The 124059-nt window shown below is 49.7% G+C and overlaps 3 protein-coding genes across 12 annotated transcripts; 1 reads left to right on the forward strand and 2 right to left on the reverse strand.

Annotated features, from left to right (window-relative positions):
- Positions 1-6287: 6287 nt before the first annotated feature.
- Positions 6288-51252, reverse strand: RPRD1B (regulation of nuclear pre-mRNA domain containing 1B). Of its 4 annotated transcripts, XM_039497839.1 has the most exons (9): positions 50826-51252; positions 46840-46969; positions 44821-44954; positions 35249-35361; positions 34333-34407; positions 31308-31434; positions 27830-28005; positions 10712-10773; positions 6288-9041 (listed from the first exon to the last, which is right to left on the reverse strand). In XM_039497839.1, exons 1-9 carry the CDS (start codon positions 50974-50976, stop codon positions 9014-9016), a joined length of 996 nt encoding a protein of 331 aa, XP_039353773.1. In that variant the 5' UTR covers positions 50977-51252; the 3' UTR covers positions 6288-9013. The 4 variants fall into 4 exon arrangements, with proteins under 4 accessions (XP_039353773.1, XP_039353772.1, XP_039353774.1 ...); XM_039497838.1 differs by lacking the exon at positions 10712-10773 and having other exon boundaries at positions 50826-51247; XM_039497842.1 differs by lacking the exons at positions 6288-9041; positions 10712-10773 and adding an exon at positions 22876-23001 and having other exon boundaries at positions 50826-51251.
- On the forward strand, positions 51193-71611 carry TTI1 (TELO2 interacting protein 1). Of its 6 annotated transcripts, XR_005587695.1 has the most exons (9): positions 51194-51506; positions 53974-56318; positions 57878-58081; positions 58769-58917; positions 59397-59537; positions 61116-61320; positions 62071-62158; positions 66628-66787; positions 69220-69304. XR_005587695.1 is itself a non-coding variant. In XM_039497835.1 (8 exons), exons 2-8 carry the CDS (start codon positions 54014-54016, stop codon positions 69482-69484), a joined length of 3132 nt encoding a protein of 1043 aa, XP_039353769.1. In that variant the 5' UTR covers positions 51194-51506; positions 53974-54013; the 3' UTR covers positions 69485-71611. The 6 variants fall into 6 exon arrangements, 5 of the variants coding, with proteins under 5 accessions (XP_039353768.1, XP_039353769.1, XP_039353771.1 ...); XM_039497835.1 differs by lacking the exon at positions 66628-66787 and having other exon boundaries at positions 53974-56093; positions 69220-71611; XM_039497836.1 differs by lacking the exon at positions 69220-69304 and having other exon boundaries at positions 51195-51506; positions 66529-66644.
- A 7837-nt stretch (positions 71612-79448) lies between these two features.
- On the reverse strand, positions 79449-120263 carry VSTM2L (V-set and transmembrane domain containing 2 like). Of its 2 annotated transcripts, XM_039497200.1 has the most exons (5): positions 120050-120177; positions 115693-115795; positions 92095-92264; positions 89507-89557; positions 79449-81205 (listed from the first exon to the last, which is right to left on the reverse strand). In XM_039497200.1, the coding sequence occupies exons 3-5, from the start codon at positions 92236-92238 to the stop codon at positions 80867-80869; spliced, it is 534 nt and encodes a 177-aa protein (XP_039353134.1). In that variant the 5' UTR covers positions 92239-92264; positions 115693-115795; positions 120050-120177; the 3' UTR covers positions 79449-80866. The 2 variants fall into 2 exon arrangements, with proteins under 2 accessions (XP_039353134.1, XP_039353133.1); XM_039497199.1 differs by lacking the exon at positions 115693-115795 and having other exon boundaries at positions 120050-120263.
- Positions 120264-124059: the final 3796 nt, after the last annotated feature.

Raw genomic sequence — 124059 nt, forward strand, 5'->3', positions numbered from 1 at the left:
CTGGAGGATTCGCTGCCGCTTGAGGTCTTCAAACCCCAATTTGAGGACTTCAATAACTCAGACATAGGTTAGGGGTTTGTTACAATCATGGGTGGGTGAGATTCTGTGGCCTGCATTGTGCAGGTGGTCAGAGAGATGATCATAATGGTCCCTTCTGACCTTAAAGTCTAATGAGGAGTCTCTCACAGGATAGCAGAGATGTTCACTCAGAAGCTGGAGTGGGGCAGCCAAAGTCTGGCTACATCTCTAGGTCCCAGAATGCTCTGGTACAGGGGAAGTCAGTCATTCATGACATCCATGTACGTGGAAAACACAGATAAATACATCTTGGCCAACTGCGGTGTCAGACACTGGTACCCAGGGAATGACTGTCTGCTCATTCTAGCCTTAAGGACCTCGATTTGCCTTGATCAAGCGAGCGGAGACTGGCAGTAATACAAACACAATGCTTTGCAGCTTGGTAGGATTTTTCCCTTGCACCCTCTCCAAGACCCTGGCAAACATCAGCCTTCCACCATGTGGCCATGGCAGGAAAGTATTTTATATTGATCAAACAAAGGAGGAAACCGAGGCATGGACATGTAGCATAAGCAACAGCAGAGCAAGGAACAGAACCGAGGAGTCCCAATTCCCTCCCCCAACTTCTTCCATGAAAACAGTATTCCACAGGACGCATGGTCAGCTCACAGGTTGCAGTCTGGCCATGAGAGTCACTTTGAGAGAACGGGATTTCCATGCCCACCAGAAAGGGTCTCTTCATACAGTGCCAGGAAGGAGAAAATAGTGAACAGGATTTTGGTGCTGGCTTTAATTCGATAGTGGGTGCAGCATGTAACAGACGAGCATTGTTTCTGGGCCTTGCACCGTATTTGCTGTGGCTAGACTCATGTGCATAAGACAATGAGGAGATATACATCTCTCTCTCTATATATATATCTATCTCTATAGATATCTATCTATCCACCAGACCCACGAAAGCAGGTGCCTTGCTTACCGCCATGAGCCTTCTCATTTTCAAACCGTATCACGCATCTGTCTGCTAGATCCCTACAAATGAAAAAGGTCCGTTTCCAAGCAATATCCACACGGGCTCTTCTTTCTGCTGCCAGCACTGAGTTGAAACCAGTATAATGGAATTGACCATAAAACACTCAAGTTTCTAGATACCCATTAAATCCCTGGAGTAGAGGAGAATGCTGGGAAAAGACACGTACTTACAACCAGATTTTTAAAGGCTGATGGTGTAGTTGTACCCACAAAACGTGTCCCCCCAAATCTGGCATTTACTTGTGCAGTGGATATATGTGTGCGTGAGTCAGCCATTTACCTCTGAGCAACCATCACTTTATGCATGCAAATACAGACTAGAAACAGCATATGCCCAAATCGTGTAGGTATGTTTTAATGCTAGTCTTTTTCTTGGTGTTTTAAGAAATGTACACACACACACACACACAGAGCTTGCTCCTCTCTCTTCCTTTCACCTTATCTGTTGGGTCTACAAATGAGAACTGGGAGATGCGATGGTGATGGTATCTGGGCACCAAACAAGGCCAGCCCATGGTGCAGTAGAGAGAAGAGAATGGAGATAATGGACAGGAACTACTCAAGGGGCCACGAGAAAGACAAGCGAGCAGAACAAGGCGTAGCAGTCACCCAGCAGTTTCTACAAACTTGGATACAGAGACAAAGTGCCCATAGGCCTTGGAAAATCTTTGTACCCTGGAAGTTACTATTTTAGCACTTGTTTGTAGTGGCCATGTTGGTCCCAGGATATTAGAGACAAAGTGGGTGAGGCCATAGCTCCTAGTGCTCGGTGGAGCTCGAAAGGGTCTCTTTCACCAACAGAAGTTGGCCCAATAGGAGATATTCCCTCCTCCACCTCATCTATTTTAGCACTGGTGAACTGATATTTTCACCGCTTTGAAGTTAGACTTTGTAAGCCCCAACCAAAGCATTTGTTCCTTACAATGCTTGTTATTTTATTGAAGTAGCACCTATGAGCCATGATCATGGACCACTGTGGTAGGTGCTATACTAACAAAAACAAAAAGATGGTCCCTGCCCTCAACTGCTTACAGTCAAAGTAGAACACAAGAGACAACAGCTGGATACAGACAGATGGGGAAGCACAAGGAAACAATAAGATTGTCTCAGCTCACCAGGCGTCTCATTGTCAAAATTGTGTCAGCATCACAGCTCAGGACATTTTGAAGTGGGGATCTCAAGGATGATGATTTGACTTTGGCTCTCTGCTTTCTCAAAAATGAAAGAGAAATGCACTTAATTGCAGGTGGCACAGCTGGCCAGTGTTGTTTGCAGCTCCTTAATGCCAGGGACCTTCATAAAAATCCTGGAGTAGCCACAACAATGCAAACAGATGAAAGCCAACCAGGAGTTTGTTTTTTGAACAATTGCTGCTACTAGTGTAGATAATCAAAAGGAAACAGAAGACCCATATGAAGCCATTGATTCTTCTGGAGGTAGACACCTCTCCGGCACCACTGGCAACAGGGATGCATCAAATGGCTGCTTATGCAGGTTCCATTGAAGCAAGCCCCTCTGCAGCTGAACTTAGCTACTAGACACAGGAATGAGATGCAAGGAGAATACAGTATAAGGTTCTACATCAATGCACATTGTACCCTAAAAATCCATAGACAAAAAACCCCAAATGCCTCAAACCATCTTTAACTTTATTCCAGAGGTCTGGATAATCATCATTCACCACCACCACCACCACCACCACCAGGTGTCCCATAGTCCTATTGAAACAGCTGCTTCACAGCAGCATCTGATAGAGTTGTGTGGCTCAGCTGTGAAGACAAAGGGAACACAAACAATGAGACCCAGGTCGTAGTCCCAGCTCTGCCCTGCACTTGTTGGGAAAGCTTGGCCTGTCTCTCGGCTTCCCATCTGTAAAATGAAAGTATTTAATTCCATAATTACACATGGTATTTTACAGATAATAAAGTACTATCCCCTCTATGAAATCCCTGGAGAAAATCACTATTCACATTTTGCACTTACATAATAACTACACCTGAAAGAACTGAAACCTGTTGTAAGGAGAGGCTAGTACTTATTAAATGCTGTGGTGTTAAACCCAGTACTGAAAATGTGGCTAAATATAAGCCCCTCATGTTTTCATTAACAGGCAGAGTTTGATAGTAAAGGTTAGTAGAAGCAATTGACATGTATGGCAGGGAAAACTGCAAGGAAGGCTGGACCAATAACCAAAACAGCAAACACTGGGTCTGGTGCCACTTGCCTTTATGGAATCTCTTTAGGTCCTCCACAAGGGAGCCAGCTTTGATTTTAAACATTAGAACAGGACTTTCTCTCTTCTAAAGAAAAAAAAATTGAATGACGAATCTCTGATTAAGTGAAATCTGCAGTCTTGGAGACCACAGCACCCCCCCAAAAAAGGCAGTTTATCAATTAGAAATCCTCCAACCATTGCACTATTTTGAAGGAGATACTTACGGAGCTTGTGGGGCAAAGTTTGCCTTATTTAATAATTAGTTTGTCATACAAGGGAAAACGTGCTCTCTGAAAACTGACTTGATAAAGTTAGATCCACCACTATTTCTTGAGGTACCTAAAACATGCAGTTCTACTCCACAAATGTGCCTAAAGATGTCACTGTGGAGCTCCATGCTTAGTGCATCTCTGATTTCCACATCAAATCTGCTCTATTTAAGAAATAGAAAGGTTTTTCTAAGCATCTCATTTCTGAAAGTCTAGTTGTATTTTTTTGGGTTTCCCATCAAAAGGAGAGAGATCAGGCAGACAAAATTCTGCCTTTCAAGGTAGACAAATACTGAAAACAAGTTGTTAATGTTATTTGAAAAATATCACAACACACATTGGATCAATTAGATGAATAGTATTCAGGCAACTCCAGCTGTCAGTTACACTAGCGCTAGGAATATCTGGTGGGGTTTAAATGGTACACAAATTGGCCTGGAATTTAGTAAACAGTTCTGTTACTACCCAGAGCAGACCTCCCCACCCACGCTGCTACAGGGCTGGCAGAGAAAGCACTAGTAACTTATATTTGTCACTAAAATAAGCAAATGTGACTGAATACACAGATTGATTGAAGATGACAGTTTTACAAAGTCAGTTTTCAGAGAATTGTACTTTCATTAAACCTCCCTGTTTATCCTTCCATGGCAGTGGCAATAGGCTACACAAAACAACAAGGAGTCCTCAGAAGAAGTGGGTTTTAGCCCATGAAAGCTTATGCCCAAATAAATCTGTTAGTCTTTAAGGTGGCACCAGACTCCTTGTTGTTTTTGTGGATACAGACTACACAGGTACCCTCTGATAATAGGCTACACAGTTCCTCGTGGAGCTGCAGCAATACTGGCACACAAATTAGGGAAATACATTTTGCTCCCATACAGAAGAGGTCACATATTTGTCAAAACTGATAAAACATATTTAGGCTTTTAAGGGGCATTAAAAACACAAGATTTTAGGACTACACAAAAGTCTTAACTATCTCCTTTCAAAAATCACTCGAGATGTCTGGCATACTGGGGCTATGTTTTTAAAAAGGTTACAACATGTATTTTTTCCCCCAGCTTGAAAGGAGATTGGGTCCTAAGATCCGAAGTCTTATTCTTGACTTCAAAACCAGATGGAGGTTCCTACTCTACAATGCTGCACTTCCAAGGTTTGCTATTGGCAGGAATAGTGATGACACTAGTTGGTGATCATTTTAACATGCTAAATAGCTAGGCTTTCATTCAACTGTAAAAAACAGAATCGGTGTGATCCTCAAAATAATAGCAAGATTTCAGAGCTTGTGTGGCAGCAGCCTAGTGCACTTATAAATGTATCTGGCTCTTGCAGAAAAGTCAGATTTAATGGAGCATCTTAAGCAGATGATTGCAAGTTGCAAGCTGAACTGTATATACCATGCTACAATGAAGGAGTAGAGAATAGACGTATGGAGCACCTGCTCATAGGACACAAGGACACCATATATTGACTCCTGGACAGTAGACTGGGTAAAGTACTGAGGTTATTCATTTCTCCTAGCATCAGAATACTTTTTAAACATATTAATGCTCTCATGTAGCATAAGGGACAAAACACAAAGCCTCCAGAGTCTACTTCCTCTAACTCCTCTGTGGAAGCTAAAAAGTTGTTTTAATTTTATTGACACCATGATCACATGGTATCTGAGCACTTCACAAAATTACATAAATCCTTGTGCTCTTAACACCCAAGTTTCTTTTCCCCCTCCACTGTTTCAGAGAAGGTGTGAAATATTGGTATTAGCCTTTTAACTAGCATTATCTGATGGTTATGTTTTTGGTGAAGGGTACACAGTGTGCTGAAGTAGAGAACAGTATGAAAGAAGTTGTGAACAAGCCAAGTCTTTTTTGGAGAACTGTAAGATGAAAATCTCCAGAGGCGTGTCTGGCAGGTGGCACCTACCTACAATCTGTGCCTTTGAAAAATCTTCCTTCTAGTTCCTAGGATCACCAGAAGATGAAGAATTTTCAAGTGAGCAGGAAAATGAAACAGGTCTCCTCTTATTCACAGGAAGGATGTCCACCTTGAATGCCTTTCACGGTAATGAAAGTAGCATTGAATTTTAAATATGTCACAGACTACAGGACTTCAAGCTGGTATAAAATCTGAGAGGCAGGAGAATATTTATGGCTACTCTCCAACCTCTAAGCCTTATCTGCAATGTAGATGCACCCCTTGCTAATTAAATTTGTCTGAAGGCATCCTTAAACTCAGAAGTCATCTAGGCTGAAGAACCTTGCCATAAGCATCTCTCACACACTCTGGTCAACATTATGCAAGAACTAATATCACAACTTCTACGTTTTCTCTTTCATACCACCCTCTCTAAAGCTAAAGTGCCTCAACTACCCAGTATCAAAAACTCTTATAACCACAGTTCTTGATGTAGCATTCTAATTACAGTGTAGTTAGTTACACGTTTCCTGGTGCAACCGGGATTACTTGTTGATTGAATTTGTCTCCCAAACTTTCTGCCCCTCTAAGCAGGAGTTAGTCCATTGGAGTAGAGGGTCTTTGGTGTGGTGATGATCTAAGATAATCATACAAAAGTGTGGCCTGTAAGCAGTTAAAGGGCGACTGTCAATTTGCCAAGTTCAAATGATACTTCACAGCTGCAGAACTCCTCAAAGTGGGAATTCTCCAGTAGCCACTACACATGGATCTCACTGCTTTAAACAAAGCAACGCCTGGGGTGTGCCAGTGCAAAATGCAAGCTCTGAATAAAATAAACCCAGTACCATTCAACAACACCCTCTTTATTCAAAAATAGATATCTGAGACATTTCAGAATATACTGCTGCCAAAATGGCAGCCTATACTTCTAAATGAATTCCTAGATCAATTCATATACAGATTTAAGCCTTTTTTTTTTTTTTTTAAGAGACACTTTGGGGAAACTGTTTGATGAAGTTGCACCCAGTTCACCAGGCATCCTTTCCCCCTCCCCCCCCCCCCAATAAAAACCACAAGACTATTTAAATTAAGCAAAATAAAGTAAAACACACACATTTTTTGGAAAAATCAAAGCATTTCAATTTAAAAAACAAACATACAACTTTCTCACACAAAATCCATCCAAAATAGCAGTTTGAGATGCCAACACTCATTTGTCTACATAATTTCTATGACAGTTTTGCTTCATTTTTGTCCTGTAATGGTTATGCAGCCAAATTACAGGTCAAGAATAGTTACTGTTTAAATAAAATACAGCCTGGGATTAACTAAACTGAGCTGGGGCACAACAGAAACGCATCTTTTGGTTTGTGTTTAAGAGTTTGGGGTTTTCTTTTGTTTTGTTTTTTTTGGCAAAAGCAGAGAGTGTAGAACACTTTATGGTCCAAACATTTAGCTAAAGGGCTCTCCAATCACATCAATTCATGGAAGAATGTACTGCTGCCCCCAGGAATTCTCCTCTACAACAAGGGGAAAACAGATTCCACAGGTGGGCAGTAAGGAGGCAAGAATAAAAGGGCCAAAATGAAGTGCAGGAACTTTTCACAAACTAAATGACCAGACATGCTAGTTTATTCGGTTTCACTGAATGCTGAATTAGCCATTATATTCCCTGTAAAATAAGTTAATGAGCACACAGAACAAGCTTCATATTTCTATAGGCTTCCTCTCATGTCTTTGAAAAGAGCAGCTTAAGACCACAGTGAGGCACCAACAAAGCACATCACTCTGCCTTACTGGTTTCAGCCTTTGTAATACAGAACCTATATTATCTAATCAAGTGTTTCCAGCAGCTTGTAAGTCTTAGGCCTTGTCTACAATGGCACTTTACAGCGCTGCAACGCTCTCGCTCAGGGGTGTGAAAACACACACCCCGAGCGCTGCAAGTTTCAGCGCTTCAAAGTGGAAGTGTAGACCGTGCCCCAGCGCTGGGAGTTACTCCACTTGTGGAGGTGGGTTTTTTATAGCGCTTGGACAGACAGTGCACCAGCACTGGTGCCACGACTACACAGCCAGGTTAAAGCACTGCCGCATTGCTAGTGAAGACGTGCCCTTAGCAAGAAGTGTTTACATTAAAACAAAATTGCCAGATTGGAATGGTTTGCAATGAGCAGGCAGGCCTGCTTGCTAAAACTAATACACAAAAATTTAAACCTAACTACATCCATGGTAGTTATACCATTAGCTAGCACGATCATGGAATTAGAATTAGTACTTTTTAAATTCATTTTTCGATTTTTACTGGGAAAAATCGACTCAATGTGCAATACGAAATTACATACATCCTCCCAATGTATACATGCACATGTATATTGATGTATGGCATACATATACATACAGGTCTGTATATGTTGATACGTTGTATAAATAAAATATTTATACCACATTTAACTTCAGTCCATCAAATAAAATTCACTTATTTAAACTAAGGAGACAAAATTCATAGAACAAAATTTTCAATATAGCCATTCTCAAGGTCACAAAGCAAGTTACAGTACCTATCTGAGATATCACTAGCTTTATTCCACCACTCCAACCTCTTGGCTAGTTAAATGTCTGTAGCATTTACATTTATATAATACAGAGGGAAAATGTGGTATAAATATAATACAAGGGAGTCGGAATAAAATTCACTTCTACTCATGTCTAGTAACCAGTTCTGCATTGCTCAGCTGAGTGTAAGTTATGAAGTTATCCCTAATTCACAACAACAAGCTGTTCATTTCTATTGCCCATAGCGCGTGTCTCAAAGTATATACATATGCACCACACCAGATAGGAACCACCTTGAGGTCATTCCTACAACAGTAACAGCAACTATAAATTTAACAAAAGGTTAACTGTACTGTTGCTCTATGGACATGTCCCCCCGATCCCAGTATGGTACAGTACACACATGCATACACCCCCATAAAGCACGCTAGCCACTCTACTGCTTATAGATTTGAACATCAGAAACCCAACTAACACAGACAAAACAGATTCAGAAATAATCAGACACTTTTAGAGAGAAAAACACAACATTTCTTTGAAAAAACTTTCAAGGTATATGTACATGATTCTTATGACTTCTGCGGGAGTAACAAGTGCTAAGAGCAAACAGAAACTAATCTGAGTAGAGAAAAGGTGAGAAAAGTTTCTTTTCAAAATATATATGGACTCTATACCCACTCCCTTCAGAACATGGACATACATACTCTCCATCTTCCCCTCAACGTGAGACACTGTACACAGAGAGCACGCATGTGCAGCTGGTAAGTTGAAAGTAGGGTCTGTATGTTCATTCCTATGGTAGATCATTGGAAGACTGGATTTCCAGTCAACATGAGAGTTTTCTTATTTCTGCTGGTACTAAGGGGAAGTAGTAAATGCGGGCACCATTAGTTCTAGTCAGTTGAAAACAGATCACCAGCAGATGGCAAAGGTGCCAGGCCTCCTGTTACATTGGGCAGCAGCGACAGATCTGGAAGGCTCTGGATGTGAGATTTCAACTCCTTGCGGACCTGGGTTACCCGAGCAAGCTTCTGTTTATACTCCTGAGGGGAAGAGATAAGGGAATAAGATTAGAAACAGATTTTTACACGTGATCAGTGGGTACTGAGAGAGTTTTCTAGGACCTGTTTCCTGGAGAAGACTGATTGCTAACTCTGAGAACAATAATTACAGTGTTGTTGTAACCATGGTCAGTCTTAGAATATTAGGAAGACAAGGTTGGTGAGGTAATCACTAGATTTATGGGTTATTACAAAAATCTGTAACTGATTAACCCCATTTTTGTCCTATGACTGCAGAGGTGTTAACAGGCCACTCTACCTTGAATACCTGCTAGCTACTTATGCTAAACAATCTGTTCCACCTTGTATTTAGCTGTGATGCTCAGAGTACTTTTCCCAGACCCAAAGAGCTGTGTGGGGCTCAAAAGCTGGTCTCTCTCTCACCAACAGAAGTTGCCCCGATAAGGGATATTACCTCACCCACCTGGTCTCAACAATAATTACAGACAGTCTCGTAGCTCCCCATCACCTGGGTCCACGTTCACAGCACGTGACTGACAGGAATGCCACAAGCTTTAGTATTCCAGAGCCATTAATTCTCCTCCTCCTGTTGAGGTAGGGTAGAGTCCCCTAGTGCCTCTGTCAATTATGTCACAGAGTTAGAGCTTACGGCCAGAAGAGACCATTATATCTTCTAGTCTGACCTCCTGCATATCAGAGGCCAGCACCAGGGGCGGCTCTACAAATTTGGCCGCCCCAAGCAGTCATGCCCAGGAGGCGCCCCCGAGCCGCGGGAGCAGCGGACCTCCCGCAGGCATGACTGCAGAGGGTCCGCTGGTCGCGCGGCTCCAGTGGACCTCCCGCAGCTGCGGACGGTTCGCAGGTCCGGCGGCTCCGCTTGAGCTGCCGCAGTCATGCCTGCGGGAGGTCCAGCCGAGCCGCGGGACCAGCGAACCGTCCGCAGTCATGCCTGCGGGAGGTCCGCTGCTCCCGGGGCTCCGATGGACCTCCCGCAGGCATGACTGCAGCAGGCCCGCCGGCCCCGCCTGCCGCCCCCCCCCCCCCCGGGAAAGGGCCGCCCCAGGCGGGTGCTTGCCCTGCTGGGCTCTGGAGCCGGCCCTGCCCAGCACACAGCACCCTAAACCCAACCACCGAAATGAGACCCACAGGAGACTAGCCTATTGCGTGTCACAGGCAGAGAACGGGAGAAACGGAGGCGAACCAGTGCTCGAGGCCCTGCAATGGCAGGGAAATTCTCTCTCACTGGCAACTAGTAGGGCTCATCAGTTGCAACAGATGTCACTACAGGGGACACTTTCTTCAAACATCATCTAAAAGGTCAAACTGAGAATCTGGATTTCCCTTCAGATTGTTGTTGTTATCCTTTCCCCACGTTCAGTCAAACACGGACAGACCCATGTCGGTTTTGTGGCTTACACAGGGCTCAAGGCCTTATGAACATTTTCTACATTTGCCTCCTATACTGACATACAAGAGTTCCTGCTCCATCTAGACTCATAGGTGCGTTTGCCATCTTTCTGGGAGACAGACGCAGCACAGGGGTTCGGCCACACGTGGAGTGCCATCACGGAGTCACAGACCCCCTAGGCCTGTGGCTGTTATTACTGGTAAGAAGCTGCCAAATAGAAATTATGGCTCTGAAATTTTACCATCTCCTGCATGATTTTTATGTTGAAGTCTGGTCCAGTTACCTTTTTAACATGCTGTAGTATGATGGTAGGTTTACAGAAAGCATGTCCCTCCTCAGGTACAACTGAAGGGATTGAAATTAACAACTAGTTAATTTGCTGAAGGTCAATAGAGTGTCCTCCTAGAGAAAAATGAGATCAATCCCTACAAAGCATATATGTATGTGAGAGGCAAGCCCGTCACTTCCCAGCGCACAGTACTACAATAGTCTTTACTCCACGTACATTTGAAGAATGACATTATGAACAATCTATGTAGATACTCCCTTGTGTAACTATAAAAGTAGCCAAGGATAAAGATAAATCATTACTATTAGCCAGTCAATTTGTGTTATTAGCACTTATCCATAACATATTAGACAACCAATTATTAACCGTAACAGCTGTAGCATTATATGGACTCATTAGCAGTGACTCAGAATTATGCACATAATCACTAAATGTGAGTGAAAATCAGAGGGTCAGAGACTGAAACCACCAACATAGTCTCTGCTAACTTCAGAAATGTGCAACAGCAACAGAAGAAAGGCAGTATGTAGAAGGAAGAGATACTGCAGAAAGAATTCCTTCCAAGAGCTAGGCAGCCAGGACTGTTCATTCAGAAGTCCAGTAAGTGAATATTTTAAGAGTTCCAGGGAAGTCACCCCTGAATTCCACAGCCTGAAGATGACCTGAAATAAAGCTGATTCTTCACTGTGGGAAGACGGGAGGGGAAGGGAGGGGAGAAAGGGGGTTGATCAGAAGCCCAAAAGCCCAGGAAACCAACTATCATCATGCATCACATTATCCTGTCTAGTAATGACTTTTAGAGACTGTCAAAAGCAGACTAACACATTCACACCCAAATACTATCCAATTCAAAAGCTCAGTTAAGTTTTAACACATTAACTTTGTAACACGATTCCCATCAGAGCACTTTGCCTACATACCATAGGTTAATAGCATTAAGATGTAACAGTCCAGTATAATAAATATTAAACCATTACATTGAGCTCCATCCCCATATAATGTCGTAATTTTAAACAGTATTCAAGTGTCTCTCTACCCAATTGCTTATCCTGTATTTTTCAAGTCATCTCTGAAATGTGATATAAATCTATGAGAAACAATGTGACAGTTAAAAAAACCTCAGAGAGGTTTCCATATAGTCAATTGCAATACTAATTTACTTCTGATTTCTTGTTTAATTAGTAGTAAGAGAAGAACAGTTTACTATGGAATCCTCTCTTTGAAGAGCAAAGAAAAACTGGGCCTTTAATAGTGAATCAGCCTTCTGAAGAGTTTACAACTTTAATTTGAATCCAATTCCCCATTTAGTCCTTACAATGATGGAAATTCTCCCCACCTTCCCCAAATCTCAAAGCAAAGCAAAATATTCCCCACATGATCATGAATGATGAGTTTACATTCTTATCGGTTTATTGCTTTGTACTGGAATAGTGAGAACAGAACTGACTGCAATAATGCAAAATATCCCTACACTTGAAGTGGGTGTATGGATGTCCACTGTAAATTTCCAGTAGACACACAAATATGGATTTCCTTTAACATCCTATTTCATATCTATACGGATTCACCAGGCTAAGGCAGTAACAGATCATTACATCATAAACATCTACATGTACACACACAGAGAGGATGGAATTCAAATGAGGCTCTGGTGGTTTCATTAACTGTTAGTGTGCTGCTTAAGATGCTACAGAATGGCAGAGGCTCAGGAGGAAATGCACTCTTCAATTTACGGGGGGTGGAGGAGTTGGTGAGAGGCAAAGGACAGAAATAAGAATGCGTCCAACATCCCCAACTGTTAGTTTTTGAGAAATGCTTCTGCAATCCCAGGACTCCTTAGACCATCCAGATGTACTGGTGAACACCAATGACCTTTCAGTTACCTCCTGAGCTACTTGTCTCTCTAAGGGTATGTCCAAACAGCCCACAGAAGTGACCGCTCCAGCCCAGGTCAAAAGATCCGGGCTAGCGGGGCTCACGCTAGAACTCTAAAAAATAGCTTTGAAGATGGTGCTTTGGAGTTGTGGCTCAGGCTCTGAAGACCACCCTTCTCCCTAGGCTTCAGAGCCCAAACTGCAACTTCAAAGTCCTGTCTACACAGACATCTCTGATTAGCGGGGCTCGCACTCTACAGGCTATCGATTCGGACTGGGAGGCTCACTGCTGCTGGTGTGTGCACAGTCTAAGTGCACATTCATGTGAAAACAAGAGCAGTTCACAGGGAAAACAAGAGACCCTGCAAGAGTGCCAAGTGGGAAGGGCGCTGAAGGACATTAGAACCATGGCCTAGGAGTCCACATGGGATCATAAGCAGACAAGGAAGCTGAGAAATTGATCCACTGAAGACCCTGTACTAGGCCAGCATGTGAGCAGCTACTGCATGCCAAGGCTGTTAGAAAGAGCAGAGAGACTGGCGAGGAAGGAGGGTGAAAAGAAGTAGACAATGTGGGGAAGAGACTTCATATGGGGAAAACGAGACAAGAGAGCGGGAGGACGGACGGACACTGAATGCGTAACAGTGGAAGAGAAAAAATGCAAACATGGTATGAAGTTAAAGGCATAAAAAAAAAAAAAAACCAAGAGACGGGACCAAAAATTGAAATAGAGGCAATAAAAGTTCCCTAAGGATAGATTTATCAATATATTCATGGTTCTAGATGTTATTGCATTTCTCTGGTAGAATATGGGAACCAACACAGGAGAAAGGGAGACTGTAGGGCAACCAAAGCAGTTCTCCTCCCTTCTCTCCCTTAAGTGTCAGCAATTACAATCCCAAAAGAAATGCCAAGGCTTACTGCAGGTTTACTCCTGGGGGAATTCTGCACCAAAAAAATTAAAAATTCTGCACAATATTTTAAAATTATGCAAATTGTGTCAAAACAACACTATAGAATCATGCCAGTTTCAATTATTTTGGTAACTTATTTCAAAATACCTGTCAGCAAGTATTTCTGTAATAATACAAACAAAAATTCCCCCAGGAGTAGAGTATATGACAACCCAGTTCCTGTTTCTATGCCCAGGGCCCTGCTGGTGGGTCAGACACTCACACCTGCTGTACCCCGCGACCCTCTTCCCCTTAGAGTCCAGCCACAGCCCTGACACTCACGTCCCCTACCCCACAGAGACCAGGGATACAGAGTGAGACACAGCCTGATGCTGGGGGCCAGGCTTGCACAGAGTTTCTTACGTGCCTCCACCTCCTTCCTTCAGGCGTGCTGGGAACTCTCCAATTCCCTCCCTCCTCACCTTCCCCCCCCCCCCCAAGCCTTATCTTCTATTTGTGAGCTGGGCTCTACTGGGTCCAGCGGCCCCTCGTGTCAGCCAACATCTCTGCAGCCCATTTCTGTGGGGGGGGGGGGAGGAAATTCTGTGTGCACAACATTAATTTCTGCAAAATTCTGCATTGCGCAGTGGTGCAGAATTCCCCCAGAAGTATATGTTGCACCATCCACCCAGAGTTATGGCAAATTGAGTGCTCTGCTTAAGCATGACAAGTTAATCGTTAACATGCAGTAAAAAGAGGGCAGAGCATGAGTGCTCATGTACCTAGAATACAGACAGCAAAGGGGCTTATTGAATTGTATCTGCTCACAGATAGGAGGTGGATACTGCTGCATCTACAGATAACTTTCTGCAAAGAAGCTGCAGTCTGAAAGTTGTTGCACATGAATCTGCCAGACAATGATATATCCAAGCTAGAAAAGGAGGGAGGAAAAGGCTGCACTCTCTCAAGAATGCGGACGTCCACCAACACAGACAGGGGAGGGCAACAAGAAAGCTTGCTACACTCTCTCTCTCTCTACAGGCAGGAGAGAAATAAAAAAGGGCAAGCGACTAGTAAAACCAAACGGTATGGTTATCCAGAGGGGTGGCAAATTCCATGTGAAGACCAAGGGATGAAGTTAACTACTCTTAAGAAATGAAGAGGTGTGCTTGCAAGATAGAACTAAATCCAAACTTGCAAACTGTTTCTGCCTAGTTGGGAAGAGCAGAGCCCCTCCCCGATCTTTCAGATGCAGGACTAAGCAGGAGGGAACAGGACGAGCATGCCTTAATATTAATGAAAGAAAGAAAAATGTTTTTATTCCAATTAACTGAAAAACCAAAACAATCTCATTCCTCCCGTCCCAGAAAGATTCTCAGGCCTGTAAATCTTTGGAATGCCTCACTCAGTCAAATCTTATGAGAACATACCCACAAAAATGTTTGCAAAATGTGCTGTTAATGTGGAAGTATGTGCATCTGTCCTGAATGTTGGTGCTGCAGATAAGTATGCACATTGAGATAGAGTTTCTTCTAAGGGCTGACATGGCTATTTGTTCCCAAATATATGGTGCACAGCTTCAAACAAACTTAACTACATGATGGGGAACATTATTCTTAAGTTTATCCTTATTTGTAGGTGTGCACTATTTTGAGATATCCCTCCAGCACTCAGGAACACTTGCCCCATGTGACTATCTGAAAAGTAACTGGATTTTGAACACGTATCAATGGCAAAGTAATTCAGGTCACCCCAACCACCACATCTGTACATTCCTTAGAACATTCTTTGTCTGGGGGCTAAAGGGAGTGATCTACCCCAAACCAATATCATTGCACCTCAGAGCGCCAGCCATGGAGCAGAACCCCGCCGTGTGGGGCACGGGACAGACATAAGACAACTGGTCCTACCCTAAAGAGCTTAGAAAGAGGGCTCAGAAAAAGATCACAGCCATGAGAAAGACGCTGCGCCACAGCAGGTTGAGAAAGAGACCCAGGTATCTGAACGCTTTGCTAGATGATTGAAAGCAAAAGAAGGACTTTCAGGATGCCAGGCAGAACACTGTGCTGTAGATCAAACCCCCCCAGTTAAAGAGCTACCACCCAATTTGGTTGCTGATTGCACTACAGATACTGTATTACCTACATTCTACTTAACAGCCACGGTCTGCTCTGGTGCCAAGGAGACAGTGTGCTGATGCAGAAAATGGCAACAAGGGAGAAGAAAGATTGGAAACCACTGTTGGAGCAGGAACAGCTGGCAGAGTTGAAGCTGAAGCTGAAGCAACTGACAGGCACAACAAAAGAACAGATCCCTCCAGCCCAGAAGCTATGGTCTCAAGAGAGTATGTAAATCCTTCACGGCGAGGATGGTGCTCAGTCAGGGCAGGGTGAACCCTTTAAGCCTAGTTAAAAGCCCTAAGTGTATGTCTACACTGCAGGTGGGAACATGCCTCCGAGCACAGAGAGATGCTAGCTCTGCTCGAGCTAGTACACTACAAATAGCAGGGTGAATGTTGCAGCAAGGGCAGCGGCTCTGGCTAGCCACCCAAGTTCAGACAGAGGGAGGTGCACAGGCTTGCATTGCAACACCCACACTGCTATTTTTAGCACACTGCCTTGAGAAGAGGTAGCATGAGTCCGTTTACCCAGGATGGGAGGCACGGTCCCAGCTGCAGCGTAAACATACCCTTAATGTCTACCCCTAAGCACAATACCCCTCTACCCCGACAGAACGCTGCCAAAAAATCTTACTGTGTTATAGGTGAAACTTATTTCGAACTTGCTTTGATCCACCGGAGCGTGAGCCCGGCCCCACCCCGCCCCTCTGGAGCGCTGCTTTGCCGCATTATATCCCAATTTGTGTTATATTGGGTCGCATTATATCGGGGTAGAGGTGTATTAAAGTTAAGATCTCCTGTCCTTTTAAGGTTCCCTGTGGCTAGCTTCAGGAGCCTACATTGCCTGCTTCAGTCAGTGACTGGAGTGCTCAGTCCTACTTCAAACAGGACATCATGTAGGAGAATGTCACTCCAAGTTACATTAGGCGTGGACTGCCGGGCAGCGTGTGGGTGTATTGACAGACCTCTGAACCCGGTCCTTGGCAATACGGTGTCATTGACAAGCCTTAAAAATAAAAATTTATTAGTCACTGTTTTTAACTTCAGATAAAATGTCCAAACTGCACTTGAAAAAAGTTAGATAAACAAAAAGGAAAATGTTCCATTTGGAGAGACAGAGATTCAGAGACCTCAACGTGCAGAAGAGAAAGAGGAGCAGAAGAGGGACTGTTTTCTCCATTCAGAGATGAGCATGAGCAGTGGCACACAAACCCTCCTAAGGAGAGCCTTATTCTCTGATGACGTCCATGCAGTGTGCAGCGGTAGTCAAAAAAGCAAACGGGATGTTAGGAATCATTAAAAAAGGGATAGAGAATAAGACTGAGAATATAGTATTGCCCTTATATAAGGTACGCCCACATCCTGAATACTGTGTACAGATGGGGTCTCCTCATCTCAAAAAAGATATCCTGGCATTACAAAAAAATTCAGAAAAGGGCAACTAAAATGATTAGGAGTTTGCAATGGGTCCCAGATGAGGTGAGATTAAAGAGACTAGGACTTTTCATCTTGGAAAAGAGGAGACTAAGGGGGGATATGATAGAGGTATATTAAAATCATGAGTGGTGTGGAGAAAGTGAATAAGGAAAAGTTACTTACTTGTTCCCATAATCTAAGAACTAGGGGCCACCAAATGAAATTAATGGGCAGCAGGTTTAAAACAAATAAAAGGAAGTTCTTCTTCACACAGCGCACAGTCAACCTGTGGAACTCCTTGCCTGAGGAGGTTGTGAAGGCTAGGACTATAACAGGGTTTAAAAGAGAACTGGATACATTCATGGAGGTTAAGTCCATTAATGGCTATTAGCCAGGATGGGTAAGGAATGGTGTCCCTAGCCTCTGTTTGTCAGAGGGTGGAGATGGATGGCAGGAGAGAGATCACTTGATCATTACCTGTTAAGTTCTCTTCCTCTGGGGCACCTGGCATTGGCCGCTGTTGGTAGACAGGTTACTGGGCTGGATGGACCTTTGGTCTGACCCAGTCTGGCCGTTCTTATGTTTCTATGAAATGTGCCTAAAAGAAACTGCTGCCTTCTATGGTCCTGGTCTGCACTCTGTGCACTCAGCTGACTGCCATGGTGCATAGGAGGGGTTCATTAAGACTGACAGCATTTGGATGTTATTTGCCTTTTATGGTCAGAGTAATGAGAACTGACTCAATATTTGCTGTAGCTAGGCCTTGAGGATGATGTTGGAAAAAACTGGCACTGTGCATCGCGAGTGCCCTTCCTAATCTATGTTCACTTTCAGAATAAAAGTTAAAATTCTAACTCCTCTGTGGCAAAACAACTCCAGAATCAAAACTTAACACCATTAAACAGTGTGATCTGACAGGAAAGTACTCTTACGAGAAAATGTTTGACCACTAAACTGACAAGACAGGAAATTCAGAGTGAAAGCTATTCCTGAGCTTAACTCATTCTTTGTGCTATAGCATAGGAAATTGCAAACTTTTTCATAGCTTGAACTTCATTTTAGTATAGAGATTACACTGGCAACTTCTGACCCAATTTATAGTTATATAAGATCCCTGTATGCAATTACAACAGTTGCTTAGCTGTTACCACTAAAGAAAGATCTTGAAGTCATTGTGGATAGTTCCCTGAAAACATCCATTCAATGTGCAGCGGCAGTCAAAAAAAGCGAACAGAATGTTGGGAATCATTAAGAAAGGGATAGATCATAAGAGAAAATATATCATTGCCTCTATATAAATCCATGGTATGCCCACATCTTGAATACTGCGTGCAGATGTGGTTGCCCCATCTCGAAAAAGAGATAATGGAATTGGAAAAGGTTCAGAAAAGGGCAACAAAAATTAGTGGTATGGAACAGCTGTCATATGAGGAGAGATTAATAAGACTGGGAATTTTCAGCTTGGAAAAGAGATGACTAAAGGGGGATATAGAGGTCTATAAAGTCATGACTAAAGTGTTATTTACTCCTCCTCATAACACAAGAACTAGGGGCCACCAATTGAAATAGGCAGCAGATTTACAACAAACAAAAGAAAGTATATCTTCACACAACACACAGTCAACCTGTGGAAATCTTTGCCAGAGGACATTGTGAAGGCCAAGACGATAACGAGGTTCAAAAGAGAATTAGATACATTCATGGAGGATAGGTCCATCAATGGCTATTAGCCGGGATGGACAGGGATGGTGCCCCATGCCTCTGTTTGCCAGAAGCTGGGAATGGATCACATGATGATTTCCTGTTCTGTTCATTCCCTCTGGGACACCTGGCATTGGCCACTGTCAGAAGACAGGATACTGGGCTAGATAGACCTTTGGTCTGACCCAGAATGGCCGTTCTTATGCTTACACTACAAAGTGTGTTTATTTTAGCTTTAACATAATTTAGTAGGTGAATTGGAGGAGCTAAATCTCCCCAGATACTCATTTCAAGCACCTCAGTTGTAGCAGGTCATATGTACAAACACCCTTTGCTTGACATTGTTGATTAAAAGGATACATCTTCCATCACTATGCATAATATAAGGTGGAAAGTTTCAGCATTAAAGAGAGATCTGCAGGTTTAAATGGCACTGACCCTTCAGTTTGTGTTGAATGCCTGAAATAAGAGGGATAATTTAAAAAAAAAAAAGTTCCAACATTCCCCCCCTCCCACCACCAATTTGTTTAGCTCCTCCAAAGTCACACCAGACAGCCCAGAATTCAATGTTCTGCAACATCACTGCTCCCACTAACCCACACCAGGATTAATTCTCTCTTAAAATAAACCTTTGAAAGACCCTTTTTAATTTGCCCTGTTGTGCATAACTTAACTAGGCTTTCATGTGCAGGAAATCAGAATAGCGGGTAATTTTTATCTACATTATGTGTGCTACAGTAGAAAAATGAACTAAAGACAGTTGCAGTCTGAGCTGTGAATATCATCTATTTTGTTAGTTAAATCAGATCCTTGGAAATTAACATTAAAAATGACATTTTTATTACTGTATAAAGGAAGGTAGACGGCCTCACTCCGAATTTTTAAAACATGCACCACTGGCTTAAGAGTAATTATTTGAAAACTGCTAAAGTTGTATAAATAGTTTGGCATAAGCTTGTTATGTTTCCATTTTAACAGGCTGATTAAAATTATGTAAATATGCATCAGGGCTACCCAAAATGTGCAGTATTTACAAAGAAGTCCAATCATTCCTTGGCTATTCTAGTTTGCCACTCAAGTTTGTGTTTAACAAGCTTTTAGAAAGTGGACTCATTAAAATATGTAAGTCACAATGTGACAGTCGCAGAGACACTGTTCCTACAGAAAAAAGCCAATGTGGAGTTTTGTTGAAAAACAGTTACTGCAACTGATCAATAGCTATTTAAACAGCATATGTTTATTAGCTAAACCCTCCCTTAATGTTTCTACAGCTTTTCAAAAAGACAAAATACATTGAAGTATATGACCATAAGATTTTCCGCTAGCAGCCTGTTATTCATTATTAATAGGTACAGCTACTAGCTGGGTAACTAGCTGGACTCAACATTTTTCGCACAGACTCTTACTACTATTTGTATTACAAAGAACACCTCCTAGAGCTTAATCCTGGCTATTCTGTGCTCAACATCAACCTCTTTCAGGATAACTTCACTGCCACTTAACCAGCTGAGGATCATCCCTTTGGATACAGCATTCACTCCCCTTTGAAATCCAGCCATTTAACTATTCCCTGCTTTTAAAACAGCTGACGATTTTCCAATTTTGAGGTGTTTGGTATTATCACTGCCTTCCCTTTCCTCTGCCCACAATCCTACCTACCCCCACATCCTTTCAGTTGTCTTGTCTGTAGTTTTTAAACTTGTATTTACTCCCATTCTGTACAGCACCCCTATTGTTTTATAAACAAGTCATTTCCCCCACACATTGATCAAGAGTGAGCATATCAGCATGCCAAATAAAACTATGAACAGTTAAACAAGGGAGGGGGAAGAGTTCCCCACATCAGTTATAACACCCAGCTTACTATACAGCAGACTGCGAGAGCCTGGCTGCATACAAAAGAGACAAGTTAACCTAATAAGGAAATATCTCAACCCCGATAATAAAAAAAGTTACTTGGTCCCAATAAAGGAGGCCGGCACACGTGTACAAATCAAGCAGGAAAAGAACAAGAAACTAAATATTTAGTGTGCATAATTTATATTTAATTTTCATCCAAACTCAGCTGTGAAGTAGGTGAGAAGTTAGATACACTTAGGGCCTGATCCAGAGACCAACAGAGTAACTTGAAAGACTCCCATTAACTTCAGGGGGCTTTGAATCAAGCCCTAAAAGTTTTCTCCCTTGAAAAGCAGCTCCTCTGGATTTGCTACAAACAAAAAAGTTTAGATATGACCTTCCCCACCTCGGGGTCCTGCTTCTGATCTCAAGGCTCCAAAAAAATCACATGGAGCAGAGGGGGCATGCAGACCCAGTATAAAGATGTAAGGAACAGCGCACTCTCAGATACGTTGTGGTGAGGTCTGACACCAAGTTAACATTTGAATAGATAGGTTATTTTGAGGATTTCTTTAAAAAGGCCATGCAATTTCCTCCCTGCGGAAAGGTAGATAATATAGCAGAGAGGGAATCAGCTTACACCTGTCAGATTCTGTGCTCTTCAGTGCAAACAGGTGAATTCATCTTAATTATATAAATACTAAAAACAAAACAACCCCCCCCCCCCCCCAAAAAAAAACAACGAAGCAAAGCTGTGTCTCAAGTGGGTTCGCTCACTTCCCATTGTTTTCTGGGCAGAACAAGCATCTCTGAATAGATATTCTCTACAGTCTAACCTGGGGAGAACAGACAGAACCAAGGAACCAATTTCCCTCTCTCATTTCACAGCAGCAAGGGAGCAACAAACTTGACTTTGCAAACAAGTTTCTCTCAAAGAAACACACCATTCAGAAGCTGAAGGCAATCATAGCTCCTTTCAGAGCTAAAGCTTACATTTGGGAGATCAGGTTTGCTGGCAGATTGTACTTCCTTATTTAAAGAGTGGGAGAGGGAAAAAAAAAACAGCTTCTTCTTTCCCTCACAGCACCAGTCACTTCAATTTACTAAGCATGTTGTTGCTGCTTTTGGCAGCATTTCATGCTCCACAAACTCCTCCTCTTGCTCACCTTTTAAGGGTGCCAGGTTAAGAAGCTGTCCAGTATAGCACATAGCACCACTTACAGCCCTGAACGTATCGTTCCTACACCCTGGGGCATTCCCTGCTCCATGCAAAGATAGATACCGATGCCATATGGAGTCTAAGCCCACACAGTACTATTGGCCCAGAATGTTATTCAATTTGACTTCTAGCAGAAATGGGGCACGGTGTTATGTGCAGAGTTCCCCTCCGCATGCTAACCACACCTCCTCCAGAGCATAAAGTTCACAACACAAGCACACTTCCAGTCATACATTCACCTTTGTTCAAATATTTTATTGATTTTCATCGCTAGGTGGAAGTGTAGCAATGCATGCATCTCTCTGAAAAAGACAGCAACCTTACATGGAAATAATTTCATGATCTCTAGATAATTTGGGTTTTTTAATATCACTATTTCACATAACATTTATATTGCAGGAGTGCCTAGAAGTGCTAATCAGGCCAGGGTCCCATTGTGCTGAACACTGTATAAGCAACACATAGTCATGGCTCACGTGTGCTCTATGGCACAACAGACAAATTCCTCTGCAAACATTACTTTGTTGTATTCCCCGCCACCTCCAATAGCTCACAGTTGGAAATACTCCCTGATACACAGTTAGTCAATGATTGATTTCTTCACTGCATTCTCCAGACAGCCCAGTTCTATGGCAGCAATTACTAGATTATCTCAGTAGTCCAGCTTAGAGACTTCTTACTTCACTCAACGTGTGCCAGAGACGGAGAGAACTTGTAGTCTGCTTCAGTGGACCCCTAGGACTCAACTAGTGCTCTATTCACTAGGCAGCCTAGCTATCTGTGCCTATATGCTTCTTGGATGCAAACAGGACTCCAGTTCTTCTCTACAAAACGGTGAAGAGAGCATGCACTGTAACCCAAATAATTCCCCATTGTGGAGAAAGCGGCAGCTATAGGCAAGTTCATGCAGGGCATGAGTAGCTTGGGAAAATGACAAATTTCATGGCCACACAATCATGGAGTCCATGGAACATTAAGTAAGATGACGGCAGCAGTTCACACCTCTGAACTATTCTTTGAGGCTCTTGGCAGACTCAGACAGCCATTGGTTTACACTCAGGTCACATCATCAGAAGTTATCTTTGCAACTATAAGGTCACAAAACTTAATTGAAAGTGGAGATAATGGATCTCCATGTTCAGCAACAGGTGAATTCTATGGAAAATTTCTTGATTGCAGAATCATGGAATATACCGGGGCCTGGATATAATAAGCAACATACCCTATCCCAAAGAGAATACCAAAAAAAATAAAAGCATATGGAGATGACAAATGAGGAGGAAAGAAAAGAGGGAACAGTGCATAGTATCGACTTTATAAACCAAAGCTACAGCCATAAACACAATTTCCCCTCCCCCAGGTTAGGCTGACACTTCTGCAAGCAGAGTCATTCTGCTGTTTTGTTCCACCTAATCCTGATCTACTGCAGATATTACATATACTTTAGGCATCCATCCTTCCATACAGTCAGGAGAGGTTCTGGTAGTACTTTCACTTATGTGGCTCCATCTATTCAGCTACCTTCATTTTACAATCATCTGGCAACTTGAACATGGAGGCTGTCTCCTCCATTGAATATCTTTCCTATAGTCCTCAGTTTCCAGTTTTATACAGTATAACTGATTTGCTGTTTTTTCTTAGATACTAGTCATTTATTTCAACAGGCACAGCATGCACTTGGCTTCACAGTAGCTAGCCTGTTACCTTAATGGTCAGACACAAAATTTAACTTTGCAGGTTTTGGCACAGTTTTTATTCTCAATATGCTTCTTTTTTTTTTTAAATCAGCATTTCAGTGGGCTCTTAGGTGATCAAAAAAATGTCAGTACCAAAGATAAGGAACTTAGATTTGAGTCATCTATTCATCAGCAATAGGGAGCCACCGTCTCCAGTAAGAATGTTTATACATGCTAAGGTATTAAAATACTGACTGTGGTGTCCATTACTTTATGTAATAGATTTTAGTGCCTGAAGGGACCATTACAATACAGTAGCCTGACCTGCATAAAACAGACCACAGAATTTTACCCTCTAATTCCTGTATCAAGACCACAAGTTCCAGTTGAGCTAGAGCATCTCTTTTCAGAAAGGAATCCAAAACTCCAGGTGATGGCGAACCGACCCCATCCCGTGATAAAGTGTTCCAATGTAACCCTCAAATATTTGCACTTAATTTCCAGTCCGCATTTGTACAGCTTCAGCTTCTAGCCAATGGATCTTGTTAAATCTTTCCTAAATTAAAGAGTCTTCTACTATCAGAAATCTTCTCCCCATGTACATATAGACTGATCAAGTCACCTTTTATTCTTTGGTAAACTACACAGATTTAAGAAACTCACTGTAAGGCCAAGTGGGTGAGGTAATAGCTTTTATTGGACCAATTTCTGTTGGCAGGTTTTTCAGACCATGAATCTTTTGTAGCTCTATGAACCATTTCCAATTTTTCATCAGCCTTTTGGGAGCACTGACAACAGAACTGGACACAGTGTTCTATTAATGGTCTCACCAATGCTGAATACCACCTCCCTACTCCTACTTGATATTCCCATTTACACCCCCAAGGATCTCACTAACTCTCTTCACCGAAGCACTGCACTGGGAGCTACTCTTTCGCTGGTTATCCAACCATGACCCCCAATTCCTTTTCAGAATTACTGTTTAAGACACAGTTCCACAGCATGTGGGGCCTACATTCTTTCCCCCTAGATGTCTGATGTCTTTTCTCTCAGACTGAACACCCAGTACTACCTTCCCCCTCAAACCATCAGTTCGTGGGTTTCTTAGTAGTATAGCAGCCTTTGAATTCACTCATGCAAATCTTTGCCACTGCTCACTCATGAATTGTAGTCCCCTTGTCCAACCTCATCTTTTCTAATATACACCTCTACCCCGATATAACGCGGTCCTTGGGAGCCAAAAAATCTTACCGCGTTATAGGTGAAACCGCATTATAGTGAACTTGCTTTGATCTGCCAAAGTGTGCAGCCCGGCCCCCCGGAGCATTGCTTTACCACGTAATAGCCGAATTCATGTTATATCGGGTCATGGTGTATCATGTCTTGAAAGTATTTTATGTGACTGAGGACAGTAAGAGCTTTTGGCACCCTGGACTTATTTCAAAATCTCTTGAGTAATAGCCTACTATGAGTAAATACTCCCATTCAGTGTAAATAACATTTGTTAGTAGAATTTGCCATGGTTGATGAAAGGCAGTAGTATTGGATTATTTAGATTAAATAAGAACTCCAGTGTTTAGACAGCAAAAGTTCCCTTCCCAGACACAGGGCTTAGCTATTTTTATTACTAGCTCAAAAAAGGTTATTTGTGTGTGCAACCCCAGTACCTTGACCATCCACAATGATTTACAATTTTTGATCAGACAGATATTGGCACTTCTCATGACTCAACAGAACAAAATCCTGGTTCATATTACCAACAAGGAGCCTACTTTCTCTCCTCTCAGTCACTTTCAACAGAAAAGCTAATGAAGTAAACAGTCCACCCTGAAACAGAATTTTGCTTTTAAACGCATCTCAGCTGAAAGCAAGGTTTGATTTTGTAAACACATACAGCTAGCAATTCAAGATGTTTGGAAAAAGGTCATGATGGAGCACAACAACATGTCATCGAGAAGCATTAGGAACAGGGTTTTTTAATTTAAATCTGAGTATTTACATGTTGCTAGTTCTTTACTTTCTTCTTATTTTATAGACTTAAATTGAGTGGATGTTTTGTACTTGTTTCTTTAGCATCCTGTTAGAATTTCAATTTTTTCTATTAAGAGATTACACACTGAAAACACCCATCTATGCTGAACGAGATAAACCCAGAGTCTCATTAACATAGAGTTTCTGGTGTTCTCACAGTAACAAACACAAAACTGATAAGTAAATAGCCTGGGCTACACATTTGCAACCAACAAAATTCTCCGATATATTAAAATTCCACAAGTCAGGAAAGCTGAAATGCTTGTCAACTATACCCCAAAGGGTTTGCAGTACAACCTCAACATGACTTGTGTTTCTGTGTCACTTAACTGCTTAATTTAAGACTCCTAGGGTTTAAGTTTTGGCCTGACGGTATACTGTGAGAGTATGCTGGACGTCTAATTTTTCGTTGTTAATGAGGCAACTGTGTTCTGAACTGACAAAGATTTCATGCCATTAAGAGACATTTTTAATAGAATACAGGTTTAGTCCTTAATGTGTCAAACGCTTTTGCACATGCTCAAGTCAAGCATATGACTAGTTCCACTGAAGTCAATGGGACTATTTATGTGATTTAAATTACATATCTGCTTAACTGTTTGAAGGATCAGTGCCTGAATTTTCGTTATTTTGGCCTATAGCAGTTTGCTAACTTTCACATAAGAGACCTTACCAGAAGTGTCATTTCAAAACAAAAACAAACCCACCGCATTCATAACTTAGTTTATAATAAACTTTAAAGTTGCTATAGCACAAGTTTCCAAATTAGTTTTACGATACCTCAAGCTGATTCAAATCGAAGATTTTTAAAAGGCATGCTGAAGCATTCTGCTTTTTATTGTAGGTGCCATTAAAGCAGTTAAGAGATGTATGAGGGGCTCACAATCCCCTTCCTGCAGAAATGAACTGGCGTTTTATCACTGACTTCAGTGAAAGATGAATCTGACCCAAGGTTTCTATTGGCATTTTCAGTAAATAAAGTAACCGATGCCAGAAAGCAGTTTTTATGGCTTCTTTTGTACTCATGAGAACTAAAGTGCTTTATAATGAACCAACTATGGGAAAACCACAATAAACTCAACTCTCAAATCAGCTTCTGGAGATCAAATAAATTTGCTAGATGGATAGTTAAAGCCTAACAATCTTTAGATTTTTGAATGCAACAGTCCTAAATCTTCTGGTTGATTTTAACTCTGGATCGATAATGTACAGTATGTACTCAAGTTACTATGTATAGACATAGGATGAAAACCTATGGCCAAGACGGAGTACAAGTTAAATAGTACTGCCTAACATTCCAGGAGAGAAGACAAGTTGTGATGGACAGAGGGCACACAAAGGGTTGAACTGCTCTACAATCCAGTCTCTTTCTAGAAGACTATGTCCTCTGTAACTCTCGTCCCACCCAACAGCAGCTGCTCATAATAATCAGCATCTGACAGTATAGAGGAAGCCCATAATGTGTCGCCCAGGGGCAGTTCAACAGATGGCAGAGTGACATACAACCAGAATCATTAATTAAACTGCCACATTAGTCCCACAACACGGTGCTTAACACACTTCCTCAGTGAAAGAAGAACATTTCAGATAAATGACTGTCTGCTGTTGCTCTTGTTCTCGCTCTAGGGCTTCTGGTCATTACTGAGTTTCAGTCAGAAGAGAGTTGGGTTTTTTTGGGGGTTTTTTTTTTGTTTTTTTTTTTAACAGCAGTTTCTTGCCCTCCAAGTTCACGCTGGCTACAGCATGAAGTTTGAGTTGTCATCTTTCTACATCACCACTACCTGTTCCTTCATATAAGCACTACACGTAAAGGCAGTTAAGGGCACCACCATTTTTTGGTTAAGCAGGGTTGGCAATACTAAAAAACGCATTTGACAAGTGATCTCAGCAAACAGGACCTTCAAGCCAGACAAGCAGCAACCAACTATACACAAAATATACAAAAAGCATCAGATACCTGCAGGAAGGGGTAACATTGATTTCTTTTTGGGATAGGGATTTCATTCAAGAGCAAACCCTGAAATGAACCAGGACTGAACATCCAAAAAATGTTGGATGATAAAACAATCTCTCGAAAAAAATAGATTTAAGTTCTAGAGCTTCCTTCTCCATCTACTGTTGTGCTGGACATCTGAGTTCAGCAGTTCACAGTTTTTATTTATTTATTTACAGGAAAAAAAATTCCTCAGGTCTGTTTTCTTCCAACAGCAAAGTGCTCCAGGGAGAACTAAATTGCTACATTACCTCATATTCTCATTCAAAAGAAAAAATGTTTCAGTTTGAAGGCACGTATGTGTGTTTGGTAGGAGGATAAGGTTTCAGCATTGTTCTGAGCAGTACTCACTTCTAACTTTTTTTCTTTCTCTGTCAATACATCCTTCTGGTTCTGGGTGTACTCAATCAGCATGCGCGCCAGCTGGCGTCGGTCTTCCAACTCTGCTGCCAGCCGCCCATTATACTCTGCTAGTAACAAACATGCTTCATCCACCGTTTTCGAAAGACGTTCTGCTGCCTCTTTGTCTACATGCAAAGGTGGTAAAAAAAATGTACACGGACTCAGTTAAAAACCTTTTATGCTTTGAAAAAAGGCTCTAATCCAACAACCACATGCACAATAACATTTTATTCACAAGAGTTATCCAGGGTTTATAAGAAAATGAGTTGTAATCAAGAGATTTAAGGGGCACCCAAAAATTGCTAGGACTAACAATCTGAAAACGGAAGAAGATTTTAAAACAGAACCAGTTGGTCACATTTTTAGTCTTGCAGTTCTAACAGTGAGGTCTGATCTAAACTTAAAAACTAGCTCAACCTAGCTACGTCACTCAGGGCTGCGAAATAATTCATATCCTGAGTGCCATAGTTAGGTTGACCTAACCCCCAGTGTAGATGCTGCTAGGTTGAGAGAAGATTTTTTCTGTCAACTACACTACCGCCTCAGAGGGAGGGGAGGATTAACTACACTAATGGGAAAAACCTCTTCCGTTGCTGAAGGAAGAGTCTACACTACAGAGCCATACTGGTACAGCAGCAGCGCCAGAGCTGTGCCACTGTTGCAATTGTGCTAACACTCCCTCAGAAACTGTTTTTGTGGATCTTTTTTTATGAGCTGTTAATTATACCAGAATATTAGCTTGCATTAACAGAATGTCTTCTGTCACATCATGGGGCCCTAGCATTTATGCAAGATATGCACTGTATGATGGATCTTATGCCTGTGAATATTTATCAACCCACAGAACACAAGCTTGCACATAAATACACACTTGTCCTTCTCACAGCTGGACATGATGAGCACACATTACAAAGAGCTGAATAAGTGGTAGTCTTCATAGAATTCTAAAACTAAAAGTTCGGAATGCTTGTAAAAACAGAATTGATTTTGCCTCCTATTTGCATGTGCTCCCAGGTTCTTAAGCAAACATTTTTCAAACATGGATGCATAAATTTATATGCACCCAAATATAATTGGTCAGCACATCTGAGCACCCACTTCCTATTGCAGTCAAAGGGAACAGCAGGTACTCAGCTCTGAGGGGTGGGGGCTGGGGCGAAGAGAGAAATCAGGCCACTTAATATACATAAATATATATTTAATGCTTAACTTTCAGCACCTGAATTTGAAAATTCTGGCTCTAGTTTCTTTTCAGAACTAGAGAATGAAGCCGTCAAAAGTTGGTTGAGGAAAGGACAGTGAATACAGGCTCTTCAAGTATAAAAATCCTTGTAAACACATTTTGGTTTTATAGACTTAAGGTCAGAAGGGACCATTATAGTCATCTAGTCTGACCTCCTGCACAATGCAGGCCACAGAATCTCACCCACCCACTCCTGTAACAAACTCCTAACCTATGTCTGAGTTATTGAAGTCCTCAAATTGTGGTTTAAATACCTCAACGTGCAGAGAATCCTCCAGCAAGTGACCCGTGCCCCATGCTGCAGAGGAAGGGGAAAAACCTCCAGGGCCTCTGCCAATCTGCCCTGGAGGAAAATTCCTTCCCAACCCCAAATATGGCGATCAGCTAAACCCTGAGCATGTGGGCAAGACTCACCAGGCAGACACCCAGGAAAGAATTCTCTGTAGTAACTCAGATCCCACCCATCTAACATCCCATCACAGACCATTGGGCATACTTACCTGCTAATAATCAAAGATCAATTAATTGCCAAAATTAGGCTATCCCATCATACCACCCCCTCCATAAACTTATCAAGCTTAGTCTTGAAGCCAGATATGTTTTTTGCCTCCACTACTCCCCTTGGAAGGCTGTTCCAGAACTTCACTCCTCTAATGGTTAGAAACCTTCGTCTAATTTCAAGTCTAAACTTCCTAGAGTCCAGTTTATATCCATTCATTCTTGTGTCCACATTGGTACTAAGCTTAAATAATTCCTCTCCCTCCCTGATATTTATCCCTCTGATATGATTGCTCTTTATAAATATATCTCCCCTCAGCCTTCTTTTGGTTAGGCTAAACAAGCCAAGCTCTTTGAGTCTCCTTTCATAAGACAGGTTTTCCATTCCATGGATCATCCTAGTAGCCCTTCTCTGTACCTGTTCCAGTTTGAATTCATCCTTCTTAAACATGGGAGACCAGAACTGCACACAGTATTTCAGATGAGGTCTCACCAGTGCCTCGTATAACCAGTGCCTTATCTTTGCTGGAAATACCTCGCCTGATGCATCATAAAACCGCATTAGCTTTTTTCACGGCCATATCACATTGGTGGCTCATAGTCATCCTGTGATCAACCAATACTACAAAGGTCCTTCTCCTCATCTGTTACTTCCAACTCATGTGTCCCCAATTTATAACCAAAATTCTTGTTATTAATCCCTAAATGCATGACCTTGCACTTTTCACTATTAAATTTCATCCTATTACTATTACTCCAGTTTACAAGGTCATCCAGATCTTCCTGTATTATATCCCGGTCCTTCTCTGTGTTAGCAATATCTCCCAGCTTTGTGTCATCTGCAAACTTTATTAGCACATTCCCACTTTTTGTGACAAGGTCAGTAATAAAAAGATTAAGAAGACTGGTCCCAAAAGCGATCACTGAGGAACTCCACTAGTAACCTCCTTCCAGCCTGACAATTCACCTTTCAGTATGACCCGTTGTAGTCTCCCCTTTAACCAGTTCCTTATCCACCTTTCAGTTTTCATACTGATCCCCATCTTTTCCAATTTAGCTAATAATTCCCCATGTGGAACCATATCAAATGCCCTACTGAAATCGAGGTAAATTAGATCCATTGCGTTCCCTTTGTCTAAAAAAATCTGTTACCTTCTCAAAGAAGGAGATCAGGTTGGTTTGGCACAATCTACCTTTTGTAAAGCCATGTTGTATTTTGTCCCAGTTACCATTGACCTCAATCTTCTTAACTACTTTCTCCTTCAACATTTTTTCCATGACCTTGCATACTGCAGATGTCAAACTAACAGGCCTATAGTTACTCGGATCACTTTTTTTCCCCTTTTTTAAAAATAGAAACTATGTTAGTAATTCTCCAGTCGTACGGTACAACCCCTGAGTTTACTGATTCGTTAAAAATTCTTGCTAACGGGCTTGCAATTTCATGTGCCAGTTCCTTTAATATTCTTGGATGAAGATTATTTGGTTTTGGCCCAAGGAATGGAAAGAGAGATGTAAATCTTACCTCCAACCACATGCCAGAAGATTTTTACCTGCTAACTGTTAGGGAGCTATACAGCTGGCATGCATAAAGGGCATGAGGTGCATCCATCCTACTCATTATAGTTACTTGAAAGTCAAATCCCTCTATACTCACTCATTTTCATTTGTCTTCTAGCTTCTTACCTGTAATTTTCTCCAGCAGAGACACATCTTGAACTTCCTGTGGCAGTGAGGCAATTTTCTGCCGCACTGTGGCATCTCCTGATGCTGCATTTTCCAGGTCCTGCAAGGCTTTGATCAAGTCCTCAGTCTGCAGGATGGAAAGACGAAAAAAAACCAGACAGTTTTCAAATGGAGTAGCAGGTAACTGCAGCACTGCCAAGTTCTAAACAGGACTACTGCTAAGCCATTTTCTCTAGCTATTGTCATTGCACCACAGGCTGAGAGGACTTACCTTTTAAAGTGCTTTTTAGTGTCCTACTTTCTCCTTACACTCAGTACTGCAGCAAGTACCTGTACATACTAGCCACTAAACTCTAAAATATGCAAAAGTCCAGGTTTTTGGCTAAGTACAATACACTTATCTTAACAGGGACATTGCAGTGGAAATTCATCCCAATTAAGAGAAGAGGACATTTAAAAATAAGGCTGAAAAGATGAAGGACAACACTGCGCAGATTAGAGAAATAAAAATATTCTTTACATTTCATTTCTGCATTTGGTTGATTTCTTTTCATCTCAATATTTTGCCTCTGGAGGATTGTTTTTATTTTGCCTTGACCAAGAAGCGAGTTTACATGCAAATTTATTCAACTGCATACATACACCGTGGGATAATGTGGAGAGGGTCCATTTTGTAAATCCAAAAGATTAAATAAACCAGACTTTCTGAATAACACCTAGTTAAGCTGGGAGGAGTGGCAGATACGCTGGAGGGTAGGGATAGGATACAGAAGGACCTAGACAAATTAGAGGACTGGGCCAAAAGAAACCTGATGAGGTTCAACAAGGACAAGTAAAAAGTTCCGCACTTGGGACGGAAGAATCCCATGCACTGCTACAGACTAGGGACCGAGTGGCTAGGCAGCAGTTCTGCAGAAAAGGACCTAGAGGTTACAGTGGACGAGAAGCTGGATATGAGTCAACAGCATGCCTTGTTGCCAAGAAGGCTAACGGCATTTTGGGCTGTATAAGTACGAGCATTGCCAGCAGATCGAGGACCATGATCATTCCCCTCTATTCGGCATTGGTGAGGCCTCATCTGGAGTAGTGTGTCCAGTTTTGGGCCCCACACGACAAGAATGATGTGGAAAAATTGGAGTGTCCAGTGGAGGGCAACAAAAATGATGAGGGGGCTGGAGCACATGACTTACCAGGAGAGGCTGAGGGAACTGGGGTTGTTTAGTCTTCAGAAGAGAAGAATGAGGGGGGGATTTGATAGCTGCTTTCAACTACCTGAAAGGGGGTTCCAAAGAGGATGGATCTAGACTGTTCTCAGTGGTAGCAGATGACAGAACAAGGAGTAATGGTCTCAAGTTGCAGTGGGGGAGGTTTAGGCTGGATATTAAGAGACACTTTTTCACTAGGAGGGTGGTGAAGCACTGGAATGGGTTCCCTAGGGAGGTGGTGGAATCTCCTTCCTTAGAGGTTTTTCAAGGCCCAGCTTGACAAAGCCCTGGCTGGGATGATTTAGCTGGGGATTGGCCCTGCTTTGAGCAAGAGGTTGGACTAGATGACCTCCCGTGGTTCCTTCCAACCCTGATATTTTATGATTCTAAGCACCGCATACTCACTTGGCCCCAGCTAAAAATCATTCTTTTTAAAGCAGACTTTAAAGCTATTGCCATTCCTTCACTAGCTCAACTGATTCTTTGGGAATATAATTGCAATATAATTGATTGATATTGTACTCCATTAATCCCATTCTGCCGGTTTTATTTAGTTCTTACAATAAAAGTGCGAGACTGGGCAACAAAATGGCAGATTAAATTCAATGTTGATAAATGCAAAGTAATGCACATTGGAAAACATAATCCCAAATATACATATAAAATGATGGGGGTCTAAATTAGCTGTTACCACTCAAGGAAGATCTTGGAGTCACTGTGGATAGCGCTCTGAAAACATCCAATACATGTGCAGCGGCAGTCAAAAAAGCGAACAGAACGTTGACAATCATTAAGAAGGGGATAGATAATAGGACAGAAAATATATTGCCTCTATATAAATCCATGATACACCCACATCTTGAATGCTGCATCCAGATGCAAGTCGCCCCATCTCAAAAAAGAGATATTGGACTTGGAAAGGGCAACAAAAATGATTAGGGATATGGAATAGCTTCTGTATGAGGAGAGATTAATAAGCCTGGGACTTTTCAGCTTGGAAAAAGAGAGGACTCGGGGGATATGCTAGAGATCTATAAAATCATGACTGAGGTGGAGAAAGTAAATAAGGAAGTGTTATTTACTCCTCAAGAGCTAGGGGGTCACCAAATGAAATTAATAGACAGCAGGTTTAAAAAAAACAAACAAAAAGAAGTATTTCTTTACACAACACACAGTCAACCTGTGGAACTCTTTGCTAGAGGATGTTGTGAAGGCCACGATGATAACAGGGTTCAAAAGAGAATTAGATAAGTTCCTGGGGGATAGGTCCATCAATGGCTGTTAGCCAGGATGGCAGGGATCGTGTCCCTAGCCTCTGTTTGCCAGAAGCTAGGAATGGGCAACAGGGGATGGATCACTTGGTGATTACCTGTTCTGTTCATTGCCTCTGGGGCACTGGCATTGGCCACAGTCGGCAGACAGGCTACTGGGCTAGATCAACCTTTGGTCTGACCCAGAATGGCCATTCTGATGTTAACAATCAGCAAATGGAATGGCCACTGAGAAAGATCCACCAGTGCAACTGAACACACCCACATTGCTTTTACTAACCTAGTCAAAAGGAGAATCTGGGTGATGGGAGCATTAATAGGAGCCCAAAGAAAGGGAGAAGGGGAGAGAGACACATTAAGCAGGAAAACCACAAACATTCAGCTTTATTTTGTTTTAAAAAGCATTCAAGGATTTCATGAGTTTGCTGGCGTTAGCTAGGCTAATTTTGTAGTGCTGATTTTTATCCTCCAGTTTCAATCATTAATTTTTTAGGTACACATTCAAAACTTTCATTACAAAAAATACACAAATTTCTTAAGAACACACACCTTTTCAATGTTTATGCTGGCTTGAAGAACCAAAGGATGTTCACTGTCTGCTTGACATACATACTTCCTTGTAAGCTACATAATGATTTCCAATAAGTGACAAATTAAACGCGTGTTAAAACAAGCCAAAAGCTGTAATCTAGCTGCAGTAAAAGCTCTCATTTCCTCGGCTCATGTAATCTTTTAGTATTTACACCACACATCTGGCAGATTGTTTAACTCTTTACCTTCCTTCAAATAGCCACAGATTTAACATAAGGCCAATTGTAGCCTTAAGGAGGAGAGTTTTGATTATACTGTCTATTTCATTTCTGTTATCTCCAGGTCATTAACACTACACTCCTGCCAGTCCCAAACTAAGGTTCAAATCTTCTCAACAGACTTTAGTTTCCAACTCCATACAAATCCATTTAATGCTCATCTTTTGTGGCTACAGGGTATTCAAAACTTGCTGTTAGTTTCTTTGTCAGGCTGTATTCTACTTGAAACCCAAATGAAATTTCCTGAGTCAATGTTCGTGCACTGGATTTGAGAGTTCATAAGTCGATATATAAAAAGATTTTTATATACACCTTTTGTTTTTGTTTTGTTTCAAAGGAAAAAACAGAAGACACTGGCAGTAATGCAGGGGCCTTGGTTCAGCCTAGATTAAATCAGACCACCAAGGTTTTTATTGTTAAGGATAACTTTTGGAACAGCATTCACACCAAAATGCATCTATGATCCCTTCCTCTTGCCCATCACAAAACAGACAACCCAGTGGTTTAATAAAACTGTTCTTACATGTTGGTTTCCAAGCGTAAGTTGTATTTCTCCATTAATTACATTTTACTTGTTAATGGCTCCACCTTGTGGCTGTATCTTTATAAGAGGTCGCCTTTTACAATTTCTGAGATCCTCAGCCCTCCAAACATACCAGTAATGGCCCAGTGCTGGGGTCCTGAGGCGAGTAGCTCCCAGGGTAATCCTCATCTTCTTCCTCCTGTATCTGCTGAAATGTCCGCTTCAAGGACTTTTTCTCCTCTGTAACTGTAGACACACACAGTCTCAATACAAGCCATTCAAGCCTGATGCCATATGTGCATTCTTCAACAGAATCTTAACTATCTACATTTTCAAAAAGTTGTACCAGATGCTTTCATGATCTCTACAGAGGGTCAATCTACAATTTAAATTTCCTTTACAGAAGGCTAATTCATGTATCACTTTCAGAATGATCAGCAGCATAAGGGCAAAAGAACCATCAAAGTAACCAGAGTTCTTGGAGATTATAGTGAGATCGATGAACAAAAGCAGATGAACACACAAGCAGGGAATATTCTGGACAGCAGTGTCCCTTGGGGCTGTGCATTCACCTGTACGCTCTTATGCCCCCTATAAAAGGGCAAAGCATCCCAACCACCACTTAGGATCTGTGTGGACAAAGGCATCTCAGAGAATTCCAGTTACTGAAGGTTAAGTAACCTCTTTCTTCGAGCATTTGTATACGCAGATCCCGCTGTAGATCAGTGACTAGCAGTTAGCACGTCTACTGCCTACCTTGAGGAGTATCTAAATAATGACAGCAGGACAGCCCTTCCAAACCTTGAATCTGAGCTAGAAGCTGTCACAATGGAGCAGTAATAGATAAACACAGCTAACAAACCCCACATAGTTGCCCTACAAGTCTCCAATAGGCGGGTCACCTAAAACAAGCTATTGATGCTGACTGAGCCGAGCAGAGCGTGCCCTAACTCGAGAAGGAAGTAGTAGTTTATTTAATGGAGTAGGAAATCTTACTGCAGTCTGTAACCCATTTAGAGATCTTTAAGAGAAACAGCCTGCCCTTGAGACTTATCACAAAAGCACAAAGAGCCTGGATGCTTTATGAAATGGCTTTGTACTGGAAAGATAAAGAGAACAGCCCTAAGAATGTCTAGTTTGTGGAGTTTAGCCTCAGCAGAAGAATCATGTGGTTTAGGGAAAATGTGTAAATTGGTTTATATGAAAATCCAAAACCACTTTCCAAAAATGTTGGATATAGCCTGAGTCTAACTAACTGTCTTTATGAAAAGGAACTAATGGAGGACTTGATATCAAAGTCTGAAATTTCACTCGCCTTCTGAGCCAAGTTGATGCCATTTTAACAGAGAGAGGCTATAGTAAATATTACAACCTGGGTTCAAAGGGCAGGTACATCAAAGACAGGAGCACCACATTCAAGTCCCAGACAGGTAACTATGCCTCACTGATAGAAATGTATGAATTGGCCCCTCTTTAAAAAAAAAACAAAAAACACCAATCCAGATACCACTGGGAAGGGACGGGGAGAGAAGATATAGCTCTCGATCTGTTGAGGGTTATTAGCCAGATGAACTCTATTAGAACTAAGCAATCATGTGTTTCAAAACACAATTAGTCCAAGATAGATGGAATAGAAGATTCCACAGGCTGAAGAGGTCTCTGAATGGGACCACAGTGAGACATGTTTCCACTTAACTTGGCATGTCCCTCCCATACAGCTGCTAAGCAGCTTCTGTCCACAGAAATTTGGCCAGGAAGTCTGTCAAATGCATGGATGCAGCATCAGGCCTTGGTTCTGATAAAAAAAAAAAAGAGAGGAGTTTTGTTGAGAAGAGGAGGTGATTGATAGATGATTCATAGAACTGACATGTCCTTCTGAGGACTGAGAACTAGCACAATGGGAAGACGACAGAAGCAAGTTATTTTCCCACTGAACCAGAAATACATCTGCGATAGATGTTGGTCTTATGTCTCATCCAGTGTGGTTCCTGGATGAGACTGAATGCATGACCTAGGCAATTTATTCTTTTTTATGGAAAAATTGAAGGTACACTCAAAGTGCAAGTGAAGTGGAGCACATAAATATATAAATTCTATGGAGAGAGGAGGGTGAGAGAACTGAACTGTGAGGCCCAGCCCAGGCCCAGTCTAAAACTGTAACGAGAACTGAACATGAGAGCTGATCTGCTGGCTGGAAATCAGCCAAAATGCCAATCGAAATATATATAGACAGAAATATATATGGAGGACTTCTCTGCCTGCTGCATGCATCACAGCCCCAATTCTTAAATGAAGCTGCTGCTGTGGCTGAACTGAAACTGCTGAACTTGAACTGGAGGTGGAGACCACTGATCATGAACATTTGGTGAGCAGGATACTTTTTGTAGATGCACAGAGAGATTGCAGTAGAGATGAGAACCAAAATTCAAACAAACACAACAACAAACAAACAAAAAAAACAAAAACAAAAAAAAAAAAAGTAGAAAAAGTGAGAGAGAGATGAGAGAGATGGAGACTGACGATGATCTAAAACTCTCACCACACATCCACTCTTTTTTTTCTCTTTTCCTTCTGGAGAAGAACTCTTGTTGAAATGAAACTCCCTACTCCCTACCTTCTACAGCCCCCCTTCTCTAAGATAGTAGCCAGCCAGTGTAAAGAGAGTATCGCTGAAAAGTCCTTGATGTTGTGAAGGAAAAGATAGAAAAGGGGGAGACTGGGGAGAACTAAGAGACTGGCTTCTAGAGAAATCATATTACCTACTCTAGGCAACATCCTAGTACACTATAGTAGGTAGAAGCATAACAATTCACTGAAGCATTACACTGAATTTGAAAGGAAGGTCTTCAATTGCGGTCTGAACCTCCTTCAGTATGTCTAAGAACACGATGTTCGGTGCTTATTGATTGTTGTGAGGTCAGTGAGCACTGCAATGTCAGAAGCACCCATAGACCTGGCAAAGCTATCTTCCCCACCAGCTGGCCCTCCACAGTCACAGCCTTCAACTTCTCTGGTGCCTTGAGGAAGTTTGACTCTTAGCTGTAACACTTTCTCCCACTGCAGAAAATTGAACTGCACCAACAAAGCCTGATAGTTGGCTGTACAGATCTGCAAGCCCGCAGAGGAATAAACCTTATTTCCCTACGAAGATCCATCTGTTGGGGCTCATCTCTGTACATAGATTTAGGGGTACAAGACAAGATATTTGTCATTTGTTGTTGCCAAAAAAAAAAAAAAAAAGGGATAAAAAAAAAAAAAATAAAATAATGTCTTTAAAGGTTGTGCCTGTGCCCCTGCTCTCTGCCCTCTTAAAAAAAAAAAAATAGATGCCAGGATACGCCACAGATCCTTGGTTAATAGACATGACCAAGCAAACCTGGAATACTGGGCGCAAAATATCAAATAATTCACAAGACCTCTCCAGGATGACCTCTAGGAAAATCTCTACATGTCCACCATTCTTTTAAGGAGGTCTTTGAGTGTCTTGAAATAGTCTATTGTGCACATGGTAGATGGAGTCACAGCTTCAGGTGATAATGACAATATGGCTAGGGAAACCGATAGCTCCTCATACTCAACAAGGTATTCTTCCTCATTATGGGGTTCTTGTTCATAACTTTGAAAGAAGTCTTGATGAGATAACAGAGCCTCCTTAGATGAATCATTAGGAGCAAACAACCTTACTCTAAATCTCAATGTAGCTGAATAAAAAGGGGGTAAAGCTGAGGGTTTCATACAGATCAACAGGGCCAAAACTTCACCCTGTATTGTGCCACAGAAATGTGTAATACGGAACCTGAAACCTCTCTAAAGGGGAGATGAATGACAAAAGAGATTCCTTTCAAGGCTTCTCTCAAGAACTATTTTAGGCAAAGGAGGAGATCTACTACTACAGGGTTTCTCAAACTGGGGGTTGGGACCCCTCAGGGTGTCACGAGGTTATTACATGGGGGGGGGGTCGCAAGCTGTCAGCCTCCATCCCAAACCCTGTTTTGCCTCCAGCATTTATAATGGTGTTAAATATATTTTAAAATGTTTTTAATTTATATGGGGGCGGGGGAGGGGGGGAGATCCACACTCAGAGGCTTGCTATGTGAAAGGGGTCACCAGTACAAAAGTTTGAGAACCACTGTGCTAGTAGAAGGGTTTCTGCTGCTATATGAAAATTACAATGCAGAGGAGTATAATTCTGCTAAAGACGACACACTCCCCTCAGGAGTAGAAACAGGAACAGATTCAGACATCACACTATGAGAAGTAAGCAATGATACCAGAGATTTTCACTATCAATACCCTGGTTTCCAGGATCAGCAGGGACTTGGGTACCACAGATAAAGGAGAGACATCTAGCAAAGAGTACTCCAGTTTTAGGAGAGGGAAGGCAGTATTAAAGGCAGCCTGGGCAATACTGATGTCAACAATATTGTGACTGACCATACCAAAGCAAGAGTCTCAGTAAATGAGGTCTTATCATCAGGATGTGGTAGTGATGAATCTGTGGCATACACAGTATCAATGCCAACAGTAGCAAGAAAGCACTGTCAATCACTGAAGACAGAGGACATGGTATAGCAGCTGAAAAATGACATCCCCCAGTCTTTGAAAACACGAAGTACAGATGCAGCTTCAAAGGAGCATGCTTGGGTAAGTCAGAGGCATGATGAATTTGAGCCTTCCTCTTGGCTGGGACCAGGGACAGCTATTGGTGCCAATGCCCATCCAGAGATTTTTTTGCCCCTTCCTATCTTGGGCAGGGGTAGACACTGACTGAGCTGAAGAGGACTGATGAAAAGGCTCAGAGTGTTTCAAGGAAGCATGACATCTTTTAGAGCCAGAAGACCTCTTAGCACCCCAAGTAGTGTCTCTTGTAGCCAGAGCATTATCTGAACCCAGCTTTGAGGCAGGAGCAGACTGCTTTTGAGGAGGATCCTTGGAGTCAGAGACTCTCTTTACCATCAGAACAGCTTCAAGCAGGCATCATGAGCCTTTGAGTGCACTTCAAAAAAGTTACAAAACAGAGTGTTTAAGATAGGAGATGCCCAGAAACGAGAGAGGCATTTCATAGGCATAGCTGTCTCACAGGCAGGCAGATTTTAAAAGCCAGGAGACCTATTCTCAGCCACCACACCTACTCCTTGGTACCAAGGTGGGACTCAGAAGAAACAAGTTTTTTTTTTTTAAAAGCCAAATGTACTTGAATTAAACTTAACAAGACTCACCAACTATAAAATCTTAATCCTATCCAAAAGTAAGAGGACAGACAGGCTCTGACTAGCTACCCCGGGTGGCAGGAAATGGTTGGGGCTGCTTTCATGAGACCATCCATCCTTCAGCTTTCATGATAAAGAGATTGCACTACAGTACTTGTATTAGGTGAACTGTAAAATACTATTTATTTTGTTTTTTGCAGTGCAAATATTTGTACTAAAATAAATAGAAAGTGAGCACTGTGTATTCTGTGTTGTAACTGAAATCAATATATTTGAAAATGTAGAACAACCAAAAATATTTAAATAAATGGTATTCTATTCATTTTTTTTTTTAATCGCACAACAGCCCTAATCTTCAAGTATTTTTACCAATGGAAAGGGAAGGATTTACAAGTAGCCAGAGGAGGAGAAGCTTCCCTCAACCCTAACCCAATGGAATTATGGTTCTCACCTGAGATATGGGAGACTGAGGTTCAACTCCTCTCTCTGGTGTGCAGAAAGGACTTCTCCCCCACATGGCAGGAGAGAGCCTCATACCAAAATATCCCAGTGTCTCGGGCATTCTCAATCCCTCCTCTTGAAGTGGTTCCACTTTTATAAATAGCCATTGGAGCAGGGGTTGAACTTGGGTTGCCTGCATTCTAAGCAAAGGCTCTAACTACCAAGCTGTAGAATCACTCACACTTTCCTTAGCCCAATGACTATCCACTGCCATCACGACTAGGAGTTGTAACAGTAACAATGACGGACCTGAAACTGCATTTTCCCACAAAAAAAACTTCTCCACAAATTTTTTGCTCAGCCTGTAATTGTGACAGAACTAGCTCAAGCACTTCTCCCCTAGTTCACTTGCAAACCAGTCACATGGAAATAATCTATAAAGCTGGTATGTTTAGTAGTTAGACAAAAGATTTTGCAACTAAAGTCCGTCCAGACCTAGTTTTTCTGACTTTTTAAGTAGTTAAAAATATAAGTTAGCTGAAACTAGGTAGGCTATATAACATTCATTTCTTGCTAAAGGAATGGGCTATTCAAATTCGACTAAAACAGGAGATTAATTAGAAACTAGCTACAAGAATATCTTATTGATACATTTAAGTTTGAAAGACATACAAACAAAATATAGATGTCCACATATGTTTGCATGTATATGTGAGAGAAATACTCCACATATTTTCTTGAGGAAATTGCAAGGCCTCCAGTGTGTAAATAGCTTAGAACTCATAAGAAGTGAAAGCTAAATAACAAATCTGTTTGCAAGATTTCTCTTCCTCCCCTCATAGATTCCAAGGCCAGAAAGTACCATTGTGATCACCTAGTCTGACCTCCTGTGTAACACCGGCCAGAGAACTTCCCCAAAATAATTCTGAAAGCAGATCTTAAATATAAAAAAGAATCTAATCTTGATTTAAAAAATTGCCATTGATGAAGAATCAACCACAGCACTTAGTAAACTGTTCCAATGGTTAATTCCCCTCACTGTTAAAAATTGACACCTTGTTTCCAGTCTGAATTTGGCTAGTGTCAACTACTTTCAGCATTAGATTGCGTTATACCTTTTTCTGCTAGACTGAAAAGCATATTAAATAGTTGTTCTCTATGTAGATACTTTACAGACCATGATCAAGTCAACCCTTAACCTTCCCTTTATTAAACTAAACAGATTGATCCCTGAAGTTAACACCATAAGGCAGGTTTTCTAATCCTTTAATCATTCTCATGGCTCTTCTCTGAGCCCTTTCCAAGATAAATTGCGGACACCATATTACAGCCTTGGTGGCACCAGGGCCAAATAGAGAGGTGATATAACCTCTCTACTCCTACTTGAAGTTCCCATTTATGCCTCCACGGATTGCATTAGCCCTTGTGGCCACAGCATCACACTGGGAGCTCATGTTCAGCTGATTATCCACCATGGCCACCAAATCTTTCTCAGAGTCACTGCTTCCCAAGATAAGAGCCCCCCGATCCCCTTCTGTAAGTATAGCCTACATTCTTTGTTCCTGGATGTATATATTTAACCATATATCAAAGTGCGTATTTTCTTGCACCCAACTTACCAAGTGATCCAGATAACTATGCGGGACTTGTCCTCTTCCCACTCCCCAATGTGTGTTATCTGCACACTTTCAGTGATGATTTTATGTTTTTTCCTTAAATCATGCAATCCATTTTCTAGCATAAGAATATGCTCCCATAGGATACATAGCCAGTATACATTTCAAATTGATTAGAAATTAATTGCAATGATTTCAGTTACACGAGAAGAAGAGCAGAGGGGCTACATCAAGCAAGCAGCAGTGAATAATCAATATTAATATTTCTGCAATATGAAGTGTTCAGCTTTGATACTTTCCTACTCCGTCTTCTATCGTGTCACCACATTTGGGCAAGTATCACAGGTTCCTAAGCATATTGAAAGATCTGGAATTTATTCCGAGCCATCCTGTTAACAAATCACATATATTCAAGCATACTTATCAAACACTATGGCTTTGTACAACAATGTACATAGACTCATAGACTTTAAGGTCAGAAGGGACCAATGTGATTGTCTACTCTGACCTCCTGCACAATGCAGGCCACAGAATCTCAGCCACCCACCCACTCCCGCAACAGACCCCTAACCAATGTTTGAGCCACTGAAGTCCTCAAATCATGGTTTAAAGACTTCAAGGTGCAGAAATACCTCCAGCAAGTGACCTGGGCCCCACGCTGCAGAGGAAGGGGAAAAACCCCCAGGGCCTCTGCCAATCTGCCCTGGAGGAAAATTCCTTTCCGACCTCAAATATGGTGATCAGTGAAACCCTGAGCATGTGGGCAAGACTCACCAGCCAGACACCCAGGAAAGAATTCTCTGTAGTAACTCAGATCCCACCCCATCTAACATCCCATCACAGACCATTGGGCATATTTACATACTAATAGCCTAATTTTGGCAATTAATTGATCTTTGATTATCTCATCATACCATCCCCTCCATAAACTTATCAAGCTTAGTCTTGAAGCCAGATATGTCTTTTGCCCCCACTGCTCCCCTTGGAAGGCTGTTCCAGAACTTCACTCCTCTGATGATTAGAAACCTTCATCTAATTTCAAGTCTAAACTTCCTGATGGCTAGTTTATACACTGACATAACCACGCAGAATTTTCTGCTTTGAGTTACCACATAGTCTTAGAACTAAAAAGAAAATAAAAGTATATTCATTATCACAGTATCAAATATTCTCAGGAGTTCCAAGAATTTTGTTTTAACGGAGCCACTTTTTGCCAACCTAAAGATATTTATACTACAGATTTCTAACCTACTGTTTCCATGGTAGTTTGTAAATTCAGAAGCTACTGAAGTCAGTTTTTTCTGAAGGCTAATATCACACCTGCTTTTGTTACATACTGCAATCTTACTTGTGTTTGAAAAGCCACAAGGAAAACAAGCAAGAAGCTCAGTGTTTTTACTTTAGGATCCACTCAACCTTTGATCTGACTACCAGCTATAATGGTGGCTTTTGTGATATAGATGCCCACCAGGAATTGGACTGAAGTCAATTTATGTCAGAAGGCCACTGAAAGTCTGTCACACAAAAGTCAGTTTCAGTTGTTACCAACCCAAGTTAAAAAGAAGCCAAACCAACTGCAATGTCATTTTCTAGCCTTCCACTTCCATTTGCCAAAAACTCAAGGTTAAATCACGGTGATCGATAAGGATGATAAAGACTGAAGAAGGGCATCCAAGGACCAAAGTGTGCAGAACAGACTGTTGCAATGACCCACCTAACCATCCACACTCGTGTCTGGAGGCAGGACAATTTTAACTGTCAGAGTGCTCTGGAAACCAACAAGTTACATTGTCTTCTTGGTTGGACCATCACTGCAGTTGCCTATTTCTACGGGTGAGCAGAAGAGTCCTAATCTCACCCTGAAGGTGGTGAACATGGTCACCATCAGGATTGTCCCTTTTATCCCCAAAATCCACACTCATGTCTATAAAGATAGATTCAGAGTGTATCCACTTGCATGTGTAGAGTCAAATGACCTGGCACAGGCCCATGGTAACAGGGCCATGAGGTCTCAGGCTAACAAACCAGATCTGTCATCTCTACAAATACAAAATCTCTTTGAGACAATTAGTCTAGAGGTATGCCTAAATGACAAGCAGAAACCCAGAGCAGCAAATCTCAGAGCATGGCTCTACAGAGTCTGGCTCGAAAGCCTATGGAGAGGGGTGGGCTTCAGAGGCCAAGCTCAGACATCTACACAGCTGTTTTAGCACCATAGTGTCAGCCAAGTCTTTAGACCCAGGTGTTTTAAAATGCAGTGTAAACTTACCCTTGGTGACTCCAGTATCAGTTCGACAGCAATTCTCCTAACCTTAGATGTGCATGATGCCAGGAATTGGCCTGTTTACCACCAGAGTTCTAATGTCAGTTAGTGACAGATTAACTTTTCAATATGGTATTTGTTACTGTTTAAAAAAAAAAAAAAGCTATGCTTTTACCTTTTGGTGGAGGACTACTGGTGTCCTCCATAGAAAGTTTCAGCTGTTGTATGAACTCGCTGCCATACACGCTCCTTTCTTGCCAGATATTAAGCAATCGCTCCAAGGGCTTTTTGCAGCCTTCATCTGCCTCTCTGTTCAAATATTAACCAAAAAAAGTTAAAACTTTGGTTAAACAATATGAGTATGTTTTTTAAAAATGCCATCATACAAATTAGGAGCTGTACCCATCAGAGGAAGATGCAAGCTTGGGGACAGGCTTTCTTGTACTGTCTGGACTACACTGTGCAAAATACTTAGGTAACATTTTCCCCTTAAGCTGGAACCCAGTGTGTAGAAGTACTCGCAGTCTTTCCTGCTGCCCCCACATTGCAGAAGAACTTTTGCAGGGAGGGAAAAAATAGTATCTTTCTGCTGTTGTAGAAAGAACTATGAAAATCCTACAAAGTTACCAGGTTTATAGTTTAAAATGTTCACGTCTAATGATTGTTTCAGTCAATGACATTCTAATTAAAAAGGAAATTGTTTGGGTCATTAGGCGTTCAAATGAGAATTTACTTATTAAAACATCAGCCAAATTAGCAAGACTTCTAAGGAATAAGAAACAGTGCCAAGAGTTGTGTAGTTATCCAGAACACACTGTCATTAGATGCTCTTTAATTCCCCTGTGCACTATAACTGTTTGGTTCAGGGACTAAGCTCGTCTCTAAATACTATAACAATCCCTAACTAGCTATAGACCAGCCTATGACAGGAATAATATGCAGCTGTTCCCCTTCACACCTCCTGTCTCCTCCTCTGGATTATATAAATCACCCTTTCCGACCAGTGAGGAGACCTATCATTTGATAACAGTTGCTATGAGCCAGTAAAGCTCACACAATTTGGAACTACCAGATATATAGATTCTGAGACATGATTTAACTCTATAATCAGATCTCACCTAGTAGCATATTAAAATGATGTCTACACAAAAGACATAAAAAAACTGTACCCTAAAGCCCACTGATGAGATGGTACAGAAGAAGGAAGTTTAAATTAAGTTTTCTATAGGGAATATTCTAGCCAGTAACATGTTTCAGATCTATCTATAACTTTTTAGGTAGGTAACTGAGATCAAGAAATAGATTTTAGTTTAAATATGAAGATAATTTTTAAACTGCACATCTTTTGGAAAAACCAAATATAGCAGCTAATTTGCAGCACAGCAGCAGAAAACAAAAGCAGAATCATAGACTATCAGGGTTGGAAGGGACCTCAGGAGGTCATCTAGTCCAACCCTGTGCTCAAAGCAGGACCAATCCCCAGACAGATTTTTGCCCCAGGTCCCTAAATGGCCCCCTCAAGGATTGAACTCACAACCCTGGGTTTAGCAGGCCAATGCTCAAGCCACTGAGCTATCCCTCCCCCCTAAAGTGGTGTGTGTGTGTGTTCATATTAATAAAGCACTTTGAAATAACACAATTTCAAAGCTCATTATAGGAAAAACTGATCTAGTGGACTGACCAGATAGCTAGTAGTCAGGAAACCTGAGTTCTGTTTCAAACTCTCCCACTAAGGGAAAAGAGTTACTCGTTATGTGACTCTCTCTCCTCTAGAGACAAATTATGTGACTTTCGACAAATCATTTAACCGCTCGGTTTCACCATCTTTAGACCAGAGATAATTTCCAACTTTGTACAGAGCTTTGAGATTTATGGATAAGTGTGAAGTATTTAACCTGCATAGGAGTTACACACAAAAAAACCTCACAAACCAATTGACATTGCACAGAACCAAAATCAGGACCAGCCTCCCATAACTGTACTTCTGTTTCTCAAGAGCAAGGAATAACTGACAATTTCTTAAAGGAAAGGAGTTAGAGTTCAGTTTCTAGTAAAGACAATTTAACCTTCCTGAGCAAACATATTCCTATAACTGAAAAGCACTTGAATTTAAACTTGTGGAATATTTAAACACAAAAGCTATGGAGAACGAAATTGGAGAGGGAATGTGGAATGGATGAATGTTCAAACTTACCTGGCAACATGAGAAAAAGCATCCACAAGAACAGATTCAAACTCCCTTGTGAATTCAGGACCCTTCCTTTTACTGTTCTGGATGACATCGTTCGCCAAATATAGAAATGTAAGCTTCCTACTTGATTTTGCTGGGAAAGAAGAGAAGACAACTTAACTTGCATTCTTTATTTCTCATTTCATGTTTTATTCTGAGGCTACTTGTTATACATTCAAAAAGTGGTCACAGTTTCTCAGCTTAAAATATGGTTGAGTTTCCTGCATCTCAATTTTACCAAAGTAGCGAAAGCAGATAGCTGCTTTTGAATCAACCAGTCTTTGCTTTAGCTAGAATTTGGTTTGTAATTAATTTATAAAACAAAAAGGGAAATAATCTTAATATTACTGTATCTTTCATCTGATGAACTCATAGTGCTGCATAACATTAAACCTTACCACAAGTGCAGGTTAAAATGAAAAGAACTGTTGCAACTTAATGCCAAATTAGTGTGACAATAGACTTATTTTTCATTAATCAAATATATTGAAATAATATTATTTTAGCCTTATACTTAAGCTGTTTAATTACTGAACATCCCTGGATGGAAGAGCTTGAACCTAGGACCTTTTATTTATCAAAATCAATTTTTCTAATCCATGCTACATGGAAATAGCTATTAGCAATGTGTTTCTTCTCAATCCCACAAAAGCTAGCTATTTCCATTCATCACAATTAGTCAATGCCAACAGACCCTACATTCTGAAGAGCAGAATCTGCAGGAGACAAACTCTCTAGTATAATATAGTTTTGCATATATTCAACATGACAATTGAGAATTTACATACACAAGAGTCAGGAAATTCAGCTATGGTTCCCACAGCAAGCCTAACTCAGCTCTTTCAAATACATAGTCTTTTCTATTACCATATATGGCGACACCTAATACCTTATATAAGTGCAGGACTAACAAAATCTTGCCAAGTAAAGGGCATGCAGCTAAACTATCAATTTCTGCAGATTCTAAGCTTTCATGTTTAAAAACTTCCAAATGTGACTCCATACAGCTCCAGCTACCTCAATTGGCAAAAAAAAAACCCTACCATATCTGCAACAAGCAGCAAAAATGAAATTAACAAAATGCTGGTCAGTTTCACACCTATTCATACGAACGGCCAGACCAAAGGTCCATCCAGCCCAGTAACCTGTCTACCAACAGCGGCCAATGCCAGGTGTCCCAGAGGAAGAGAACTTAACAGGTAATGATCAAGTGATCTCTCTCCTGCCACCCATCTCCACCCTCTGACAAACAGAGGCTAGGGACACCATTCCTTACCCATCCTGGCTAATAGCCATTAATGGACTTAACCTCCATGAATGTATCCAGTTCTCTTTTAAACCCTGTTATAGTCCTAGCCTTCACAACCTCCTCAGGCAAGGAGTTCCACAGGTTGACTGTGCGCTGTGTGAAGAAGAACTTCCTTTTATTTGTTTTAAACCTGCTGCCCATTAATTTCATTTGGTGGCCCCTAGTTCTTAGATTATGGGAACAAGTAAGTAACTTTTCCTTATTCACTTTCTCCACACCACTCATGATTTTAATATACCTCTATCATATCCCCCCTTAGTCTCCTCTTTTCCAAGATGAAAAGTCCTAGTCTCTTTAATCTCACCTCATCTGGGACCCATTGCAAACTCCTAATCATTTTAGTTGCCCTTTTCTGAATTTTTTTGTAATGCCAGGATATCTTTTTTGAAATGAGGAGACCCCATCTGTACACAGTATTCAGGATGTGGGCGTACCTTATATAAGGGCAATAATATATTCTCAGTCTTATTCTCTATCCCTTTTTTAATGATTCCTAACATCCCGTTTGCTTTTTTGACTACCGCTGCACACTGCATGGACGTCATCAGAGAACTATCCACAATGACTCCAAGATCTTTTTCCTGATTAGTTGTAGCTAAATTAGCCCCCCATCTTATTGTATGTGTAGTTGGGTTTATTTTTTCCAATGTGCATTACTTTACATTTATCCACATTAAATTTCGTTTGCCATTTTGTTGCCCAATCATTTAGGTTTGAGATCTTTTTGAAGTTCTTCAAAGTCTGCTTTGGTCTTAACTATTTTGAGCAGTTTAGTATTCACAGGGTTGTGAACTGCAAGAGTGAAACTGAGTCTTGTTAACTTCACTTTGATTCTCTTTGAGGAAATTATAAGCATATGGGATTTGTCTACACAGCATTTTGGAACAGGCAAAAGCAAACCTCCCAGATTGGACTGAAACTGGCTAGCAGGGTTTGTGCTAGCTCTCCAAAAATTGCTATATAGAAAGCACTTTGAAGTTACATCTGGGGCTGGAGCTCTGAGTCTGAAGCCTAGGGAGTAGAACAGGCTTCAGAACCTGAGCTCCAACCCCAGATGCAACTTCAAAGTGCTGTCTATACAGCAATTTTTGGAGCATTTGCACAAGTCCCACCAGCACAAGTCTGTGGATCCAGACAGGGAGGCTCATTGCAAAATGCAGTGTAGACATTGGAAAGGTAGACACTGGATGAATTCCCAGGAAAAGAAAGCCCCAAAAAAATGTCTGTGTAAGGCCACCACACACTTCTACCATATAGCAATCCCCAAAGAATAGGTATATTGGAAAAATACTATGAGTTCAAGACAAAACAGCTGATAGACTACTTTGACAATGTTATTTCTGATTTTAAAGAAAATGTATTCATAGGTATTATGATCTGGGTATCTGATTCTGCAAAATGCTGAGGACTTCAACAGATTAAGAGAGCCATCTACATCAATTTTTTTTTCCAGCAAATAAGCCAGTTATTTCTTAACAACAGTTCTGGGCTCTACACATCAAGGAACCAGTATTAATAGTAATCTGTGTGTAGATAGGGACAGACACACACACACACACACACTATATATATATATATATATATATATATATAAAAACACACACACTCTAATGTAGTATACTCCAGAAACATATTTTACAATTATTAAACAAATCAATTTCCCCCCCAGTCATTTATCAGTAATTCCTTTTCCATTTGGCATTCCATTCAAGTTTAATTGAAATGCCTTTTGCAAGTACCAATGAGATATTTGAGTGAATAAAAGGATCTAAGAGCACAAACAAACTAACAGTCACAAGCTCTCTAAAACCTAGAAAAAACTATTCCCACCCAACGCAATACACTGAAGTCAATGGGGTTCCACAGGTATCATTTTAAGACAACAGGACTACACAGGTGTAACTGAGCCTGATGCTCAAAATGGAAACACAGTAAATCCTGCCTTAGAGACAACCTCTGAAGACAGACCACCTGTCACGAGCAACTACTTGCCGAGGTCATGAGAGACAGCACCTCGTACAAGTGACCGCTTTTGCTAACTCCCATGAGTGGTCGCTCTTGGCAGGTTTTACTGGAGCACAGCTGACTCTCAGGGCTTGCCCACATAAAGTTTTTGCACAAAGCTAAGTCAGTCAGTGCAGCCCTCTAGTATGGATGCAGTTACACTGGTTTTAAAGCGTTCACATCAACGATATATATACAAACTTTTAAAATCTAGGTATACTTCATCCCACCTCAGCACGTGCGGAGGGGGGGATGGAGTATATGACTTCTTGAGGTCCCTTACAGCCGCACACGCCTCTGAGTCTACGTGAAAGCGACATCCATACTAGGGGCTTGCCCCAATTTAGTAAGTAAACGAGGTTCTCTAAAGCCCCTTTTCAGGCGGGAAGCGCACGGGAAAGGAAAGAGGGAGCCAGGAGGAATGAGACACGAGCGCCCAGCCAAGGGGCAGCCCGCAGGGAGGAGGGGAAACTCCAGCCCCGCCACCTGCGAGCGCGATGGGGCGGGAGGAGCCGAGCGGCTCCGGAGCAGGACAGAGCCCGGGCGTGCAGGACGCTAGGTACCGAGCCAGGCTGGCCTGGGGCTCCGGCGCGGTGCCCCGTGGGGACCCCCCAGCCTCCCGCCCGGCCCCCGGTACCTTTGCGGAGCTCCCGGTGCCACACGGAGACGATGGGCCCTGCGTGCTTGCGGTGGTGGATGAGCCACAGCGACAGGGTCTGGACGCTCTGCTGGGAGTTGCTCAGCTCCGAGAGCTTCTTCTCCAGGGCCGACTCCGAGAAGGAGGACATGGCGCCGCCCGGCCCGGCCCGGCCCCGGGGCCTGCTCAGCCCGGGGGAGGGGGAGGGGGCGCGGCGGGGCCTCACCAGCAACAAACCGCCACCGCTGCCACAAGATGGCCACCCGACCTCTCACCCCGCCTCGGCGGGTCAAAGGGCCACATGCTACGGGTCGCCAGCGGGGAAGAGAGACCACCCGTGTGTCCAGTTATAGCTCACACATCACACCGGGCCGGAGGCAGGCGCGGGCGCGGGAAAGCGGCGCATGCGCAGTGACTCCAGCTGAGACTTTTCTAACCTTTACCCGGCGCCAGCCGAGGACGCATGCGCTGTATGCCTAACTGAGCCCTATTTCAAAACTCCGGCACGGGCCAGCTCCGCATGCGCACTGCGCTCAACTGAGACTTTTCTGGCTTCTCCTTCCTGCCTAGACAAGCTGGGGAGTTTTTTCACTTTACTCCTGAGTTGGATGGTCGGGGGTTGTTCACGTTACTTCCGGCATGTGCCGCCCACCCCCTATGGTGTGAGTGTGACTGGAACAGGTAGGAGATGGGGGTCTTGGAGGGTCCTCTGCGGCTCTGACGTCAAGCTGGGGCTCCTGGGGCCCCCCCAGCTCCGTGCCAGGGGAAGGGATTCACGGGGGGGCTCCTGGGGGCCCCCCAGCTCCGTGCAGGAGGCAGGGATTCACGGGGGGGGGGGCAGGGGCTCCTGCGGCCCCCCAGCTCCATGCAGGGGGCAGGGATTCACTTGGGGGGGCAGGGACTCCCCCAAGGCAGGACAGTCCTGGGGCTCTTGAATTGCTGGGCTCGGCAGAGGCTTCAGGGCTGCTGTAAGTGCCACAGGGGTCGGGGGAGAGCAGAGGGGGTGGGGGGATTCTTCCATGTTTATTACCCTGCTCAGCATCCTGGAGCTGCCTGGTTGGGTGCCCCCCACCCACCCCTACAAGCTTACAGACAGATGGTGTAAGCAGAGAGATTCAGCCCGAGGCTGTAGTTACCAGGTCGGGCACTTGTGTAGAGACAGCCTGAGGCATGGCCTTCACCTCCTGGGCCATGCACCTGTGAATGTAATGAGTTCCTCAGGAGCATCTGTCAGTGCCACTGAGTGATCCCACCCACTCGGGCTTTTTGGAGGGGTCGGGGTCAGAGGTTTACCTCTCAAGTTCTCATTAGGGAGACAAGGTGGGTGCAGTAATATATTGCACCAACTTCTGTTGGTGAAAAAGACAAGCTGTTAAGCTTACACAGAGCTCTTCTTCTGGTCTGGGGAAGGTACACAGGGCGTCACAGTGAAATACAAGGTGGAACAGATTGTTTTGCATAAGTAGTCAGCACATATTTTAAGGGCTTCTTCAAGGTGAAGTGGCTGGTTGACATAGGGAGTTTGACGGAAGCTGGAGAGGGGTTAGTGGGTTATAAAATGATGTAATAAGCCATAAATCCCATATTTTTATTCAGCCTATTATTTTAAGAGTCTAACAAAGTTACAAATTTAAGCTCCCAGGCTCATCTTTAGAAGGTGTTGCACAGGTTTTCTTTGGGAATGAGGAGTAAGAGATCATATACAGAGCGATCGCTTTACAAAGAGCATTCACCCCTGGGTGATGTGGTAGTGGTATCTTTTACCATTTTCCAGTGTGACTTCATTTGAATGCATAGTGATTGTCTGTTTTCCCCCACATACAGTAGTTGTTGTTGGGGCATTTAGTGCACTGGATGAGGTACACCACATGTTGTGACAGGTATGTGTAGGTCATGAAAGGGGGGTCGTGAGGGGTATTGATCAGTGGAGATAGGTCTACAGGTTTTGTATCAGTTGTTCTGGCAAGGTCTGGTTCTGCTTTGAGATGCTGGGTCTTGATCTATGGGGAGCTTGCTTCTGATGATGAGCTTGGAGAAGTTGGGGGTTGTTTGAAGGCTAGAAGAGACGCGGTCCCCAAGACGTATGGGTTGTAACTGTTTGATGATGCCCTGTATGGGTTCCAGCATGGAACAGCCTACATACTAATGCTCAGACACCAGAGCACACTAATCAATCAGCAGAGTCCTACCACTACCCTATCATGTGCATATCCAGTATATCAACCCACCTTTGTTCTGCACTTTAGCTCAGCAGACTCAAGCTGGGGCCTACAAGCATATGCACTGCCCTATCCCTACAATGCTAGAATATGGCTTTGTTCTAAGAGTTTGCCTTCATGGCCCCTGACAAAAGACCAGATTTTTAAAGGTACTTAAGCAGCTGCAGATAAATACCTAATAGGATTTTAAGAAGTGCCTAGGTCCCTCTGATGCTTTTGAAAATCCCACTAGACTGCTGTCTGCATCTGGAAGTATCTGGGTACCTTTAAAAATCTGTCCTCACAATTACAATCCTATTTGGTTACACTCATGCTTAAAGTGTTTTTGAAAACCAAAGTTAAACACTGCTGTAGATCTGGTTGAGATGGAGCCAAACACTGGAGAAACAGGGCTCAACCCATCCTGCCAGAAACTAAAGAGAAATGTTGAACAAAACAAACATTCACTGTACTTCAGCTAAGAAACTGCCCTCGTCCCCTGGGTCTATAGCTGCTGCGTTATACCTGCTGTGTTAAATAAATCATTAGTGATGATTGGTTTTCCTTCGAGTCAGACCTGACTAACATAGAGTAGACCATTTTCACGCAAACACATTAAGTTATAGATTTCTATAGGTAAAAGTATCTACTCCCCTCCCATCCACCCTTAATTCTAATAATAATAAATAACTCCAAGATCTTATATAATGCTTTTCATCCATAGGTCTCAAAGCACTTCTAGGGTGGAAGCCTAAAGGGCTCCTGTATAATAATCGGAATGCTTATTATACCACTTAGAGAGAAATGAATGGAATTACCTTTTGCTTTGCAATAGATACTGTCACACTTTTCTGAGCACAGTAGGTCTGGCTAATCAGTAAGGAACAGATTGCAATTGTTTTAATGCTGCTTTCATTGAAGCAAGTATTGCTTTTCTTTCCTTCCTGCAGGATGATAACTACAGACACGTAAGAAGAGGGTTGCTGGACAATGGCAGTTTTTGATACCCCACAAGAAGCGTTCGGGATCTTGCGCCCAGTTTGTGTACAGCTAACAAAGGTGCAGACTACTGAGAATGTGGAACGCTTGCAGGCTCAGCTGCAGACAGTCAGTGACTCTGCCCTGCAGGAACTGCAGGAGTATGTCCTTTTCCCATTGAGGTTCACCCTGAAGACCCCAGGACCCAAACGGGAGAGACTTGTCCAGAGTGTGGTGCAGTGCATCACGTCCATTCTTTCAACAACGTGTGTGAAGAAGCAGGACCTCCTTCAGGAGCTTTTTTCTGAGCTCTGCCTGTGTCTATCTTCTCCATCTGGTTTGCAGCCACCAGCTCCGCTATCAGAGGAATTAAAACTGACTGTAATCCAAGCACTCCAGGTCCTGATGCATTCAGCTTATGGGGACATTATCCTCACTTTGTATCAGCCTTCTACCCTTCCTCACTTAGGATTTGCTGTATCTTTGCTTTTGGCCTTGGCAGAACAAGAAAAAGCAAAGCAAATTAAGCTGGCTGCCTTAAAGTGTTTACAGGTCCTAATTCTGCAGTGTGACTGCCAGGAGCATCATAGACTCCTAGACACGGTTGAAACAAGACAATGTGGGAATTTGTTTGCTTCTTTTCTACCTGGGATCTCTACTGCCCTGTCCCGGGTTATTACTGGAGACATCAAACAAGGTCATATGGTCACTGTTTCTGCCATCAGGCTCTTTTATCAAACTGTCTGCTTGGTGATGGCAGATGAACAACTAGCCACAATCACACAGGATGAAGAGAAGCCTTCAGTGGAACAAAGCAGAGTAGCTGAGCTGGTGGTCCATAGAGGACCGGACTGGGTAAAAAGCACTGCAGACAAATTGTCTCTCCTTATCCACAAGATAGTTGAATTTGCTTCTCTTCACCCTCACTGGAAGGTCAGGATGGAATTGGTGGAGCTGGTCCATCACCTTATGTTGAAGTGCAGTCAGTCACTGGTAGAATCAGTTGGTCACCTGTTAAAAGCCTTGGTTGGGCTTGTTAATGATGAAAGCAATGAGGTCCAAAGCAAGTGTCATGAGATTCTCAGGAGCATTGCTGAGCTGAGAACAGTAGCTGAGAACAGGGCTCTTGCTGATATTCTGTCAGAGAATCTGCATTCCCTGGCCACAGCCCTTCCACGTCTGATGAATTCCCAGGATGATCAAGGCAAGTTCTCTACCCTGAGCTTATTACTCGGCTCCCTGAAGTTGCTGGGCCCCAAGGTGAACATTGTGCTCAACTCTGCTGCCCACCTCCAGCGTCTCTCCAAAGCTCTGATGCAAGTTCTGGAGCTGGATGTGGCTGATGTGAAGATTATTGAAGAAAGACGTTGGGGCCCTGAAGACTCTCTAGGTGAGCCCTCGGGTTCCTTGCAGCATGGCAAAGGTCAGAAGAAATACTTCCGGTTCTTCTTTGATGAGCGGATTTTCTTGCTCATTCAGCAGGTTTGCCGGGTACTTGGCTACTACGGAAACCTCTACTTGCTAGTGGATCATTTCATGGGGCTATACAACGAATCTGTGGTGTATCGGAAGCAGGCTGCCATGGTCCTCAATGAGTTGATCACAGGAGCTGCTGGACTGGGGGTTGATGTTCTTCATGAAAGGGAAACTGCAGTGAGCACGGAAGACCTTAAAGGGACCATAACATCCATCCTCGAAGAATATACTGACCAGGCAAACTGGTATCTGACCACCAGCATTGACACTGAGGGAACCAGCGATGAGTTAACTGTGAAACATTCAGGAGTATGTGCTATCCCAAGAGGTGCACACAGCAGTTCTTTGATTTCATCCTCCTCCCCTTCTTCAGACCCAAGCCCAACCATCCGCTCCATGAACAGCAATATCTGGCAGATCTGCATCCAGCTGGAGGGGGTTGGCTGCTTTGCGTATGTGCTGGGGAAAGAGTTCCGCTTGCTTCTAGCATCAGTCCTCTACCCTGTGCTTGAAAAGGCCGGGGACAGTAGTCTGCTCATTAGTCAGACGGCGACTGGAACCATGGTGGATGTCTGCCATGCCTGTGGCTATGACTCCGTGCAAAATCTGATTAATGGTAACTCGGACTATCTGGTGAATGGGATTTCCCTAAACCTGCGTCGGGTGGCACATCAGCCTCACGCCTCGCAGGTCCTGGAGGCCATGCTCAGGCATTCGGATGCCAGCTTGCTCCCACTGGTGGAGGATGTGATCCGAGATGTCCTGTCTGCCCTTGATCAGTTTTATGACGACCGAGCTTCCTCTTTCCTTGGGGTCCTGTCCACATTAGTGGCAGCTTTAGGTATCTAAATAACCTGCCTTTTGAATCATTTTGTCTTACTGTCACTTAAAGAATTTCCCTCTTTAACCCCTTGAGCGCTGATGGAATGTTCCCATAATTCCAGAAAGCACAACCATTACCATACGTTGAGCGTTGGGCTGGTGAGCCAGTGGTGCTGGAACTGTGCTCGGCCCAAAGACATTCCGGACAGATTCAGCACAGAGCTGCAGGATCATGTCCCACATGCCAGCGGGTTTAGTATCGCTGAGAGTAGCTGACCCAGGGAGGGATAGCTGGGGGAATAAAGTTACCCAGGAGCCAGGCATGAGAAGTCCAGTCACCAGTGGCAAGTAGGAAGCCTTTCCTGGCAAGTTTGAGGGAGGAGAAGAACAGGAGGACTAAACCATCAGATTCTGCAATTTGTTTTTGTTTAAATAAAACAAACTTTTCCTGCTCTTGCTGCAGAGAAAATGGGAGCTGTGGAGGCCCACAGTGAAACAGTGTCTGGGGCCTTCCATTGTGGCAGTCACAGGAGGGTCTAGAATCTCAGACCTGGATAACTAGAATATCCAGAGTTACAACACGTAATGCCAGAAAACCAATATTGGGGAGAGAGGCGCCTCCCATGTCACGTTTAGGCCAGTCTCTAATTATGGGGGATCATTGAGACCTTCCTAGGGTGGCATGAGGGGGGGCAGTTTTCCCCCAGGGTTCTTGCCCCTTCCGCTGAAGCAGAGAGACAGGACTCTAAGCTAGACAGACCTCAGAACTGCCAGACTGGCTCAGACCATGTGTACCATCTTTTTGCTTTCTTGCCTGGTCAAAGAAGTGTATTTTCAAATGACTCCTCTGAGTTTCAGTATTTAATCCTCCATTTGGAGAGGCCTGTGTGGTGCTGGAGAATAGTCTGAAGGTCAGTTTTAGAACAGATTTGAGGGTATGTTTCCGTTACACGCTTCCTGCCAAACTTCTCTCGCTGTACTACACCTCTCGTCTTTCAGTTCACATCTGCACTATGGATTTCAACCAAACAGGAGCCCTCCCCACAACCCAGCTGGAGCAGAGGGGGCCACACCATTCTCGACACCCATTGCAGCGAGCATGGAACAGACGGTCCCAAGCTCACTGTCTGTGATGGGTGTTGAAAAAGGCTTGGCGCTCTCTACATAAGCCACAAAACTGTTTTCAGCCCCACTTGAGGGATTGGAAGGACCCAACTGTTGCTATCAAGAGGACATTTTCCTAGTGTAGATGGACTCTTTGGGGTTGCAGCAGCAGAACCTGACACCCTTTTTGGAAGAGGAGGGATAGAGGGTCAGATTTACTTCTTGCATTAACATTCTGTTGAAGCTAATGGGGATTTGCCCTCTATTATGCCAGGGCTGGATTTGAGCCAGTTGCTCTCTGTAGTCCGGTTGTCTGATTGCAAGGACCTAGTTCCAAGACTCACCTCTTTCAGGTAGCTTTTGCGTCTCTGCCTCACACTTTGCAGACAGTCTCTGTCTGTTCACAACGCCCAGGCTGCTGTGGTACATAGCTGACATGGGTTCTCAGTGACATTTCGTGCCTCTCTTCTGCAGTGCAGTGGTTCGTGGTGGGGAAGGGGAAGGAGCACCCACAAGAGCAGAATCTAGAGCAGCAGAGCAGCACTTCATCCCAGAAGCAGGGGGAGGGGTCTGTAATTACCCCCATGGTGCAAGAAGTGGAACAGTTCTTCCTGGACTACATCAAACAGAGGCAGATTGCAGAGGGCAACCTTCCAGCCATGGAGGAGGAGGAAGAGGGTCAGTAATGATTGTGAGCTTGGTAAAGCCACTGATCTCTGGGGGGATGTGGGGGCTCAAAGCCAGGCTGGGACTCAGAATCATGAGTTCTGTGGGCTCAGCTCCATTTTGAATGTAATTAAATCCACAGAGGACGCTGCTGGGACCATACAGTGTATTGTCTGGTGATCTGTGCTCAGTGAGGCCCAGGGAAAACCTGCCACGTAGTTGTAGATCGAATGTTGATCTAGTAGCAGATAACCAGGGGCCAGATTCCAGTGGTCAGAGCCACAAGCCAGTCGTGCCATAGTCGGCAAGTGACTCCAGCCAAGGCCCTTTAGAAACTTTCCAGGAGGGAACATTTGCCTTCTCATTACTCTACCATGCTGGAATTCTGACCTTTAAATACCCAGGTCCTTCATTTTTAATCAAAACCAATTGGAAATAAAGGGGTCTGTGGGGGAGGACAGACTGCAAATGTCAGTCCGATAAAGGAAACTAAATCTTCCTTTCTCCTATAACAAACACACTGCTCCTGCTGCTGGATTTCACAAACAGGCATTTAGCCCCAGAGAGCACAGACTTTGCCATCACAAATGCCCCAGGTCTCCTTTGGGACGCTGGATAAGAGCCTTGCAGTGGGGGTGAGGCACATGCCTATGGCTCCTAGTTCATTCCCACAGCTGCGAACTGTGCCCTGTCTTCCAGAGGTGCAGGCCCCCCCTCCTGAGCCTGAGATGAACGACAGCGGTGCGGAGGGAGAGACTCCATTGCCAGCCCATGCCCAGATAGCAAAGGATGTGATGGAGAGATGTATCCATTTACTGTCCGACAAGAGTCTGCGGGTGCGGCTGAAGGTTAGCAGAGCACATGCACTACACCATACCGACAGGGAGCACCACAGGGCCCAGCCTTGCAGAGGCTCAGGGTGCCCATTATGGGGACTGTTACCTTGTGCTGGGGGGCGGGGAGGGTCACAGGACATGCCAGACATGCCTCGAGGATGAGGCCAGTGCCACCTTGACGTCTCACCGCTGCCGGGGCAGAGGCTCCAAGTGCTGGCAAGCCTTAGCCTAGATAGAGAGAGGGAAAGAGGAGGCTGCCTTGCACCAAGGAGACTGATTCAGCCTCGCCAACAGCTTCGTGTCAGGCATCAGAACCTGATAGCTTGTCCCGTGACAGGTAGAGCCCACCCATTCCTGCCCCCGTGGCTTTCCTCCCCAGGTCAGGGAGAGGCAGAGGTGGATCCCATTGCTTTAGACTTCCATCCTCTGCTCTCCGGAGAGACAGGGGGGACTGTAGCAGCCTGTCAGAGCTGTGCCTTCTCCTTGTGCAGGTCCTGGACGTGCTGGAGTTCTGCGTGATTGTGCTGCATCTTCATGAAAACCATCTGCTTCCCATGGCTCATCGCGCCTGGCCGGCTCTCGTCACCCGGCTGATTAACGACGACCCGCTGGCGGTGCTCAGAGCCTTCAAGGTACGACGATGAATCCTGGCCAACGGCCTTCAAGCTGGAGCACAGAGAGCAAGCCACAGAGCTGGCGCCCTGCCACATGCAGGGCTTGGGGGATGTAGAAACGCTCACTGGACAGAGTGAATTTTAAACACACGGTGCAGAGCAAAGGTGCTTCCCTGCCCAGTGTATCTGCAGGTACACTCTCAGTGCCCTTTGCCCACGAACGAGCTACTGACGCCCTCCCCAGGGGGAAGAGTTTATTAATGATTATTTATTGGGTGCAGTGTGTTTGGCTGTGCAGGAACGGAAAGGAAGACCCATCCTTTTACAGCCTAAGGGGCTGACTGGCAGAGGCACGGTATACCCTCCTGCGAGCTGTGGGTTCTGGCACCCCTGGGGGATCACCCCCGGAGACAAGAGGGTAATTCAACAGGCCCTATTCCTGGAGGGGAGGGGTTTCCTTGGGGCTGAGGCATTTGGGAGGTGGTTTTGCAGTTGCACTTAACCTTTTTATTAACCTGAGCGTTTGCGTTAAAAACTGTTCCCACCCTCATCAGTCCTGCAGCGCATTCTGCCACGTTCCAGCAGCACCCTGCTCCCAGGAAGCCTGGCAATAAAACATCCATTTATGAGGATATCCGCAAGGTCACCAGCTCCCCACGCTGACTTACCTTTCTTCTCCACCCAGGCTGAGGAGGAGTATAAAGCGTTTGCAGTGACAAATGTTAAAATGCCTCCAAAAAACCAACAGAGCCAGCACCCTAGAATTTCAGAGCTGCCCCATGATAAACTCCCCGAGTGTGCCTGGGGTAAAGGAAGAGACAAATCACCGCACAGAACAGATTTCCTTTTCAGATATTCAAGGGAAGATTATAAGCAGCAGGGAGGGCTTTTAAAAAAAAAAAACACATGAAAAATCCTTTGAAAGTGTCCGTTTAAATTACAGAAGAAGATAGAAAATGCTGCAGTGTGGCATAACTGGACCATGCCCAATGCAGGACCCCAGTTCTACAAGCTGAGCCCAGGCCGAGGACCCCAGCACGGATACTTTTCCACCCCATTTTCTAGGGATGAGTTAGCATAAGTTACGTCATCTTCCTGTTCGTAACCCACAAACTAGCCCGTTCTCTGCCTGTGTGCAGTTGCCTTAGCTCCCCTTTGCTTGCTGGCAATGCGGGCTGTTTTCGTGATGATGGCAGTTTGGCATCTTTTATCTGATCTCCGAGGTCCTTGCAGTTTTGAATGAAGCCTCACGACCCACTTTGTGTGCTAAGGCAGTGATCACCCAGCTGCAGATGAGGAAACTGAGGGATGGAGAAGGTTACATGACTTGCCCAAAGTATCAGGGACTCCAGGGGTGGGACCCAGCTCTCCCAGCCCCACATTTGAAGCACAAATCCCTCCTTTCTCCTCGCTCGGTTCTACGCTGGGAATACAGCCAGCAGGTTGCTGTAACAACAACAGGCCGCGGTCCAGGGTTGAACTCCCCTTTCCCCTGCTTGCTGAGGGTGTTGCTGAGTTGTGCGTTCCCACTCTGCCCCTGCGCACCACTGAGCTCCCCTCCCAGTAACCATGGGCTCAGTGGGGTTTCTTTGCTAGGTGCTCTGTACCCTGGCTGAGAAGTGTGGCGATTTCCTGAAGCGACGATTCTCCAAAGACGTCCTGCCCAAGCTGGCCAGTTCCCTTGTCGCCCAGGCTCCAGTCAGTGCCAGAGCCGGACCCGTGTACAGCCATTCTCTTGCCTTCAAGTTACAGCTGGCCGTGCTGCAGGGGCTGGGTTTGCTGTGTGAGAAGCTGGACTTGGGTGAGTACCAGGGGAGGACGAGGTTGGCTGTCTGAGATCTGTGCCCAGCCTTGCCCTCCCGTCTCTGATCTTTGTCCCTCTGCTCAGCAGGCCTCATCCATCACTCTTCACAGCAGCTATGAAAGCCCATGCTCTGTCCCTGTCACATGGGATTTATTTTCTGCCCCTTCTCCAGCTCCACCTATTCCAGTCGTGTCTCAGCATTCACCTCTCCCCATCAGAGCCCAACATGGAGGGGCTGGTGCCCTCGACTCCCTATGAGACAAAGGGGTGAGGAGGGCTCCTAGGACCTGGCGCAGGATCTGACTGCTGACCCTTCTCCCCCCGTGTCAGGCTGTCTGTCTCTGACCTGGCGAGAAGGTGTCACAAGGGGATTAGAACCCCAGAGCCCTGGCAGCCAGGCTGCTCTCTGAACGAACCAAAATGAAGAGCGGGAATCCAGACATCCTTCCCAAACTCAACGGGCCGGTCTCCTTTTGGGACGACTCCATGGAGCACCCTTCTATTCTGGCAGATTTCTGGAGCATGCTGCAGTACACTGGGCGTCCCCTGGCCTTGTGGGGGAGGAGAGGCGAGTTTGCCGGGCTGAGAGCTCCTTTGCTGTCTTGATGCCCTTGATGTTCTCCTCGCTATACAGCAGGGGATGGGTAGGAAGAGCTCTGGCTTAGACTGCGAGAGGTGCAGAAGCCCCGAATCCCATTAGCCGGTGTCAGTTATCTCCTGCCATTCCTTTCTGTCCCATTTCTGCAGGCGAGAGTGACCTGAATAAAGTAGCAGATGCCTGTCTGATGTACCTCAGTGCCAAACAACCTGTGAAACTGCAAGAGGCCGCCCGGAGGTAACGCGACACACACAGGGTGTATTCTGAATGAGGGGAGGGAGTTAGGTGTCCCCTTCTCTTCTCCCCCTGCCCAGCGTATTCACACTGACCATGAGAGGTACCTGCTACCACTGGTGAAATATGAGTCACCACCCAAAGGGGGAAGCTGAAGAGCCAGCCCATCTGCAGTGAGGAATTTCTTTTCTAAGTTTCCCCCCACTTGCAGGGAGGAGAATGTGCCTCATTTGCTTTACCCCAGCCCTGCACAGGGCTGTTCGCACGCTGGGGGTCTGGATTTAGACATTGGAATGTGCTTGTGGAGTGGCTGCTTGTTTACCTGACTTCTCTTACTGGAGGGCTGCACTTTTCCTTGCTTTTGTCGGCCAAGCTGATTGCACATGCCAGGGGCTCCTTGCATCCGTCCATTCCCCCACAAGCTCCTTCCCCATCTTCGGGGGCTCCTGTCCCCCAGTGCCCCTGTGAGCTGTCTAGTGGCTCAGATGCACATATACCAACATCTACAAAATGTTCACAGATGTTATACTTCAGGATAGACCAGATCCTGCCCTCCGGTGAGTCACAAGCTTGTTGCTGCAGTGAAAAATCACTGCTGCTCTATTGTGCCACCTGGAGAGCAGACAAAAGATCAGTCAATGAGATCTGCCCAGCTACAGAATACACAGGGTGAATAAGAACAGGGGTTCATTTTTCTGCCAGAGGAAAGGGCCAGAGGCTTCTCCCCCACAGGGTTAGCCTGGGTCTCACACAACAGGCAGAAAGCAGCTGGCATTGTGAGAGCGTAGGGTGGAATATTCCTAAAAGGGAAAAAAACTCGCAGGCACCTTTCCCCTGAGCACAGGGCTCCTGGAGAGCAGGCAGAACATGAAAAGCTTTCGTGCAGTTGGCCAGCATCTCTGCCAGAGAGGAAAGCTGTGCAGATTTAAGCTCTCGCAGGAACTGCAGCCTTCCCCTCTTAATCTGTACTGGGGAGCTGGGGGGGTATTTTTTACCTTGGCGGCTGTTGTCCTTTTCAGCAGGCTCCAGTCCCTGTCTCCAATTGTGGGCCCAATCCCCTGAGCTAGCGGGAGCCACTTTCCTCTCTGTACGCGGCGCTGGGGTGGAGAGCTTAGCTCCAGGTTTGAGCAGCACGTTTGGCGCTTTAAACCCTTGAATCGTTCCGCTGTGGAATAAAACAGGGGTATGTTGAATTAGGGACCTAAGCTGTGATCAGGTCATTGGAGCCTGCTGTACGGCCTGCACAGAGGGGGTGGAATTAAGGGCACGTATAGCCTTTAACTCCAGCAGTGCCTGACTTGGCCTTTGGGTTCCCCTCGTACTGAAGCTAAAGGTACCCAGGAGCGGCACTGTCCGGTCTGGCCTGCCCCCCCAAGGGGCTCCATCATTCCGTACAGCTTTATTGGACAAGGCAAGGCCCGCAGCGGACGGCCAGCTCCCTGAGCGCCCACCTAGCTCTGGAGGTTAGCGTCATGCCCGGGCATGTGAAGATTTGATCTGTGAACATCTCAGCCCTTGAAGGTTTCATGAGTCTCGTTCAATGCACAAACCTTGGCAGGCTTTTTATAAGGAAATGTAGTTCAGTCGGGTGTAGCACTGCCTCCCCTGCTTGGGGACGCGGCGTTCACAGCTACCTGTACCACTAGCCGTAGAAACCTGTTTTCAAAGAGGCATAACCTGGGTAACTCAAAACCGGTTTCCCCCAGAACAACGGGAGGCACTGTTCCCTCGGCAGAAAGGCTCAGCCAGACTTCAGCTTCCTGTCCCCAGACGTTTCAGCACTAGAGCCCTTTTAAAATTACAAATAGAGATATATATTTGTAAGTAACGAGGAAAGTATTGTCCTTTATTCCCGAGTGCTTGAAAATAGCCCCAGCAGCCGTCCAGCTCAGCCTTTCACAGCAGATCCCTTCACGTTTAGGCAGGGAGCAAGTCTGAAAATTACCAGCTGATTGGATCAAAAATTCAAAATGTTACAGTGCCGTTGAAAAGCAGGGTTATAACTAGATCGCCCAGGCAGCCGTAGCCCTGGCGTGCTGACTAGAACCAGCTGGGGCAGTGGCACGTTACAGCTCCAAGTATAACTACTGATTGGGTTACTGGATTCTTACTTGTGATTTATGACCTGCCAAGACCGAGGGTTGGATTTATAGTATCACAGGGTTACGAGGGACTGCAGGAGTCCTGGTGCCATCAGGTGCAATGCCACCGACGTCCTGCATGCCAGCTGGGAGTGCTTCCACCCACCCAAGAGGAGTCGGTGGGGTGGGAGAGGGAAGGGTTAAGTGGAGCCATGGCCAAGCTGCTGCAGCTGCACAAAGCAAGTGCAGGACTATCCATCAGGAACATCACCCTGCCATAGGGAGGCTGTTTGATCCTATGGTGGGAGCTGGTAGTGAACTAGTGGGATAAAGTGAGTTTGGTGACTGTGTTTTCGCACAGTGCCCAGCAGGCAGAAATAGCATCTGGAAAAAAGTGAGTCGCAGCACGGCTGAGCGGGGGATACGGGCCAGCCAACAGTATGACGCGGTGGCTGTCAGCTGGTGACTGCCCAGGCAGGGGTTATTGTCCCTGTAATACCCATGGGGACAGAGGAGGGGAAGGCTGGGGGAAGCTGGATCCACCTTGGCCTGCTCCCACTGTGGGTAAGGTGGCAGGAGACCCCTGGAAGGCCTCCTTTCCCTGTTCCTTCTTCGGTAGGGCCCTTGCGGCTGGGCAGGGCTCTTTTTAATTGGACATTCAACAGAGGCAAGCAAGGAGCCACAGAGGAGTCCTCTGCTTTGCCAGCCTTGATCACATTGGCCCTGGTGCTTGGCAGGGCTCAGCTCAGCACATGGGGAAAGGCAAAGCAGCAGACTAGCCTAGCTCTGCTCTGCACCAACACCAGAAATTGTTCAGTGCCACTGGAACAAGCAGAAGCTATTTCTGGCCCTTTTCGCTCCCCAAGTTGATTACTGAGCAGTAAAGCCCCTCCCTCGCCTGGGTTTGATGGCTGTAGTTTATTGGACACATATTGACAGCTGTCAATCGCAGGCTGGGCTGAAGTGCAGTAAAACAGCCACCTGCGCCAGGCACAATTCAATACAATCACATTTAAGTTTACAAAAAATCCAACCCCCTGGATTAACCTCAGGATTCTTTGCCATGGAAACAGAGGCTGTTTCTAAGCAACCTAAGAGTAAATTTTAAAATGTAAAAGTCAAGTTGTTATTTAAGCTGCACAGCACTCCAGGTTATCCGGAGATAATCACTGGCCTTGGGCCATTATGGGCACACAGGGAGCTGAGTGCCTCCAGTCCTCTGGGAACCAGATAACGGTCTTGAGAGTTGCTCTCTCTAGAGCTGCTGATTGGGAAGTGGGGAGGCGAGAGGCACGTCTTTGTTGTGAACATAAGAGGTAAGAGGTGTGTGCGCGGGGGGCGGAAAAGCTGACACTGGCTGGGTAATATTCCAGATAGCAGCTTCTGTGCTAGTCCCTGTTACCCGCTGTATTACTGCTCCATCCTGTCAGCACAGGCCGTGCGTAACGGGGCTGTTTGGATACAGCTTCAGCCCATCGGTAAGCTAAGGGCAAGGCCCAATGGACCCGGCAGTGCACCCCAGGGATTGGTGGACTCTAGTCACTGATGGGCCTGGCTAGGGCCGCACGTAGAGAGGAGAGACGGCTGAATCCCATCAGAGAGCAGAGACTGCTCAAGCGTCTGCCCTAGAAAGCTGCTGCATCCTTACTATCTAACTCTTGGCTGTGTGATTTGTCCAGAAGGCTAGTGCCAGCTTCTGCCCTTGCCCTAGTGTAAAGCAGGAGCAATTTAGTTTAAGCCAGTGGGGTTGCACCAATCTAAAGCTGGGGTGACTGAGATCAGCACCAGGTGGCCAGTATCTGGCTGTCCCCAATGCGTTTTCCCAGAGCACCATGCACTGGTGCTGACACAGTTGGTCCCAGACCATCTGCAGTTTGGAAGTCAAGGTCACGTTGCATTCTGGAAGTACCACGCTGAGGTGAGGGAGCGGTGTTGGGTGTTCAGTGTAGGAATAGTGATGTTATAGCTTTTGGAGTCCCCGATGGGTTATAAGTTAATGATGCAGATCGATTCTTTGGCCGTTTGTAGGGTAACGGGGGGTTATGCAGCAACAAGAGGATTACTTTGAAGTCTTCCTAGCATCTCCAGCTTATTCCTACACTTGTTCTAGGTACCCAGGAAACCCCTACCCCTTCAGAGCACAGGAGGTGTCAGAAAATGGAGCTTTTCCCAAGCACTTTTGTCTAATTGCATAGGAAGTGCGCTGACTTCAGGCATAAAAGCCTCTCTGATAGACGTGGGGCTCATGTTTGTGTGAATCACTTAGCAGAGGATCTTTGGTTTGCATTTCAGATGAGAGGAACAGTGACTACTGCTTCACAATGAAACAGAAACCTACTTACCTCTCTCTGTGCTCTCTCCCAATTTCATTCTCCATTCCAATTATCACAGATACTGCTCTCCTCCCACACAACCCAGCTTCTTTCTGCACCTTCCCACGGCGAGGTGGAAATGATGAATTTGGGCATGCCAGTCTTTTCCTTGGCTATATCGTAAATACACGATGCTCCCCCGCAAAACAGCTATGTTAAATCCAGCTCAGGCTAGGAAGGTTTTACGCTGTGTTTATTTTTTATTTAATATTTATCTAGGGCAGGGATGGGCAAACTTTGGCCCAAGGGCCACATTGGGGTTGCAAAACTGTATGGAGGGTTGGGTAGGGAAGGCTGTGCCTCCCCAAACAGCCTGGCCCCCACCCCCATCTGACCCCTCCCACTCCCCACTCCCTGACCCATCCAATCCCCCCTGCTCCTTGTCCCCTGACCACCCCCTTTTGGGACACCCCCTGCCCTTAACTGCCCCCCAGGGACCCCACCCCCTTTCCAACCTCCCTGCTCCCAATACCCTGACCCCCTATCCACACCCCCAACCCTGAAAGGTCTCCCAGGATTCTCATGCCTATCCAATCCCCCCCTTTTCCCATCCCCTAACCCCTATCCACACCTCCATCCCCTGACAGGCCCCACGGGACTCCCACACTTAACCAACCCCTCCCCCCCGAACCTCCACCCCATCCAATGCCCCCGCTCTCTGCCCCCTGGGATCCCCCACCCCTTATCCAATCCTCCAGCCCACTTACCAGGCCACTCAGAGCAGCATGTCTGGCAGCCGCGCTGCCCTGGCTGGAGCCAGACACACTGCCATGCCACACAGAGCGCTGCAAGGGATGGGGAGCAGCAGGGGAGGGGCCGGGGGCTAGCCTCCCCGGTCGGGAGATCAAGGGCTGGGCAGGACAGGCCCACGGACCATAGTTTGCCCACCTCTGATCTAGTGTGTGCACAGGGTGCTTCACAGAAAGCAAAGACGAGAGTCCCTAAAGAGCTTATGATCAAAGGCCCTGATCCTGCAGTCAGATCCTCACGGGAGGAGGGGGCCATGTCTGCAGCTCTCATTACAGGATCAGAGCCTAAGGGCTGAGGGCCAGATTTTTAAGGTATTGGAGGGGCCTAAGGAAGCATGTAGTCACCTAGTGTGATTTTCAGAAGTGTCTAACTCCCTTTGGTTTCAATGGGAATTGGGCACAGAGGCACTTTGGAAATTCCCCATTAGGTGTCTCTCTGCATCTTTAGGCACTAAAACCTTGGCCTTAATCCCTCAACTGCCATGGACTCTCCTAGGAATAGATCATGCTCAGCCCCTCGCAGGAGGGGGGGCCTTAGACAATGATGCCTACGTGGCATGTCAATTCCTGTTTCCCTTAGCCTAGCCTTTGGCCCAGGTATGGAGATTAGTGCCAATTAAACCCAATCTGCCTCCCAGGCATCAAAATCCTGACACAAACCAAGTCAAACCCAAGGTGTTTGACAGCAGGAGAATTAACAGAAGAAATAAATAAATACAAGGACTCATGCAAATTAACCCTTAGCCTCTTCACGCCCCAGCAGCTCCTGCTCTCCACCAAGATCACGCTCAGCATCTCCTTCCCATGTCAGAGGCTCTGACATTGAACCCACAAGAAATTCTCCTGCAAGGTTCCCACACCAAACTTAACTCCCCCGCCTCCCCTTTCATATTAAAAATCAAGATGGAAGCCAGGCACACAGCAGCAAGAGCCATACAAAAAATTGCCACTTTTCTATAAAACGAAGTTTGTTACCTTTTCTGCCCCATGAAATGTGGGAGGTAGCTGGAAAAATTCAGAGGCAGCCAGCAAGGTCTCTGCCTTGGGGGAGAATGTTTGTAGCAAATAGTGTTCAGCTCCTAGAACCCAACCCAGCCCAGCAGTCAGACCTGGCCTCTAGGGCAGACTCTGCAGCTCTCCCTTCCCAAGCAGCCATCTTGTTACCTTGCTCCTAAGCACCTGTGCAAGGGGAGGGGGCAGCTGAACTGGGGTTAACCCCTTGCTGTCCAGGGACCAGGTAATACCTTTGCACCTTATCTCACATTTATTTGTTGGTAGAGACCAGGTCCGGGACGTACCAAACACATAAGCCATGTCCAGGATTCTAGACTAAACTCAGCAGCGTTTCTGCCCCATCTGGGTGGGCTTATTTCTAAAGTCTCTCTCCAGGAGCAGCAAGAAATTAGCACATTTCCTCTTGGAAACTCAAAGTGCTGTTTGGCTTAATCCACGGTGCCCTCTGTGTTACCATGTGCTACTTGTATCAGTTCAGCAACCTCCCTCCACTGGTGCCTGCTTACACCGGGGCTGGGATTGGCCTTCCCATGGGGGCAGGTGCTCAGCTGGTGTAAGTGGCCATCACTCCATTGACTTCAATTGAACTGCAACAATTCACGCCAGCCGAGTTAGCACCTCCCCTTGTAATGCTGGGAGCTCTCCGGCCCCGAGACCCATTAATCACCGACCGCTTGTTCGTTAATATTGTTTTGCTGAGAATAGTGACTAGGTTTCCCGCCACTTGCCAATAAACATGAAACTGTTGACCTCTGTTTCTGTCGGGCTTAGCAGCCATCTTATGGCCCTGCTTATTGCTGACCCCTCCTCTGACGCTGCTTTCCTTTCTTCCCATGTCCCCCCTGAAGCGTTTTCCTCCATTTGATGGGTGTGGACCCTGATGCCACCTGGCTCTTTCTGAACAAGATCTGCTGCCCCCTCCCGTATGAGCCCCCCCATCCAAGCCTCCAGCCGGTGAAGCTAGGCGGGATGGGGAGGCAACGGACCGAATTCACCGACAACGTGCTGGACCTGCTGGGTGAGCTGCAGCGACAGGAGACAGCAGCGTTTCAAGCTGGGCCCCAAGAGTCACCTGAGCCACAACCCCCCTCGCTGACCGAGGCACTGGGCTAGCAGCTGGGGGAAGCGAGAAACGGCTGGTGTAATGCAATGCTGTCTAGGAACGTCCCATCGCCTCAGACTGACTCGCGGCGGAGGAAGATGAGAGCTGCTCCTGGACTGAGACCCGGCTCCCTGAGGGCAGAGTTTACAAAGGCATTTGAGGGCGAGTTAGGTGTAGCACACGGCCGGGCCTGCACTCCCCTGCACACGTGGGGCTGAAGGGGCACGTGCATCTCAGGCTCTTTTGTTGCTAAAAAAGGAGATTGTCAAGATGCTCCCGTCCCTATTATCAAACCGCTGGGCTGCTGCCTGGGGTCCCTGGCAGAACGCCCCTGCCAGTGCTGCCCCAAGCCAAGAATGCAGCTGCATCACCCCCCTGCTTCCCTCCCCCACCTCCCCCCACCGTACACTCACATCCCCTTCTTCACTGATTATAAACGATGGCCTGAAAACCTGAATTGAAATTTCTTCCCCTCGCTGACCATAACTTCTCCAGTATGGCAGAAACTCTCTTCGGGGTTAGAACTCTGTCTCGAGCAGTGCTTCGTATTAAAGAAACAATGTAAACAAAAACCATGTTTCAAAGGAAATCCCTCCCCTGCACGTCCGATAGGAGCGGAGATGATCAAACCAGCAGGGATTTAGCAACGTTGGGGCAGTTGATATTCTGCAGTTCACTCACTTTGGGCAATAAAACGAGACTGGCAGGTTTTACTTCCCAGATCTCTTCCTAGATTTTTCAGGGCAGAAGGGACCATTCTGAGCCTTTTGTCCTGTGGTTTTCAACCTGTGGGCTGCAGAACCCTGGGGGCCACAGACTAGGTCTAAGATTTCCAGAGGGCTCCACATCTCCAGTCGAAATTGTTTTTGAGTCCACAAATGTAAAAAGGTTTAAAACCACTGATCTAATCTGGCCTGCATCGCAGGCCAGAGAACATCACCCAGTAATTTCTGCATCAAGCCCATAACTTGTGGTTGAGCTAGAGCAGATGTGTTAGAAAAATAGCCAGTCTCAACTTAACGACGGCAAGTGTTTAAGGATCCCCCACGGCCCTAGGTGAGTTGTTCTGATGGTTAATCACCCTGCCCTTTAAAACACTGGGGGATATTTCTAGTCTCAATTTGTCTAGGGCCAGCTTCCAGCCTTGAATGTTGTTAGGCCGTTTTTTGCTAAATAGCCATCGCCTAGTAGCAGTCTCTTCTCCAAGTAGGCTACGTGTAGACTGATCAAGTCACTATTTAGCCTTCCCTTGGATAAACTAAAGTGAGCATCTTAAGGCGCTCACCATAAGGCCTGTTTTCAGACCTCAAATCATTCTTGTAATTCTTTTGTGCATCCTGTTAAATATTTCAGCACCCTAAGTCTATGGGTCCTGGGTAGGCTCTTTGTAGTTCAAGTATAGCATAGTGGCACTCACTATTTTATGGCACCTGGAAGTGCTGTTTATGCACCGAGGGTTGTACTATTTCTGCACTGCATCACCAAGTGTTGTTTTGTTTGTTTGCATGGGTATTGCCTGTAGGCAGCAGCTAGACTGCAGAAATGATTCTTATTCAGAAAGACTCAGACCTTTCAAAGAAAAAAATTGAACATTACTGATGATACAAACTGCATCACAGCTGACACTGAGCATTCAGTAACAGCATGCGGATTCCCTGCAAGCACTGAACTACATCCCACATTCTGTTACCATGAGAGGAGGAGATGGAGGAGAGAAGTAAGATTCAGAGAAGCAAAAAGAGATGATGTTTAAGCAGGGAAAGAAACATGGCTAAGGCCTTGTTACGTTTCCCCTTGGGCCTACACTACTGCACTAGCCCAGTGGTGCAGTGTTTAGGTTCACAGCATTGCAGGCAGATGTTAAAATCAGAGGAAAGACCCTGTTGCATTAATGAAAACTGAACCAAACCTTTTGGGTTCATGTTGGGTTTTGTTCACTATTTTTTCTTAAACCTAAATTTGGCAGCTAGAGTAGTGAGTGGCAATTAACCCAGTGATATGGCTGAATATCACTCGCAGGCAGGTTTTAACCTCATTTTTTTGCTGATGATCTTGCTTGGGGTCTGGCTTCAAACATCAAAACTACACCCAGCATTAGCTGGTTTTTCTGCACCATTAATTTGTTAGGAAATAAAATATTTGTGCCTTTTATTTCTTTTCTTTTTTTATCCATGTCCCAGCCCTTGGTTTTGTTCAATGTCTCAAGGACAGTCTACTGCCTTTTTTTATATCCAGCTGTTTAGAATTCCTACCAGCTGTTTCTGTTCTAAATAGGTCACATTCTGAAGCTATGCAACTTGACCATGCTGTAGGTTACATTCAGGTAGTGACATCTCAGAGCGGACTCTAAATCCCATCTGGAGGTGTTGGGCACTGTTGGCCCTACCCCTTTGCATGTGTTAGACTGGGGCCGTGAGGACTGATTCTCCACTGCTTTGCAGCTTGTGCAGTAACTTAGCGCCTGGGCAAAGAGGCTGGAAACACGCGTGAATTCAACACTCACTCACTCTAGAGGTAGCAGCAGCATTGGTGGTGGCTACACTACGTAAACAGCACCACAAGGTGCAAGGACTCATTTCCGCCGCCAAGTCTCATGACCGAGTTGGTGCACACATCTAAAACAGAAAACACAAGTTTAAGCCCAGAAGTGACTGACTGACTGTACATACAGTACAGATAAAGTGCAGTCAGATCCTGCCTCCTGAGAGGTATGTAGCCCTGCAAATGATTAGTATGGCTCCTGCTGAGACCTGTCGGCACTCCAGACAATACCTGGCATGCTTTCCAATTCTGTACCTTTCTAAAGCCCTCTGGGCCATGTGATTGGATTGGAAGCAGAGTGTCAGCACCGCCATTCCTGAGGAATGCAGAAAAGAGGCTGCATTGCAAGCGATCATGCAGAGAGGTGTTGGAGTCCAGCGGCAGGCTGATTACTTTATAAATCACACTCTTTCCTTCCCCATTTGGTGACAGGGTTCTGGAAGGTCCTATGGGGAGCGTTCATTGGCTCCCAAGTCCTGCCAGGGGGACTTTACAAAAACAAAGGCCGGGCGTTGCATTTGTAGCGATCATTTCCCTTTCCAGTGGCCAGTTCTCTTGATTAGCAACCTATCTCCTGCCACAAAGTACCCTCAGCATGTCTTTGAATCTTCCCAGTGCCACTCAGCTGTCGCATGCCAGGCTGTTGTGGGCAGAGCGTGGGAAGAGGGGGTTTCTGAGCGCTCCCTGTGGGCGGAGTGGGTACACAGCCCTCACCAGGACGCAGTGCCCAAGCTGCTCACTTGGAAACCAGAAACAACAAACCAGCAATTGGGAGAGGAGGGAATGAGGCCTGGCCAGGCACAGCGTGGGGGGCACTGGGCAACTGCAGCCTGACTTTGTTCTGCATTTGTACAGCTCCTAGCACAGTGGGGTCCTGGCCCATGATGGTCCCCTAGGCGCTGTGATAATTCAAATAATTCCCTTGCACACTGCTAGGGGCTTCATTCCAGCAGCGTGTGTGTGTGGAATGGCCCACGAGCCTCATTCGCACCCAGCTGTGCTGGTTTTGCACAGAAGAAACACGAACCTCACAACCAGATGGGATCTTCTGCCTACAGAGCCGAGCTCGCAGCACCATCCTGATCAGCTGGCTCTCTGCTCTGTCTGCGGGGTGGAATTCACCCCTGAGTCGAGGAAGGGACAAGGCCCAGAGGCCGGAAGTGGAGTGAGTTTCAGCTTGCAGGAAGGGTAGAGGAGCCAAGCTCACGCACACTGTGGTGCCCACTCCCCCGTGGCCGCAGCAGATGGTGCCTCGAATCATGTCAGCTCAAAGGCAGGGCCGAGGGAGCTGGCTGGAGGGTGAGCGGTTACTGCCACTGGCTGGCCCGGAGAAACTGCAGTGCTTTGCCCGGCTGCAGAGCCTTTGGAAAGCCAGGGCATGCGCTAAACACACCAGGCCCAAGTGTCCTCTCGCAGGGGGAGAGTCAGGCACTGGTCTGCAGGGCCGGCCTCACCATGAGGCGAACTGAGGCAGCCACCTCGGGTGCCAGACTGTGTGGGGGCGCCACTGGGACCCAGAGTGTAGAAAATTGTGTCTACAAGGGGGTATGGGGGCATCATTTGAGCTCCCCGCCTCAGGTGCCAAAATGGCGTGGGCCGGCCCTGCTGGTGTGAGTGAGAATGGGGCCCCCCTGGCCAGCGCTGTGCCAAACGCCAGGCTCTGGGCAGAGCCAGTGCAGAGTCTAGCCAGGGCTCCTGTAGATGGTGCTGCAAGCAAAGGAGTCTCCTGAGGTAAAGCGCCTGCGGGCCTTCGCCACTCGCTAGTTGTCAGAAGCGGCAGGAGCCAGGCACCAGGGTCAGTGGTCTGGGCAGACCCGGCTGCTGCAGGGGAAGCCTGCCCCAGACCACCGGGCGGGGCTGGGGGAAGGAGGAAGGTGCGGCATTGTCGCACTGGGGCTGACGTGAGACAAAAGGAACTGGAAGAGTTCTCGTCATTACCATCTGCCTTCCCTAGGGGCTAACGCTGGTGGCAGAGGAACAGCTAAAACCCAAACCCGCTGTAAGTGTAGTGAGCTAATGAAACAGCCTTCTGGGTTGTAGGTGAACCGACCATTTACCACTGGAAACCCGCCAAGGCACAGAGACCACGTGACGCGCCTTTGACACAGAAAAGCTGCTGCTGGTTCAGAGCGGCGCCTTTCCTCTGCATCCGCCGCCATCGGGAGAGCATCGCTCCCAGGAACCAAACTCAGCAGTGACGTAGCAACATGCGTGGCGCAAAGTCAGAGCCATGTCCCACACGTGCTGCTCACGGGCAGAGCGGCTAGAGGCCAAAGCAGCCCCCAGACACTGGAATGCAGCCGGACCCGGCTGTTACGTCAGTCTAACGGAGACACACCACAGCAGGCCCTTTGTTGGCACAGGTGTTCATGGCCAGGCCTGGCCTGGTTGGGGAAGAGCAGGAATTTGGTTTTGCCAGCTCATCAACCCACCTCTTTGCTCTGCTCCTGTCCCTGAACTGCTCCCCAGCCGCTCGCCTTGTGAAGGATTCGGCAGACAGCAAATGGGCTGCAGTCGCCTCTACACCCAGCAGCAATGGCCCAGCCAGCGCGGGGCCACGAGCAGTCAAGAGGCTTTAAACACAGCTGCAACCACAGCAATCAAATTAGACTCTTGCCCCACGTTGGCAATACTGACTACAGCTAAACCCCCTCGGAGGAGCGGCTGCTGCAACCCCCAGGCCCCGGGGTGGGGCCAGGGCAGAGGCTCATTAGTAAAGTAGCGGGTGGGGTGTAACGAACTCTTGCTATATCAGCGTAAGCACCAATACCAGCGGGCAGGACCCCCGGCTCTAGGGCCCTGACAGCCTCTCGCTAGCTGAATACAAGTGCTGTCTCCTTCACGGTCTGTGGAACCGAGCCACCGAGCGTCATTCCCTGGCCCCTCGCCCAGCCACACCGCTTATCCGGAGATGCATGCAGGCCGTCTGTCCCCAGATTGCCCTGTCAAAGCCCCGTGCACCTTTCACTGCATTAAAGCCCTGGAGTGGCAAGCAGTTAAACTTCAAAAGGTTACAAATAATTCCGGGCATTAGAACCGGCTCTGTCCCACCTCTGCTAGGCAAGGCCCTGTGCTTACCTGGCCACTGTAAGGTCTCCCCAAGGCTTCCAGTACAATTTTCTTTGACCTTTAGTTAAAGACCAGCTTCACCAGGCAAGTGGTTCTTGCTGGTCCTCAGGTGGCCACTTACGAAAGGTTTAACTTTATATTGCCGTTAACGATAATTCCTCGGGCCCCCATGGGGGAAGAGAAGCAGCATGAGCAGTGTCAGGCTCAGAGGAGTTCTCTGGATCACAGGCCTTACGCTGCTCTGACACTTCAATAGAAACCAAAAAGGGTTTTGAATAATCCCTAATATCCGCCCGCTGTGGGTAGACGCAGCTAGTTGCAGAGATGGGGGACAGACCAGCACCTGAGCGCTCACAGGACTGCAAAAGCTGCTGTGGTTTAAAACTACTAGAGCCATGGGGGCAGAAAACGGGACCACCACGGAACTGCGTTGGAGTCAATGGGGAAATGGTCTTTATAAAGCCGACAGCAAACAGCAACTGCCAAACCTGAACGGGGCTGTTAACGTCCACCCCGCCTTGATTTGATCACCCATATACACATTCATACACACATCTGCACACACAGGTGATTCCACAGGTAAACAGGCAGTTGCATAGAGGCCCAAGCAGTTAGGTGCTTCCAAAGCGTCACACACAGATGCCAGTGCTGTGCGCCCAGGTTCACTGCATGCGCAGAATTGGTGGTTGGCTCCAGGCAGTTTGGGTCGCAGTCACCGAGTGCCTGGGCTAATGGAGCAGCGCCCTTAGTTGATGGCAGCAGGGCTGTTTTTACACATCCTCTCCAATGCCTCTGTGGATCTATGTTCCGCAGACGTGTCTCCTGACAGGGGATTGATTTTTCATAGACAGCTTCTCCATCCAGGTGGTTGGTGTATGTGACGCAATGGGGTTTCTCTGGGCTTTATGGATCTATTGGAAATTCTTAGTGGCCGCAGTCTCTTTCCAGCATCCTGTGTTTCTTTTGAAGTGGCTGCCGGGGCAGGGAGGCCGGCCTTTCTCAGGAGCAAGCTGTGCAGCTCCTCTCAGGTTCGTTATCACCCCTGCTTTATTACAGGCAGAGTAAATTGCTTTTGTTTGCAGCGGGATAATGGTCAGAAAAGTGACTGTAGAAATGACATTTTCATGGTGCCTATTTATTCCCCACCAGTGACTTGCATATTAAGTTTGTTCAGTTTACAAACCAAACGAAGGGTGGGGGAGGTTATCTAACTGCCGGCACTTAAGCTCAGCCCTTTTTCTAGTACCTGAAATGAGCTCTTTCTGCTGCATACACCCAGAGCCAGTGATGATAACTCTGCAGCCAGACCTCAGCTGGTAGCTTTGATGCTAATGCACAAGGCAGAATAGCAAAGAGCAGACGGAAGGGGGGAGGCTAGTGGGGCTGGCTCACAGGATGGGGACTCAGGAGACTGGGATTTCATTCCTGATAGTGTGCAAGTTACTTAACCCCTCTGCTGCAGCCTCCCCTGCTGTGAAATGGATTTATCGCCTCCTAGCGCCCAGGGCTGTTGTGACCTTAGCACAGGGCCCGCTGGGGCAGGCGCTATGTACGGGCAGGCTGGTGGGGGCTCAGCAGTGCTGGCCCTTGGGGGGGAGAGGAGGGAGAAAGCGACTCCTGAGGCGCAGAGGGGGGCATGCTTTAGAGCCCCTTCCCTGAGCATGTCCTGTGCAGCTCCTGAGCTTGCTGGCCCGTGGGCCGCCCAGGAGAATAAGTCTAGAAACAGCACCTGTCCCTGGTCCCTGAGCGGCAGCACCGGCTCCAGGCGGGCTGATTTCACTGGAAGTCCAGCTGCAGACAGGCACCTCGCCCCAGCCGCCTTTGTTGGTGGAGCCCGGTGCAGATACACCATTTGGATCCGCGAGCAGGCGGGTGTGGATGCCCACGGATATGTTGCGGAGCTGGGGCATCTCTCTGCTCTGGGACCTCTGCGATGCGTGTGGCAGGCACGCCAGGGTTACCAGTTGGTGGTAGAGCTGGCCAGCCACTGCCCAATAGGAGTTTGGTCCTGTGTTCTAGGGGTTGTACAGTGCTCTCCTGCTTCAGCGACCTGGGGGGCAGCGGGCCAGGAGCTGCACAGTTAAACCCAGGGAAATGAATCTCTCCGAACACAACCAGTTGCTGGTTTTACTAACTCACCTCCAGGTTCTCAGGCTATTACTCCAGACACCACCATTTATTTACTCACATCTGTTCTGCAGGGATTCGCAGCCCTGGGTCGCTCTTGAGGCTGCTCTGATTCGCTTTCTTTGCCAGCCTTTGTCGATTAGTATCACTATTTTTTTTGTGGGGGGCAGGGATGCTTTTTCCCTCTCTCTCACAGGAGAGATGCCTGCCTCTGACCAGAGGTATCAGAGCAACACAAACACACCAGTGGCTGCTCAGCGATTCTTATTGCTAGTGGGAGAGCTGGATTTCCTGCTAAAACTACCAGTCCCGGGAGCTGGTAAATATTTCTTTCCTGGCAAAGTATCCTATGTATTTGTAGGGTTCTGCACAGTTTCCTCCTGTGTTCTTGTGGACAATGCCATACTTGATAGGTGGTGGGAGGAAGGGGGAGGGAAGAGGTAGCTTTTATTACTGTCCTTGACTGCGAGCCGTGTGCTCTGCCTCTCTGTCTGGTTTTAACTGCCTGGCAGTGGCCCTGGGGGATTTTTTAATGTATTATATACTTTGCTAAGCCATGGCCCTAGAGCACTGGAGAGGTGCAGTTATGTGACCCTGTTAGCAGAGCCATCAGGAAACCGGGGGCCCTGCACTTTGCCTTTCAGGTTGTTGTGAGGGCACCATCAGGCTTTGAAGTTCACCAACACCTGCTGCTGCAATGGCTTGTTCTCAGGCGGCTGCTTCAGCCCCAGCAGGGCTCAGAGCTTCTCTTTAGTCATTACGAAAAGCTGAGTCTGGAGAACACCCTGAAATCTACAGAGCCTGCCCTGGTGCCACAGGGAAAGCCGGCCCCTCCAGGCAGTTACGTTTCATGCAACTGGATTTCTGTAGCCCCCTGGCACAGACCAGGGCCAACACCTGATCTGAGCTCCCCACCCTCCCCCACCCACAGCCACGGGGCCGTGAAGAGTTGCTCCACTTTGCACTGTGCATGGAGGATGCTCCCAAAGCCCAGGGTCTGGCTGCAGGACACAGCAGGGTGAGGCTGAGGCTTCCCATCAGCAGGGCACGAAGAGAGGAAGGGACCCAATGGAAACCTCTCCAGGCGCAGCAGAAAATTAAGCGGAGAGAATTAATCTGAGCCTCTTACTTTGTCCTGTAAGTAGCTGCACGGCTCTGTACACCAGCTGGTACCAGGAACTGGTCAGGTTTTCAGGGTAGCGGCTGGGTCTCCCCACAAAGGGTCCAAATTCTGCCCGCTGCTGTGTTCCTGTTACCCAGCACTGGCACGGCAATGCCCTTAGCGGAAAGCCAGGGCCTCTCTGCACAGGGGACTGAAGAGCCCATGGGGCGCGGCTAGACGCGCAGGAGAGAACCCTGGTGTCCTGGCCTCACCTCCCTCCCTTCGCTCTAAAGCAAGTGCTCCCAGCACATGGAAGGCGGTGGCAGGCCAGAGCCCTGGTATGGGAATGCAGAGCTCCACGGCTGGGTCGCGGGGGGCTCAGGTGCTCAAAGATCGTGGGTAATTACCCACCATGGCAGGCTGGCAGGCAGGCGGGTGGGGCAGTTCGCGCTGGCTAGGAGCATGTTTTGGCAGAGCAGGATCTGGAGGAGTTTGCTGTTACCAATAGGGCCAAGCCCTGACATGGGGGCAAGGCAGGCGTTCGGGCTCGAGGCGCTAGCTGCCCATTTCACCATGCGCACGTGATGGGGGAGCTCCCAGCGCTGCTGTCTCAGTCTGAGCTCCGCATTGCACCCCCAGCAGGCAGTCCAGGCGCAGGGTTAGGCTCTGCACAGCTCAGGAGACATTTCCCAGCAGGCCAAGCTGAGCAACCCCCCCCCCCCCCCATGGGCTCTGGTGACGTCAGAACAAACCCCCGACTCACCCTGTGCAGAGCTTACAGCCAAACGCCCCAAGCCAGCCCCGAGAGGGCAGGTCCTGTCTCCCCACATGCGCTGCAGGATCATGGCCTCCTGGTGAGGCTCTGAGCCGAAGAACTGGCAGCTGCAGCTGATCCTCCAGCTGGGGGGAATCTAAACCCTCAGCTGGGATTAAAGTGCTGCTCTGCAGCGTGGCAGGGCCTGCAGCTGGGACCAGCACCAGGCCAGGGTGCGTCATGGCTGCGGGGCACCTCCAGAGGGCACTGTCATGGGGGGGGGGATGCTGTCTCACATGGTACCCTGCTCAATTATAGTGCCCAGGGTTTATGAAAGGGCCCCCTGTAAAAGGCTGCTGTGAACAGAGAGGCGGAGGCTGCGTCCATTTAAAGAGCTTTATTCACTTCAGCAGGGCTGCAAGTCACAGCTTGGATCATGTGGTGCATGGGGAGGTTAGAGCAAGAGAGCAGCTGAGATCCCCTTTCCCCTCCTGGCTGACTGCAGGGCAGGGGCCCATGGCCTCCCGCCCGCGCCAGGAGCTGCTCTCGCGGGCTGCAGCTCACCCTCCCCGCGGATGATCGGCGCACAGAGAAATACTAACACGTGCCCCGGGAACAGGCTGGCTCGGCCTGTCGTATTGAACAACCAAGGGTAGGAATGCTCAGAACCGGGCTGTGGCTTGAACCCACCCCCCTCCCTGGACAGAGGAACGGGTTCGACAGTGGGGGAGGGTCAGCCTGAGCCCTGCAGGGGGCTGGGCACCATCAACAGTCCTCAGGAGCGAGCCAGGCCCGAGCCCCTCCCCACTTCTCCAGGAAATGCAATAAGGGAAGAGGGGCAGCTCTTAGGCCCCAGGGTTGGGTAACTCCAGACGGCAGAGCCCTGCGCTTCCCCAGGCTTAGCCACAAACCAGCCGACCCAGGCCCCGGCTTTTATCCAAAGGAAATCTAAGCAGGTTGGCGTTTTCTGCCCCTTCCCTCCAGCCAGTGGGATGGCTCCTTAAAACCAGCGGGGCTTCCCACTCAGAGCGCCCCTCTCTCCCTCCCAGGCCCCCAGAGACTGGCCTCCTCGGCCGGGTGGCAGCCTGGAGGAGGACGAGGTGACTATTTACAGTCTATAGGAATGAGCCACATAAGCTGTAGCCACCCGACTGGATCCAACCAGCATAACTACACTGGGTCTCTCGAGGGAGGGAGGACAGGACTCATGGGGCAAAGCAAAGGGGAGTGACTGCGGTTCCCACATACAGAGACCCAGATGGGTTCACTGGAGTCATAAAAAGCTAGCAATGCGAAACGGGGGGGAGCAGCTGGCATACACTAAACCTGGCACAAAGCTGGAAGCCCTGTCTGCACACGGCCCCCAGGGGAACCAGTGCGACTAGTGGCCGTATTCCATGGAAACGAGCCCCAGCCCCTCCCCTGGGCACAGACAGCAGGGAGAGCCCCCCCCCTAACAAGCTGATGGCAATGGGGAAGTTCCCCACCTCTGGTCATACCCTACTTGGGAACAGAGAGGTCCCATTTCTGCATTCGAGTCCTGGAGACGGCACTGCATCAGCTCAAGGGTATTTTTTAAAGAAATTTAAAAATCCATAGCTACACGGCAGGGTGGGGAGAGAGGGGTACATGCGAGAGTCAGAGTGTGTGCACACACACGTTAGTCTCTGATTCGGAGCATTAGATTTCCATCGACCCGGCGCCAGTCCTCGTGCACTCCTCCTCTGCCCAGTCTGGGGTGGGGAGGGACGTGTGTGTGTCGGGGATCCAGCAGCCCGGTCCGTGCCACGCCGGCTCAGTCTACAGCAGGCAGGAGGTGTCTGCCGCCCGCTTCCTCAGCTCTTTGCCCATTTTGTGGTGGTGGTGCTGGTGGTGGGAGGGGGGGCCGCTCAGTCCGGCGTGGTCAGAGAGCTGGCCGCCCAGCAGCTGGGTGTCTTGCATGTGCCTGGCGGAGGAACCGTGGTGGGGCGCCTCAGAGCTCTCCTCCGGCTCCACCCGCAGGTAGGCCTTGACCTTGTGGTGCCGGGCTTTGCTGTCGCTGAAGTCGATCACCCGGCACTCGTACGTCCCCTCGTCGGTGGGCTTCACCCTGGAGAGCCGCAGCTTGTGGGAGATGTTACTGCCGACCACCTTCACCACCTGGCGGGGAGCGGGAGAGAGCACAGCGCTGAGAGCAGAAGGGCTCCAAGAAACTCCCCTAACCCCCGCCAGCCCGTCCCCAGCCCTCCCACGCTCCATCACACCTTTCCATGCAATGCCCCCAGGCAGCGGTGGATTAGCCACTGGACCAACGGGGGACCCTGGAAAAATGGGCACCCCCGCGTCCCAACCTGCTCTGCCTGGCCGGCGCTCCTGTCAGGGAGCGGGGTCGGGATGCAGGGGCTTGCCCCACTCCGATCCGCCCAGCCCGTCTGCTGGGGTGCCGGGCCCCCGCACCCTGACCCCGCTCCCCAGCAGGAGCACTGGATGGGCAGAAGCCCCCGCAGCCCGACCCCATTTCCCCGGCAGGAGTGTGGGGAGGGGTCCCCACTTGCTCTGGCCAGGGCCCCACAAAACCCTAATCTGCCTCTGCCCCCAAGGAAGGTGCCAACAACTCGGGGTGGGTGGGGCCTTAGGCTTCAGAGTCACAGCTGCTCCCAGGCTCCACTCTTGCTCTGGGCAGGGGGAAGCAGTTGCTGCAGCCCTTGGAAAGCCTTCCCCAGGTCCGGCGCCCCTGGCCCACGCTAGCTCCATCTCCCCCCTGGCTGTGCAGCACCCTCCAGAGCCACCATAGCTAGAGGGAGAAGAAGAAACATGGGGGCCGGGGAGCTGGGTCTCTGCTACAGCTGGAGCGAGTGACCATCAGTGCCCGGCTGCCCCCAGCGCTTGGCTCACGCCAGGCCCTGACACCTTGGTGAGATCAGCGACCCTGTGACTAACCACCCCACCGAAAGGGGCAAGAGGTGAGGCTAACTGGAGCAGGCCAGAGGCCCCAGACACGGAGATGAAGCAGCTCACGGTTGTGGTAGGGTACATGCCATTCGGCCGGTCCCAGGAGAAATATTCAGCCACTGGCCAGGACATAACATCGTCTCCTCTAACGCACACCCCTCACCCCCAGCCCCTGTGCACGATGGGATCCTTCAGCCCACAGCTGCTCCGGCCCAGGTGATGAAATCCAGCATTCTCCACCGAGCTGTGTTTGAGATCGATGCAGAACCATGCAGGCTAATTAGCTTTTCTACCAAATTGATTCGCTCTTAGTATTTATCACCCAATGAAATTTAAGACTTACGCACTAGTCCAAGCTGCTGCTGCTGTTGGGTAAGGTCAATAAATCAGATTTATAACCCACCCTGAGGCCCCTGGCTCTGTTCCCTCTAATCACACTGGATGGGAAAGGCCATTTTTCTCCTTACCACTGCATTGGTGAGCTGAGGATTTTGTGGGGTTTAGCGCCTGGCCTGGAGGCTGCAGCCTGGGAGTCGTGAACCCCCGGCTGAAGAAGCAACAGAGCAGAACCAAACCCAGCCACAGGCTCAGCGAGCGGGAGAGACCTGTCACCGGCCTAATGAATGGATTCATTATAGGGCTGCATGTGCTCTGCAGCTGCAGGCCATGGAGCCAGAGAGTAATGAACTGATGCCTTAAGATGGGAGTGAGGCGGTCGGGCTGGACGCACAGTCTGGGGGTGCTGGCATTACGCAGCCACGGATGGGGTGCTCCTGAGACCTGCAGGCGGCTGCAGATTGCACGGTAGCAACATGGTGTAGCTGCTCTGCCACATCCCCTTAGCAGCGTCTGCTAATGAGAATCTCCGAGAGCTGCCAATGGTCATTCCAGCTGTAAACGCAGCAGAGAATTGGCATGCAGTCTCCCCCTGCCCTCTGCTGGGGTTGAAGGCCCTGTGGTGCAGCAAGGAACGCCCGTACAGCAATGCCAAGCTGTCACTAAGATTTTTTCTTCCCGCATTTTCAAAATACAACATGAGAGTTAGCTGGGAAGGAAGCTGCCAGGGAGTCTAATACTGTCGATGAATTTTTAGAATGGGCTGGATAATTTTGTGACCAATACTCACAGCTGTAGCTGCACAGACTAGGAAAAGGGTCAGCAAATCTCATGCTCCTGATTGCAGCAAGGTCAGGAAGGAATTTAAATAGCAGTTTGCATTTATATAGCACTTTTCATCCACAGATTTCAGAGTACTTTGGAAAGTTGAGCAAAAGATCATTATTCCCATTTTACAGATGGAGAAATTGAGGCCCAGTGCCTAGACCAAGGTCACGCAATGAGACATGAGGCCCAGTCTGCTGCCCTGTTCCACTGGACAATGCCATTTCTCCAAGTACAGCTGCTTACTGAGATGGGGAAGGCTAGAGGTCTGGCTAGAATTTACACACAACACCAAGTATTGCAGCCTTGAAGGGAGGTGAGCTATCCGGTCTTTTGCTGAAGAGTGGGAGATTCTGGATGGTGACATGAGAAAGGATCAGTCCCTCCTTTTAACTTTGTATTACAAGAACAAGGAGTCACTTAAAGAAATTAATGGCTGGTAAATTTAGCCCTAATAAAAGGAAACCTCCTTTGCAAACCTTGCAGTCAGTCTGTGGAATTTGCTGCTCTAGTGGGTACTAGAGTCCTGTCTTGTGGCTGGATTATAAAAGGGCTGGATAATTTTATGATCACTAATAATATCTGCAGTGATGCAGGCTGAGATAAAAGTAATGAAATGTCATGCTTCAGGGTGTGAAGTGACCGCCACAGGGGTCAGGAAGGAATATTCTCCCTCGGTGCAGCCACTGGAAGCTGGGCTAGATGCTGGAGGGTTTCTTTGTAGGCTCTGACGCACTGGATATTGGCCATGCTGCAGCTGGACACTGATCGCCTTGGTAGCCCAGCAGTCTCTCCTGGCATGGCCAATGCTGCCCTCCTAGGGAAATGCAGTTGCTGTATGGGCATAACTGCCCTTCGGTGACAGCCCAAATGCACCAAGCCAGCAGCTTGCTAACGAACTCAAGAGACACGTGCCCTGGCTGTTGCCTTCCAAGCTGCTGGAAAAGCACCTTGAAATGCCACCCAATACTCCGTACAGGCTCCTTTGAAAGCTGCTTTTGTTTACAATAAGGAGACAAGTTTCCTTTGTGCCTCTCTCGGCTCAAAGCACCTTCTCTTCCGCCTCTGGGGTGAAATTCACCCCCGGGGAGAGCAGCCTAGTGCAAGGCTGAAGTCCCCCTGAGCCCCCGGGCACACAGGTCTGGAGCTGGCCCCTGCGCGGGGCTGAATTTCATTCTGGGTGAAAAGCCGGGAATGGGGGTTAATGCAGACAGGTTCCGAAGGGGGTTCCTGGTTCCTGGGCTGTAATGCAGTCGGACTCTCTGGGGCCGAGAACGTTCTTTGTGATCTGACCAAGTCTGAGCGGGTACCACCTGGCTACGGGAGCTCTCAGTGCGACGGTTGCAGAGCCTGGTTTGCCTTCTGGGGCCGGTTGTGTTTGCTTTACTTCCCCTTCGGACGCTGCACATTTTATCACAGTCACTTGCAGGGACGGCTCATCTCCCTGCATTTCTTTCCCAGGCTCTAAATGTTTAATAATCATGGACATTTAAAACAACAATCAATAAATAAATGTTTTCAAAAGTGAATCTCTCCCCGTGGCCTGAGCTGGAGGAAGCGTCACCCCCAGCCTGCCTGGGAATCAATCATAGTTACACAGGAAAACGCACTGATCACATTCAGGCATGCAATTAACTGCCTAATTATGCTGGAAAATGCAATTGCGCAGTTAAAGAGAAGACCCCACCCCAGGATCATTCCGCAGCTTCTGCCCTCGTGGCCTCCCATCTGCTCCCCCCACATCTCTCGCATGCTGGGAGTAGCGCCGCAGGGGGTCCCAGCTGGCTGGGGCTGAGGGCCAGCCCGTGAGCCTCTCTTGCATTTTAACGTTACACATTCATTCTTCACCACGCAGAGCGGAGCGGCTGCGGGCCTGGCGGCTGGGCATGAAGCCAGTGAGCGGCAGCGGATTATCCCAAATGCCCACGGGTCCCCAACAGGGGGCTAAATCGTGAAGGCACCACGGTCCCTCCAAGGGAAGCAAGGGTGCTCAGCACCTCCAAGAGGCATGTGCTGCATGGCCCCAGGCGAGCACTTACCGGTTCCATACACGTTGGACAGGCAGGTCTCTGACCTCCCAGCTGGGGCCAGCCTGATGGGCCCTGCAGCTGAGCTCATAGCAAACCCCACGCCAGGCAACACGCCCCCCAAACGGACCAGCTCACCCAGCCCATCTTGGATGAGTAGCTAGGAAGTCAGAGCTGGTGCTGGGTTTAGGTGGAAACCAGTCAAACCTTAGCAGTTTCCAGAGAGCTCTGGAATCATTCAAAACCAGCCCAGGAAAGAGAAGTCGCGAAAGGAGCGGGCCGGGCGTTTCCCAGAGCTTGGTCGCCCGGCAGTGCTGCTGCTTTGACGCTCGCACTGAACGGGCACAGGCAGAGCAGCAAGGACCCGTGCGCGCCTGGATTTCCAAAGGCACGAGAGCAGGCGCACGTTTCGGGAGCCCTGTACCTGAGCTGCTCGTTTCCAAAGGTCCCACCAGCGAGCGTTACCGGGCCAGGCTGGGACTGCGCAGGTGGAGGGGAGCGGGGAGATGGAGCCAGTGCCATGTTGTGTAACTCTCCCATCGCTGCCCTTGCCCAGGCAGGGACATGACCCAAACCAACTAAGCTGGCATCCCCAGGCCCCGCACGCAGGCTAGCGCTGCCGGAGTGCCAGGGGAGGAAAGCACCGGGGGCTGAGATGGGGATATTTTTGCCTGTACACTCACTCCGGGCCATCGAGGACTTCTTCCAGCGTGTGTTCAACCCAGTCTGACGCAGCCACGCCAGCTGGAGCCATCCCCGCCTGTGCAGCACATCGATACAACGCCTTTACCCTGCTGGCATTGCTCCAGCGGAGCCGGTCGGGGTGCTGCTACGCACCCCGTAATGTGGGGTGGGGAAGGAATTTCCCCCCAGATCAGACTGGCAGGGACCTTGGAGGGGGGGTCACTTGCTAGGATTAGCTGGGTTTAGCTCACTGAATTCCTTCCCACAGCAGGGACCTCAGACGTGGTGCCCCTCACTCCCGCCTATTCTCCGCCCGTGCACAGAACAGTCTAGTCTCCCAGGGGCTGTAAGACCTTGGTGAGTTAGTGGGTGGGTGCTGGTGGCCTGTGTACACAGGAGGTCAGACTTGATCTGGTGATCCCCCTCCTAGCCTTAAAGTCTGCGTCTCTGACTCGAGGGATGGTGATTGACATTTACACAGCGCCTTCGGTCCTGTCCAGCCCCTGCCGACACTCTGGCCGGGAGTCACTTCCCCGCCGCGGAAACAGCCCCAGTTTGCATGGCATGCAGCAGCTGTGACAGCACCCGGCGGGCTGCGGGGGAGCGTGAAGCCCAGGCACAATTACACAAGGCATTTGGGGGAACATGGAGCCCCTCTCCCTGGCGTCTGGCCCTGGCACGTGGATTAACGTCCCTGATTCTTATGAGAAGGTTCTGTGTGCTCTGATGCCCACAAGTAGCTGGGATCTCCGTTGACTCGCTCTTCAATGGCACGGTGACCCCACAGACACTGAATCAGCAGGGGAAGCAGCCTGTCTGCGCCAGTAACACTGGAGCTCTCCCAGGCTAACAATGAGCAGCGTTCGCGGCTAGTTAGCTTCAGAAGGTTCACGAGGCCACAGTCCAAGGGGGCACGGCCCTAGGTTGTTACACAGAATCCACACCCGAGCCACATTCAGACTTGTGCAACTCCACTGGAGTAGCAGAGTCCCTGGACGCCAGGTCTGAATCGGGCCCTGAGAACTTTCTAAACAGAAGCACCCTAATGAGGGTGAGTTGTTCTAGCCACAGCGCCGAGGCAGTAGCACGACGGGTGCCCTAGACTAGAGAAATCTCAGCTAGATCAGGGTTTGAAACACGTCCACATCACACGCTCTTTGAAATAAATTCCCGGTGGGACAATGTGTGAAGGGTGATGAATGTGGCTCAACATTTTGGAGCCGACCCAGCTGACTAGGCCCAGGGGGATATGCTCTGCGTGCTGGGCTCCATGGGGGGAGTCATTATTGTCAATAGGATTTACCCATGTTAATCCCCACACATTGAAATGAGAGTAGATGCCCGTAGGTGGTGAGACTTGGAGCTGGATCAGCCCAGGGTTTCCAGTTGCCTGTATCTGTATTTTCAGGCCCCAATCCTGTGCGGCACTGAGCACCGTCAGCTCCCGCCAAAGAAGACAGGAGGTTGGGGAGTGCCACCGCTGGAGGGGTGAGCTCAGCTGTTTAACTCAGCACAGAACATGGGAGTGATGTGCTGGGCTTGCTCGGCCTTCCTCGGGCTAGCGCAGGGCTCTGAAAATCCCAGGCCGTCAGAGCAGTGGCAGTTAGAACCAGGACTTTTAAAATATTTTGCTATTTTTGTCATCCCGGGCCTGGGCAAAACCCGTCTCCGCCATGAGCTGCGAGATAATTGAGAAGCAAGTCTCTGTGACGCGCCTGCCTTATCAGAGCCAGAGCAGCCAGAGAGCGCAGGTGGGAGCCAGACCGACAGGGAGGGAGCGAAGACGCCAGTGACAGCAGGCGGCCAGGACCATTTATTTTATTTAACTAATTGGTGTCTCCTCGTTCCGTTCATGTGAGCCAAAATGTCTTCGGCCTTCTAATCCGCTAAATCAATTCGATTATTTTCTTCTTAGTGTAAACTTGTTCCTTAGATGCCTCAGGAACTCAAGTATCAGAGGGGAGCCGTGTTAGTCTGGATCTGTAGAAGCAGCAAAGAATCCTGTGGCACCTTATAGACTAACAGACGTTTTGGAGCATGAGCTTTCGTGGGTGAATCCCCACTTCGTCGGATGCAAGCCGTGGGTATTCACCCACGAAAGCTCATGCTGCAAAACGTCTGTTAGTCTATAAGGTGCCACAGGACTCTCTGCTGCTTTTACAGGAACTCAAAGAAGATCTATCCTGGGCTGTCTGCACCCTCCGTTCAGGGAGTTCGACAACGTGGCTGGTGATGAGCTTCGGGGCTTTCCCAGAGCTCAGGCCAGCTCGGATTGAAGCAGCTGTGCTCCGGGGAGGTGAGGGAAAGGGTGGGGTCTGCAGCAAAGGCCCAAGCCTGGGACTAGGGCGATCAATTTCCAGCTGGGACACAGGCACCCTGTGTGCGCAGGGCCAGTCACTCCCTCTTGGGGCCAGATTCTCCTCAACACCAGCAGGCAGCGGACAGGGGCCTTAGTGGGACTGAGAATTCGGGTCCTTGTGCCTCAGCTCCCCGCCTGTAACCTGGGGCCGGAAACCTCTCGTGTGGCCGTCTGGCCTGGTCAGACCTCGAGCTCCAGGGGGCAGGGATGACCTGTCTGTGCCACCCCCTGCACGCCGGGGCCTCGCTCGCAGCCAGAGTGTCCAGGCAATGCTAATAAACAAGGTTTAAGGCTGCAGCCCTCCTCATGCCAGCAACCTGCACTCATGCAAGGAGCCCCACCAGAGCCACAGGGCTGAGTGCTCCTGCAAGGACCCAAAGTCCCTTGCCGCCCATGAACTCCACTGGGGAAGGAGGGCTCTCAGCACCCAGGATTGGACCCTTCACATAGGCTAGTTCTGCAGTGACTGAGCTCCCAAGCTGCGCGGACCCCAAACTTGGCTGTGTGGGGCTACCTGGAGCCCTGGGATGACCCACCAGAAGATGTGCAGCAGGCATGTGCCTAGCAGCCTGAGCGGTTCCATGCTCCAGTTCGGAAGCACTGGCGCAGTGGATCCCTCAGTTGGATTCTCCCTCTGGATTCTCCAGCCCGAGAGTGCCCCCTCTAGCAGCCTCAATGGAAGCAGAAGGGAAGCCAGAGTCTTTGGCCCAAACCATTTCTCTCTCTCACTGCCCTTCCCTGGCAAAGGCCAATGACGTGATTTATCACGTGGTCACTGGGCAGAGAAAGGGCACCGCTCCTCCGGGACCGACAGCAGGCACTTAAGATCCCAAAGAATTTTAAAACACTGCAGAAAACATAATTGCTTGAAGAGCTAAATGAGTCATTTTGTTCTAATGTATGGCCCTGATTCAGGAGAGCACATAAGCACGTACTGCACTGTACATCAGTGAGACTTCGGCGCACACATAAATGCTCTCCAGAATTCAGGCTTAGATTCCAAAGCAAACCCCCCGGCAGGGAATCACTCTGCACAGTGCCACGCGGCACTCATGCGCCGTGGGTTGCAAGCCTTCACTATGGAGTGGCCACCAGCTCCTGATCCCAACATGCACCAGTTCTCCTACTGGCAGCTTTTCAAACCAAGTTGAAAAAAATCTTTGGTCTTTAAAAAACAGAACGGGGCAATTTTTGTTCAAGCTGCCAGCGTCTCGGGGACCAAAGTTACAGCTGTACCCTCGATTAAAGCTCTCGCCAGAAGTCAGTATCCAAACTCACGCTTATTTTCGTGGCCTCCTTCCCAGTTTCTTCCTGCTGAGATGCTTTTAGCTGTCGGGGAGGGAGGAATGGGGGTGGGGAGAGAAGGAGAGAAGAGAACCCATTAGTTTAGCTGGAAGGGGAGAAAAACCCATCAGACTAATTCACACCTCAGCCCCTAATTTATGCTTAAAAGGCAGCTCTCGGGGAGAGCTGGTGTTTAGGTGGCAGAGGTAATGTGGAGGAGGGGAAGCGAGTGTGCTACTGAGTGAAAGTTCCAGCAGTGAAAGGAAAAGAGGAAAAATTCATTCTGCTTCAGCTTTCAGCACTGAATGCTGCACCTGGAAAAGGCACCAGTCCTGCCTGCTCACACAGGCTGCTCCCGGCCAGAGAGACCTGGCAGACTGCAGATAAGAAAGGAGTTTGCCATGCAAGATGATGACACCAGGCTGCAACAGGCACAGAGGCACCAGACCAGAGACGGGGAGACGGAGCGCGCCGAGGATGCTGCAGTCAGTTCTGGGCCCCTCCACACCAGGCAGATGATGACAAATAGGAAGGCAAAAGCCGAATGAAGGGGCTGGGGTGAATGATTTATGAGGAGAGATTAGCAACGTGCTGCTGGGCTCAATGATGGCTAAGGAATGCAGGGATCACTGGGATGGATGTCCGGGAGCAACAGAACCAGCCTAGGCAGAGGAAAATGCAGGCTGGATGTCTGGAAACCCAGACTTCAGACCAGGGAATAATCCGCCCAGGGGAAAGGGGCTCAGTGGGCCCAGCGATTTAAGGGTGGGCTGGGAAGAGCCCTGGAGAATGCACCAGGCAGGACCCTGCCCCAGCCCAGGAGCCTTGCCACACAGAGCATCTAGGAGTGAACAGATGTTCTTTGCATAGGGACAAGGCTGCTGCTGAGCCCGGGCAGCCCAGAGGGGCCTGGGGTAAAGGACATGGAGAAAGGAACAGGAGGGGAAGAAACCAGCCGTTCACGGAGCTGGTTGTTCTCTGCCCTCTCTCTCCTCACCCCTTCCAGGTGGCATCATCCTGCTGCAGAGAGCCGCACCCCACCCACCCCGCGAACCTCTCACGAGCGAGGGGGAGCTGTCCCAGGTGCTGAGCACCATTTCCCAAGATGGGTACTCAGCTAGAGCCCCAGCCTCTGTTCCGAGTGTCCAGATACAGAACTGGGACCCCTCGGCGACCCGCAGCCGCCGAGCCTCATCGGTGGGCGTGGGGGGTGCCAGCTTACAGGCTCTGGTTTTACCTTCTGCTCCTAAGTTCAACTATTGCGGCCACAATTTGCATGTAACTTCTGTAGCGGGGTGCTCTTGTAACTGGCAGGCCGTGAGACCCCAGCTGTGTGGGGCAATACGGGCAGGCCTGGGTGCTACGGGCGACGGTGTGAAGGGAGAGTCTCGGACAGCTGGGCCGTGCAGAGACAAGCCCGGACTGATCGGTAAAGGCTCCTGGCTGGAATCAGGGTTTAGATTTGGGGTTTGCATTAGGTTTCAGTGTCGGGACGACCCTCTTGCTTCCCCATTCCCCACCCTTCTGGGCTCTGAGCTGCTTCACGGCTCAGCACTTCCCGAGGAGAATCAATGCCTCTGAATGGCCTGCTAAGCTGTGCAGCGGCATCCTCAAGTGCAGCGAGCCCGCTCCGTCTGCTCCCCTAGTGTCTGGGACCCAGGTGCCCGAGCTCTGCGGCCTGGCATTCAGCTCATGCTGAGAGTCACATTCTTCCCCCCCACCCGCCTCACTCTCCCCCCACCCCCGTTCTATAGCAATGCTGCCGAGTGATAGCATTTCTCTGACACGTCTCTCAATTTATGGTAATACTGCCAGAGACACAAGAATACAGCCTCATTAAAATACCTAAAGCTGCCTTATCTCTGTGTGAACAGAAAGAGAAATAAAGAGACAGCTGTTTGCCAGGACTGATATCCGGAGCGAAGGGGGAGCGGGCGATGAAGGGATGGACAGTGGTGACACAAGGGGAGAACACAGGAGCACGAAGACAAATCCACTTGTGATATTATCAAAACCCAGCAGGATCGGCCAGCTGGCATCAGAGGTAACAGGGGAAAGAGACACACCACGGGGAGGCCACGCACCCCCCCAGCTGCTCCAGCCCAGCCAAGGTGCAGAGCGTGGCCTGCGGGACCCTGGGAAGTAACCTTCCCTGCTGTATCATCCTGGTATGATCCCTGATGGTGGGGTGGGACTCGCGGCCAGAATCCTTCCTCCCATCTGGGGAGGGCTGGGGAAACAGACTCCACTGCCAAACGTGGGTTCTGAGGAAGGAGACGGGGTGTGGGGAGGGGGGTGTCACTGGGATAAAGTCTCCATATTCAGCCCTCTGGAGACACAAACACCCTGGGCAAACTATACTAAAATGGCTCATCCCAGAGCTACCTGCCAACCGGGCACACTGCCAGGCTGCCGGCAGCAGTGGCAGGAGCAGCAGCCTCTCGGCAGGGGAGTGCCCGTGAGCAGGACCCCCCACCAGCCCCTGGCATTGGGGGAGGGCAGGTCTGGTTTGCCAAAGGCAAACGCCAACAAATCTCAGGCAGTAATTCCGAGGCAGAGAAGCCAGCGGGGGGGGGCGTTACCTGGTTTGAAGCCCACGTCTGTTTGTCTGTCCAGTCCTGGTGATTGCGAACGTACCACCACTGGATCTCGAGCGAGTAGGAGGGGGAGCCGCTGCCTCGGAAGGAGCAGGCCATCTCCACGTCCTCCCCAGCGTGGGCCGTCATGTCATGCGGGGTCTCTGTGAACAGGGCTGCAGGGGAGAGAGAAGGGAGAGCCAGCCCCCCGTTAGGGACTGCAGGGCAGTCGGACCCCCTGCCCACAGCAGCCTGCCTCGGCTGCCCACGGCACAGCCTGCGCCTGGCCGGTCAGGGGAGGTTTTCACCAGAAAGATCCCACCCCCTGGGGCTGAGGGCAGACACACGTCAGCCCAGCCCTAAGCCACCCGCCTGTGCAGCCCCCACATTCATTTAACTTTGGGCTACGCGGCTCAGCCCTAACCCAGGGACCCTAAGAGACCAGCTTCTCTGCGGAGAGCCTGCCCCCAGCGCAGCCATCCTGGGAACGATCCTTTCTGTACAAACAGGGTCATCCAAGTCAAAGATGTCTGCTGGGCCTGGCTCTCCTCTCACATACGTCAGTTCTACACCTGAAAACCTTCACTAGCTCTCCTGGGCTTTCCCCAGACTCCTGCCTGTGTCCGTGAGAGCAGCACCAGACCCTCAGGCTTTTTAAAAGAAGCAATATCCGGCCGGAGAAAGACCCAGCAGCATGCAAAGGGGCCTTTTAGGAACCGTGAGTCCATCCTGCTCTCCCAAGCCAGATTGTTCCCGGGCGCCTCCCGTTCCAGGACACGCAAGATGTCCAAGTTACAGGATCTCTGCCCAGTAAACCAAACACAATCCCAGCGCTGCCTAAATCGAAGTATAAATGAAAAACAAAGCCTCATTTAATGCCGCCCCAAACAGTCTCCCACATGCCATATGGTTTGCTTTTCTCTCTCAAAACAAATATTGTTCAGAGGTGTAATTAGAATTCTTTTCACCGTCTCTGGAGAGTATCGTTCCACTGTAAAGAGTGTTTGCAACGGGCAGGTCATTCCAGAAATGCTATTGTCACAATCAATGACATATCCCACCGACAGCTTCTACCCTGTCAGGAGAGACCACCCCGTCCCCACCCTCTTTGGTTAGACTCCATGGGGCTGAGGGTTTAGCACCTGAATACTCAAAGCCTTCCAGCATTTGGAAGCCCCCACACTTCCAGGCTGAACAGGCAACTTCCCTCCCAGGAGTGTTTCGTTTGGGTGAAACACGGGCAGCTATTGTATCAGAACCAGTTCATCCCGTCCTGCTCAGTGCTGACTTTCCAGCCACCAAGATCCGCAGAGCTGCCCCTCAAATCCACCCGGTTTCCTCCAACTCCCGCCCCAATGGCTTTTCCTGCCGCTGTGATTCTGCTTGGGAGCTGATTTCTACAGAACTGCATGTGCCGCTTCCCCGTGGGTTTCTTGCGGAGTTCAGATCCAGGCTGAAAACTGAATTATTATCACCCCAGACAGAAAAGTTAATACCTTTAATATCTCTCCATCCCTCTGGACACATGGAAATCCCACAGACTTATCGCTTTCCTTTAATCCATTTTAGCAGGGGAGCTCAGGAAAATACATTGCATAAGGGGCTTAACAGGCATCCCCGTCTCCTTGCTGAATTCGTGGCGGCGCTCCTCCCATGCCACCCATTCAACCAAGGGACCCCAGACACCAAGAATTACAAAGGCTTCAGTCAGTGCAGGAAGATATCCTCGGGGTTCCATAACAGCCAAGCCCCGGAAATAAGTGTGAATTACAGGCCTGCGTAAAAGCGCTCTCTTGGTTCAAGCTGGCTACATAAAAAGGATGAAAGCCCCCTGCCTCCTGGTTCCAGCTACTCCGCGACATACGGTGAAGGGCTGCGCTTCTTGCTCCTGCAGCATCAGGGCTGGGGCCATTACCATGAAACAATTACACAAGAATGACGCTAATGTTCTCGGATTATGGCCTAATCGGGATCTCGCCCTCCAGTTCCACCATCAGCAAAAAGTACAACCGATGGATTTCTCTGCCTGCGCCTTGTGTGTCAGTTTCCTGCTCATGGGGTCCAAGGGCCACCAGCAGCAGGGTACTGTGCAGACGCCTCCCGCTGTGCTTTAATTCTCACCCACAGCCCCGCCTGGAGTGCCAGTTCAGGGGCTTCTATACGGCCCTCAGTGCCCCAACTCCCAGCCCGCAGCATTCCTGCCCTGCCAGTCCTGGCCACGGCAGAGGGCCTTGCCAATGCTCCTCTCCCCCGACCTGCACGGCCCGGGCAGGGCCGCCCCTAAGCTCTGTCGCCCTGCACATCAGTCCTGCGAGCAGAAGCCCTGCAATCCCAGTCTTCACTCTCCCTACAGCAAAGGCTCCCGTGCTCTGGTTTGGTGAGGTGGAGGCCATTCACCAGGGGCTTGAGCAAGGTTCTCCTCTGTTGTGAGGGAGGCGGAGTCTCTGAAGGTGAGCGGCTCGCGCGTTAGGCCCTGGCACGGTGCACAGAGGGACGACTGGTTCATTGTTGGAAGGTAAAGAGCCATCCCAAGCTGAAGTATTGTTATCCCCAGTTCACAGACGTAGAAACTGAGGCCCAGAGCGGTTATGTGAGCAGCCCAAGGTTACACAGCAAGAACGCAGCAGAGCTGGGGTTCAGACCCAGGTTCCTATGCCTAGCCCAGTGTCTCCATTTGCCTCCTTCAGTTCACGAGAGAATTGTTCCATGGCAGCAGAGGAGCACGGCAGCCTCTTGGTAAGGAACAAGGCAGCCACTGGTGGCTCCTCGTTTCCCCTTTCAGAAAACACAGCGTTGGTGTGTGGCAGTCCCACGGCTCGGCCTTCCTCTGCCCGTCTGCTGCACACGTCCAGCTCTGGCAGTGGCAGCCAGGGTGCAAGGGCCCTGGAGCACCCACTCCAAGGGCAGACGGCACAAGCTTGTGCTACAGCCTCAGCGTTGCTGTTGTGCACAAAGCCCGGGGCCGGACCCCGGCTCACACCCTGAGCCCCAGCGGTGCCCGGGGGCAGCTGCGGTTTGGGCAGTTCCCCCAGCACTAAACAAAGCTAGGTAAGAGTCAATGCCTCCCAAGTGAGTGGGAAGCACTTTCCTTAATGAGCACATCCTACGGGACTCCTGGTTTCAATGCCACGTATGTTCTTATTACTGCTGAGCAGCTTGTTCTTAGCATCTGCACTATTTGTTCTAAACGCTGCACAACGTAGCAACGCGAGCCTGTCGTAAGGCCGGCTGGCCCTGCCCCCAGCTGTCCAGGACCCTGCTTTCTAAGGTGGCGTCTGAGCACCGCCCCAGCCCCACTTCCCCTGGGCACACAGAATTAGTTCCCCTCGAGGGAACGTTGAGGCCGAACTATCCCCAGTGAATGCAGGTGTAGCTGGGCTCTAGCGCTGCATCGAGACACCACAGCTCAGAGCACTCTCTGCAGTGGGGCTCCCTGCCTTAGATACTGCAGCTGGGGCCAGAGAGGCGCCTGAGCTGTTATGAGGCAGGGCAGCGGTTCTCCCTCCGTGCAGGTGGGCAGCGAGTCACAGGGAGGCTAAGCGACTGGCCCAACATCCCCCGGGAAGTCTGGACAGAGCAGAGAATTGAACCTGGGTTTCCCAAGTCCCCTAACTGCTGGGCCATCCTCCCTCCCGGAAACCAACCATCTGCAAAACGGGGGTTAATTCAGTTTTGGATCCAGACCCAGCTCTGAGCTTGGTGGCTCCACTAGAGATCTCATGAGAAAGCCTGTTCCAGACCACGCTGCAGGCTCCAGAGGCTTGGACTGCTGGGAAGGCCCCCCCCCCATCGGCACCTCCCCCTGCCCATCATTAGACACTAAGGAGATCTGACCCAGCCTTACTGGAGCAGCCTCTGCAATCAAGCCTCTGCCTTGGCTCTGGGTACCAGCAGCATGCCGGGGTGCTGACCAGCAGGACGGCACCCTCCGTTTGCCAGCTCCCCCGACAGCCTCAGCACGTCCCGCAGATCAGGGATTTGCTCTAGCGGGATCTCTCCCCTGTGAGATCTCCCGGTGGTCCTCATCCTTGCAGCATCACTGTCCCCATCAAGTCAGGGCCTGGTGAATAGCTACAGGGAGACAAGCTCAATGGGGCAGCAAGTCTCTTGCTAAGCAGCCTGAGTAACAGTAAAGGGGAGGGATGTGGGGCCACAAGCCCAGGAGGCTGCATTACCCCTGGGTAGGGCAAGGAGTGGGAAGCAGTTAACCCCGTGCTGCCCAACTGAATCACAGCCAACCCCCTCCCCCCACGCCCCCAGCCAATGCACAAGTGAGCCATTCTCGGCGTGCCAGGATTAGCAGGTGCAAACGACTCCTCTAGGTGGAGCGGACCCGCTGGATTCTGCTAGGTGAGGCCAGGTGCTTTAGCCATTGAGGGCAGACGACAGCTCTGAAGGGCAGTGGGGGAGACGCACACGGGGCTGGACGTGGGGACCATTTCACCCGATTCCCGGCCAGGCCCTGCCTGCCGCAGCCACCCCACCATGTAAAATGGAGCACAGAGATTCCCCGGAGCGGACAGGACTTGGTCTCGGCTTTGGGAGCTGATGGGGCCTGCAGTGCTGAGAGGAGAAGGACGAAGAGGAAATAAGCTGACCCCCATTATTGCGTCTGTTACAAAATCGGTGGTTTCAGAAGCTTAAGACCGTAAAGCAGCTTATTAACATGAGCCTGCGAGAAAGGCGCTGGAAGCACAGAAGGTAGCGACTGCCCAGGCTACAACATGTGCAGGGCCTCTGCTGCCAAGAAGCCCAGGCGTTTAGACTGGATTTGTATTTGCTTCTAATCCTGGGTCCCTCTGTGACAACAAAGAGCGGGGGGGGGAAGCAAACACCAAAGCGGATCTTGCTGCGAGGGGCCCCCGCCATCTGGCAGAGTCCTGGCACGCACGTACCAGCAAAGGAAAGGCGACAGTTATATCTGCTCCAGCAACACGCTCCCCGCCTGGCTGAGAGCAGCCCTCGGCAAAGCTGACCTTCTGCTCCCCTTTGAGGTCCTGCCAAGTCCAGCAGCTGGTTCTCAATCGGCAGCGAGCAGGCTGCCATCAGGAGGCGGCAACCCAGGCTGTCAGCCGGATGCTGGGATTGGTACCAGCCTGTCCTGGGCCAGGCTCAACAAGGGTTGTGACCTCCTCGGCTTTCAGGCGAGCGGAGGCCAATACAACCACCGGTCGCTGCAGCACGGAGGGTTGGGTTCGGTGCCCGGGAAACCAGCGACTTGGCACCAATCCGTCCCCGAATGACGTGAGGGTGATGGAGACATTTCATAGGCCGCTTCCCCAGACCAGCCACCTCACCCCTGCGCTTGTCCTGTGATTTGCTTTGACGACTGGCACTCTCAGCCCCACCGGCCCCGTCGCTACCCGCGAGCGCGGCGGCTGCCTGAGACCCAGCACTACGCTGCCAGGGTTTCTCACACGCGCCCTCACGCCCCCCGCCGGAGCGGCTTGGCGTCTCGAGGGACTGGGGAGACAGCAAGCACTGCACTACTCGCCCTCCGCCAGACTGACCCAGAGCAGAGAGAAGCAGAAACTGAGGCAGAGCCGCCCCTCCTGTATGGTGGGTTCTACCAGCCGAAAGCCGTGCAGCCCCTCCCCCACCAATGACAGTCAGCTGGGCCCGGGGGGGGGAGGGGGTTGGATTGAGACCGGGCCCAACGCCACCCGAGTGGGCAGCAGCGGCCAAGGGATGCACTGGTTCCGGGTCCGTGCGAAGCCCCCAGTGACATGACCCGGCGGAGGGTGGCCATGGAGACACCCCTCCCCCATCCCCGCAGCCCCCGACGATGGATGCCTTGCAGTGCACAGAGGGCAGGGAGGGTGCGGCTGGGCCACGCTGGCCCCTCGACTGCTTCCAAATCCAACATGGCTCAGTTTCCTCCCCAGGCCGCAGTGGTTCCTCCAAGCTGGGCAACAAGGCCGTGACCGTTCTGCTCAGCAGGGAGCGTTCACCCCACCCAGCTCTGACGGGGGCACGGGGGTGCAGGTAGGGCCAATTGACCAGATCGGGCGGAGCGTCTGGCTTGACTGACAACGACTAGTGGTGATAAAGCCCAGCTGGCTGGAGGGTAAAGCCAGGAGGGCTGCAGCAGTGTGGACGCCGGCAGTCACCCTCTGGGCTTAGAGCGGGAAAAGCAGGGCCCCCAGCAGCGAGAGAAGTGCTGGGATCCTGGCCCCGGGGCAAGGGTTGACCCAGAAGGGGGAGAAGAAAGCCTGTGGGGGGCAGAGTAGGGAGCAGCCCAGGGAAACAGCAGCGAGAGTGGAGATTGCACAGAACCTGGCTGCTGCTGAGGGTCTCTGGGCTGGGTTCCCCTGCCAGCCACTCAGAAGTGGCACAGGATTGTGGGAGATGCCAACCGGACAGCTGGTCCAGAGGCCCTGGGATAGCCCGGCACGGGGCACTCCACAGTGACACAGCGGGAGGGCTGTGACACGCCGCACGCGAGAGACCCCGAGCTGCAGACAGAGGGTCTGGGGCAAGCGAACGATGGAAGGGGGTGCCGCACCAGAGTAGCGCTGATTCCCCAGACACAGCCAGGAGGGGGCGCTGCAGCAGCGAGTGCGCCCTGTGACACCCACCCACAGCCAGAGCCTGGGGCCCCTGCTTGTTGGGGGGCACGGAGCAGAGACCTGCTGTTCTCACGGGGCTGCTGAATGCCGTGCGACGCCCGATGCGGCTGCAGCCGAGAGCGCACACGTCTGCTACCCACACTCCAGCCTCGCTAGTCCAACGTCCAGTATGGACAGGCCCTCTGCTCAGCCCAGCAGCTCCCCAACCGTCCCTCCAGCTACCGGGACACGCTCGCAGCACCGCTGCTCTGAACAGCTGCGAAGGCTCCTTGAAAACCTTCCCAGCTGGTGGGCCCTGATGCCCGCAGCAGAACCCACCGCCCCCCAGGAGAGAATCCCGGCCACTGGCTATCATCTCCCCCACCCCACCCACTGGGCCCCGAGCCACAGGGCCAGAGAGGGGAGGCTAAACGGGAGTGACCGGCCAGCTGGAAACTCCTAAGAGCTCGTCCATCAAAAGGCACCGAAGAGTGAAATGGGCAGTAAATAATCGCTGACGGGTTCCTCCCCCGCCGCCACTGCAGCCCTGCTTGCCCCAGTGCCCCAGCCCTTCATTCTCTGCTCCGTCCCCCCCCCCCCCGGTGCCCCCGGCTTCCTCCCACCCCCACACCTGGCTAGTCCAGTCTCCCTGTCTCACCCCCACTGCCTCTCTCTCAGCTGCCCACCTTTCTGCCCCGTCTGGCTCTCATCTGCGCTCATCTCCTCCATTTCCCCCCCTCTCCCCACACTGGGGGGTTTGTCTCGTGCCCCCATCTCCTCTCAGCTGCAGGGCCACAGGCACCATCCGGCCCTGGGCACGGCACCCCCCGCACGCTTCCGGGCTGCAAAGCGCCATCGGGGAGGCAGCTGCTCCCAGGCCCCAGAACATGAGTGGGTGAGTGTGTGTGTGTGTGTGTGTGTGTGTGTGTGTGTGTGTGTGTGTGTGTGTGTGTGTGTGTGTGTGTGTGTGTGTGTGTGAGGAGACGCAGGAATGAGAAAGGGAGGAAGAGAGGGGAGAGCAGCGAACAGGGAGTGGGGCTATGGGGTGTTCCATGCATATGTGGGGAGTGGGGGAGGGTGTCAGACAGTTTGGCCTCTGCTGCTCTTCTCTGCCATACACCCGAGAGCACCCCAGCTCCTAAATGCAGCCCCCCCCCACGCCGCATCGGGCAGGGGCCAGTCACCCCCCTGCCAGCAACCAGCTACCTGGCAGCACGTCTCCATAGCCTCCTACTCCCCCTTCTTAGAACCCAGGCATGCGTCTCTGCTCATTAGATCCTAAGCTCATTGCCATGAAAATTACTATTGTCACACGAGCAGGATGTGGCCTAATGTCTGGGGAAAGTGCAGTGCGTCCCGGGTCACGGGGCCGAACGTCACAGCAGTGGGTGGCAGAGGCTCACTACCTAGAATAGGGCCCCCTGGCCAGCTCACAGCTGTTGTTCACACCCAAACCCCCGTGCGGTTACTGATGTTAAACTCTGATTTGCGTGCATGCAAATGCGCATCTCCCACTGCCAGCTCCTTTCCACAGACAGCTAACGTGGTAAGTACAGTAAACACACCAACAACCGCACTGAGCCATTTGCTCACACAACTATCAAGTGTACATGCTCAGCTGCAGTCTCGGTGTGTGCAAAGCTGTGCCTGCGTTGTTTGCACGTGCAGTGCTCGCAAAGCATGGACCTAACTCACTAGCCGTCCTTTTAGAAAAATCTCAAAGAGCTGCCATATTTCCTGGTGCCCTCCCCGCGTCGGCATTGCAACAGCAAGTAATTCACCAAACACCCGCCTCAGAACTCTGCTGGCATCACAAATGTCACTGGTGCATAAACAAAGGAAGCAAAGCAAGAGTAACTGTAGGTCCCTTTAAATTCAGTGTTATTGCTCAGACGGCTCAGGGAAATGGCTAACAGCTAAATAGCCAGAGGAATCCAAACTGCTCATAAGCCTTGACTAACTGCACTAATTCTCACATTTCATTACAAACTCCACAAGAGACCAGCCGGGTTGGAAATCATGTTGCCTTCTTTCTGGAATTGCTTTTTGCTAGAACTGGCGCTATTTCAGAAGAGCAGGAGCCCAGGCCCGGCACAAAGGGGACTCCAGAAATGAGAAATTCACATTTTTAATACTTTCCATTTGAAAAAGGCCATTTGTCAAATTACATTTAAAAGCAAAGTCTGAGTCTAAACTCTACTCACAGCTAGAGATAATCATCTTTCACGCAGACCCATCCAGAGCACCCCGTGTATCCCATCCCAATGACACAAAATCCACTGCAAAGAAACTGGCACCAAAGGCGTGGGCTGGATGCAGTCTTCCCTCCCGGGGCTTCTCTGCTCTACCCTTTGCAGAACACTGGGGAGTGACGCTCCACCCAACTCCCAGCACATCAAGACTTTTCAGTTTGAGATTGATGGAGCGCGCTAGTCTGGCTGATAGATGGACAGTGAGACACTGTGAGTGAAAGAAAGGCTGCACAATAGCACGGATGTTAGATGAGTGATAAGGTGATGGACAGAGAGAGGAATTTGGGACGAAGGCTCAATGACAGAGGTGATATTTTATCTAGCCACCCTCGCTGGGAACCGGTGCGGGCAGAGAGTGTGGAACTGCAATCCCCAGGAGGTACAACCAGCAGAGAGCAGCACTTCAAAAACTGCAGTGGCGTTGCAAGACCAAATGCAGGCAGTTGGGATTCAGATGCCATGTTCTGTAAGGGCTTCTGCTGACGGGGGTATAAAATGGAGATGGTTCTCAGTAGGTTAAAGTCCCCCTTGGTTAGCGGGGTAGTTGGGGGGCAGTTCTTCGGGGGAACAAAAGAAATAAAAATAGGCTGTGTCCAAAGGATCCATCTATTCAAGGGTCCCATGCTGCCCCCCAAAAAATCCAGGGGGGCTTGGGGTCGGGATCAGTCACAGAGGTTGCAATCCCTGCCTTTCAGAGGAACATTTCACTGGAGCCTTTTTAACTATTAGTTGCTATTTAACCCTTCGGCAATATTGGAAGACGCTAAATAGATCTTCCTATAACAGAAGCCACAGCCTCTCGGGCTGCAGAGGTGCCCTTGCAAACCCTGCGCCTGGCGAGGGCTCCGTCCCACCCTGCCAGCAGTGGACGAGCTGCCCACAGATATATGAGCCGACGCAGACAAGGAAGGATTCTGCTCTTCTAATTCAGAGTGTACACGAGCTTCACCCACAGGCCCAGGTCTGGAGATGGACCACGTAGGTACCGGAAGGGACGGGTGTCTCGGAAACGCAATGGGAAATACAGAACACCACAAGGACACTGGATTAGGATTGACTATTCCCAGGAAGCAACTGACCGATTTCACAAACTCAGCCCTCTCTCCTGTTAGGGAGCATGCGTCTCCTGGCCGGTTCGGTTCCAGCTTCAGATGTATTTCTGCCTGCAGACTGTCATAAACTGACTGATATCTGCAGTGTGACTGGTCAGTTAAATTACACGGGGTTGCTACTGATTGTGCAAGTACTTCCAACCCAAAGGGTGGCTCGTGACTCCCTGTATTCATGTGCAAAGGCCCTGGTTCACACGGGAGCAGAGGGGTCTGCACTGAATGGCACAGCTGGTCCTCAGATGAAAAGCTCCAACGTTCATGGAACATGAAACAGAACAGGGCACAAGCTCAAACTCCTTAAAGTCAAACATTTGTGAATATGGATTGCAGCACTCTTCACACACACGCACACACCCACCCCCCATGTAAACAAACTAACCCAAAAGAACCACATGGAGTGTTCCAGTTACACGAAGTGGTAGACGAGGAAGCAAAGGGCAGGAACATCACATCACGCAGCTGCTATCAGAGGTAAAATAAAGAATTGCTTTAATGAGGGTTATGATGTTACTGCCTCTGACCGGTGTCGGTTTCAGCGAAGTTGGCACCTGGCAAAGAGCTGGAGAGAGGCCCAGGAAAGTGATAAACAGTTTGGGGTCTCCCTGGAGGGAAATCCTAGGAAAGATTGATAGTGGCGCAGCCTTCAGAGGAGACGATAAGGACGACTGCGAGGGCCTTTTGTAGCAATTCAGCGCGGACTCTTTCTCCAACAGCCCTTCCAGGCTGCGCTGAACCTGCTGTGCCGACCAGCACTCCAAAACCACAGTGCAAGGTGCAGGAGAGAGAAAAGCAGGAGCACTTCATAGGAAAGCCCCCGAAGCCTTTGCTTCCTGCCCCTGAGATCAACAGCTCACTCCAGTGCTGCTCAGCAGGGACCTCCCTGTGCCACTCCTACACAAGGACCAGGTGCAAGTACTTGTGCATGGGAATCTAAAATTCAGTTTCCACAAAAGTCTGTGCACAAAATTCATTTTCCAGGACTATTTGGCCTGGTGAAAACTGATCGCACAAGTGTTCACAGAGACATGGAGAAAGCAAATTTATTATGAAAGTGGAGCTACAACATCTGCAGTGTAACAAACGGCAGGTGCTGATGTACTCTCCAAACGGTGCTGCCACTAGTGGCAGGCCAGAGGCGGAGACAAGGGCTGGACACCCCGGCCTAAAAACTACTGATAGTTTGAGACCGACAGTTCCCTGGTTTCCTCCCACATATTCTCCGTAGCTGCTCAGAGCGCTCACTCCAGCCTGAGCAGGTTTTCCCAGGACAGACATGGCAGGGTCCTGCCTTCTCAGACTCCGACTCCTGTGCCCAGGGCAGAGCAGAAAAGGAAACTTTCAGTGGGATACCCATGCAGGCCAATGCTCCCGTCCCGGATGAGTCTGTAGAGGCTTTGCCTGTGCGACTGTCTCCCTCTAGGGGCCAGTCACCAACAAGCAGAACCGGCTGTTCTGCTCCAACTGCCCTGACTGCCAGAAGCTGGGAATGGGCGACAGGGGATGGATCACTTGATGATTCCCTGTTCTGTTCCTTCCCTCTGGGGCACCTGGCATTGGCCACTGTCGGAACAGAGGATACTGGGCTAGATGGACCCTTGGACTGACCCAGTCTGGCCGCGCTTGTGCCGTTCCTTACAGCCGATGGAGTTACTGGCCAAGGTTTCTATGTTCGACTCGTGGGGTTGTGCATCCACAGGCTTGGCTTGTGGCGGGAGCCAGAACCTCAGTGCTCTAACCCCAGCTCCCACTGCAGCCTTGGGCTACACTCCTCCTCTTGTGAGGAGCCCCATTCACATGGAGGGTCACAGGCAGGAGCAGGTCCCTTACCCCTGCTCTCCACGGGGCAGAGAGGGGAAGGCTGCTCTCCCTGAGGAGCTCGGAGGGCCCGTTGGGTGAGGATGGTGCACGGACATTGCAAAGTGCTCCAGAAATGCCGAGCCGTACGCCCTTCCCTGACAACATCTGGACGCGCCCAGCACGCTGCAGCTGCCCCACCCTGCTGGCTCTGGAGCCCTGGCCCCTTTGCTCCTTGCTCCCCCCCCCCCCGCCCGCCATTGGTGCTGCCTTCTCTTAGCCAGCAGGCAAAGGAGAGAGTGACTTTAACGGGCTCGGTGCTCCGATGGTTTATAGCCTCTGCCTGTCATAAACCGAGGAAACCAGGATCGATAAATCTCCCAGGAAACAAAAATCAGGGGAAATAAAATGAACTCAATGGGGAAACACAGATAAACGGAATTGAAAACGCCTGCTGGGACAGCCTGGGGCTGTCATAACCCTGAGATATACTGGTCGCCTCGCTATCTCCCCACCGCCGCGCAGCCCGAGTCCCGGCAGGGGAGGGCAGCACAGACCAACCCACCGGGGTCGCTCAGCGCAGCCGGGCGCTCAGAACGAGCCCCCCCGGGGAGCCCAACCACCCCGCACTTTCCTGGGAGGTGCTTAGCCACACTTCTCCCTGCAGGGGCTGCCCCCCAGGCTGCTGGGGTGATCTGCAATCCAGGCCAGGTTTGCCTCTCAGCTAGACAGGACTCCAGGTGAGCACAAGGACCTGACACCAGCTCTCCCTTGCTGAGGGCTCAAGGGGGAGCGGGAGGGACACAGAGACCAGGCCAGGCTCTCGGCCTTCCAGAAACGGCCCCGAATCCATTGTGTGTGGGGAGCAGGACCTTGCTGGACAGTGACACTGCTTGCTCCTCCCACGTCCTCTCCCTCAAGGCTGGCTCTCGCTCCCTCTGGCATCAGCAGCAGATTTGCCATGTTCCTGAACTGGGCCAGAACCGGTCCGGGGACCCAGCTCACAGCAGCAGTGGGCCCCATTCTGCTCTCAGCTGCACAGGAGTAAACGTGGAGCTGCTCCCAAGACGCAGCTCAGAGCCTGCCCTGTGCTCTGCGACGCCCTGTGTGGGAGTGGGCAGAGCTCTTCTCCTCCCTCTTCCACCTAAACAATCAGCAGGAGCAGCCCCCTGGGCACCCAATATTGTGATTACGGGGTTACCAGAGCAGAGACGGCTTCCAGTCCCCACGCCAGCTCCTCTGTGACAGCCGCGGCAGGCTGCATAACAGAGCATCCTTTGGAGATAACGAGATCCCCGCTGGACCAGCTGGGGCACAGCCGCGGGCTCCTCGGCTTGTCGCAATGGCTCAGGCGACGTTTGCGCCCTGCCTTTGCCAAGCTGACAAAGCACAGGCTGAAGCAGCCCAGGGCAGGACAGTCTCATAACTAAAGGACTTTGCCATCGTCACCTAGCTGCTCTACCGGGCGAGGAGCGGACGGAAAGTGAATAACGAACTTGTGCTGGTGCCCGGTAACTGTCTCTCCTGCAGGAAACAAATAGGGCCTCTCCTGGCCTGGCAGCCCGGCCCGTGGCAGAGGCTCCTCGCTAGGTGCCAATACACAAACTCCAAGGGCTCAAATAGCGCCAAGAGGCTCAAATATCTGGAGGCTCATTAGCAGAGCTCGTTAAGGCCGGCAGTGCCAGGGGCCGCTCTCCGGCACATTCTCTCTCAGCACTGCTTTCCCGGTCAGGTTTTCAGCTCACAGCATAACTGCAGCCAGGGGAGAGGGCAGGGTGGGTTTGCAGCTTCCTGAAGTGCTGTGCCTGCATGTCACCTATTGTCCCCTCCCACCGGTGGGACACCCCGGAGAGAAGGCAGAGCGAAATCCTCCTGAAAGTACCGACACCCAATGGCTGTTCCAGGCGCTGTCTCAGGGTTTAGTCCAGGAGGTAAAGACAATGCTGAGCTCTACAAAGGAGCCTCTCGGTCATTGCAGGAGGCAATACGCGTGTGACATCGGCCCGCTGGCCACTGACAGCCCTACACACACAGACCGAACCAGCGCTCACATTCAGCCTCCCAGCTGGGGGAGGGACGATCTCGCCACCAAGTCTGAGGCCCTAATTTACACGTTCAAACCTGTAAGTCGCGTGCACCCTACGCTCAAAATCAGGTCAATCCCCTGCACTCCGGAGCAAAGCTCTGCGCGACAAGCAGGCGAAACGGAAACAGAACGCAAGCTGCTCCTGGAACGAACAGAGGCCAGGCTTCTACTGGAGCTTCCTAGAAGGCAAAGGACTTTTCCAAGTGGCCATTATCAGCCACAGGAGGCCAGCGGGAACCCCTCCCCCAACAGCCAAGTGGCCCTGGCAGGGTGGATGCAGTTGGTACAATTATTGCTGAGCCCGGTTGTTTCAGCTGGGTGACAAACTGACAAATCCAAAGACAGTCCGTTCGGTTCAAACCAACGCTGAATTTTTTTTTCCCCACCATGAAATGAAAAAAAAAAAAATGTTCAGGGGAATAAAATGCCTGGAACGGCAAATCAAAGCCACAGTTCCAAACCTCTGGTGTTCAGGTTTTTTCAACCAAAACTATTCACCCAATTCTGCCTGAATGCACCAAGTTTCAGTGCCGGAAAGCGTATTTTTCAGTGAATTTACTATTCACAGAACAAAAGTTGTATGGCTCTAGTCGCAACTGCAGTAAATGCTTGTGCAGATGAACACGCAGCCGCTCACAGCGCCTGCATTTGCCACAGCCACGTGTGTCCTTTTCTAACAATTTGGGCCTAGAAGTTTTTCATGCATTAAATAACATTCCTTCTCATCATTAACAACCCTTCTGGAAGCATCACATTTCACAAATTAACCTCCCATCTGGTGCCTGGACTCCCTAGATACTTGGGAAAATGCAGCAAGGTGTAGCCTCCTTCTCTGGATACCATTTTGCAGCGGTGGCACCTCAGAAGATACAGTTCCAGCTCCAGAAGACTCCTAGGGCCCATGCTGGGTGAGGTCTATGATGGCAGGCGTTCTCAGCCAGCTGCCTTCTCACACTGTGACCAGCGGGGGGGGGGGGGGCACCTTATGTTCAGTACAGCAGAGAAGGGGAGCAGTGGAGGGATGCAGAGAGAGGGGTGACGGGTGAGGAACATGATCGTTGCAGCAGCAATCTGAAAGGAGACGAGCAGGGCAAGACTGCATGTGCCAAGGCCAGAGAGAAACATGCCCAGTGATTGTGACACAAGACGAGGAGAGCATGTAACTGTGTGGAGGGGTGGGGAGGGGCGTTCCTGAGAGCCAGAATGCAGGAAGAGCCAGCAAGGCTTAGACACAGCCTGCCGCCCTAGGGAGAAGTCTGAGTGACAGGCAGGACAGTGGAGAAAGGAGGCAGCAGGCAGGGCTTTGCGGAAGAAGATTGGGAGCTCTGGTTTAGAGGGACAGAAGGTGACAGGTCTGGAGTACAGAGGTAGGTCTATGGAGCATCAGTGGAGAGATGGTCGCTGAAGTTGTGTTTGTGGATGAGATCACCCAGAGACAAGGTGCAAAGGGAGATGAGGAGAGGACCGAAGACCGAGCCCTGTGGAGCCCCTCTGACAGCTGGAGGGGGAAGAGGAGGATCTGCTGAAGGACACGCTGAAGGAGCGATTAGAGAGAGGACAGAGCCAGGGAAGCCAGAAGAGCACCAGATTGCAAGAAGCGCCTGGCCAATGGCATTGAAGGCAGCTGACAGGCGGGTATGTGGGTCCAGCACTGGCTCTGCGATTTGGCTAGGAAAAGGACTCTGGGGAGAGCGGCCCCAGTGGAGTGCGAGGGGCAGAAACCAGGCCGGAGAGGAACCCCAGACAGCACCAGTGAACAGCAGGGTCAATGCGCTCAGAGACGAAAGAGGGACGGGGCGATACTTGGAGAGGTCAAGGTGGGGGGTTTGTTCCATAGACTTGTAAACGAGCATCACAGATGGACTCAGGTCCACTAGGCAGGTTTATCGCTAATGGACCCAACCAGAAAGATACAACCCCCCCTGCCTGGGGGCTTCAGTCCCCGGGGGGCGAGTGGGTAAGAGACAGGGACTCCCAGCCCCCCACCCCTTCCTCGTGCACGGAGCGGAAGGCAGTGGCTGGGATGCCGCAGCAGAGGAAGGAGCATTCTCAGCTGCTGCAGGGACATCGACGGGGACGGCAGGCGAATTACAAACCTAGGGAGACTCAAGGGGGAAAAACCACTCTGGCACTTGCAGGATTGTGCTCGCTGAGCAGCTTCCCCAGTGGGATTTCATACCATACAGCTGGACAGGCTCTGGGGGAGGGGGAGGAGATTCTTACTGGGGGGCCTCCTACTCACGGGGGTCCTGCAAGCAGGCCCAGGGAGGGAGAAAACTCTATCGACACGGCCCTAATACTAACCCATCCAGGGGCAAAGTCTGCCGCGATCCAAGCAAAGGGAGCGGGGACGCCAGGGCGTGAGAGATACTGGAAATCCCAGGAGCAAGAGGCTGGTGAGGATGGTGCCGAACAAAAGCCAAGCGCAGCAGCAGGGCGGAGGGAGCGGCGCGTGCAGGACTTCAGCAGCAGACAGGCAGAGCTGCTGCGCAGCCGGACGGCTGATTTCAGCCAACACAGGTGGGTTTAATCAGCGATAACTGGAGTCCACCAGCATCTGCGGAGAGGGGACAGGTGAGCCCCTGCAATGCCAGGGCCTTGCCTGAAATCACCAAGCTCACCACTGTGCAGACACAGCCTCTTTTCACCCTCACAATAAACCCCGCAGCCAGGCCCAGGTCTACAGAAAAACTCTCCCGGTCAAGGCGTCCCGGCCTGGCTGGAACCGGCTCTGATTCCTGCCACTTGGCATTTGCAACAGATCAACTGGGGGCAGAGATTCAACGTGCTGAGCTGGAAACAAATCCAGTTCACTGTCTCCTCTGCCTCTTCCCTCTCCGGAGCCTGGGGTGGGAGCAGCTAGTCTTGTTGCCGAGATCAACACGGCTCCCCAGGCAGCCGGTGGCCAGTCCGGCTCGGACAGAGAAGCACGCGGCAGGCGCAATCTGTTTGTTTCTAATGGGGGAGAGCAGAGGAGCCAATGCTCAGAGATGCACAGAGGCTCGCTAGTGCACGGAGCAATCGAATGGCTTTGTCTGTATTACTGAGAACAAGCTTTGTGGGGAGTGGGTGGCTTCTGAAGACAGAACCAGGGCCCTGCCCCATCTGTGCCCTTCCCTGGAATCCCCTCCACATTAGCCTGAGCTACTCACACTCTGCAATGGGAGAGCAGGGGCCTCCCACTGGAGATCTTTCAATTCTCAGTGCTCGGCTTCAACCCAGGCCGGGTCTGCGACATCGGACAGCAGCGTGCTGGCCTGCGCACCATGAACTGGGGATTCCAGTGTGTGCCCATCGCTTAGCCTGTGCCTGTGCCCATCCCGCTGGTGGCTCAGCGCTTCTGCCGATTTAGAGCACAGAATCCTTCCCCACAACTGGTGCCCTTGGCAGGAGACTGAGCGGACTCCGGAGACTGTCTCTGGGCCCAGCTTTGCTCAGTGTGGGAGTGGGGGCCTCAGGAAGCTGCTAGAGGCTTCGCTGCTCTCAGGGTCAGTTCCAGCCCCAATGTGACTGGGGGTGCTTGGCAGCAGCTCCGTGTCCACCCCTGCTGCCCAGAGAAGCTGGGAAACGGGTTCCCCATTCCACAAACATTTTCAAGGTAGTGAAAACTTGTCCTGGTCCAAATTGGGATGAAAAGTTGAAATCTTGAAAATTTTCACAAAGCGAGAATTCCAATAGAGAAATGAATGAATAGAAATTCCCTGGGGGCCGTTTGAAGTGATGCGTTTTGATTTGGACCGTCTCTTTTGTTAACATCGGTCTAAATTTACTAAAATTTCAAAAACTGTTTTGACTCAAAAACCAACAATTCAACAGTTCCAAAGTTTTTTTCCCAGTAATGTTTTGAGTCGGGAGAGATGTTGAACCCGACCCTGTTTTGGTTTTGACTAAACAATATTGTTTGGTAGGGGAAAAAAAAACAGTGGATCTGGCCCCTCTCTCAAGCCTGATCCCCGGCTGGGGCCAGCTTGCGGGATGCTTGCACAGCTGATGCTCTGCGGTGTCTCCTCTGAGGACAGACACACAAGCCCAGAGCCTCCGATGAGCCTTTAATAACCATCCTGTGAAGATATGTTCTGAACGCTGTAGCTCAGACAAACCGGCCCAGACACAGGTTAATATTTGTGTAAACACGTACTGGAGGGCAATTAAAGATGTACAGTGATTCCTCACTTAGAGTCGTCCCGGTTAACGTTGTTTCCTTGTTACGTTGCTGATCAATTAGGGAACATGCTGGTTTAAGTTGTGCAATGCTCCCCTCTAATGCCTTGGCAGCCGCCTGCTTTGTCCACTGCTTGCAGGAAGAGCAGCCCATTGCAGCTAGCTGGTGGGGGCTTGGAACCAGGGTGGGCCAGCAGCCCCCCTATCAGCTCCCCACTCCCCCAAGTTCCCTGCCCAGCAAGGCTAACAATTGCAGCTGTCCCTCCCCCCACTGCCATGTGCTGCTCCTGCCCTCTGCCTTGGAGCTGCTCCCTGACTCCTGCTTGCTGTGCTGGGGGGGGAGGGAAGGAAGAGGGGGGCTAATGTCAGGGTTTCCCCCTCCCCCCTGCTCCTGCACCCCACTTACCCAATCTTCCATAGAGCGGGGGGCATGGGCACACGACAGAGGGAGCTTCCAGGCAGCAGCAGCTGCACCTGCGGTCAGGTCTCACCTTGCTGATCTAAATAACAAGGCAGTGTACTTCTGACCCCACTCTTCATACTTAAAGGGAAATGCGCATCTCTCTCTCTCTCACACACACACACACAGGGTGTGTGTCTCTGTCTCTGTCTGCCCTCCCTCCTTGCCTGCTGCCTTGTACAGTAGAGTGTGAGAGTTAACCCTTGAGGGCTCAGCCAATTGCTAGTTCATCATTTAGCAATAAGGGAAATATCCCACCCTCTGACTCCTCCACCTCAACCAAGCTTCACAATTATCATCACTGTGTACCAGTATTAAAAATTGTTTGTTTAAAACTTATACTCTGTGTGTGTGTATATATAATATAGTCTTTTGTCTGGTGAAAAAAATTTCCCTGGAACCTAACCCCCCCATTCACATTAATTCTTATGGGGAAATTGGATTCGCTTAACATCGTTTCGCTTAAAGTCACATTTTTCAGGAACAGACCTACAACATTAAGCAAGGAGTTCCTGTATTGGACATTTGCAAAAGGCATATTAATTACTTCGTTAGAGCTTTAGCTTGCCTGTGAATTATTTACCCCGATGAACCGTTATTAACTCTAGTCAATCATAGGCATCTTGCTACATCTACATGAGCCAAAAGCTTCTCCTCTGGAGCTGTATCCACTTTGCAATGGAACCTCCTCCTGAGCGGACCAGTAGCATGGTGACTTGGCTCCACCCCGGAGGAAGTGTGATGGTTGTACAGGGAACTGGGTGTTTTACACAGATCCGTGTGGCTGTTTTCTGAAATGCCCAAAGCCGCCAGTGCCCACTACGTAGGCTCGGGGTCAGCTCTCCAGCGGTGCTGAGTCCCTGCAAGTCGTACAGATGGACATGGAGCTGCAGGTGCTCAGCACTTGTGAATATCAGGGGTGAAATCCTGGCCCTACTGGAGTCAGTGGGAATTTGGAGAAGAAAAAGGATCACGAGACAGGCTCCTTGCAGGCTAAATAACAAGAAAGCTGAGCCTGACACTAAGGCCTCTGAGCTCTGGCCGCTTGCACTTGCAGTGAGAACTTACAACCAGCCCTGGAGCTGGGGAATTGTATTTTTCCACGTTGGGATGATAAAAGCTGCTCCCTGGCTCAGGCAGCTGATGGCAACATGCGGCACAGAGCACCTGCCACCCGCCCTAACAACAGGGGGCTTGAATGAAACGAATGGGCCTTTGACTCCCGCAGCACAGGCAGCACCACTGACGGGTTTGCAGGGAAAAGCACAAGGCAGGTGCCTGGCCACTCAGAGAGAAGGTTCAAGGCTGACATCCTTGAGCGTGTCATTAGCAGGACCCACGAAGGAATCACGTGTAGACAGAGCTGGAGATGCAGAGGCAGGAAAGGTATCTGAAAAGGAAGGGGAGGGAGCGAGGGAGGCAGGCTGCTCCCAGGAAGGGAGAGGAAGAGCGGGGAGACAAAGAAAGGTGGAGCGGGACTTTGTATCAGTAGTTCTCTAATTTCTCGTACATTCTGTACCGCTGATCTCTGTCATTATGTGCTGGGCTGTGATTGAAGGTGGCTTATTCTTTCCTTTCACAGAACTCCTTGTCATAATTCACGGTTTATTATGGTTCAGTGAGTCAAGGTGCTCATAGAACTAATTGCCAGCTCAGCCTCACTCGTACACTAAGCTATTCCCCCTCCCGGGCTCCGCTGCCACGTCACACCAGCCAGGAGCAAACGGCTCAGTCCCACAATGGCTGAGCCTCCTCCCAGCTGGGGTTAGGAAGCAAAGCTGGGATTCTGCAGTTTAATTATACCTCCCAGCCAGCCAGCACCGCCAAGGGCCATGCAAATGCACCCTGGGAAGCCTGCTGTGGCTGGGCGGTACCATTGACCAGGTGCTGGCCCATCAATAGCTCAATGAGCACTGCTCCCGGCCGGCCCCACCTTCCCCCGGGCCTGCGTCCCAGAGCGGCCATGTTCTGCCTGCTGCTGGGCTGGCAGGGGCCAAACGAGGGCAGAGTTAGGGCCAGGTGTTTAGGACCAAGTTTCCCGGCAATGCTATGTGTGAGCCAGCGCACGCAGCCGGACGTGGTCGGGAGGCAGCTCACGCGGCTGAGGGCTGAGCAAGCACCTAGGGTAAAATCGCCCACCCTGCCTAGAGAGTCGGGAGCCTATGTCCTGGTTGGGAAATGACTGGGGCACTCGGAGGCCTGGGTCTCCCAGAAATCAGTGGGGTTAGGCTGCTTCACCACTTCAGCCCTTTGGAAAATGTCTACCTGGGATCTACCCCTGGAAGGCGCCTGCTTTAATTTACAACTTCCCATTAGTCCTGGGACACCTCCCCAGCCCTGCCTCATGGCCAGCCAAGGCCTGATGCCATCAGCTCGCAGTTCAGCCCCTTCGCCCCTCTGGGCCATGCCCAGGCCTGGGGAGAAGCTCGCGTCCCTCACATGCAGGAGGAGCGCCAGAGCTTCTCTTCAGTGGGCCCCTCTGCAGAGAGGGGTCAGGGGCTCTGGCTTCCGCAGCAGTGTGTGGACGCACGTGTGTGTGCGCGTTTACACGTTACTCGCACACACACCCAGTACCATCACGTGAGCAGCCTGCAGGAATTGCCAGGACCCGTCTAGTTAAAACTAACCACAGTCGCTAGCCCCTCTGACTTCACCCATCCGTTCCAAGTCCTGGCTGGTCAAATTTCTCCTCTCCCCCACCCCAGTGCCGATCACTTCCAGCCTGCGCCACTGAGCTCTCCAGGCCCGCGAGAGGAGCCTCTGCCGCTCTCAGCCCAGAGTGCTGGGAAGGAGACAGAACGCGAGTGGGGGAGAGAGGCTGGGACCGGACTGCGCCATGGAGAGTCCTGGGTGTTTCACTGGAGAACCGGCTCCTTGGGCCTGCTCTCCCTGGCATGGCGCAGGAGTGCTGGAGTCAAGGCAGAAGCTGGTAAGGAGCCTGGAGCTCCCTCCAGGGCCATCCCCAAACTCCCGATGGGGGATTTCTCCCCACACTTCTCAGTCCGTAGACAAGCCCTTACCCAGCGTACAAACCTCATTGCTCTTCCCCTCGGCCGTCAGCTCTGCCAGGCCCAATCAGCTGCTGCTGCGCTGGAGACACCTGAGCCAATCCTGATTCACCGCACACTCCATAGCGCGAGACAACCCTACATCACAGCAGCTGTACTGCAGCATGGACCGCACAGCTGTGTCATGACATGCCATGCTTCTCACCCGAGACCTGGAAGCCAACGCCTGGCACCCACCGGGCTTGTGAGTTGTGTGCCGTCGTAGGGGGAGCTGGGGTTTAAACCACCACAAGCAAACAGCTACCGGTAGTTCTGCAGACCCAGTGGAGCTTTCTTCTCCCATCACCTCCTGACAGCCTGATGGGTTGTTACATAGACGGTGATGTACAGTCACGCACCAGCTCTCAACGTGCCTCAAATTGTAGCACTTGTATTTTACATTAACCCACCTCAAGCAACCCCGATCCCCCCAAGCACCCATCTTATCAATCTAAAGCTGGGACAATCTCATGCCCAGTGGCCCAGGCCTGTATCTTGCCCCATAACCTGGGTAACACTGGGGGAGAATTGCCATGTTTGGAGGGCGGAGGAAACATCTGTCTGGCAGCCGGATTTATTTTTTTTTAAACTGGTGATTTGCAGCTTCTCCTGGGCTGGAGCCATTAGCTGGCAGCTCGGGGGGGCATCAGCAAGCAGAGGCCAGGTGCTCAAAGGCGCATGATAAATTCATTATTACATGGCTCAGGTTCTGCGCCCAGCCCCCCTTTCTCCAACCCTCCGCCACTCGATATTCTTCAAAGTGCCCCTGAAGCTACCGGGCACATACCAAACTCTGACAGTGGGAATCCAATGAGTTTGTCGCTGCCACTCCCCTGCTCCCGTCTGTGCACAGCGAGCCTGATCCTGACGAGCTGTGTTCACCTGCAGCCCCAGTGTGGTTGGGGCAGAGGCGGCCACTCATCACTCACGGGAGCTGGTCTCAGAGCCCCTGCTCCGACTCCCATTAATGCCGATGGCAAAACTGCCTTGACGTCCTCAGGAGCAGGACTGACTCCACAGCCAACGCTCCCAGCGCTGTGTCTGTGAACCCCGGGGGGCTGCAAAAGGAGTAAATACAGCACACAGTGAGCCACATGCCTCCTACGGCTCTGCCATGGGAACCAGGCCTTGGACTCCCTTCTCTCTGGCTAGAGATGGCCTCCGCTTCCTGGGGGCAGACACCTCGCGGGCTGGGTGCCAGGGCATCGCTAGCATAAACCACAGGGCAGTAACGAGCAAAAGGACGAGCCAGGGCGCTCAGGCAGGTGTGTGTGCGTGCAGAGGGGGGTACCGCACATTTAAAGCAATGCAGCCCCATTTCTGCTGTGAATTTCAATTAACCCTCTAGCCTGCGCAGACGCTGCTCGCTCCTGCTTCCTGCCTCTCTCCACGGACCAAGGGATGGAAGTGGGGTCGGGGCTGAGTGCAGTTCTGATGCCAGAATGCACCCAGGGTATCTGAACTAGGGCCGTTTCTCCACATACACTCAGCATGTTGTGCCCGTGCTCTCTCCTAAACGGGCTGGGCGAGGTCACACCAGATTATCACAATGGTGCTGTCTGGCCTGAGAATCTCGGAATGAATCTGTTTTTAACGAGCCTGCTCCCGGGGAACGCTGATGCTAGGTCATCAAGAATGCATCACAGCACCAAAGCCTGATGCACGAACATAGCACCATGACTTCCTATGTCACAGGCGTGAGCAGAGGGGGCACCAACAGCTGTGCGAGTGGCAAAGGGGATTCAGCTCCGAAAGCCACCAGATACAGATGCTTAAACAGAAGGTATCTTTCTCCTTTGTCCCTGTGCAGAAGTCCTTGCTCAGTGATCTGTAAGTCACTCGCTTCATTAATAGCATGATGTGCAAGGCTACACAAACACACACACACACACACACACACTGCAAATCTTGAAATCAGCACTAAGCCCCCAGAGAAAACCACAGAATCTCAGCTGTGGAGCACACCTTACACCCAGAAAGCTCCCCAAATGCCTTACTAACATAGGGCCAAATCCTACTCCCATCACAGTCAATGGCAAAACTCCCACTGATACAGCAAGGGGAGGATCTTGTGATATGTTACACAAAACCAAAACCAAAAAAATGCAACTAACGTGGGGATTTTGACCAGGGCCAGAGCTTACCTTGCCAGGGAGCTGGAATTACCCTGAACCGGTGTGTATTTCTAACAGTTCACTGTTCCCACACAGAGGAAAAGGCCTCTTGTCCCCATGGGAGGCTTCACCGCTGCAAGGGAAGGAATGCATGGCAGAAATCGTCCCTGGCCCCCGTTTCAGGCCCCTCCCAAGAGGTGACACTTCAAGGAAAGAGACACCCAGCAGCCTGACTGTGAATTAGTTTGGGGTCACACTCCCGTCTCTCCCACCGTTTGCTTCCAGAAAGAACAGAGGAGAAGCAGTTAGAGCAGAAAACGGGGCACCAGGACTCCAGGGGCTGTTCTGAAAACTCTACCAGTGACTCTTGAGGGGCCCCTGGCAAGAGACAGGATTAAAATATTACATCCTCCAGCCAAAGCGTCAGAAGCTGCCTCAGATTTGGAAGCTCAGCTGGAGACACCATGGCCTGGTTTTCATGGAGGTTGAGCACCTGCAGCTCCACATTATTCCCAGTGGAGTGGTGGGGGAAGAAAGCCAGGGCCACGTCATCTCAAGCTGGGCACCCAAAATAAACAAGGCATCAACAGCCACTTGAGAGAGCGCTGCTCGTGGCTCCTCTGGTTCTGCCAGTTCCTGCTGCGTCCTGTCCCCCGGGACCTGGCCACATTCAGTATCACTAGGCGCTCCAAGAAGCCTGGTGATGGGAAAGGAAACAACACGCGCCATCCTACGTCAGTCCGTGCAGCTGGCTGAGGGGGCACGTGCCTGTCCAGGAAGGACCAGAACTAAGTCAGCATGAAAGGAAGGACCAGAAACCACTGGCCTAGTCTATTCTGCCCTAGTGAGTCCAGTGACCCAGGACCATTATCACAACCTTCGCCTCCGCGTGCTGCACAGCACAGAGCATTACCCAAGGGCTGCTGGGAACGGGAGAGGAAGATAAAAACTAGAACTTCGGTTAAGGCCAAATTCAAGCCAGAGGAGGTGGCTGTGGTCTGGGTTTGGAAAGGGGCGCATTATCCAGGCTCAGGGAGAGGCTGCACCATACAGCAGCAGCAAAGGTTCTTCCACCCCCAGGGATGTGAACAGAGAGAACCTGGACTAGGCCAGCGTGAGAGAGCCGCCTGCCCCCGTCACCACTCAAATCACACCAGCCTGAAAGAGGAGCACTACTGAGACAATGCAGAAGGAAGCAGGGAGTTTCAAGCTCCTGGTTAAATCAAGGTCCCAGCCCTGTCTGCCTCATGATTCCCAGGTTCTTGGGAACGGCACCCATTGCTCTAGGTGATTTGCTGCCTGGTTCGTGGAGAATTTTTAAATGACAATTTGCTGTCATTGTCCTAATGTGATAATTCCCACTGTCTTGCCCATCATATGTCAGCCTTCTTCCAGGGAAAGATAAGCACCGACATTTGATGGGGAAGGGATGTCAGAAGTAATTGTCTTGAACGACTGCATGAGAAGCAGCAGGAAAAACACATTGGATGGACAATTCCCACCAGGAAGCTTGAAAAAAATCCCGAAGAATGCAGAGTGTTTCTGAAAGTAATTGCTAGAATAATCATTGGTGTGTGCGACAAAGGAGAAGGGCAGCACCATGGGGAATCAGGGCACAGCTCCCTTAATCCTTCAGCCATTAAACTAACTGGCTCATTGATGTAAGACACTCACATTTGCAGCTGATGCAAAGAAGGCGGCTGGATTCTCCTGCTCTGGAACGCACACTGTTTACCAGCTGGCTCTTTTCCTTCTCGGCTCCGTGCACATAGACAGACTGGGACTAACCCACGTTTGAAAACCAATGGCACCAGCCCAGCGTGCGCACACTGTCTGCAACGGGGGGCATGAATAATTGAAGGAAGTAGCCCGAGGAAGAGCGAGGCAGTGCTGGTTGTGGAGGAGTGACAGAGACGTACAATGCAGTAGCGGCTCCCTGCTCGGGGGGCAGAGCACAACTAGCTCAAAGCAAACCCTTTGTGGTGAGGGCACGGAGAGGGAGTTTGAAAGAGATTTGGTCCGAACAGCCTCTTTCAGCCAGGTGGGCTGGGATCACATTGCTCAGGCTTGCAATGCAGAGGAGGATGGGGGGACTAACGTACCCACATACCCCTGTAAAGGAAGACATATTGTGTGTATTACTGTAACACCTAGGAGCTGCAGTCACAGACCATTCATAACAAACCTCTCGGAAGCCTGCTGAGCGCATGGTGCATTTTCATTCCAACGCCCAGCTGATGCCTTTGGGGACAGGATTAAAATATTGCATCCCCTAGAGCACATGTTCTGGTGCAAACTCTCAGCTGCAGACAGGGGCACTCAGGCTGCTGGTCCCTCCTCCAAAAGCCTCTTGTGCTTCCACTTAGGTCAGAGGCGGATGCACTTCTCAGAAGCCATTCCTCTCAATCCAAGAGGCTACACGGCCCCGGCTTGCACCCGCCAAAGTCAACAGGCATGTGGAGGATCAGGCCCGGAATTAGGACAAAGCACACCAGGGTGTTGTTTTCTGGAGTAACCAGTCTGATGTGCTCCCTGAATTGCTTGATGCCCGGTTCCAGCCCTGCCCTGCCCTGCCCTGCCCTGCCCTGCCGATCACTTGTTCACTCCAGGGAGGCTTCCAGAGCTCTGTTCTCCCCTCCTCTCCCGCTGCTTGGCGAAAGCTGTACCAGTGACTAATGAAATGATCAATCTCCAATCTGCTAAACAGCAATTTATCCAGGCTTGCAGCACACACAGCTTTTATCAAATTGGTATTCACCTGCTGAACACAAATGGCTTATTATACATGACCCACTTATTCACTGCATTTCAGGATCCTTAATAAAGGTTTCTGTTGTGATTAAGTGAGTTGCTGCGGAACTGCCCATGGTACAAAGCCCTGTAAAGAGGCTCCTAAATGCACTCACCCACTCAGATCTTTTTTCTTTACAGCAACCATTTCAGTGCTTAGTTGTCTATTGCTGAATTTCTGTGGGAGCTAATGGAGGCAGATCTCTGTCTCTAGCACCCCCTTCCCACAGCAGCCAGGGAAGGTCAGCAACCCCAGGAAATGCTCCTGGTTTCCCAGGCACTAGCACAAATGACAGGTTAGTCCTGACGCATGACAACCCATTGCTGTTCACCCCTGTTAGACTGCAGGGCATGGTAACAACACACCGCGCAGCAAGCCAGTCCTGAGCGCCAGGCAGGCATGGAACCTGGCTCTTAAATAGACTGGAAGCGCCTCAGGGCAGGGACCGGCTTTCGCTCTGTGGGGTCCCGGTTCTGATGGAGGCTCCCATAACTAACCCAGGCTAATAGACCAGGCTACCATCACCTGCCATGGCCGGATCTGTGAGCTCCTGTTTTTCCCCAGTGAAGGGTGAGGGATGTAACACACATCCAGCTCCCTGGCTCCAACAGGGAGGAGAACCCAGAGGCGAGTGTCTCCTTCCCGCCTCCCCCGGTGAGGGAAGTTCTCATGGGACCCAGACCCTAACGGTGGAGCTGTGCACGAGAAGGGCTCCCCCATGTTCCAGCTCCAGCTCCTGGAACCAGGCATGGGAGGGAGGGTTTCCGGGTTGCTCTGCTTGGGAATCAGGATGAAGCTGGAGCGAGGGCAGGCAGGGGAGCGGGGAGGGCGCTCGTCGTGGCTGTGTGAACACACGGGGCCAGGTGGCCAAGGCGACACTGATAATCGGACCCCCCGGGAGCGCTGCAAAGCGGCAGCAGCTGAGCCCCGGAGACGGGTCACTAACTTTTCCTCGCTAAACTCCTGGCAGATCAGGGGCTCCCGCGAGCTCCCGCGCCGGCGGTCCCGGACCCGGGCTCGCTCGGCTGCTCCTGACCCACAGCGGGGCTCCCCGGGGGCTCAGCCTGCCTCCGGCGGGGCTGTGCCCGGCCCCTGCCCAGCCCGGGACAGGCGGACCCGCTCCGCTCGCTGCTGCCCCGCGCCACGGAACGGCGGCGGGGGGCCCTGCCCGGGGCGGGGGGGCGGGCGGGCGGCCGGGGGCGCCGCACGCAGGGGGGAGCGGTACCTCCGGCCGCGCCCCGCACACGGCTCCGCAGCAGCCCCCTGCCCGGCTGGCTGCGCCCCGAGCTCGCTTCGCGGCCCCGCGAGCCCCGGCTCGCCCAACCGGCCGGACTCAGCGCCCCCGCCCCGGGGGGAGAAGTTCCCAAAGCCCCGCGCTGCCCCCGGAGGCTGCCCCCGCCTGGCCTCCGCCCTGCCCGGTCCCCACCCCCGTCCTGCCCGGTCCCTGCCCGGTCCCTGTCCGGTCCCTGCCCCTGCCCGGTCCCTGTCCGGTCCATGCCCGGTCCCAGCTCCTGCCCGGTCTCTGCCCCAGCCCTGCCCCTGCCCTGTCCGGTCCCTGCCCCAGCCCTGCCCGGTCCCAGCCCGGCCCCGGCTCACCGTTGGCCGCGGGGGCCCGCGCCGGGGCGCCCAGCTGGAGGTAGAGCCCCAGGTAGTGGAGGATCCCCAGGGTCAGGCCCAGGGCCCCCATGGTGCTCGGGCTCCGTCCGCCTGCCCGGCTCACATGGGCTCGGGCCCCTCCGCAGAGCCGCCGGGCGCGGTGCCGGGCTGCTCCCGCGCTGCTGCCGGAGACTGCGGGACTCTTCCCTGCCGCGGAAGGCTCCGCGCTCGGTGGCGGCGCCGCGGCTCACCCAGAGCCTCCCCCCCCCCGCCGGCGGAGGGATCCGAGCGCTTGATTTAGCATCAAAGTTTTTCCCAGGGTCTCATTGGCCGGGCCGGGCCGGGCCGAGCCGAGCCGGGTCCCAGCGCCGGGAGCTCCAAGGCACCGGGGGGGGCGCTGGCCGGGGCCGACCCCGCTGCCTGCCCGGGGGGGGGTCCGGATTTACTCCCCCCGCGCTGGCCCTGGGGGGCTGGGGGTGCGGAGCCCCCGCGCTGCGCCGTGCACCGGCCGGGCCAGGGGCCCTTGCGCGTCTCCAGCCCCCGCGGAGCAGCTCCGCGGTCAGCGCCCGCCCGGCCGCCCCTCCCTGCCCCGGCGCCGCGCCGCGCTGCGTGGGAAGGGCCGGGGGCGCCGCGGGGGTCCTGGGAACCCAGACTCGGCCCGGCCCCGCCTGGCCCCTCTCGGGACCCGACCTCAGCGCCCGCCCGGGAGCCTCACCTGGCCGGGACTGCGGGGAGCGAACCGGCGGTGCAGCAGCCCGGCCCCAGCCCAGCGCCCCGGCCACGCGTGACAGCCTGGGGGTAACCCCGCCCCCCCCCCCAGCCCAGGCGGCAGATCGGAGCCTCTGCCCCTGGGGGGCCCGGGGCAGGACCCAGGACTGGGACAATGTGGCTGTGTCCTCGGGTGACCTGGCAGCACCTGTGAGAAACCGGGACAGGGGGTGGGGGGTAATAGGAGCCCCTATAAGAAAAAGCCCCAAATGTTGGGACTGTCCCTATAAAATCGGGACATCTGGTCACCCCACTTTGTAGCTCTGGAGTGGGGGTGATGTTATGGACTCTGACCGTTCATGCGGGTGTCTGCCGTGGCTGTGTTCCTCCTGCCTCACTGGCGCCAAGGCCGGGGACTGGCAGCTGGGGGTCTGCGTCTACCCAGCCTGGTGGTAAAGACCGGCCCTGGCCTCCCCGCACAAAGGGTGGCTGCAGCAGCTTCCCTAGGGGAGAGGGACGAATGGAAAGAGGTGTTAGTGCAGGCCTGTAAAAACAGAAATGGAGACGTGAAAGGAGAGAGAGGAGTCCTGAGGGAGGGGGAACCCTTTGACTGTGGTATGGGTCCAAACTGGGGGAAGCTGGCTGGCTGTACAGGTCAAAGAGGAGATTCGCTCCTCCTGAGCGGGAGGAGTAAGGTCTCGCAGGGGGGAAGCTAGAAACCTGAGGAGACTGACCAAATCCCAAAGAACGCTCAAGAGTGTTGAAGAAACCAAGGCGGAGAGTGGAGGCCTGTAGTTATTGTTTTGCCTAGATGAATATAAATCAGAAGGTAGGGAGTGTAGAAAATTGATATGGGAAGCAAAGGGACACAGAGAAATCTGCACCCTGCAGCATTAAGGAAAATAAGGAATTATTAAAGTATTTTAGGAACAAAAAGAATCCTAGCACTTATATTGGTGCATTACAAGATGCAAATGGTAGAATTATCAATAATAATGCAGAAAAGGTAGATGTGTTCAATAAATATTTCTGTTCAGTATTGCGGGGTGGAGGTAACAGATGATGTAATCATATAACAACGCTGTTTCCATTCTACTAGCATCTCAGGATGATCTTAAACAGCAGATTAAAAAAAAATTAAAGTTAATGTTTAAAATTAAATATACACAAGTTAAGAGGGAAGGTACTGTACATCTGGGGTCAGGCTTGAGTTATGAGGGATTACAGGTATCGCTTACAACCTGTGACGCAGCAGGAAGCAGGGCGGATTTGACCTGGGAATGTCACAGGGGGGTTACAGTGGGGATGGGGGACTTCCCTTGAAGGAAGCTACCTGAGCTGTAACCTGAGCCAGGAGGGAGGTTGGGAGAAGTGACACCTTCTGCCTGGGAGACTGAACAAAGGAGAGGAGGAGCTGGGGGGAGGGGGAAGAGAGCTGCTGGAGGAGGTTTTGTTTTCAGTCTTGGGCTGGGGGGTGCAATGCAGGGAACCCCAAGCTGGGGTCTAAGCTCCCTGAACCCCCCAGAAGGACTTGATTGAGGGGTTCTGGTTGTACCTACACGCTCCGCTTGGGACTGTGCTCCTGTCATCTAATAAACCTTCTGTTTTACTGGCTGGCTGAGAGTCACGGCGAATCTCAGGAAGAGGGGTGCAGGGCCCTGGCTTCCCCACACTGCGTGACACAAGGATCACGAGGTACATACATATCACATCACCATCACAGACCCAGATTGGGCTGCGGGAGTTTTTAAAGCATCAGTGGATAAGTGGGCTCAGGTACGCCACCCCTGGAATGTATGAAGAGTCCAAGTCAGTAGTGGTGTAGCGAATAAGTACATGAGCGGGGTGCATCTCTCAGTAACTACATTTTAAAATCAGCAGGGCTGGTTAACTTGCACTCAAGGGTTTAGAATATTTTAATGTATTTTCATGTTCCAAGCAATGGGGTTTGTGCTGCTCTCCTATGAATCAATTTGAGTCTCACAGACCTCCTTGGGAGGGGAAGTTCCCTGCGTGCCCAGGTTAGATTTGTCTTTGCCCAGTATAATATACAGACAGTCCTAATGAGAACACTGGACTATCTCAAGAGCAGCATCAGACCTGCCTAGTTCTGTGCACTGCTTCACATCACACTACCCAAGGCCCTCTCAGCATTATAGGCCTGAGGAAGCCATTCCACCCAGAAGCCCCGGAGTCCCAAACCTGCGGGTCTCAAGTTCGCCTCACGTCCTTATTTAGACTCCTAAATTAGCATCCTGCTTCATGGAGTCGGTGGGAACCGCTCGATTCTCAGCACTTTCAAACGTTTAGTCAAGCCCTTAAGTTGCCTCCCTATGGATTTAGGAGCCTAATTTTAGGTGCTATGGGGTGAGACGCTTGGCCAGAGGTTTTAGTTCCCTCTCTCGGTAGGGGCCTGCACTCACCCCATCTCCACTCTCTCCCTTGTCCTGTTAACAGCCGCTGGGGGTGGGAGCCAAATCCTGCCCTGGCTGCTGCAGCAAGGAGAAGCAGAGAAGTAGCTCCGGTCACTCTCCCCAAGATGCTGCTGCCAGGACACCGTGGATTCAGGGAGCATGTTGCTGCGTGTGCACCACTATACAGCAGTGCCGGAACAGGAGGGCCGGGGGCAATTGCCCTCCCACTTTTTACCAGCCATATGGGTGAGCGACCGGATAGGGGGAGGTCTTGTGGAGGAGCAGAGCTTCGGGGAAGGGGCGGTCCAAGGGCAGGGCCTCGGGGAGAAGGGGTGCTGCAGGGGCAGGGCCTTGGGGGGCACGTTCAGGCACCAGTGCCACCCCCCCCGCTGTTAGGGAGCCTTCTGCTGGCCCTGCCCCTGCCTGCAAACTCAGCATTGCTGCTGCTGGTAACAGGCACTAGTGCACTGGTTCTCAACCTTTCATCCATTTGCAAACCCCTCTGGAAATGTCACAGGGAGGTGCGGCCCCCTTTGGAAATCTATCGTCCGTAGCTATAGCTGAAGTCTGTTCAGTCAGTTTGCAGACTCAGGCTGGCGTGGAGCCCTTAGCCGTAGTCTGTGGCCCCCCGGCCGTCCACAGGTTGAGAACCACGCCACTACTGCACGAGGAGAACGAGAGCTCCTGTCTCGAGCCCCGAACGGGGACCTGGGCCCTGCTACCGCGTTCCACTTTCTAATGCATTGTAGCAAGATCTGACTCTGCTGGGGAAAAGGCTCCTTCGGTCCCCACTCCCCACCAGCCTGCTCAACAGTGAAGCACGGGCCAGGACCACGTCCTTTCCGGGTCCTCAGCCACCCCCACCGGAGCTAAGGTTACCAAAGGTTC

This window comes from Mauremys reevesii, linkage group 13 (assembly GCF_016161935.1).
Source record: "Mauremys reevesii isolate NIE-2019 linkage group 13, ASM1616193v1, whole genome shotgun sequence".
Lineage (NCBI taxonomy): Eukaryota > Metazoa > Chordata > Testudines > Geoemydidae > Mauremys > Mauremys reevesii.

Excerpts from the sequence above, each read along its gene's own strand:
- RPRD1B (XM_039497838.1), bottom strand. The coding sequence starts at position 50,976 with ATGTCCTCCTTCTCGGAGTCGGCCCTGGAGAAGAAGCTCTCGGAGCTG. Across the intron at positions 46,970-50,825 it reads GCACCGGGAGCTCCGCAAAG|CAAAATCAAGTAGGAAGCTT; the intron begins GTACCGGGGGCC and ends CTTCTTTCCCAG. Across the intron at positions 31,435-34,332 it reads CCAGCATAAACATTGAAAAG|ACTGAGGACTTGATCAAAGC; the intron begins GTGTGTGTTCTT and ends TCCATCCTGCAG.
- VSTM2L (XM_039497199.1), bottom strand. The coding sequence starts at position 120,140 with ATGGGGGCCCTGGGCCTGACCCTGGGGATCCTCCACTACCTGGGGCTC. Across the intron at positions 92,265-120,049 it reads GCGGGCCCCCGCGGCCAACG|CCCTGTTCACAGAGACCCCG; the intron begins GTGAGCCGGGGC and ends TCTCCCCTGCAG. Across the intron at positions 89,558-92,094 it reads AGACGTGGGCTTCAAACCAG|CTAAAAGCATCTCAGCAGGA; the intron begins GTAACGCCCCCC and ends CCTCCCCGACAG.
- TTI1 (XM_039497833.1), top strand. The coding sequence starts at position 54,014 with ATGGCAGTTTTTGATACCCCACAAGAAGCGTTCGGGATCTTGCGCCCA. Across the intron at positions 58,918-59,396 it reads GTCTGCGGGTGCGGCTGAAG|GTCCTGGACGTGCTGGAGTT; the intron begins GTTAGCAGAGCA and ends CTCCTTGTGCAG. Across the intron at positions 61,321-62,070 it reads GTGTGAGAAGCTGGACTTGG|GCGAGAGTGACCTGAATAAA; the intron begins GTGAGTACCAGG and ends CCATTTCTGCAG.